The following is a 142,290-nucleotide window of genomic DNA, read 5'->3' as shown; positions in this document are numbered from 1 at the left end:
TAGCAATTTCCTGTCCAGTAGTTTCCTTGTGCCCACCGTCTTCAATGCGATTGCCACGAGGAGGGTATTGTGAGCTTTCAATGTCAGAACAGTCCCACATTCCAGGATCATTCACAAATTCTCCATTTCAAAGATTAGGAATCTGGGTGAGCAGGGGAAAAGGATTCTCACTAAAACCAAGAGTAAGGGACAAGGGCTATCATGATGTGCTTGAAAAGAATTGAGGAAAAAAATGTTGCGTGTTACATTTTGTTTTCTTTAAAAGTTGCTCTGAATGAGACATCATTGATCTTTGGTAATACTCTTTCTATAGTTATAATTTGCTTTTATTTCTGAAAGTTACATCTTAAGACTAACTCAAAGGTAATACTAGGAAGTTACGCTGATGACCTTTAATTTTGTTCTACAGTTTAGGATACAAAGGGTGTCAGTCTGCCTTAGTTTTTGGATCAGTTTTATGACTGAAATGAGAATGAATGAATCTGAACATCTAAAGTGATGAAGGCGGGGGTGCCTGGCTGGTTCTGTTGGTAGAGCATGGGACTCTTGATCTCAGGGTTGAGTTTGAGCCCCACATAGGGCACAGAGCTCACTGAAAAAAAAAATAAACAAATAAAGTGATTATGGCAGTGTGCACACATGTGCTGCTCACGGGGCCCATTGTGTAGTTCTTCATGGACGTTCATATTCCTCATCTCCTGCTTTTAAATTCCATGAGGATTTCATAAATGAGCCATGGGTTCAGGGCCAAAATGGCAGACATTTTGTGAACGATGAGACGGAATTTGGAAACCTTAGAATAAAAATCCTCTTTGTATGGATCCCACGACATCTTACCTGAGGTTGGCTTAATATGCAGTGTGCCCATTCCCAAAAGAACTCAGCATGCTTCTATCACGTAACGTTTTCGAATGCTCGAAGCTGTGACCACTGCCTTCTGCATTCAGCTTCACAGCGCTGTAAGCTTCTATCCCAAAGAATTACTCACCTCACTGCTCCTCTCCTGAGCACTTCAGCATTTCCTTCTCCCTGAGTGGATCCCTTGGCTGCCAGCATAACAGAAACACAAGCTGACACAAGAAAACGTACATACCATAAACTTCCCTCTGCTTACCTGTGCCAAGAAATCCTTCTGGTCTGAGTAAGGCAATCCAACGTGTGGTTTTCGACACCAACATCATCTAGCAGTGTGATATATGACATGTTTCCCAGAGATGAGCAGTTAGAAGAGACTTGAAAAGGCATTGCCCTAATAAATCTGCTGGTGGGCAGCTTACCAACATTTGGAGCACTAACTATTGAAGGACTAGGCCCTACAGTGATGCCCACTTCGGCTGTGTGGCCCCACGTCTGTTTGGAGTTATTTCCCTCATCGGGGCACGGGCTCTGTTATTGTCAGGATGATTGATGAAAGGAGAATGACTCCAGGCTTCTAGAAAGTGGAGGAGTTGCCTGGGTTTAAAACTCAGGTCTCTGTGTAGCTCAAGCTGCTTCCATTTGGGAGACGAACCTCTTACACTGCCCTCCTGCTTCCCGGTGTCCTGACCTTGGTGCGAACACCATCTTTGGTGCTCTGCTTCCCAAAGCACGCACCCTGCTCCCAGCTCTGCCGGGGGGCGCATGGTAATTGCAGTGTCCCCACCCCAGCCTGGTGACCAGGCCAGGGATCCTGGTATTCCTCATCCTCTGGAATGTCCTTTCATTCCAGTTAACTTGGCCTCAAGCCTTTGTGGTAGGAACAAGGCAGGAGTCGGCTTGTCCTCCTGGCAGAGACACTCCTACGGAGCTACAGCTTTGTTACCTGCTCCCGTGGAAAAGTGCAGTCACATGCCTTTCCAGCCTGATTCCCCAGGCAGCTCCAGCCCCACCCCCCCTGCCCCGGAGTGTCCACACTGGACGAGAGGCAGCTCCAGGCTGAATCTGATATTACCCCTCTGCCTCTTCTCTCTAGGACCAAGAACCTCGATAGGCATTGAAACAAGAACATCATCATTTACTACTGCATCGTAAATAGGACTTGCTATAGTAGCAAGACCAAAGGATAACTTCTGTTAGTCCTACACACAGCTATTTTAACAACTCCCGAACAAAATGTACCATTTACCGTGACCTAGGGGGTTGACCTAAGAAGCTGGTAAATGCCCTCTGCCCCTCCCTGATTTGCTCCCTTGCAGGGCTTATAACGTCATGGCCTCCCTTGGAATGGCCGAAACTAAGTGTGAAGCTGTGTCGTGGAGAGAGTTTGGGGGTAACTGTTGCCTCTTCCTCTGAAACCATTCCCAAATTCCAGGGATCGGCAGGTGAACAGTAGCCTGTACCTTGTCTGTCCACGTGAATTAACTAGCCATGTGCGGGCTTCTTGTGTATTTCCCAGGTGGAAGCCTGCTTTCACTTGCTTTTACCCTCTCTTCCTCTCTCCTTCGCTCACTTCTCTGTTGTCTCACCCACGGTGTCTTTTTGTTCTCATTTGGACCAGTCCACCCAGCAGGCCTCCACGGCCCCTTCTCCGTGTCCCAAAGCTCGGTTGCAGAGACATTCTTGGCCTTTGAGTCACAGCCCCCTCTCAGCCCTCCAGGCCACCACCTCCGGCCACCACCTCCGGCTGTGTCCTTGGCCCGTAGGGAGGCTCCCCACACTCCTGGTGACTACTGCCGGCTCTCCTGGCCTCCCCTGAACCAGTGCTCTGCTACCTGCCCCCCACCCCCCGCCGTACCATGTGGGATACAGAGCCCCCTAAAACCACCCCTCCTCCTAGAGTCCGAGACAGAAAAGAGAAGAAATGAATCTTCCAAGACTCTGCCTCTGATCTACACCCACCTCACTTTCTTACACACACACAAAAATGCCACCGTATCAGCAACCAAAAAAAAAAGAAAAAGAAAGAAAGAAAAGAAAACATGTGTTGAAACAGTGATGATGAATGATGGCTCCTCTAAACTCTGCATTCCAGAATCAGGGATGTCAAGTTTACACTCATTGTCTACTAGACCTGATTAGTTCTGCTCGAGCAAGGAGCCGCTGTCCTCCCTCTGCTCGTGCATGCCCTTTGCAAGTGAGCAAGAGAGACCCATCCAAAGTAAATGAGCTCTCACGGCAAGCCCAACCAGCTGTGGGAAAGGGCGCTTCCCAGAAGGTTCTGCAAGTGCAGGGTGTTGCTTCTAATCTCAGCTGGGAGATGTCCAATCTTATTGTCTGGCGATGTGGAAGTCAACATGTGGATCCCATGACTTGGGAGTGTGGATGGCCACAGTGAAGGAGAGTACAAGCTTATTCATTTGGTCTACCTTTGGTAATGTTTATACATCGGCAATACGAGTGAATGAGGGAAATACATCAGTTTTTCTGAATGCGTGATTCTGCTGTAAAGCACATTTGGTGGGAAAGGGTGATCCTATGTGGGCTCATCTCTGCAGCCTGCTCATCTAAAGCACATTTCTGGGGTGGGGACACCCTTCTCCAGCAGAGCTGGATATCGCTAAATAGGCTACCGCAATTAGACCCTCTGACAAATGGCCTGCCAGACATGCCCAGGCAGCTGCAGAGGACAGAACCTTTATCAATTTCTGTGGGAGACAGAACCCTTGTTTTGTATGTTCCCATTTGTATAGACATATTTCCTTAACGCATTTAACAGCAAATCAAGCATGTCCCAAGCATCATTTTAAGCCAATGAATTCATTAATTCGGTTGCGAATGTGAATTAGCAACTGCAATTGTAAATTAGCAACCGAAACTGTGGCTTCCGTTTTGCATGGCAACTTGGAGGTTGTTCATTGTCCACGGATGAGCTGCTCTCTCCGAGGTTGAGGCAGGCCCAGGCAGGGGGTGACAGGGGCAGGCCAGGAGATGCAGCTCCCTCAGCAGGAAGAGCTAGACACTCAGAGGCAGAAGTGCTATCCTTCAAAAGCCACTTGTGGACCCTCCTGCAACCTCATTTCAGCTGCTTAAGGTCCCTTTGGAAGACAGCCCTGGGAGCACTCCAGCTAATGCTGGAAGAGCAGCTCTGGGATCACATCTGTCACTGCCGGGGAGTACAGGCCCTGCATTTCGCTTTAATGCAAGGGTTTGCAAGTCTGATCTCAGTGCAAAGCCCAGATAACTGGTCTGCCCAAATGGGCCATGGGATGAATTTGGCTGGTTCCAGGAGGCCCATCTGAGCCCTTGTATGGCAGCCTCACATTGGTTTGGGCATTTTCAGGAAACCTGAATTGAATTCAGTGGATAATGACCAAGTTGCAGAGAACGCAGAAATGAATGTCTCCAACCTTGGCCATAAGGGGCTCACAGTCTTACCTCTATTGTTATAAACAAGGGAAGGACGAGACAGTATGGAATGGTCAAAAGCAAGGCTATTGATGGGTACTCCAGGCAGCTTTCCCAGAGGAGATACTTTATCTGTGTTTCAAAGGAGGCACAAGAGTTTGCCAGGCAGAACAGAGGGAGGAAAGCCATCTTTTGTCACTGGTGGCAGGTGGAGCATGTGGCAGCCAAGAGTCTGGGTAGGAAGGGGTCTCAAGGACCTCCTGACTTAGGAGGGAAGTCCCTGTCCTCCCGACCTGACTTTCCAAACATACTCCTCGAAATAGAAAACCTCTCAAGCAATACCTTCATCTGCTTTCAGCATGACCTGGAAACTCAAGGGACCTGTGTTGATCCAGGGAAACAGACATGTCACACAGACAGGGTGGGAGACAGAACTGGGTCCATAACATGGTAACAAGGTCAGGGAGCCAGGTGGTTATGATAAGGTCATCCGCAAGAGGAAAGTGTAATTTCAAATTGTTGAAAGGAAAGCAAAAGAAAGACAGTGGGGAGGGCAGGAAAAGAAAAGAAAAGAGGAGAGGAGAGGGAAGGAGAGGAGAGGAGAGGAGAGGAGAGGAGAGGAGAGGAGAGGAGAGGAGAAAAAGAAGGAAAGAAAGAAAAAGAAGGAAAGAAAGAAAGAGAAAGAAAGAGAGGGAAGGAGGGAGGGGGGAAGGAGGGAGGGGGGAAGGAAAGGAGAAAAAAGAATGAGAGGGAGGGAAGGAGAGAGGGAGAGAGAGGAAGGCAGGAAGGAAGGGAGAAAGAGAGGGAGGGAGGAGAAGAAAGAAAGAAAGAAAGAAAGGGAGAAGGAGAGAGAGAGGGAAGGAGGGAGAGAAGAAGGGAGGAAGGAAGGGAGAGAGAAATAATGGGAGAGAAGGAAGGCGAGAGGGAGAGAGAGGAAGGCAGGAAGGCAGGGAAACGAAGAGGCATTTACTAAGAGTTTAAGGAAAGCTAATGAAGGATTTGGGTATCTGACAGTGATTTGCCACTGGAGCCCCTGATCCCTGCAGGAGGCAATGACTAATCTGGAACTGTTACAGAATAATTCCTCAGCATCTCTAACTGTGCAGAAGTTTCCAAAAATATTTGTGCGGTTAGGATGGCCCAGAATTTTAAAAGATTCTTTGGGGGGAGGGGGACAAATAGTACTGCCAGGATACTCCGAGGGTCAGACATTTTAGGAAATCTTTTCCCGGTATTTCAGCGGTGAAGTACCATTACAAGGATGAGCACAAAGCCCGGCCCTTCCAGAAAGCTCTGTTGAGCCTCTCAGGACGGATGTTAAAGCACTTTCTGAACCAGGCGGAAGATAGCCCTCCCCTTGTTTTTTTAGAAGAACATAAGGCAACATAAAATAAAGTTCTTCATCACACACAAACGTCACACAACATGCTGTGGAGTCATTTCTATGACAGGAGACCTTTTAGAAAATTGTCAGTGGTTGATTAGCCATAAAAATAACTTCTAGAAGGACTAGATAATTTCAAATAACTCTTGGAGGAGAGAAGAGAGGTCATCGTTTGTTTTAGAGGTTAAGTAAAGAGGACACACAAAGGTCACGTGTGGCACACGTACCCAGCTTCCCCCTGGGCTAGAGCCCTGCCCCACCCTCCCCTCCGGGCAGCCCAGGTTCATCTTTGCTAGAACACTGGATTTTCTGTTAATGACCCTGATCAAAGTGGAAATAGTACAGAGAGGACTTTGGTGGCAGGGAGAGAGAGTGCCGGGGATTAAAAATTACGGGGCTGGGTCAAAGTTAATTCACAAAGAAGAACCGTGACTTCAGTGTGGGTCAAAGTCAACATTCTGAAAAAGAAGGGAGCACCCTCCCATTTCAGGGACCCCAGGAAGAACTGTCAGAGGCCACACAGACAAGTGCTTCCGGTATTTTAGGGAAGAAAACATGGTGCGTTCAAAATAGGATTTTGCCAGGTTTGTGCACTGTTCTTTTAAACGGGTTTTGGAAGAGCAGACAGAGGAAAAAAGAGTAAAACTGTTGGCAGCCAGAGAAGTGACTGGGTTATTGAAGAAAAAAGCTGAACTCAGAGACAGGAAGATCTCAGACAAGAAGCAAATGTTTTCAGGGCCCACATTAGAAAGTTTTCATCTGAAACAGTTCAGTAACATTTCCTGATCCACAACTGCCCTTTGAGCCTGACAGAAATGAACTGTGGTGTGGACGGTTTCATTTTATTGGCCATTAGGCTGCCAAACAGAACCTTTCTTAAATGAGTTATCAAAGCCACAGTGGAAACTTGTATGAAATGCTCCAAATAAGCTTTAACCAATAATGGCAAACTCAGAAAAGCATGGAGCAGTTTGTGGATTTGGCTCGAAGCCAGACATGTTTTGAGGTTTTGAACACTTGTGACTATTTGCATCCAGTAAATCAGTTTGTGCAAAAGAGAGAACAAAGCAATGGGATATGGAAACTCTGCATCTTAAGAATGAGCCAAGCCTTTCCCTCCTAACCAGAGCACAGCCAGAGCGGGGAGGGGAAGTGAAAGAGTTGGCTTTTTTATGAAGGGCTGGGCTTTTCCTGAAAGTCTTAACAGGCAAAGGGGCAACGTTTAGAACAAGCTACAAGAACAGAGCTGTAGTATAACCAGACCAAATTCCTCAGTTTGCTGGAGGGGACATTGGGACCAAGCTCATGGGCAGACAGGTGAGCGTCCTGCCTGCACGGTCGACTTTGACAGAGGTGTTCCTATTCTATCCAGGCAAATGATACTTTTAGAAAAAGTGAGCCCATGTGTCTTAGCCAGCATCCTGGGGTGGCGCTGTGTCATGGGTAGGCAGACGCGCACGGACCTGCCCCCGACCCCTTTTCCCTCCTGGGAGCATAGCAAGAACTCAGGGCTGACCGCCAGCTTTTATGATGTTAGACACTCACCCTCCAACTATCTGAGGCAATTAAGAATGATTACCTCTGAATCAAGGGCAAATCATCCAACAGCTTCCTGCCCAGGCTTTGAGTGGGCAGAGTTCTGCCTGTGAGAAGTGCTATAAAAATCCTCATTGAAATGGCCAGTTAGGGTAAGGACATAGGGAGGTCTGACCTTCCACCCATGTTTTTGTGTTGTCCCTTTCTTCCCGGTGATGGTCAGGTCTCCTAGTACCCTGGAGGTGGCCAAGGTCAGGAGGAGGCCCCTGCCTGTGTGCCCCTCACCCACCTGCTCCCCCCACCATCAGGTCTGACTACCCTCCCAGAAGCAGTGCCTTCCTCTCAGGGCCTTTCAGAAGAGAGGAATTAGGCTTCAGATCTGTATCACTGACATACAGGCTGCAAGGGTTTGCCTTGTGAATTTTCTGCCTGTACTTCCCTCCTGTAAGTACCTGGCAGAGGAATACTTGCACTTAATTGGATTTTAGAGTTCCAAAGCCCAGTCTATGTTTAGTGAATCTATTTCCATTTCCCCCACCCCTAGAAACTAACATGTGGGTTTCTGGTAAATTACTTGTATCCAGAGTTGGAAACCCTAGGGAGTATTTTACCTCAAGGCACTATTAGTCATCAGAATTACCTGGAGGCCTTGTTAAAACACAGAGAATGTTTACTTCTAACCATTTTCTGGTTGACCCTGATGCTGCTGGTCCCTGGCCATACTCTGAGAACCGCTGGCTCACTCCCTACAGCCTTCCCTCTCTTTCCCTGCTTCCTAGCTACCCCAATCCCTGAAACCACCCCCGCGGCAGAGGAAGAAGTTAAGGCATGGTGGCTGAGGGAATTACAGGAGAGTTGAAATTAACATGAGAAGCGTGAACTACCTCTCACAGTTGCCACTGTGCCTTTCCCAGAGAATATATTTTCTTAATTTCTTTTCTCCATGAATTAGGCTTGTATCCGCAGCAGAGAACTTTTCTCTCAAAAAGACAAATCTTTTGTCTTTAGAATACAACCTCAACTTTATTCCTTCCTTCTGGATGAGAACTAAGTCTGTTTCCTTCCCTTTTTTTTATTGAGATATATGGAACGTATAATATTATGTTAGTTTCAGGTGGACAGCATGCTGATGTGATATTCAAAGATACTACTAAGTGATCACAATAAGTCGAGTTAACATCCATCACAGTTACATTTTATTCTTGTGATGAGAGCTTTTATGATCTACTCTCTTACCAACTTTCAAATATACAATACAGTATTATTAGCGATAGTCACCATGCTATCACATCCTTAGGACTTACTTTACAACTAGAAGATTGTACCTTCTCACCACCTTCACATTTCCCTCTTATTCCGAATTCATCTCCACTTTACCATCAAATAAAATACCATGGAATATGGGCTGCCTGGGTGGCTCATTCAGTTGAGTAGCTGACTCTTGATTTCAGCTCAAGGCAGGATCCCATGACTCTCCAGAGTTTGATCCCCAAGTGCGGCTCAGTGCTGATAGTACAGAGGCTGCTTGGGATTCTCTCTCCTTCTTGTTCTCTGCCCTTCCCCCACTTGCGCACGTGTGTGCGCGTGCGCTCTTTCTCTCTTGCTCTCGCTCTCTTTCTCTCAAAGTAAATAAACTTAAAAAAAATTACCATGGAATAAAAGCTCATATTTACTGAGTGCCTACTATGGCCAAGGACTGTCCCAATACTGGTTAGTGGTTTATGAGTCATCTCAAAGGATCTTTCCAACAATTTTGCCAAGTATGTTATTCACCCATTTTACATGTGAGCAAACTGTTTTTAAAATAGTTGTCCTTTGGCTAAAATTGTTCAGAAAAGTACGTATCATTCAGCTTAGAATTGTATTTCTCTTGCCACTATTTCCAGCAAACCTTGATTTTCTATAAATTCTATTTAACAAATTTGCTTCCTATTTGTCTTAAAAAGGAGCACATGTTGCTTTGATTGGAAAAATATGGTTATGTTTTGAATATTTACACAGCTCAAAGTTTAAAAGAAACAAAAGGGTATAGAGTAAAACTCAGTCGCCCTTCCCCTCCTGACCCCAAGCTCCCCAGATCTCCCCAGAGACCGCTATTACTAACATACGTGATCTTCCTCTCTTCCTTTCTCAACACAAATGGCTGGTTACTATCTACTGTTGTTTCCATGGACATAACTGGGAGATCAAATCAATAAATATAGCTACTTTGTTCTTTTTAACAGCTATGAATAGAAATAACTCTAAAATATTTACCATATTATACAACATTTAACTCGTCTCTGTTGATGAACATATAGCATGGTCCAATATTTTGCTGATACGAAGAATTTCACAAGGACTACTCTTGTATATGTATCAGTTTACACATGAGCAAGTCTATCTGTAAGATAATTTCCTGTAAGGGAAAATCCTGGGTCAAAACCAAATGGTATGTGCATCTGTAATTTAAAAAAAATGTTCCATTACATAATTTTTCAAGTATTACCAAAGGAAAGAGACTAGTATAATGAACCCCACACCCCGTCACCCAGCTTCAAGTTACTGGTAATCCATGGCTGATACTATTTCATATACTGGCCCCACCCCCCACCTCAATGTATTTTGAAACAATTTCAGACATAATGTTATTTCATTGGTAGATATTTTGGCACTATTTCTGAAAACCAGGGGCTTTTAAAATATGTGTATTACTTCATCATCACACCTAAAATAAATTAATACTAATGTATCAACATCATCAACTATCTTGTTAGGGCCACACTACCCCAAACTGTCTCATGAAAATTGATTTTTGAAATAGTTTTTTCTGCGTTTCAGAATCCATTCAAGTCCACGCTGTTCATTGCAGCTAGTTAAATCTTTTGATCCCTCCCCCATGCACCCCTACCCCCCCCCCCCCCGAGATCATTTTGTAATTTGCAACTATACAGACAACAAATCTAGATAACTGTCTATACACACTTTGCTGAAGATACTGTCCTGCTCCATCAGTGGGAATGCAGGTCTGGAGCCCAAGCTCCCGTTCTTGTTGAGAACCTGTAGAGTCCAGGAGGAATGGGGGAAGGAAGGCTGGGTGGGCTCACAGCTGTGGCAAGTCTCAGCCCTCCGGGTTGGGGGGGTGGGGGCACTGGAGTGACTTTCTCTTCTTCAAACTACCTGCGTGGCTTTGCCTATGGAAAGACTCCAGGTCAAATCTCAGCCGGCCTAATTATTCTCAGGAGGCCTTGAGCAAATCTCTCTGAGCTGAGATTTCCTCACCATAAAACTGGAATATTAATCCTTATCTTAAGGGGGTGAGAATCAAAGGAGATCTCAGGTAGAGTGATAGCGGCTGGGACTCTCAAGTTCTGTGATTCCATGATGAAGACCCACTGGGAGTCTAAAATACCAGCAGACCCTGAGCATCCACAAAGAGAGAACAATCAAATCGTTCTTCCTCCTTTGAGGAGCACAGATCGTTAAATATAGCATGCCTGCCCACCGTCTTTCTGCTCTGCCTTTGCGGCGGCCCCATCAGCTCATCTTCCCGCGTGTCTGCGGGCGGAGGCTGGCCACCCACTCAAGAGCCAACATTTCTGTCTCGATGCCCCCCTTCCCCAGGCGTGGGACGCAGCCTGTGCCCTCTGTCCTGCAGGTTGAGCGGTGCCATCTGTCCCTACTAAGTGTGGGCTTCAGGCACAAGGGCTGGGCTTTCAGTGTGGGAGGCACTTTCTCCCCCTCACCTTTGTTTTCTCGCCCTCAAGGGAAGGACAGAACGTCCAAACAGCCCTCGGGCCCCAGGAGTTGGGGGTTGGGGGGGCGGCTGGCCCTTCCCCGAGCCCCAGCCCGGTGGAACAAAGAACCTGGCATTATCCATTCCTTTGGGCCATCTGCTAGGCGTAGGTCGTGACCGAGGGGGGTCTGCGGGGTCAGGCGGAAAAGGCCCAAGGCGCAAATACACCCCAGGCGCTGTCCTCCTGCCGCCGCACGAGCTGATCGGCGGCCCCCGGTTCAGCAGCCCGGCCCACCGCCCCCCCCCTCAGGCTTCCGCGGGCCTGGCGTTCCCGGGACCCGGGCGTGGGGAGACCCCTGCCGCTGCGCCCCTGCCGGGCCCCCGGGGGCGGCAGCGGCGGCCCGCGCGCGGCTCTGGCCCCAAACTCGGCCCTGTGAGCCGACGCCGGGGCGGAAGCTCCCGTAGCCCCCGTGCGCCAGAGACCCGGGGAGGGGGGGAGCGTAGCCCAAAGCAAACAAAGAGTCGGGGTCCGCGGGCGCGCCCCGGCCGCCGCACCCCCGCGCGGCTGCCCCAGCGCCGAGCCCGCGCCGCCGGCGCCTCGGAGGCGTGCGTCTCCTTATATGGTCAAATGACACGACGGGGGTTCTCTCGGGCGGGAGCCGCCGCGCTCCACCCGGCCGGCCGCCCCGCCGCAAGCCCGCGCCGCCGCCGCCGCCCCGGGACGCACGCCCGCCGGGTCCCCGGAGCCCGCCCGCGCCGCGCCGCGCCGTGAGTGCCTTCCGTCCGCGCCCTCCGCGGGGAGCCCACAGCTTGGGGACCAGGCGGCCAGGCCGCGTGAGGGCACGGGAGACTGGAGCCGAGACGCGGGGGAGACCCGGGAGAGGGGAGCGGAAGCGTGCGGACACCTGGGGAGGGGACCCCGGCCCTGGGGGCGACCTGGAGACCGGACGCGGGGGAGACCCTTGGAGAGGGAAGCCGAACCTTGGAGAGATCCGGGGAGAGGGGGGCGTCTGCGGGGGCGACCCAAGCGGGGGAGGGGAGCGGAACCGTGAGGACCCCTGGGAGAGGGGAGCACAGCTGAGGGATGACGTAGGCTGAGCGGAGCAGAAGCGTGCGGACACCTGGGAGAGGGGAACCGAGCCTGGAGGGAGACCCAGGAGAAGGGAGCTGAGCCTTGGGGACGCTCAGGGAGAAGGGAGCCAAGGCTTGGGGGAGACCCGGGTAAATGGAAGCTGAACCGTGGGGACTCCCGGGGAGAGGGAAGTGAAGCCGCGGGGTAGACCCCGAGAAAGGCCGTCCTGAGGGGAGTAGAACTGTGGGGACACCTGGGAGAGGGGAGAGGGGAGCTGAACTGTGTTAGGGAGGGCTGGGGCGCTGTAGTGGGGGGGGGGGCAACGCTGGATCCTAGGGGTGGGGGGAGACCCATCGCCGGATCCTGGGAGGGAAAACATTGGTCCGAGTCCTGGCCAGGCGGGTCGCCGGGTGGGAGCAAGGGTACAGCCAACTCCCGGCGGGCCCTGGGTGAGGGCTGGCCGCGGGTCCGAGCGCGGGGAGGTGACCATCCCCGCCCTTCCCGGAGGCCAAGACTCTGGAGTGTGAGCGAGTGTGAGCGAGTTGTCGGGGCCAGCAAGCTGGTTGCCATCCACCAGTGGGGGTGTCCGAGGCATTTCCCTTAGGTCCAAAGATGGGCAGCTTGTGATGGGACCTCAGGCACCGACTTGGGCAGAACTTAAAAGACTGAACTATCAGATTTTAAAATATGGGCCTATTTTAAACGAGAAATACTCTGATCTTAAGTTCCACTTGTATGATATTTTAGCACACCTGAAATTTCGGGTTAAATGTTATCTCTTAGGTAATCAACAATGAATCCTAGCTTATCTTCAGATCCCAGTTTGGGCTTCCATTGGAACTGGTCTAGCCCAGATTAAATGAAATGTATTCAGCTGCCTTCCATGATGTGCACTTAGGGGGTGTGCTCCCTTGCACTTACTTTGGGAGGTAATAAATCACAGTTTGGGTTTAGAGTCACGAGAACTGTGTTCAAAACGAGGCCAGCTACTTCTTGCACTAGCTTTGGTTACCTGTGTTTTGCAATAATATGTTAGAGGGGGGAAGTTCTGATATCCGGAAGGTGATTTACACCAAAGAACATCGGAAGCAAGTCTTAGAAGTACAGGGATTTCTAGCCTGACAATTCAACTTCCATAAAACCAAGGTACATTTATGTAAATTTGTTTCACAGTGTTTTCCTCTGAATTTGCTCACTCTGAATTTTTAAGGGTTATCAGTTAATTCATTTGACCCCCAAACAATGTGGGGGGTAGGGGTGCTGACCCCCCCCCTTGCAGTTGAAAGTCCATGTATAAGTTTTGACTCCCCAGAAGTGTAATTACGGATAGCCTACTGTTGCCTCGAAGCCTTACTGATAACGTAAATAGTTAACATATTTTATATACTGTATGTATTGACCGCCGTATTGTTACAATAAGGTAAGCTAGAGAAAAGAAAATGTTATTCAGAAAATCATGAGAAAATACATTCACATTGCTTTATTTATGGGGGGAAAAAAGCTGCATATAAGTGGACCCGCACAGTTCAAACTTGTGTTTTTCAAGGGCCAACTGTATATAGAATTGGGTTTCTACAGTGTTTATTATGGTGCCATGTTTTAACATGCTTCTGCACAGCAGCACATTGACAAGGGCTAAATCAGGGTGCCTGGGTGGCTCAGTCAGTTAAGCATTGACTCTTGATCTCAGCTCAGGTCTTGATCTTGGGGTCGTGAGTTCAAGCCCTGCATTGGGCTCTGTGCTGTGCGTGAAGCCTACTTAAAAAGGGGGGAGGGGCTAAAGTGGTTTATTATAGATCAGGCACTGTTCTAGGCACTGACATTCAGTCTCATTCAGTCCTCACAAATATGCTGTAAGGCAGGTGTGGTAGGCTGGTGGACATACGAGGTTGGAACAAGGCTCCCTGACATCACATTCCTCGGAGTCTAGCTGTACAACCTTAGCTAAGTCACCTTATCTCTTGGTACCTCAGTTTCCTCAACTGGGAAACAGGGAGGTGATAGTGGCTTGCATGAAGGGTTGTTATCAAGGCTGCATGTCATAAGCAGTGTATATATTGACATCATCTTTGTCTTTGCAGATAAAGTAAAGCACAGAGAAATCAGAATAACTTTGGCCCAAGGTTTCCCAGACAGTAAATGGTGGTCCTTTGATCTGACCCCAGGCAGCTTAACTGGAGAGGCTGAGTTCTAATCACTAAAGTACTGGGGGCATACCTGTATATTTCAGTGAGGCCTTATACTGCATACTTTGACCCATGAGTGCTTCTAAATTACTTCCAGTACTGCAGGAAATCTGGTTTGCACACAAAAAAAGCCCTGTGGGATATTGAAAAACAGTTCCGCTGGGCAGTAGGAGGCCTGGGTTCTATTTCTGTCCTGCATCAAGGGTGGGTTACCCAGCCTCTGGGGCTGGGATTGTTTCATTTGTCAACAAGGGGGCTGGAGTAGATAAGCTGCTCTCTGGCTCAGAGGCCCTAAGATACAAAGTTCCTTGAACTTGAGTGAACAAAAACAGATACGGGATACTTCCTGTGTAGTTTTATTATGAGAATTTTATCAAAGCCCATTTATCATATGGGATTATACTGAGAGCCCACTGCCTGAAGATGACCACCTTGACACAAAATTTTCCGGGCTCTTCTCTAGTGACCGAGAGCCTGGTCTTCCAGGAGATCAAGCTGGCACTGTGACTTTGGGGCAAGTTACCAGGCACCTCTGTTATCCTGAATTGTGGATTTCAACTTTGGCCCCTGTGATGGTTAATTTTATGTCAACTTGACTTGGCCGGCCACAGGATGTCCAGACAAGTGTTCAGACACTTCCTGGGTGTATCTATGAGGGTGTTTCTGGATGAGATTCACGTTGGAGTCTGTAGACTGAGTGAAGCTGATTGCCCCTCCCAATATGGGTGGGCCTCATCCAATCAGTTGAAGACCTGACCATGAAGGTTGAGCAAGTGGGAATTCCTCTTGCCTGACTGTTGGACTGGGATATCAATCTTTTACAGCCTTCAGACTCAGACTGAACAGGAGACTACCTAAGAGGGCACTTTCCCTGCCTGACTGCAGACCTGGGATATTGGTCCTTTCTAGCCTTTGGGCTTGAACTGAAACTCAACTCTTCCTGGGTCTTGGGCCTGCTGACTTTTGAATTGTAACTGACATCATTGGCCCTTCTGGTTCTCCGGCCTTCCACAGATCTTGGGACTTCCATAATAGTGTGAGTCAATTCTTTGTAACAAATCTCTGTATATATATAAATATATATGTATGTGTATATGTATCTGTATCTTATGAGTTCTGTTTCTCTAGAGAATCGAATACAGTTCTCCAGTAATTTTGCTTAAAAATTCTCCCACCAGCAATCAGTCTTGTTTTTTTTAAGATTCCATGGCTACTTCGCTACCGGTGGTATTGATTTTCTTTCTGCTATAAAATGTGATCCCCTCCTAGAGATCTAATGACACGTCTGGGCCGCGTCTGACGTGTCATGGTTCTCATGGGTGATTCTCACACCTTGTCTGAACTTGGACGTCATGTGTCATCACGCTCGTCCTTGGCCTTCATAATCCCTAAGTTTACTTCGAGTTAGTCTGTGGCTTAAGGATGTTTAGGCTGATGGTACTAAGTGAGGCAAGTGATGCCTGTGACGGTAAGAGACGTGGCTTCCCTGTTTCTTGTGGGTAAATAAAACGAATAATCACAGGGCATCCTTGACGTCTGGAAATATTTAGGTTTCTAGTCAAAAAGAAAATGGATCCATCTGGGTTCTTTGATACAGCTTTTGGAACAATGAGAATTGGCCAGCCTGTGGACAAAGTCGTAGGAGCTGTGCCAGCCTGTCCTGACGGGATCCCCACGCAGTGTCCTGAAGAAACACCATGAAGGAAAAGTTCTGGGAGAAGGAAAAGGCCATGGGCGTCATGGGCCGTGGGGTTCGCTATAGAAAGAGGCTGGTAGGGGCTCATAGCAGATGGAAGGCCGGGCAGGCAGAAAGTACACAATGAGCTGCCTTTTGGAGACTGGGGCAGACTGATGAGAGAGAGTGAGCGGATCTCATTTTGTTCCTGTGGGAACAAAGCATAAATAATGTGTTTCCATGTTCCCAGGAAGGTGGTGGTAGAACTATAAGGTGGGGCCTCCCCCGAAGCCCCACCCTGGGGTGATTTATGAGCCTGAGGCAGCCTGCCATAATTATGCTTGTCTCGCATTGACTGAACTGACATGTTTTGAGATTAAATTACAAGCTAGTATCCTGAAAGTGATTTGAATTCTTTGGAGCTAGATCTATTCTGGAACTCTTTAAGAGATCGTATGTTGTATCCCAGTCTCCCAGTGCCTAAAACAGTACGTGGAGAATAGTGGTTACTTAATACATTCTTATCGACTGGATTTAAAAGTCCGTAGGACATCAAAGCAGTATTACCGTTCTTGTATCATGGACTTAAGGTCAGACACAGGGCATTTATTATTTTCCCATTTCGTTCTATTATTCAGTATTCCAAAGGTAACCTGGAAGACCGTGGTTTACCTGAGTCAAGCATTGTCTCTCACACAAAACCTTTCGTAAAACCATCAGAGATGAATCAAGATTTTAAGTTTTTGAAAGTTACTAGTTTCTATAACCAAATTATAAAACATCCCTGAGCCTGGCCCACATACTTGATAAAGGCTCATAATTAATCCGTACATATATCACATAGTGGTAGACCTTGTCAATCTTACACCTTACCAACCATCTAAAAATCGATTTCACATTGATTCTAAATACATAATTATATTCTTTCCAATAGCAAACTCTTTGAACTTGCACCTTGCTCTCGTCCACCATAATTTTGATTGAAAAGAAACAGTTCAGCTAGACGCGTTTTATAAACAGTGTTAGAAGTGAGCCATGTCTGTGTGTTGATACTACTTTTTTTTATGTATTTTGAGAGAGCACGTGAGCAGGGGGAGGAGCAGAGAGAGAGAGGGGAGAGAGAATCCCAAGCAGGCTCCGTGCTGTCAGCACAGAGCCTGATGCAGGGCTCGAACCCAGGAACTGTGAGATCCTGACCTGAGCTGAAATCAAGAGTCGGACACTTAACTGACTGAGACACCCAGGTGCCCTGTGTGTCAATACTTCTATCCATAGGAAAGCAAACTGGTGCAGAATGTTCTCTGGCTGCAGTTCCAGGTATGAGAGCCTGTGCCCTTGGACAAGGCCCTTGGATGTGTATATGTGTCTGTGCAGAACATCCAGCACCTTTCCCTGATATCTGGAACCTGTGGCAGGGTGTCTAGCACATTCTTTGCAGAGATGCTTGGAAGCATCCAAGCTGGCTGGTTTTTGCTTCTTGACCCCACCAGGCCTCTCTCGGGCTGTGCAGCTGTGTGTACACATGGATGTAGAATCCAAACCCAGTAGGAAAAATTCTGCCTGCTGTGGAAGCAGCAGTTTATCTGGAAGGGGGAAAGAAGCCAGAGACAGAGGAGGAGGAATGAAGCTCAGGGTCAGTGACGTTAGGAAATTTTCACGGCATCAGATGCCAAACCGCATTACATTTTGGGTTTGGTATGCAACGCGGATCGTTCACATAACACGTCCCTCGTTTTCACTGTCGACTTTGGCCCACGTATTTGTACTCTCCATCCATTTCTTCAGTCACTCCACAAGTCTTTAGAAGCACCTGACCCTGTGTTTGTCACCTGCTGGCGAGGCCACAGCAGTATGCCTGCCTTCACAGCACTTACGGTTTGGTGAGGGACATAGGTGATCACAATGTCACGTAGTGTCGTGAAAGCATTGTATTAAAAAAAATTTTTTTTTTAATTTTAGAGAGAGAGAGAGCAAGTGGGGGATAGGGACAGAGGGAGAGAGAATGTTAAGTAGGCAGAGCCCACATGCAACAGACTGATTTTCTGAATTCTCTGCAAAAAGTTCTGTTTGACTATTGACAAGCAATGGAATTTTCCAGCCTGGGTCATTTGAAGATGGACACGGTTTCAGCAGGGACTGACTTACGGGCGCTGCTGCTCAGTGTTGTGAGAAGGATTGGGGAATATTGCAGATTTCTCTTTAGGAATGACTGTTAGAGAAGTCTTGCAAACCAGGGCTAATGCAGAGAAATACTTGGGTCTCCAGGGGAAGAGGAAAATGGCACCTCAGGGGTCAGTTCGGAGTCGTAGCTGAATCAATGGAATTTAGAAGACAATGCCTATGGGCGACCTCTTTTGCAAACCCGGCTTTTTTAGGCAAGCTTCTGTGGCCCACCCAGCCTCCCTCTGGGAAGGCCAGGCCAGGCACCTGACACTCAGGGACTGGCCAGCCTGCCAGCCACCTCCCTGTATTCCCAAGACATTTCTCTGGTTAAAAAAAAAAAAAGGGCATGAACTTCTTGCTCTTAATGTCCTTGTGTCTTTTCTACCTTGTTTATCCTCCGTTCTTTCTCCCCTTTTCTGTGTTTCTCTTCTGTGTTCCCAGCTCTGACACCCCCACTCTCAAACTTTGCTTCGTGGTTTTTAAATCTGCAAAGATAGGGACACCTGGGTGGCTCAATCGGTTGAGCGTCCGACTTCAGCTCAGGTCGTGATCTCGCAGTCTGTGAGTTCAAGCCCCGTGTCGGGCTCTGTGCTGACAGCTCAGAGCCTGGAGCCTGTTTCAGATTCTGTGTCTCCCTCGCTCTCTCTGCCCCTCCCCCGCTCATGCTCTGTCTCTCTGTCAAAAATAAATAAACATTAAAAAAAAATTAAAACATTAAAAAAAACATTAAAAATTAAAACATTAAAAAAACATTAAAAATAAACAAAATTAAATAAATCTGCAAAGATAAAAATAACCCACCTATATAAGCCTGTGAACTTTTCTTTAAGTTCATTTATTTATTTTGAGAGAGAGAGAGAGAGAGCATGAGCGCAAGCAGGGGAGGGGTAGAGAGAGAGGGAGAGAGAAAATCCCAAGCAGGCTCCACGCCGTCATTGAGGAGCCCGATGTGGAGCTCGAACTCACGAACTGTGAGATCATGACCTGGGCCAAAATCGAGTCAGACGCTTAACCGACCAAACCACCAGGACCCCCTAAGCCTATGGACTGTGCATCACGGCTCCAGTGCACTCGGAGCCTTTGATTTTATACCTGCCCGAAAGCTGGCCCTCGGGGGAGACGCTGAGAACCCAGTGCCTGGGGCTCGCCTCACCCAATGCAGTTAGCTGGGCCTGGAGCCACGCCTGTACCCTGCCAGCCAGCTTTTTCAAATGCCCAGCTCGTTCTGAGCTGGAGGGGGAATGACCTCAGAGAACGGCTTCCCCCTGGGAAGGGATGAGAACTCCAGGTTCAATGTAACAGCAAGTCAGCAGCCACACCCTGTGTTCAGGTACGTCCTTGCACCCTGCCGCTCACCTTTCAGCACTTCTGTGTCCCAGGTAATGGCCGGGAACCCAGTCTAACCCGTCAGGGGGACGCGCAGGTTCAGAGGGGGGGAAGCCATGGTACACGAGGAGGTTGGGGGAAAAAAAATCCTTACAGAACCGGGGTGTCCTATTTTTATTTAAAGAAATGACTCGGAAGGAGACCCCGACACCCTGGAAACTTTCTAAGGAGTCACTGCCCCTCAGTGTCGTCTTCCTCACCCCCACTTGGCAAAGTTGGGCCTTTACGTGGTGAACTCTCAGCTGGGCCTCCTATTACCCATTGCCTACAGGGCAAAGCCAAGTTCACGGTCAAGAGTAGAGGCCCTCCTGTGTTTGAACTTTGACTACCTTTACAGCTTCCTCTACAAATAGCCTACCCTGCTCCTTATCACCCCTCTGCCCTCCGCCCTCTGGCCTGCAATCATCATCTGGCTTATCCTTCTCCAGCACAAGGAGAGAGACATGTCTGGGAAGCCTCTCCTGCCCTCCCAGAGGACCCTCATTGTGTCTCTCCATCATTGCCCTGAGCATAGAGCTTTATCATCTGATGCACAGTTGGCTGTTAAACAATAGGGGTTTGAACTGCACGGGTCCACTTATACACCGATTTTTTTTGTCCCAGTAAACGCAGTACATCACAGTAAACGTATTTGCTTTTCCTTACGATTTTCTAAGTGACGTTTTCTTTTCTCTAGCCTATTTCATTGTAGGAACACGGTATTTAATACATATAACATACAAAATACGTGTGAAGCAACTGTTTGTGTTATTGGCACGGCTTCTAGTGAACAGTGGGCTATTAGTAGTTAGGTTTGGGGGGACATCAAAAGTTACACGTGGATTTTTGACTGCTCAGGGGTTGGTACCCCAACCCCCGCGTTTTTCAGGGATCACCTGTGTATCTGTTTTCCACACTGGACTACGCGTTCTTTCAGGGAGGGCCTGTATCGTATTCATCTTTGTATCTCCAGCACTTTCCACAACCTCTGACACACAGTTCCAGCTCCACTGATGCCTCTGGAATGAATAATCAGGTGTTCTATAGATTTAAAAATACAAAGTTACGGGAACCTTCTAATGCAGGACGATACTTATATGGGTTGGTTTTTTTTTTTTTTTTTTCATTAAAAAGAAGCTTAAGATTGATAGTGTAACTTTAAATACACACTTTTTAAAAAAGAATGTTGTACGGGGCACCTGAGTGGCTCAGTCAGTTGAGCATCTGATCCTTGATATCGACTCAGGTCATGCATGATTTCACCGTTTGTCAGTTTGAGCCCCGAATCAGGCTCTGCTCTGACAGCACGGAGTCTGCTTGGGATTCTCTCTCCTTCGCTCTCTGCCCCTCTCCCACTCATCCACGCCATAGAAAGAAAGGATGGAAAGGAGAGGAGAGGAAAGGAAAGGAAAGGAAAGGAAAGGAAAGGAAAGGAAAAAGAATATTCTATTTGGTAGCAGTTAATTAAGGGAAAATCGGTATTAAATACTCTGTGATAGAAGAGAAGCTCTTTGGGGGCGCCTGGGTGGCTCAGTTGGTTGAGTGTCTGACTCTTGATTTCGTCATGATCCCAAGGTCATGGGATCAAGCCCCATGTCAGGCTCTGCACTGAATGTGAAGCTTGCTTGAGATTCTCTCTCTCTCTCTCTCTCTCTCTCTCTGCCCCTCTCCCCCACTTGCTTTCTCTCTCTCTCTTTCCGTATCCAAAATTTAAAAAGATAATAATAAAATAAAAAAAGCAGGGAAGCTCTCTGTTTTCTCATTAGCTTATGAGCAACTTACTTTGACTCTCAGGGTCTGTGCTTCACATAATTCTCTGGGAACCCTCAAGAGGACCATCTCAGATCAACTGTACCTTTCTCTGCTCCTCAACAGTGATGGGTGTTCATTTTACACCTAAACCCATTGGTTTGACAGAAGTGCTCTCCTGATCCTTAAAATTGCAGTGACTTCTGAGGGAAGATAAGGAACAAGGTGGGAGGGAGATCCACCATCATGAGAATCCCATTTGGACCCTCTGAGCAGGTGGTCGCTACCACTCTAGTCCTGATGGGAGTAGGTGTCAGTGCCAATGACATCTGTCTCTGGAGAGCCTCTGTCATACTTTGAGCAGATGGGGAGCCCTACCAGTTCTTAGAGTTTACTCCCATAGATGATTTCTGTCCCAGGCCCGTGGAACTGGAGGAGGTAGAAAGCACATGTGGCAGGTACCTGAACAGCATCATGATCATTACCTTGAAGGAAATTCACCCCCTTCACTGGCTCAAGAACATAGGAAAGGTCTCTGGAGAAGCGGCTGGTGCTGCTGTCTGCATCCTTTCCCTCGCACCATCTGTGCTTTGTCCGAACCCACGTGGAACCACTTTTTGATTTAGACTGGGAGTTTGTTGTTTTCTAACTTGGATGGCTTTTCTCTAACTTTCTAACTTTTTGGGAAAGCTCATGTGAATCCTCTTTTCTCATTAATATTCCTGGGCCCTGGTTTCCTCCATCCGTAAAATGAGGCCGTTGTTGTAGATCCTCTCGAGATGTGTTTCCAGCTTTTAAAATTCTACAGTTTATCATTCTGTCTCCTTTCATTATTCTTATTTCAAGCTCTCAAATCCTTACTCTTACATTTTTGTGAGAAGAATAGGCAGGCCGCCTCTGGTTCCGCAGGTACACGGCAATGTTTATTGGAAAAATATAAATGTTGGAAACACAGCTCCCAATTATGATGATATAAACAATTGCCACTTTCAAGAGCCAATAACTAAGGAATTACAGGAAAGCATTGAATCTTCAGCCAACATAGCTGCCGCAACCCGAGATGGCCTGAGCACAAAGGATATTTATACATTGGGTTTCAGAAGACTAATTCAAGTGCGCAAGAGCTTCGTATTGTAATGTTATCACGAGAATATCCAGACAATGTTTTCTTTAACTCCGGGAAGAGCCGTTTAGAAGGCTGAATCCTGCCACATGTGTCCAGCTGCGCGTTTAACGCTCTTGGAAAAACATTGTTCTATAAACACAGAAATAACCAAGTACGGGTGCTTGAAGGAGGTTTAGTTCTTTGCTTATTGTTGTCAGGACCTTGGACATACAAGAGCACAAAATTAATAAACGCTATCAAATTTGCCGTGATCATAAACCAGGCAGCGATATTTTTTTTTTGCACTACAGGCTATTATTCCCGAATTTCACTCTTAAGATGGTTTGAAAGCCCTGGACATCGATCCCAGTGTAATTAGAGTTTGCGAAACATGGCTCAGAGTTACAGTTGTCAGTCTACCTGTTTAACAATTTGTAAACTGTGGGGCGCCTGGGTGGCGCAGTCGGTTAAGCATCCGACTTCAGCCAGGTCATGATCTCGCGGTCCGTGAGTTCGAGCCCCGCATCGGGCTCTGGGCTGATGGCTCGGAGCCTGGAGCCTGTTTCCGATTCTGTGTCTCCCTCTCTCTCTGCCCCAACCCCGTTCATGCTCTGTCTCTCTCTGTCCCAAAAATAAATAAAAAACGTTGAAAAAAAAAATTTTAAAAAAACAATTTGTAAACTGTGCACACTGAGCAAATTACATATTGCCACTTGAGAAAATACTGAAGAAGACCGAGTCTGTGTTGTTAACGCCCCAGAGGCACGTCTCGTCCCAAGTACACCCATAGTGGCTTGTTTTGGGGAGCAGCTCTAACATGTTTGTAGGGGAACAGCACATGAGGTGAGCTGAGAAGCTCGTCCTGCCGTCCTCCTCCCCTCCTCGTCCCCTTCTGCCTGTGCACACTCTATGCTCACCCTGGAAAAAATGCAGAGTGACTGGCACAGAGATGCATTCTTGTTCCTCTCTGAAAGGCGCGAGGTGTTGCCTGGAAAGCCATTGACCGCAGTCACTGCATTTCCCACTGTGTGATAATCTCTGTTCTTGGAAGCCAGCCTTCCCCTTTATCCTGCTGTCTGGATTACCTGGGTCTCGAAAGGGTTATCTTTTCATAGGGAAGAAGTGACTCGTCCCCAGGGACGTATGGCAGTTTCTCTAGTACAAGGGCAGGTTTTGCTTCCCAATGTCTTTTCAAGGTCAAGGGTAATGCTCTTTTGGCCTCTCAGGTTTACCAACTCCTGAGGCCCCTCCCTCTGGGCACTGGTTTCTTACTCTTCAAATTTATGCATGATAAAGGGGAGCTCATGGAAAATCTTTTTATAGAAATGAACATATTGTTTCTATCTCGGCCTTTCTATTTTGGGGGCAGGGAGAAAGGGAAGATGTGAGGCTGCGTCACACGTTTGAAGCATAGACCCAGCCCTGCCCGGATGAGAGCTCTGTGTCCAAAATTGACAAAGCTTTTTGTGACACGGTCAACGAGAGAGGGGATGTTTAAGGCAGTGAAATGCGTTCAAGCAACAAAACGGCCCCCAAACTAATTTTTTTTTTTTTTAAGTATTACTGAAAATTCCAACCTTTGAAAGGGTGAGTTCTAGTTCTTTGCCCGGAGGGGATCCCATCCCTTGGCTAAAGATGACAGCAGAAAGGCATCAGGAGTGTGCTCACAGGAACCTGTATTTTCTCTTTCTGATAGGTCGTTGAAAAGCCGGGCATCATGATGACGGAGCGCTTTGACTGCCACCACTGTGAAGAATCTCTCTTTGGCAAGAAGTACATCCTGAGGGAGGAGAGCCCCTACTGCATTGGGTGCTTTGAGGCTCTCTACGCCAGCACTTGCGAGGAGTGTGGGAAGCCCATCGGCTGTGACTGCAAGGTACCCCTGCTCCCCCTGCCCCGGGCAGCGCCGAGCACTCCTGGATCCCTCTGTGCTCCCCCGAAACCACGGGCCTCTCTGTGTGGTTTGTGCTGGAGCCCGGACCCATGGGGCTGATTGAAATTCCGTCTCTTGAGCCCCCTCTGATGGGCTTGTCCCCTCCAAGAAGCCTCTCTGAGCCTCCTCCCTCTGGCTGGTCTGTGCCCACTCCTAATTCCATAGCACTGGTTGGTGCGTTTCCGGGACATTTATGCTGAGGGTCCTGAGCTCTTACATTCTGGCTGGTGGTGTCCTGATCTAACCACCCCCCTCCCCCCACCTCCCAGCACTGTCACTGTCTGGAAAGCAGCTCTCTCTTACTCATGTTTGTCCCGTGCTGACTCAGAAGCAGTCGGTGCTGCTCAGTAAATATTTGATGAATGCATGTGCACATGAGTGAATTGGAGCTGATTCCCAGATAAATGGGCACATAAAGCACTACATTCATTGGAACATTAGGGGCTCTTTTCTTCCTAGTGGGAGAAGAGCAGGATTTGTACCGCTTCTTTCTCAAGGGAAAAAGCTCACGCCTAAGGAATCACCAGCTTTCCCACTGTGGATGGGAAAGCAGGTTCAACAGAGGTTACCGGTCTTTTGTGCTGATTGCGTGGGATTGAGTGTCCAGAACCCTAGCCAGTGCTTCTCAGCATATCTTTAGTCCAACCTGGACCACCCAGAAACACCCCTGGAGGTCCACCCGTGTCTCTAAGACCTCTGATATCTTCACCTGCTAAACGGTGGCCAAAACGGACTTGACAAGACTTTAAGTGACTGTCATCCTGAGAGTCACAGAATTGGTACAAAATGGGGTCCCTTGGGGCAGCTCCAAAGGAATTCCCAGCTTCATGGACTTTAAAGCAATTCATGGCATTTTGGTGTCTCTATTCTGCTCTCTTCCCTTATACGCTTTAGGGAATTTGGCACTCTCCTCCATGGTCATGAATATCGATACGTAGCTGCTGCCTCATTAGATTAGGCTGTGTCTGCAGCTGGACGGTTCTAACACAGTCCGTGTTTCATATGTTTCTTTTGTTTTAAGTTTTTATTTCTTTATTTTGAGAAAGAGAGAGCACGTGAGCACGAGTGGGGGAGGGACAGAAAGAGAGGGGGAGAGAGAATCCCAAGCAGGCTGTGCACCATCAGCACGGAGCCCGGTGCGGGGCTTGACTCGGGGCTCGAAACCACGAACCGCGAGATCGTGACCTGAGCCGAAATCGAGAGTCGGCTGCTTAACAGACCACCCCCCGCCAAGGTGCCCCTGTTCCTTACATTTCTTCCCTTGATTACATCATTCGTAGGAAAGGCAGGAAGCAGAGCGCTGTACCGTCACTTTCTGTTGCTGGGTATTTGGTGACAGTTGGTGAATAACTTCCATCGTGTATGGAGCGAAGCCTTCGCCCCGAGCGGGCCCAGTGGGCAGCCTGGGCCACCTGAAACCAGGCCACAGCCATGTATCTTTTGGCTACAGAACAGGCAAGGCCTGCCAAGAGTGAAAGAAACCAAACTCAGCAGTAGTCCTGTGTAAACTTCCGAACGTGCAGAGAGGCGGGGCTGCTGCGAGCAGAGAAAAGTGGCTGATCTTGCTAGTCCCAAAGGCTAGACACCGTCCTGTCTCTAATGTCGACTGATGTAGGTCTCACAGTCCCTAGTGGGTTCTTAGAGGGCTCTTAGTCCCTGTTCCTCTATTTACTGGGCCAAGCATCAAAGCTCAGACACCAAACGGCCCTGTCCCCATCCTCACTCTGTGGCTCGCTAACTGTGTGAGCTTGGGCTGATTACTTGCCCCCTCTGTGCCCATCTTGCCCTTTATGAATCGCCGATGAAACAGGTGCCAGTTTCATGGGGTTACTGCGGTCTGTGGATACGAAGTCTCAGCACTCCAAAGAGCAGCTGATGGTCTTATAAACTCCATCTGACTACTTCCCTATTCTTTCTGCAACACGTTTCTTCCACACCACCCTTGGAAGCTTCGCTCTCTCTCTCTTGCTCCATCTCCGTTATAGAAACATCACTAAAAATGTCTGGTCTGAGGAAGAACCGAGAGGCAGAAGACAAAAATGATTCTCTTATAAAAATGTAACCTGGAAGAGGCTTCAGTAGGTGAGAGGTTCAGCCATTCTTCTGACAAAGAACAACCGTAGTTTAGAGGAAATGTTTTGGATGTTTGGGACTAGTCACCCTTGACTGGCGGCTAAAGGAGAAACTAAGGGCACTTCCCATTTTTTCCCAATACGATTGAATGGAAAGACCCTTCCAACTGGCTACCCTTCGGCACATACTTGATGAGCAAATAAACAAGAATCCCCCACATGGGGCCAAAATCAACAAGACTGCTGCAAAGCCAGGAGTTAATCACGCTGAACTTTTCAACCCAGATTCATGGTTTACTACACGTGGAGTTGAGCCATGTGGTTTTTCTACATTTTGGAAGAAAAAGAGATTCTTTCCCAAAGTTTGCCTTGGCCGTTTGGGGCTCCTGAATATTTGGAATGGTTTGCTTGACTTTCAGAAGGAATTATGTAGTTGACTTTGTGGAGGAAGCAATGATAGGAAAAACATTCCTGTTATTTGAGGGAGTAAAGCCAAAAATCTTGGCAGGCTTGATCGAGCAATTGAGCCGACAGACCTGGTGACCATTCTCTTTTCTTAAAAGAGCAGGGGCACCACGAGCCCCGCCTACCTCCTTTGAAGGACACGCGTGGGGGTACAGATTTCAGATATTGGCACACCAATGGGACTTAGGCTCATTTTGTGGGTACTGAGTGACTTTTATATGACATAGATGAGACCACAGCGCCAGGTTTCATAGTCAGCTCACATACGTGTGAAAACACTTCGGCATGGTTACTCAGTTGTACTTGTTATTTCTGCTTAGTTACTCCGAGGAGATGTGCTCGCAAAAGGTAAAAACCATTCACTTCACGGCCAGTGGAATAGTTGAGAACAGGCAATGCAAATAAAATGTCGTGATCCTCTAAATGACCCTGTTCCTGAAATTTTTCTTGGACATCTGTGGTTACTAGCAAAAAATGTCTTCTTGGACATCTGTGGTTACTAGCAAAAAATGTCTTAGCCTGATTACAGATAGTTTGGGATGGGTCCACTTATGCTCTGGGCTTCAAAAACTCAAGAAACGAAGGACAACGTAGGCAGGGCCCCTGACTTCAGAGATGGCTGCTAGTACCGTGCACTTAACAAAGCAGCGAACAAACTCCGGGCCGTATGCCTGGCTCGGTGTGTTTCTAGAGCACACTTTAAGCTTCCTAGTAATTAAGTGGGAAACATCAAACTGATAATCAGGCCCAAGTCCACCCACCAAACTGTAAGTTTCTCAGCAAACATCTAGAAAGTTCTTAAGGAACAGAAAATCGCTGGGATCCTTTGATAGAAAGCAGTCAGGGGACTGAAGGGGGAGACAGAGGCTCTTACCCCTCCAGTGAGATCTAGATGTCTCTGGTACACTTTTAGAGGGCTCCTGACCCTGGCTGGTGTAGGAGGCATGAGATTACAGTGGAAACACCTGTCCTGCCCTGGAGGAGGACGCAGGCCTCTCCTGCCCACCTTTCTGGGCCGTCATGGGAAAGGCTACCATTCCAGACACGTTCCAGACACGTCCTCACAGTCCAACTCCCCCACCCGGCACTATTTTTTATTTGTTGAGGTGACTTTTAAGTGCTTAGTGAGTGAATCATCTTTTTAGAGTTTCCATGTAATTTGTTCACAGGGTTTGTAATGGGCACTGAAAATATGTCTATTTGTTTAGACATCCTCCTGTAAGAGAAAACTCTGTCTCTAAGGGGAAGTGAGTGCCGATCCACTCACTACGCAGGATCACTAGACGCGGGAATGAGGCTAGCCATGTGGGTAACACGGGGCCCTGGAAAACCAAAGGGGCACCTGCAAGGCACACCACCAAAGGCACAGGACATTTGGCAGTGAGTCGGCCCCCACCAGGGTGGGTCTCGAGCCAGACTTGCTGAGACGTGGGTAAGTTATGCCGCCCACGGGGCTCTGTTTCCACGTCTGAAGACGGGGCTGCCGGCCTGGCGACTGTCACGGGAATTTAGTTACCCTGGTTGGGACACCTGATATAGGGCCACGTAGATCGCGTGCTGTCCTTTCTGCCATCATCCGTTCTTCAGGACTTTTGTTCTTAAGTGTTGGAAGGCACATCCAGTCGGAAACAGGATGCCCCGACAGTCTCAAAGCATAGAATGCCTTTGCAAAGTGTAGAGTGTGAAGGATTGTGAGCACCCACTTACCACATGAAACCTGGTGGATTTGAGGAGCGGTGGCTTTGGGAGATCTTCATCTGAACCGGTCCCGGCACAGGTGGAACGTGGTGGAGGGGTGGCGCCAGCCCCTGCTGCCCAGGGTCACTTCCAGTCAGCCGAGGGGACGAGGGCCCCTCTTGGCCACCTGGTCGTCCCCCTGGCTCAGCTGGCATCTCAACAAGGCACGTTCGGCGTCACGCGAGCAGCACTTCCCATATCGGGAATGTTTCTGAAATGGAAAAATATAAAATCTGAGAGGAAGTGTTGGGTCCTAATCTCACATTGTTTATCAACACATTACTGCAATCGATGACATTTCTGTGAGCACAAGGTTAGCCATGGTATTTTTCCTGGGACGTGTAAAAGATTCTTTCTTTCCTTCTTCCGGTCTTTCTTTCCTTGTCCTTCTCTCTCTAGAGGACTTTAAAACCAGCATATTTCTAGGACATTTTGAGCTTCTTGAACGTCAGTCAGTGAGTCTATATTTCTTAACCTTGTGCCTCCAGCATCTAAACGGTGTCCTTTGGGGACCACGTGGTGTACTTAAGATACATAGCAGGATTAAGCTAGATGGACGAGCTCAGTCCTAAGAATGAAAACTCACCATCTCTTTGGAGCTGTGAACGCAAGAAATGAGAAGGGCCTCCAGGTACCAAAGCTTTGAGAGAAGGATTTAGAACACGACATGAAGCTCAGGTCCAGGCACAGGGTTGTGGCCCATTATAATAGCCTCTTGTACTTCTGGTGGTATTTTCTGGCCCAGCTCTCAGCTCCAGGGACTCCTGTGCCTAAACTCCTACCCCACACCGAGAGGAGAAATTTGTCTTGGCCAGAAGCCTCACCGTGCCCTCGGAAGGCAAAGCTGGCAGTGTTCAGTTACCTTCCTCTTGCCATAAAGTCTTTCCTCGCGTCCTATGTATTGTGGGCTTTCTTAAGAAGTGAGTCCAAGAGGAAGCTGTGACATGAATTTATTAGCTTAACTCAGACTTCCAAAGAGAACACAAGCCAAGAGCCCAGGAAAGAGAATTACAGGGAAACCTGATAGCCTAATGACTTAGATAAGGGTTTCCATGCAGGAGTTTGAAGAAGATGTCGACACAGGCATGTTAGCTGGGGTGGCGCATGGCTTGCCTTGGGCCGGGGCAGCTCAGAGCAGGTGGCGTGTTGAGCTGGGCTTTATAGGGAACAGGGTTCTCCCAGTTGGAGAGGAGGGGCAGGGCCTTGTGAGGCAAGGCGCGGCATGGGCCAGGGTGCAGAGGTGTGAAAGGTTGGGAGCTGGGCTTTGGAAGGTCAGGAAGTCTTGCACTGATGCACTGATGCGTAAGTCTGCTAAAGTCACGTGGACGGTACCCCAAACGTGGAGGAACACTTCCTAGTGCCTAACATCTGCCAACGCGTAGCTATCATGTTGCACGTGTGTTTTCAGGTTAACCGTAGAAAAACTGGGCTTCTGCGGTGCTTCGGAGCCCCAAGCACATTTAAAGCAGCTTTTCCCACGACTGTCCGTGCACGATGACCACTCCGCTGCTCTTTCCTCCCATCTGGGTACTCGCTAAGCGGGCTGGGGACCGTGGTGACATCTGGTGGCTTTGCTCTCGCAGTGTCACCCATAGAGGTCCCTCCCTCAGTGTGTTTGAAGATCGGTCCCCAAAGGCAAGTTTCCTTGAACCCATGTTTCCTTTCCTTTTCATTGCACTAATGAGCTGTGTAGGCGCTGTGTGTATGCCGTGGATGCCCTGGGCAGGGCAGCCCCCAGCCCCACTGGGCCACCTTCCGGGAAGCAGGCCTCCCTTCTGCCCTCGAGACCTCCCCGGGGCTTCTCTTCTCAGCCAGGCGGTGGGTGATTCACGGAGCACGGAAAACGCTTCCAGCTTTTCCACGACGGCAGTCCTTTCTGAGGTGACTGGCCTGCACAGGGGGCACCCACCTAACATCTGAAAAGGCTTTGCCACCTGCTACGGAATAGTCCAAACCGATCGCTCTAACTGTGGTAAAATACACCTAGCATAAAATAGGCCAGCTTCGCCCTGTTGAAGCATGCAGTTCAGTAAGTGCCACGAGGCTTCACGTTGTTGTGCAGCCAGCCTCTGAGGCTCTTCATCCTGCAAAACCGAAACTCTGTCCCCGTGAAACACTAACTCCCCGTCCCTCCTCCCCCAGCCCCTGGCAGCCGCCGCTCTACTTTCTGTTCTGCGCATTTGACTCCTAGGTACCTCGTCTCAGTGGAGTCGTACAGGACTTGTCCTTTCGCGCCTGGCTTATTTCACTGAGCGTAATGTCCTCAGGGTTCCTCCACGTGATAGCTTGTGTCAAAGTCTCCTTCCTTTTTGAGGCTGGATAATATTCCATCGTATGCATGTACCACATTCTTCTTAGCCGCTGATCTGTTGATGGACACTTGGGTTTCTCCCACCTTTTGGGTGACTGTGGACAATGCTGCTTTGGATGCACGCATGTCTACAAGTTCCTGCTTTCAATTCTTTATGCCCACACTGTTTTCCATGACGACAACAAAAAAAGTTAAATGCATGTATTCTGTAGCATTATCACAATGATAGCATGATTTAAAACCTCCCAACTCTTTCAGCGTCTGGGTGGCTCAGTCGGTTGAGCATCCGACTTTGGCTCAGGTCGTGATCTCGCTATCGTGCGTTCGAGCCCCACATCGGGCTCTGTGCCGACAGCTCAGAACCTGCTTGGGATTCTCTCTCTCCCTCTCTGTGCCCCTCCCCAATGCATGCTGTCTTTGTCTCTCTCAAATAAATGAATACAAGCTTAAAAAAAAAAAAAAGTATGAGATTACTTAGGATTCCTCAGGTGAGGTCAGGAGCAGCACAGAGACCACACGATGTTCTCTCCTGGAGTCATTTCTCCTTTTCAGCCTTTGCTAGAAAGCGTGGATTCTGCTTTCTTAATAACCCCTGCCGTCTGTTCCCGACTGTGTGCCCCACTCTCGTGCACAGCCTCAGCCGGCCTGATTCTCTGCGGTGCCTTCTGTGAGGTCCCCTTCCTGTCCCCCCGTACGTCCCCCACCACATGTCCCACATCGTCTTAGCCTTTCACTCCCCTGTTTAAACAGCTCATGCCCCCTCCACTGCCTTCAGGGTAATCTTAACTTCTGTGCAGACATTAAAGGGCCCTCCTGTCCCGACCTGGATTTGAACCTTCCTGCCTGGTGCCCTGGGCTGTCCCTCCAGCCAAGGACCCCTCTCACTCACACCTCAGCTGTGCTCATGCTCTGTCTCTGCCCAGAAGTCCTTCTCCGACCCCCTGTGCCCACCTCCCTGCTGTCCGTGGGTCGTCCACACTCAGCCCGTGCCACCTGTTCCAGAACTCTCTCCCAACCTGCTTCCCACCAAGTGACACCAGAGCCCTGTCCTCGTGGCTGTCTTTCTGAAGTTCCCTACATCCAGGCTTCTCTGTCCAGCCAGGTGTCCCAGTGACCCTGCTGTCACACTTGGTTTTGCTGGGCTCCCTCAGAGCTGAGGGCTGCACTCTGTTTCTCTCACCAGTTGTCAGTGAGAAGCAGTGACGAGTCGTATGTTTTGTGTTTCACTTTCTTACAGACAATACTGAGGGGGAATCCATTTGTTTTGGGGAAGCATCTCTTTCACACACACACATCTAAATAGTTGCTCTGAAAGCCCAGCCTTCCTCATTTCACCAGCAGGGTCACGATCCAGGAACGCCCACAGGCTTCAGCCCCCGTCTGCCCCCAGGATTTGCACGACTGCCCCGTGCCATGGGTCAGGCAGAGCAGCCGTGGCCGCTCTGGCCCTCTCACTGTCTCATGCTCTGGGTCTGCAGGACTTGTCCTACAAGGACCGACACTGGCACGAGGCCTGTTTCCACTGCTCGCGGTGCAAGAGCTCGCTGGTGGACAAGCCCTTCGCTGCCAAGGAGGACCAGCTGCTCTGCATGGACTGCTACTCCCACCAGTACTCGTCCAAGTGCCAGGAATGCAAGGAGACCATCATGCCAGGTCAGGAGCACGCCCTCCTCCTTCGCCATGCCTCAGAGCAGGCATGCCCTTTTCTGCCCTTCCACTGGCTGAATTTGTCCGAATCTGGTCATTGCAGCAATGGGTATGGTGCCCCGCTGTGCACCAGGCGCTGGGCCGGGGGCCGGGTGCTCGCAAAGCAGTGAGCCCCCTGTCCTCCTGGACTTTGTGTCCTACACACACAGACATTCGTTTTCAACAGACCCAGACTTGACCCCAGCTGGGTCGGGTGTCAGAGGAGTAGTGAGGTGGCTTGTCTGTGATGGGGGAGGTGGGACTGTGTCCCTTGGGGGAAGTTTCTTGGGGCAAGTTGGTCTGTTTTGTTTTGTGGGTCTTTCATTTTTAAAAAACTGAGTGAACACGCGGTTTGTGAGTTCGAGCCCCATTGTCAGGCTCTGTGCTGACAGCTCAGAGCCTGGAGCCTGCTTCGGATTCTGTGTCTCCCTCTCTCTGCCTCTCTCTGCCCCTCCCCTGCTCACACTCTGCTTTCTGTCTCTCTTGAAAATAAATAAACATTAAAGTAATAGTAATAAATAAATAAATAAATAAATAAATAATTTAAAAAACCACAAAAGACTAAATTGAAGTATACAATTTTTAAAAATATTTTTCTGAGAGAGCACAAGGAGGGGAGAGGCAAAGAGAGAAGGAGACACAGAATCCGAAGCAGGCTCCAGGCTCTGAGCTGTCAGCACAGAGCCTGACGCGGGGCTTTGAACCCACGAACCGTGAGATCGTGACCTGAGCCGAAGTTGGACACTTAACTGACTGAGCCACCGAGGCGCCCCTGAAGTGTACAGTTGAATACAATGGGAATTTTCGTAATTTATCAACTGTTGTGATGCCTGAAGTATTTTATGGTTCGTATTTATAAGCTCGATTCATTTCAACAACAATCACTTAAGAACTTGAGGTTTGGTTTGTTAGTTGAGGTTTTTTAGAGGGACGTCAAATATGTGAAACTTTCAGGTGCAGTTTTGAAGGAGTTGAGGTCCAGACCGTAATAAATAGAAGAAAGCACCAAGTCCCCTTCAAAGTGATTTTTAAAACCCTCTGTATTCATGAACGCCAGATAAGACGTGCAAAACGAATGGAGCTTGAGAGTTTCGGGCTGGTTGCATCAGGAGGTTGACGTTAATTTAAATACAAATTTTTTTAGTGTTTATTTATTTTAGAGACAGAAAGACGGAGCATAAGCAGGGGAGGGGCAGAGAGAGCCAGAGACAGAATCTGAAACAGGCTCCAGGCTCTGAGCTGTCAGCACAGAGCCCAACGTGGGGCTCAAACCCACAAACCGTGAGATCATGACCTGAGCTGAAGTCAGACACTTAACCGACTGAGCCACCCAGGTGCCTGTAAGTTTTAAAGCCCCGGGTAGCCTGCTGAGTCACAGTATTTCACACAGCAGCTGGATTCCTGCTGACATGTAATGGGAATTAGGGTTCCCGAGGTCATTTAGAGCCAGACTCTTGACTCTTTAGCAGAAAACTGCTTGCCATGCCCCAGAGTTTTCTTTTTATTTTTGGTTTGCTTTGTTTGTGGCAGTGAAGAGATACTGAAGAGTTTTGAGCCGGAGACTGATGGGCAGGAAGTATAATTTTAGGAAGATATATTGGATAAGAAATAAAAGGCGAGGGCACGAGATGGTTTCTCCTGCCTACTACATTTCTCTGGCTAATACATCTCCAAGATAACTAACTCCATGTTCTTACAAGGAACAAAACCCCCAGAGCAAGGCCTCTTACAGAGATGCGTCCATGCTGCAGCTGTGGGGCAAGGGCCCAACGTGGGGGCCATGGAATGAAAACCAAAGCCCACGTACAGCAGAGCTGACCTGAGGTCACGGGTATGGACGATCACTGACTTCCTTCCGCTTTGGCAATCGTGGTTAATTCAGAAGGTAGAGTCACAGAGGACACACAGGATGAACCTTCACAGAACGGAGGTGCTCACAGCCTCCCCAGAAGGAGAGCAAAACAGACGTGTTGGGATCATGTCCAAATCAACTAGGTTTAGTCCAAGCTCTAGCAGGCCTGAGGGTCTTTGCTTTGCTGCACAGTAGCTGTGTGGCCTTAGCCACTTGGAGCTGGGGGAGCCTTGGTCTCCCCGCCCCCGCCTGCACTTTAAATTCAAAACCAGCCCTGCAGATACTGTTTTATGCCACCACCGTATGTCTGTCCCGGCTTCCCCCTCACTTCGGCACTCCTTCCCTGAACCATCGGTTCTCAGGGAAAACCTAGAAACCGACAGGTTTGGTTGACTGTTTGCTGGCTTTGACTTTCCACTGATCATTGCCCCTCACGGAGACTTCACTAGAGAAGCCTGGCTCCTACCCGCTATGGTGGACCCAGAGCAGAGGAGTCAGGAAGGGGCCCCGGGGATGTCGCATGTGAGTACTCTTGAAGGATGAGCTGAGTTTCACCCCTGGAGAAGTCAGAAAAGGGCACTTCTGGCAGAGGAAGTGGACTCAGCACCAAAGTCAGAGTGTCTGGAAAAAGCTTGGTGGAAAGGTGGTGGGGGAGGGGGGGAGTGGTAAGGGAAGGGGGGAGGGGAGGGAGAGGGAAAAGGAGATAAAGAAAAGAAAGGAAAAGGAAAGGAAAGAGAAAAGAAAGAAAAAAGAAAAGGAAAGGGAAAAGAAACAGAAGAAAAGCGCTAGATCATAGCACGACCTTCCTTGCTTTGGTTCCATTTTTTAAAGGGCTACCAAATCAAGATGACTAGGAGTACAGATCATCAGCGTAGCTTTTGCAACGACCTTAGATACACAGAACAAGAGGCAGGTACTAACTGACAAACCCGCCCACTGGCCACAACCCTGACAAAAGTTAACTTCCCAAAGTAGTCAGGAAACTAGAGTCTGTCACAAACCACAGCGAGCCTCTGTTCGCAGAGGATTCTGCAGAATCCTCTGAGCGGCATCTCAACTGTTGCCAACCCTTCACCACGTTTCTGGCTCCTCACTTGTTTATTTGAATCAGGAAAACAACAACAACAACAAACAAACACCCCTTGGTCAAGACCAAGACCGTGTACTTGGCATCTGCCGGAGAACCTGGGCATTGTTAGAAAGAAGGAAGTTTGCTGCCACCTGCTGGCCATGTTGTACAACAAGCTATGCAGGTGTGACTGCAGTAAATAATTGGTACCTCTCAGATGCGCACCCACCGTCCCAATTGGGCCTCGAGTGCCCACCAGCTTCCCGGCTAGAGACAAGACAATTCCCTGAGGCCGGTGTTGATATAAGACAGTTATTCTGGAACACGCCGAGAATGCACTTACACGGTCTTCCTTGTGGTCTTTAGTGATCATCTGACTGCCATGTATTCATTGATAAAAATCCTTTGGTATTTTAGCTGTTTAACCAGAGGGAAGGTCAGAGATTAAAGGAGCAAGTGGCAGGGGCACTTGAGTGGGTCAGTCGGCTGAGCGTCTGGCTTTGGCTCAGGCCATGGTCTCTCAGTTCGTGGGTTCGAGCCTCCTATTGGGCTCTGTGCTGACAGCACTCTGCTCCTCTCCAGCTTACACACACGCTCGCTCTCTCTCTCTCTCAAAACTTAAAAACATTTTTAAAAAACATTTAAAAAAAAGAGCAAGTGGCAAAAATATACGTGGAAAAATAAGCCCCTGGAGATAAGGAAAATCATTCCAGATTTATATCATAATTCTTCTATTTTTACCTGAAATTCAGTCACTGAATGTAATTTTCCTTGTTTCAGCGGTCATCACCCTGTGATTGGGTTCCATAGCTTTGAAGATCATTATGTACCCCTCCATGAATTCCCTCACACACATCCCCACCTTCCAGCGCCTATACTTACCCTGAATATTTTATATACTCTGTGGGAGTTAGTGCCCAAATGTCCTGTCTGGGAAGTACAGGAAGCTGAGACAGTGACCCAAAAATGACATCTAATAAAATAATCTTGCAACGGTTTTCTGCATATATCCTAATTCCTGGAGATACGGACATCTCTTTGTCAACCTTGGAAGCAACCAAAACACAAACCCTTAGCCTGTCATCTCGCCCATATTATCTTTGGACTTAGGCTAAAGTCGAGTTTCTAGATGCCCGAGTTACGCTGCCTGCCTGATGCCAGCATGAGGCCATCCTGGTTCAAAGCTGGCAGTCCTGCTCCCAGCCTAACCACCCCGCGCCCCCGCCATGCTCTGATCCCACGTTGAAGTGCAACTTATGCGCCCTTCCTTCTACAACTGCAAACTTTCAGTGAGCCCATGGGTTGGCCAACAGGTTACCAGAATGAATCAAATACTTGGGGCCTTGAAGCCCACACTTTGTCACAGCTCCTTTCTGCCATTGTAGGATGAAGCATCCGTAGACAATTGAAATAAATGAATGGGTGTGGCTGTGCTCCAGTAAACCTTCAATTGTTAAATGGGGGTGGCTGAGACTGTGCGCGCAGGCCCTACGTAGCGCACTGGCCCCGGGTGCTAGCTCCGATACTTGGAGCCCTTTTCTTGTTTTTCACCCCCTACCCTCCTGTCCCCCCAAAACTTACCTTCTGCTGCATGCAAAGGGCTCTTGCATACAATCTGTCTTGAATCATCTCTTTCTGTAAACACACGCCCTTTTATTTTCTGGGAAAAGTATGGGGAAACATCAGTCAACAAATACCGAACATTGGCTATGAATCCAGCTTGGTGGTGTGGCAGGGGGGTGAACCAAACAGCATTTCCGTTCTCTAGACTTCTTAATCTACTCGAAGAAATCACGTAAACCTATCAAATGATAACAGCCATTCGAAAGGAAATGGGATGTCACAAGATAAGATCAGAAAATCGCGAAATGGAACGTATGAGTGTTAGGTTTGGCTTTTAATGATAGTGCTCAGTGCAGTGCATAAAACCGCTATGACACATCACAGCTTGGTTTATTTACACAGCAGGTCACATAAAGTGAGCGACGTGGAGGCTCCTCACTGAATCAGGCTTGAGATTCTAGGTTCATTTACACCCCACCAATTTCCATCCCGTTGGAGAGCCGAAGGGTGTTCGTTCACGGGCCCCCGGGCTCTGGGAATCTCACTCCATCTGGGATTGGTCTGAGCTATGCCAGATTTCTCTTTCTATTATGCAGTGCTGAGAGACAGAGACAAATACTTGTTCCAGTTAATGTTCATAACCACCCTGCTGGACAAATAAATCCCAAGTATGCACAGAGACTTTTCTAGAAGTGGGGTGTATGGCAGTGAACCAAAAGACAAAGTCCCCGCCCTCTCCAAAACATTCCCACTTAAGAGGCGAGCCTCTGAGAGCTGAAGTGACTTCCTACAGCCCCAAAGCCAGATGGTGGCAGGTTCTCAATGCAGATCATAGGGGCTCCGAGCCGGTCATGTTGTCAACTCTGCTCTTTGCTGCTTCTTCTGGACTCTCATGACAGGTACCCGCAAGATGGAGTACAAGGACAGCAGCTGGCACGAGACCTGCTTCATCTGCCATCGCTGCCAGCAACCAATTGGCACCAAGAGCTTCATCCCTAAGGACAACCAGAACTTCTGCGTGCCCTGCTACGAGAAACAGTATGCCTTGCAGTGTGTTCAGTGTAAAAAGGTATCTGTCATGCTCCCTTGGACCTTGCGCGCTCCATTCGGTCTGCCTCCATGGCCCCTGGCTGGGAGTCCTCCCTCCCCGGACAGACAGACACCTGTAAGACTGGAATGGCACAAGAGTCTTGCAAAATCCTCACGAGCGCATGTGCATTTTACCCGCTGGACGGACCCCCGTCCCGGTCCTTCTTTCAAGGACATGAGTGCCCCTGTGACCTGAGAGAAAAATCCTGGTCGCCTCCCTCCGACAGCATTGTCCAAGATTTGCCCCCGTTTATGGCTTCATGTTAAAGGGGAGGAAAACTTACTGTCCCAGAGCTGTCCTGATATGCTCGCTTTCCACCAGTAGACAAGAAACCAGCTGCTAATAACCCTAGTGGGAGGGAGGGAGGGATGTGAGAAACGGAGGAAAGTTGTGCCCCGAGCGCTTGCAGACCCTCTTTGGCTCCGGCCCCTTTACCAACTCTGCTGTTGGGCCTTTGGGGGCCCAGCCTGGTCTCCGCCTGCGGCACTTTTCAAAGGGCACTTTTCTAACTCCCTTTCAGCCTTTCTTTCTCATTTCCTAAGGTCTTATTTCTGTCCTGGTTTGTTTTTTTTTGTTTGTTTTTATTACCACTTTAAATTCCACGTCTCCCGATTTCCGCTCTTCTGGTTATACTATTTATCTACTGTTTATTCCTTCCTCCTTAGCTGGAACTCTCATTCCCGTGTTTATTTCAGGAAGCTTCTTCTCTGCTCTCTCCCTTTTTTGTTTGGTTTGCTCTTTCCCACCAAGAGCGAAGGAAAGTTCATGTGATTTGCTTTTCTTCCCCTCTTTTCCTCCCAACCTTCATCGCCGCGTTTGGTTGCAGAAGTGATGGTAACACATCCTCTGGGCAGCACGGCCCTGTGTGTGTTCATCAGGACACATGACAGCATTCATGCCAGAAACATCCATCACTCCTGTAGTGAAGTAGGCACCCAAGGCTACCAGGGCCCGGTGGCGGGGAGATGCAGTCCAGCGGCAAATATTTGAGTACTTACTGCCAAGCGGGCTTTGGAGGAGAACAGAGTTTAACAGAGTGTGTACTGGGAGGACGTGAGCTAACCTGAGGGGTGGGAGCCAGGCTGGTGTTGAGGGAAGGGTGCTCTGAGAGAGTGACCCTGTGCTGAGCATGTCAGAGCTAGCCGCGTGGGGATGTGGGGTGGGGGCATGGGACCCGGAGTCCAGACGCAGAGAGGAGAAGGATGTGTGTTTCATCCTGAGCAAACCTCTTACATACACACATGCTTTCTGCATTCACATAGATACCTTGCAACAGAGTATACTTTGCATAAGTCCTGTTCCAACGATGAAATTAAAAAAAAAAAAATTTTTTTAATATTTATTTATTCTTGAGAGAGAGAGACAGAGCGCGAGTGGGAGAGGGACAGAGAGAGAGGGAGACACAGAATCCAAAGTAGGCTCCAGGCTCTGAGCTGTCAGCACAGAGCCCTATGTGGGGCTCGAATCCACAAACCGTGAGATCATGACCTTAGCCAAAGTCAGACTCTTAACTGACTGAGCCACCCAGGTGCCCCCTAGTGGTGAAATTTATAGGAAGATCAGTAATGCTTTATAGTTTAATGAAAAGATATGATAAAGGGAGTCCTAAACACTGGCACCTGCTTTGTCTTTAGCTATGAATTCTCAGGCAAGTGGCTTAATTTCTCCAGGTCTCAGTTTTGTTCATCTGTAAAATGAAAATGATATCTGTATTATTTCAAGGTCTTTATACAGTTGAGCCTTGAACAACACAGGGATTAGGGGTACCAACCCCCCTGTGCAAGTTGAAAATCCACATAAAACTTTTGACTCCCCAAAAACTTACCTACTAATAGCCTGAGGTTGACCAGAAGCCTTACTGATGACCTAAATCCTCGATTAACACATATGTTGTATGTTTTATGGATCGTATACTATGTTATTACAAGAAAGTAAGCTAGAGCAAAGACCATGTTATTCAGAAAATTCTAAGGGAAAATACATTGACAGTACCATACCGTGTTGATCGAAAGAGATCCACGTAGATGTGGACCCGCGCAGTTCAAACCCGCTGCTCGAGGACAAGACTGTCCTGACTGTAAGGACGAGAGGCGGCAGTGGATGATGGGGCCACGTTACGGAAACAAGATGCATGAACCTGCCAAGGGCAGGTGTCTCCACTCCATTCTCCATGGTTCTGTGGAGCTGAGACCCGCCCGTCCCTCGTCCACTGTTGAAATAAATACGAAAAGCAACAACATGAAAAGAAAAACACTGAGTAAAGTTGAGGTGTTGATGACCAGTTCTATCACATGTGGCTTCTCACTGCATTCTTAGCGGCAGGACGGGGTGAGAAGGTAGGCCCTGGGCGCATTGTCCCCCCGCTCTGTCCAGGGGGCCGCCCCTGACTGCAGCCTCGGTGGGCACCGGGCCCACGGTGTCCAGGCCTCTCCCGTCTTCCACCACTAGGAACCGCGTTGTAAGTGGTGTTTGCAAGTTTAGCACCCAGATGGAGGCACGGGGAGCTTCGCACATGACCTGCCCGCGGGCACAGGGCTGGTGAGGGGAGGGGTGAGCGTTCACATCTGAGTCTCCTTGAGGCCGCCCCTGGCCGCACCCCTCCCCAGCACAGCCCCTTGCACAGCGGCCACGCGGAGCTGCCTTGTGGCACCTGTACCTTCAGATGCCCCAGCATCCCGAGGGGCTGAGGTCACGGCTGGGATCCGCAGCACTGCACTGAGAGTATACAGAGGGGGAGTCCAGAGCGACTGTCAAGTCAGGGGAGCCGTTTCTGGGTGACCTTTAGCCAACACCGGTCGTGCTCTGGATGGGGACGTCGCATGCCCCGGAGGCCGTGCGGCCTCGGGAACCTGAGCCTCTGCCTCCTGCCTCCTGCAGCCTATCACCACGGGAGGCGTCACGTACCGGGAACAGCCCTGGCACCGGGAATGCTTTGTGTGCACGGCCTGCAAGAAGCCGCTGTCGGGGCAGCGCTTCACGTCCCGGGATGAGTTCGCCTACTGCCTGAGCTGCTTCTGTGACTTGTACGCCAAGAAGTGCGCCGGCTGCACCAACCCCATCAGCGGTGAGTGTCCCCCAGGCCCCCACTCACGCACGGCCACCTGCTCTCCCTCACTCAGCCATCCCAGGGATGGACAAGATACCGGACTTTGGCCCCCGAATATGTTTACCTACCAAGACTCCGGGCCTCGCTGAGGTTCTGAATAGGCCGACACTTTCTGCCTCTCTTGCTTTCCTGTCCTCGTTACACTGGGGCCACTTCGGCAGGGGACGCTGCCCCTCTAGCTCACCTGATCACTGAAACCCATACGGCCTGTTCTCAAGAGGTTTGTTATTTCTGCTTTTGGTTGGGTTATCTCCACATAGCAGTCTGTGAGTCTATGGCACCCGGGGAGGCACAACGAAACTGGCATTTCCAGGCGAGCCGCTCCCTGTGTTTCTAAAGGTGCTCCCTGGCATCTTCGAGGGACTTGTCTACCACCAGGGCATAGCTTCACGAGGGCAGAGGGCAGTGTTCGAGGCGGTTCTCCCTTAGCCCCCAAAGGCTCCCGCAGAGCAAGAGCCCAAAGTCTGGCTGGCATTGTACTAAACGGTTAGACGTGCCGGGAAATGGAGCATGGAGGACAGATGGCTGGTCAGACTCAAGTCCTGTAAATGTTCACCACGCATCACCACACGAATCAGTGACTGGGCCGGAGGGAACCGTGAAAATTCCAGACTGACAGAGGAAAAGTTCCGTGACCTGGGATTCCCAGCTCTGCTACATTCGGGTGACTGGCTGATCCCTGTCAGTGGCAGATGGCAGACACGTGTAATGTAAATATAGCTGCGTGGCCAAATGGCGTCCCTGTGTAGCTTTGCAGTGTAATCACACAGACAGATTTCACAACTCCTGTGTGCTTGTCCGTGACTTTCTTTTTCCTGGGGTCTGGAACTGAGTGCATCTAAATGCACCTTTTTTTTTTTTTTTTTTTTACGTTTATTTATTTGAGAGAGAGAACCTGAGTGGGGAAGGGGCAGAGAGAGAGGGCTAGAGAGCGAATCCCACACTGCCAGCGCAGAGCCTGACACGGGGCTCGAACTTACGAAACTGCAAGATCATGACCTGAGCTGAAGCCAAGAGTGGGATGCTTAACCGACTGAGCCACCCAAGCGGCCCTAGAACTGAGTGCATCTAACTCAGCCAGCTCACCCGATGTAGAAAGCCCCAGGTCACTAAAATAATCCTTGATGCGTAATCCAGAGCTCGTATTTCCATATGAAATTAAAATGTAAAGAAAAGAAGTCCAACATTTAAATTTTTCTGTTAATTCGATTCCAGCCATATATACCAGATTGCCCCCTTAGAATCATGTAGAGAGAAGAAAAGCAGTCTTTTGATTAATCCAACAGATTAATCTTGAATACTGTTTTTACAGTAACATCTGTGGAAGTAAATGTTTATAAAATTAGGCTTCATATGGGGCCCCTGGGTGGCTCAGTTGGTTGGGCATCTGACTTCAGCTCAGGTCATGATCTCACAGTTCGTGAGTTCCAGCCCCACATCGGGCTCTGTGCTGACAGCTCAGACCCTGGAGCCTGCTTCAGATTCTGTGTCTCCCTCTCTCTCTGCCCCAACCCTGCTCATGCTCTGTCTCTCTCTGTCTCTTAAAAATAAATAAATGTTAACAAAAATTTTAAAACAATAAAATTAGGCTTCATGAAGCAATATAATCTAGCTAAAAGCGCTTTGAAATAGAAAGTATCAGATATGTGTCGTTATTCCCCTGGTAGCACTGAAAAACAGAAACACCACTAGGAAAACAGTGAGGAGCGTTGCTTCTCTGAAGTGCAGAGAGTAATGTTCTGGAACCTACGGAGGAACTTTGAAGTTGCAGCTGAAATGTACTTTTAGCCGAATCCCCATTTGCAGGAGATTGTGCATTTAGATTCGGTTTTTAATAGATCCTTACTCAGCACTTTTTCTTGTCAGCAAAATCTAAATGATTTTTGCAAATAAATCACTGCACATCCTATGTGCAGTGATGCTAAATCCACACATGCGCACAGTCCTCGTTACTCTGAGTCCAAATCTGCAAATTCACTGACCTTTGTTTGAAAGTCCCAAATCAACACCACGTCACATGCACCCCCAATGGAGGCGGAACGAGGTTGACGCTCTGCCTTGTTTTCGACTAGCATACTATAACCATGACCTGTTTAGTGCCATGTCGTGGTCTGTTTAGTGCCATGTCGTTAGCATTTTGGTGCTTTTTGTTGGCAATTTCGCTGCTTAAAATAGCCCCCAGGGGGCAATGCAGATGTGCTGTGTTCCTGAGTGCGGGAAGGCTCTCATATGGAGAAAACAACACGTGTTAGATGAGCTTCCTTCAGGCCGGAGCCATGGTGCCATTGGCCGCAAACCTCAAATAATGAGAGTTGACGTATGTACCTCTTGCCTTTAGAAGGATTCGTCCTCCTTGGGCTGCTTTTGGCTCTCATTTCTGTGACCTGCCCCATTGATTGGCATTTCAAGGCAACCGTGGAGTTTCTAATCCACCTGGGACAGCACCCAGCATAGCTCCTACGCTAACATCCTTCTTCATCCTCTTCAGTTCGCTCAGTGCCAAGAAGAAACACATGTACCTTCTAACTGTTCTGCAGCCCCCGCCCCTGAATCAAGTTAAAGGGTTGCCTGAGCCTCTGGTTTTTAAACATGGGTGCATATGTGAAACGCCTGGGAAGCTTAAACAGTTACTGCTGCCTGGGTTATGATTTAATTGGTAGGGGCTATGAAAGGTGGTAGGATTTTGAAAAGCTTCCCGGGTGATTCAGATCTGCAGCAAAGTTTGAGACCCTTGGGCCTAAATCACTGGCTTGGTTCTGCCGCAGGGCCAGGGCATGCACTCTGCGACCACAGCCCCCTTACAGATCTAGTATTAGTAAAGGCAATCAGCGTTTTAGTAACATTGCATATTCAGGATACCTCTGCTTTTAATTTTTTTTATTTTATTTTTGAGAGGGAGAGACAGAGCGTGAGCAGGGGAGGGGCAGAGAGAGAGAGGGAGACACAGAATCCGAAGCAGGCTCCAGGCTGCGAGCCATCAGCACAGAGCCCGACGCGGGGCTAGAACCCACAAACCACGAGATCATGACCCAAGCCGAAGTCGTACGCTCAGCCCACTGAGCCACCCAGGCACCCCCAGTATACCTCTGCTTTTAAAGCTATGGGGTGTTCAGGAAAAGAGTCAAAAAGCTTTCCTAGTGCATACCCCACCCTCCGCAGGGCTAGAGAGGCATTAGAAGGAGCACAGAACTGGTGTCTAATTAGCTGAGGGGGATTAGCTCATAAGTCTCCCCCAGGACTTAATGCCCCAAGGCAACCTAGCCAATTAAGTTACAAAAGGAACTAGCTGTTGAGTGAATTACAGACTTCTCATGCTCTCTATTTTATTATAATGGACTTCAAGCCATTATAAATGGAGCAGTCAGTGTGGTTACTTTCTTTTTTATTGGGGTAGATTGAACAACTATTTCTACAAAGAATTCTTTGTAATTGGAATTCATGATCCAGATTTCACCAGAATCAATCACAAACTTTTTTTTTTAAGTTTATTTATTTTGAGAGAGAGAAAGAGAGAGGCAGAAGCAGAGGGAGAGAGAGAGAATCTCAAGCAGGCTCCGCACTATCAGCACAGAACCCAACGTGGGGGTTGAACTCACGAACTGTGAGATCATGACCTGAGCAAAAACCAGGAGTCGGATGCTTAACTGACCGAGGCACCCAGGTGCCCCTCGATCACAACTGTGAATGACCCTGTGTATTTCATTCCATTTTATTCCAGGTGGCTCAGTGACAGCACAGAGCGACCGTATTTTAATAGGTGGCCAGTGTACCTTAAACATTTGATAAGAAGTAGTCCTCAAACAAGAGTCAAGCGCCGAACTGACTTACCACTTTTCTTGCTTAAAGTATCAGATGGCTTACTGCCCACACATCATAATGTGCCCCCACCCACCTTAGCAGCCCACTTTCCACCTCTCACACCGAAGTTCATGCTGCCGTAGCTTATCTCCTGACATTCCCACCGCAAGAAATGTCCACACCCACATACCACATACCGTTTCTTTTGTGAGGCCTTTCCTGGCCATTCCAGAGAAAATTAGCCTATGCCCCTTCTCTCCCCACCCTTCAGCACTTCATTCATCAAATCACAAACTATTTGAGCTCCAGGCAGGAGGCACCCAGCGAAGGAACAAGAGAAATCAGCGACCGGTCTCCTGGAATTTCCTTCCGATGGGACAAACACACACACACACACACACACACACACACACACAGTGGGCTCTTCGTAAGTATAGCACTGATCACACAGATCTGGAGCCAGTTTATGTACCTGCTCCTGCTGAGGTTTGTGAACCCCTCAAGGCTGTGCGGGGTGTCTGATTCCCACATGGACCCCCGGCACCCAGTCGTTAGAACTCGCACTCCCCACTCCCCGGACTGCACAATCCAGCTTTGAGACAGGAGCAAACCAGAATTCCTCCTGCAGGGCCAGGAGCCTGCTTCTGACTAGCAATGTCCTCCCCCCACCCCCCGCCCCCGGTGTTCTTTCTTGTCTGTTCACAGGACTGGGTGGCACAAAGTACATCTCCTTTGAGGAGCGACAGTGGCACAACGACTGTTTTAACTGCAAGAAGTGCTCCCTCTCCCTGGTGGGGCGAGGCTTCCTCACAGAAAGAGACGACATCCTGTGCCCGGACTGTGGGAAAGACATCTGAAGTCCACACCGCTGACTGCTGGCGACACTCACGGATTTATGTACGCTCTCCTTCTCAGCCAGGCAGTATTGTGTCTGGTCTCCACCGGCCGCGTTGAGACTCTCCTCTTGTGCTTTTCTCAGTGATATCCACATTTGTTTAAACCCTTTAATCCTTTGTACTAGTTCAGTCCCAGGGAAGGAGGAAACCCCTGTGTAAACCCTCGGTGGGTAGCTGGTTTTGGAGTTTTGTAATCAAGCAAGGCAAATCCAAGTGCAAAAATCCTTTCGAATGACAGCTTTGTAAATGTATCTTTCTTTCACTGCATATTTAATTTTTAAGTGCAATTAACATGTCACGAACTCGAGTTTCCCAAACCACACGAGATAATGCAGAGTAGGTATTTACAAGTATGTAACTTCCTGTCATGTAAGCCCTAAAGCAAGATTATACAGCTTACAATAAAGTTATCCAGAACAAAATGGCCACACAGCGTGTGAAACAATGATTAAACACTGAAGTTCTGAGCACCGCGGTATAAAACGCTTTATCGTATGTTCCGCTGATCGCTGTATGAAGTGCACGTTCAGACGGGCTGGGTCAGCGTTCACTGAAATTACATCACACCTTTCAGTGCAAAGAAGGCCTTCAGTCAGCAGCACAGCCTCTCTCTTGCTACCTTCTCTTTGTGCCTCTCTCCCAAATTCTCTTGCTCTGCATTGGATGCAGCAGCATAAACTCCAGAATATGAGCAGCAGAAAATGAACTAATGACAGTGAAGGCGGGGGGGGGGGGGGGGGGGGTGGCACTTTTTCTTTTTAGAGAAAGAGAGAGAGGATGTAAGCAGTAAAGGGAGGGACTCTTTTCAAGTTTGTTTACTTTTGAAAGAGAGTGAGCATGAGGGGCAGAGAGAGAGGGAGAGGGAGAGAACGAGAATCCCAAGCAGGCTCCACACTGTCAACACAGAGCCAGAGGAGGGGCTTAAACTCACAAACAGTGAGATCATGGCCTGGGCTGAAATCAAGAATCAGACACTTAACTGACTGAGCCACCCAGGTGCCCACTGGGGTTTTTCTTTCTTTTTTCTTTTCTTTCTTTCTTTTTCTTTCTTTCTTCTTCTTTCTTTCTTCCTTCCTTTCTTTCTTTCTTTTTAAATTTTTTTAACATTTTTATTTATTTTTGAGACAGAGAGAGGGCAGGGGAGGGGCAGAGAGAGGAGGAGAGAGAATCCCAAGCAGGCTCTGCACTGCGAGCACAGAGGCCGATGCGGGGCTCGAACTCACGAGTTGTGAGATCATGACCTGAGCTGAAATTCAAGAGTCGGCCACTTAACCGACTGAGCCACCCACGTGCCCCATTGGGGTCACTTTTCTTAACAGAGCTCTTTCCCAATGCCATGGGTCCATATCCTACCTTGACTTGCCTTCTCGTTCATAAAGTGAAGGATTTCAAAAGGATACAAGCACCTTGAGGCCAGAGATGACCTCTTGTTCATCTGGGTATTCCCAGTACCCTAGCAATTTAGGGCATGCTTTGGAAGCCTTCAGTGTTTCTGAAAGGGGGGAAAGGAGAGAGAGAGAATCGTGGCTATAAAGATGTGAGCTCCTAGTTTGGCATTAGTCTGTAAAACCATCTGTGAAAGCATGGTATACGACCGGAAAGCACTGAGCCAGTTTATGAGACACGGCAATGTGTATTTCTCTTTACAGAATGGTAACACTAGTGATTTGTGTCCTTAGTTTACCATAAAACGATAGGCCATGCAACAGAAAACTCTGGTGGAAATCAAGTCCCACCGATGCTGAGCGTGTGTGAAGTCAGTCTCTTAACCTGAGTGCCAGTGCATGTGAGAAATGTCTGAGACAGGCCATCTGAGGACTCCACGACTTGCGAGTCGTTTTGCCTCCTCCTACTTCATGGGATAAAAGTGAAAACGTTCCTGCAAGCGTGCCTTTTGAAACAAAAATAACAAAATTCAAAATAAAAAGGTAAAACCTTTGCGAATCTCATTGTGGAGCAGCTTACCTGTTCCTCATTAGACCAACAGAGACACTGGACGCGCCCAACCTTAAATTAATGGTAGGGGAGGTTCTACTTCTAGTAAGGAGCTCCTATTGGACTCCAATAGCCTTCTGGACAAAAATATTTAAAAATCTTCGAAAACCCTGGTGCACGACCCAAAGCAGGAACACTTGGGAGGGGAGCAGATACCTGAAGAAGAGAATGGCGGTGGGTAGGTTTCCCATTTTCATGGCTTTTACCAAGGGGCGGGTCCCAAAGGGGAGCTAAAACTCTGTTAGAGAACCTATGGTCTTACTGGCTTGAAGACCCAAAGGCCAGAGCTTGGCACAAGCTGTCTCTGGAAGGTAAGAGTGAAAAATGGTATGAAAAAGAACCCCGAGTTCTCATGAAATCCCTACCAATCTCTGGCTGACAGCTAAATCACATGCAGAGGCTAGACTCCGAGTAGCCCAGCCAAGGCTCAAAGGTTGGGATTTTCGGGATGGTGGTGTGCAGAGCTCAGGGACTCTCTTCCCAGTGTAACCATGTAATTGGGAGAACTGTGTGCGTGTGTGTGTACCAAATAAATACCTTCAACTCTTGGAAAATTACCCTAAAGGTGAGCAGCAAGTGGAGAAACATGCAGGGAAATCTATAGGTTATAGTATGAAGAGTGCAAGTCTACAGCAGTTGACCACGGACTGATCCCACCCCACCCCTGCCCCCAGTTTCATGTGACAAAAGCTCTACTCTGGGCAAGTGCAGCCAAGAAGGTAAAGGCTCCTACTGTTCTAGGGCTGTGCCCCAGGCATGACAGTCTGACAATCCTGGGATTCCCATCACTCCTGCTCCAGCCTGCCCACAGGGTGGAGGCTCCATGTTAAGAGGGGCAGTCTGAGAAGACCAGAGGCTACTCCTAGGAAGAGGATTGTGTGAAGACATATATTAGGATGATGTTGGTATGTTCTGCTAAGGATACAGGTCCTCTCTGTCGAGCACCTACTCATAGAGGTGAAGCCAGACACCGTCCAGCCCCGAGGTGTGGGTGTAAGTGGCAGCTTTGTGAACTAGTAGCTCCGCAGCTCTGCAGGAAGGGACTATTTGGTACCAAGAATGGAGGAATCTCTGCCTAAGGGGATTATCAGAAACAATGGGGATCTTGGTGGCAAGTGACTGAGAGGGGGATGGTAGGTATAGGATACTAGCAGCAAAAAGCAAAATGGCAGATGAGCCAGGAGTTTAATGGAGAGAACCAGGGAAAGAGACAGGTAGGGAGAGCCCTCCTGGGATCCCACTTACCCCTAGGGTTCTGGAAGACCATAGGCATGTACCCCGTGGATTGTACCCATTCTGGAGCAAACAGAGTGGGGGTCCAGAAGACCATGGGCATGTACCCCGTGGGTTTTACCCACTCTGGAGCAAACAGAGTGGGACCCAAAGACCACTTGAAAGCATTCTCCAAGTCACACACAGATCATCAGCAAAGAGCATCTTATTAGCTCAAAGGGCTTACGCAGAAACCTCGAACCAAATGCTGGCCAAACATATAAACATGTTCAAAAAACTGAAGGAACATATATAATAACAACTCTCATCAGAGAACACCAATAAAGAGATAAACATTATTTAAAAATCAAATGGGAATTCTGGAGTTGAAAAGTATAACCAAAATGGAAAATTCACTAGAGGGGATCAACACTACATTTGAGTTGAGAGAAGAAAAAAAAAAAATCAGTGAACTTGAAGATAGATCAACAGACATTATGAAATTTGAAAAATGGGGCAAATGAAAAATTAACAGAACCTCAGAGCAATGTGAGACAATGTTGAGAACCAACATAGGTATAATGGGAGCATCAGGAGAGGAAAGAGAAAAGGGACAGAAAGAAATACTTTAAAAATTAATGGCTGAAAACTTCCCCAAGTTTGATGAAAATTTTTTAATCTAATCACCCATTCAAGAAGCTGGACAAACTTTAGGGGAGAAACTTTGATGTTTGAGTCCAACCATATCAAAACCTGGGTCTGCCTCCAGCCTGACTCTACTCAGCCTTCTATCAATTGGGAGTCATGACACTGCATGATATTTCTAACTGGCTCTAAAATAACACAGTTGTATGATACTACTTTTTATTAATCAACACTTTCCATTAAATTATGAAATAAAACATACACAGAAGTGCATCATACAGGTGTTAGGTAAAACTGAACCATAGAGATAGAAGTAAGAATGGTGGTTACCTCTCAGGGAAGGGACACGAGAGAAGCTTTTGGAACGCCGGAAATGTTCTGTATTATGGTTGGCAAACTATGGTCCATGGCTAAATCCTGCCCACTTTCCTTAAACATTCCTTAAACATTGTTTTATTGGAATACACCCATGTCCACTCATTTATGCATCGTGTGGCCCACAAGACATTTTTACTACCTGGTCCTTGACAGAAATTTTGCCAACCCTTGCTCTATACCTTGATCTGGAGAGTGGCTACATATTTAGGGATATATAAATTCGCTCTGTAGAAGATTTTTTAAACTTTACAGTGGTTTATGATACCTCAATAAAAATAAAAATATGGGGGCGCCTGGGTGGCTCAGTTAGTTAAGCATCTGACTCTTGATTTGGGCTCAGGTTATGCTCTCACAGTCATGGGAGACTGAGCCCCGCATGGACTCCATACTGGGGGGTGGAGCCTGCTTAAGATTCTTTCTCTCCCCCCTCGGCCCCTTCCCTGCTCACACTCTCAAATAAATAAATAAATAAATAAATAAATAAATAAGTTATACTTTTTATAGTTTCCTCTACCGAACAATTATTTTCAAGCTCACCTTTCCCTTGAAACAAAGCAAGCGAACTTGCCTGATCTTTACTTGGTGATTCGAAAGGTCTGGAGGTCAGTCCCTACCACCTGATGCTTCTACTGCGCCTCATGCTTGGTGCAGTGTTTCCTCGTAGGCTTGGACACTTTTGACTTGGGCTAGTTAGTCACTGACTTTAGAAAAATCATCTGTGGGGGTTTCCTCGGGCTCAGGATGAGCCTGTCTTCCCACAGACGGTTTCTGCTGCCTCTGCCACGCACCTGGAGCACCCCCGAACTGGAACCGCTTCCCAGTCACTTCCTGTGTTTCTTTCACCACGCTGGCGGTCTAAATTGTGGCTACAAATCTGTATGCCAGCCTGCTTGCTCGTTTCCAGCCTCCGCCGCCTGCCCTGCTCCCTTTCCTGTTCTTCCTTCCTGTTTTCCCGTTCTTCCTTCTGTTCCTTCCCTCTTGTCTTCCCGCCCTCCCTCGGTAGGGCAGGTTTTCTTCTCATTTATCTTTACCATGTGGGGTTGCTCTTTGGGGTCGTAGCTGTTAGGTTTCCTATTTTGGGGGACACGGGGCATTGACTTCTCTGTACTTTACATCATAGTCATCAAAGCCATGGCTCATGTTCGAGAGAACATCAAAGTGGCCTGCTTCCCTGGATTCTTGTGTTCTCTTAGACTTGTGACTGTCAGCTCATCAGTGCTTTTTTTCCCTCAAACATTTTTTCCAGCAGGATTGTTCCTTACGTTTAAAAAGTCAGCTTCTTTCTCTACGGTTTGGCATAAGAAAACGATAAATGTTTGTTAATTCCTCTCTTTGTGACTCAGTCTACAATGTTGAGACTTACCTTAATCTTGCCTATTTTATTTAAAAATTTTTTTTAACATTTATTTATTTTTGAGACAGAGAGAGACAGAGCATGAACGGGGGAGGGGCAGAGACAGAGGGAGACAGAGAATCGGAAGCAGGCTCCAGGCTCCTGGCCATCAGCCCAGAGCCTGACGCGGGGCTCGAACTCACGGACTGCAAGATCGTGACCTGAGCTGAAGTCAGACGCTCAACCGACTGAGCCACCCAGGCACCCCAAATCTTGCCTATTTTAGTATGTTGGAGCTTTGATTTAAAAATGTAGAACTATCTTGTAGAACAAGTTATATATTTATTAGAATTACATACACTTCACGGTAGTATTTAGGATACTGTACAATTTTTAAGTTTATGTACTTATTTTGAGGGGGGGGAGGGAAGGAGCACAGAGAGAGGAGAGAGAGAATCCCAAGCAGGTTCTGCACAATTAGCGCAGAGCCCCACGCGGGGCTCAATCTCACGAACTATGAGATCATGACCTGAGCTGAAATCAAGAGTCAGACGCTTAACCAGCTGAGCCACGCGGATGTCCCAGGATATTGTAAAATTCTTACTAGTTTACCTTCAACCCAAACCACGAAAATCCAGTCACCAGACTAACGGAAAGCAAACAGCTTTCCTCATGAGGCAGTCACCTGTTGTAGAAACTCATCAAAGAGAAGTGACTGCCGTTTGGCACGTGAGCTAGACCTGGGCACTCGGAGGCTCCCTGCTCCCTCCCTCGTCCATGGAATGTGGGAATATCGCTTGCCTTTCCCGCTCCCAGAGGCTGCCCCATGGACACGGCCTTGAGATGGTGATGTGGAGTTGAGAACACCCACACGGTATATGTGACGGAACCCCGTTAAGGGCTCTTTATCAACTTTTACAACCTGGAGGCTGGGCACCGGGATCCATTCATCTTTGTTGCCACCCAAGACAAGCCTCGTATAGAAGTTCCCTTTGCTTATTAAAACTGCCACCTACCAACCTGGAGCGGCCTTTCTCTTCAGTCTCTCCCTGACCTCCTGCAAGGGGGCCAGTTTCAGATTCCACCCGGGGAATCTCCTGAGATGGTTACTAACACACATGACCTTGCATGGACCCTGACCGTAGCAAACAGCTCAGTAGATGTATCTGCTCTGATACAATGAGCCCTGGAGCCAGGCCAATGACCACCGTCTCAATACTGTCCTTAGTGACAGCTTCATCTCTGATAAAACTTCAGAGACATGTCTGTGAAAGTCTGCAGTGCTGGTGGTGAAGCAGAACCCTAGAGGTCAGCAGAAAAAGCCTGGTCATCAACAGAGGTGAAGCCAGAGTGTATTTAAAACACATCACTGATGGGGCACAGTTGGTTAAGCAACCGACTTCGGCTCAGGTCATGATCTCGCGGTCCGTGAGTTCGAGCCCCGCGTCGGGCTCTGTGCTGACAGCTCAGAACCTGGAGCCTGTTTCAGATTCTGAAATCTCCCCCCTCCTCCCTCCCTCCCTCCCTCTTTTCTCTCCCTCCCTCCTTCTCTGACCCTCCCCTGCTCATGATCTGTCTCTCTCTGTCTCAAAAATAAATGTTAAAAAAAAATTTTTTAAATAATAAATAAATAAACATTAAAAAAAAACAACAACACATCACTGATTCACCACAGATGGACACAACCCAGTCTGTAAGCAGAGGGCTGCCCACAAGTCATAAATCAGCCTAATAAATAAATTCTAATTCCCTTTCAGAAGATTTTTTAAAAATTAGCTAAAGTAGAATAAAAGTGGTATTAACTTGTGTTATCAGTTAATCATATTCCTTTGGAAACTTAAAATAGGTGAAACATAAAATCAATTCTCAAACATCATTAGTGATGCCCGTTGGAACTTGAGGGCACCTCTCATTTGCTGCCTGGCCACTAAATGACAGAATGGGGGCTCTGGGATCCGTATAAGGTAGAAATATGGGGAAATAAGATCTGGAAGAGACTAGAGGGTCAGAGAGAAATCTGCTTCCTGACAGAGGAGGAAATGGGGGAGCACAGAAGGAAGAAAGCTGACTCGAGACTACACAGAGGCCAACATACTAGAACCCAGGTCTCCCGACTCCTAGCTCACTGAGAATTTTCTGATGGCAGTAAAAAGCCAGCTGCTATACATTTTTATAATACTTACATCTCGTCCCTGTGGCAGCCAAGTTGACTGTCCTTTTGAATAACTGCTTTTCCAAAAGCTGGTACCATTGTATACGTTGTTCCCAGGGCAGGGATGGGGGTGGCTTCCAGAAAGGGACCCAACCTCTGGTTTAATACAGAAGGGCGTAGGTTTTAGTCACCACTCGGCCCACCATCAAACTGCCCGCCTTCAGAGAAGCCACTCTTCCTCCAGGTATCAGCTTCCTCTTTTGTAAAATCAGGAAGTTGGATTAGACTGTGTTTACAGTCGGAATAACCTCCACTGGAGAAGAACTAGAAAAACCCATCATTGGACTTAATCAGTTTCAGGGAGGGTAATCTATCTAAAATAAAACACAAACTATTTTCTTACATGAAGAGATGATTATGGGGGAAATGCCATCTCTGAATACATAGCAGTTCTTCTGAAACACCGAGGAAACGTCCGGGTGATACCTATGCCAAAATGTGCATAAACTAAGAAAATGATCTTCTTTATTATTTTTTTTATTTAAAAAAAAATTTTTTTTAATGTTTATTTATTTTTGAGACAGAGGGAGACAGAGCATGAGCAGGGGAGGGGCAGAGAGAGAGGGAGACACAGAATCTGAAGCAGGCTCCAGGCTCTGAGCTGTCAGCACAGAGCCCAATGCAGGGCTCGAACCCACGAACCGTGAGATCATGACCCGAGCTGAAGTCGGACGCTTAACTGACTGAGCCACCCAGGCACCCGGAAAATGATCTTCTTAAGAGTGGCAAAGCAACTGGGAGAGAATGACAAATAAAACCCTGTTACAAAAATAAGAGCAGTGTAACTTTCTCCCCAGACATCTATCAGCAATTACAGTTAGAAGCATGTGAATAAAGGGACGCCTGGGTGGCTCAGTCAGTTAAGCATCTGACTTCGGCTCAGGTCACGATCTCATGGTTTGTGAGTTCGAGCCCCACATCAGGGTCTGCGCTTACACTGCAGAGCCTGCCAGGGATTCTCTCTCTCTCCTTCTCTCTGTCCCTCCCCCACTCTCTCTGTTTCTCTCTCTCTCTCTCAAAATAAATAAACTTAAAAAAAAAAAGAACACACTTCTTTAAAAAAAAAAAAAAAGCTTATGAATAAAAAAAAATCCAGGAACAAGACAAACGAACACACAGCAACAAAAAAAAAAAACAGCGACAGACTCCTAGATACAGAGAACAAATGGGTGGCTGCCAGAGGGGGTGGGCGTGGGGAGATGGGAGGAAATAGGTAAAGGGGATTAAGAGGTATAAAATAAATAAACAAGTTGTAAAATAAAGAAGTCATGGGGATGAAAAGTACAGCACAGGGAACATGGTCGCCAATAGCATAATAACGCTATATGGTGACTATACTTACCGTGAGCGTCTTATAATATACATTATTGTCTAATCACTAGGCTGTACATCTGAAACTAATATAGGTCAACTATCAAAAAAAACCCACAAAAAAACCAAAAAACCCGAGCCTCTCTTCCTTCTGCCCCCCTACACTTTCTGCTCCCCACCGGAGAGGTGGTGGAGAGGTCAGGGAACAGGACAGGCCCCTCCTCAGGGCCCCCCTGCCCATGCGACGCCATACCTGCACATGTGGGGCCTTCAACGACCCAATCCAACACTAACCTATGTTTTGATTTGTCTCAAACACAGGGCATGTAACTTAATTTTTAACTCATTAATTATTTTCCCCCGGCGGATCTTCTAAAAGAAAAATCCATTCTGTTTTGGGTTGGCTTCCTCAGGTTTCAAAGAATTAAAGACATAACTAGTAAACTATCTAGAATGCAGAATACCGTGACTTGAACTATTAAATGTTCTTCAGATTCCTTCTCAAATTATTTGAATACTTAGACTGAAACAATTGGGATTAATCAAAGGATAAAACCCTTTGAGGGCAGGAGCCGTGTGTCTTATAACGATGCCTTGTAAGAGCGTGAAAACACAGCAAACACCTGTTGAATGAATGATACGTTTTTCCAGGGAGTTCACTTTGTTTGTGATTAAGAAAATAGAGAAAAGTTAACTTGACGGTCTCTTTTTCATTACAATGGTAAAACTGCAAACCCATCAAGTGATAATGACTTAAATGAGAGGAAATGAGAGGAATCTGTCAAAATAAAAGCAAACGGAACTAGGCATAAGCGCCATACTCTAATCCGTTAACGTTTGCACACGGATTCAGGCTAACAATTCTGCAGCTGCTGGAGTGCTGGAATTGAACGATGAAGTAAATGGATGGTGGACGGTGGAAGCCAAGTTTCTCACTGTTGGGGTGGGAGGTTACAGACAAGCAAGGGAAGCCTAGAATGATCCATAGGTAATGGATTCAAGTTGGAGATATCAGTATGAACTTATGTTAAACTTACTTTATAGAGAGATGTTTAAGACACATGTATCTACATGGTTAGTATACACACACATCTATTTCCTTGCTCTGTCAGTTGAGATCTAGAAGCAACGACGCCCCACTCTCAGTGTCCAGATCTTGCTAACACCATTCGTCAGTAAAAGGAACCAAGACTCCGCGGAGGAATGGCTGAGCTTAGGACGGGGCAGGAACCTCACAAGATGAACCTACAGCCGCTGGACGTGCTAGAAAGGAAGGAAGGGCTCGAAAGAAACCACAAGGATGAGCCAAGAAAGGGACACAGGAGACAGCTGAAAGTTTCCCATGGCCAAATCTGGAACAACTGGAGAAAAAAAATAAGAAGGCATTAGATAATAACCCAAAGTGTAAGAGTCCAAGTCGACACGGACATAAGTTATTAAGTAAATAAATAAGGGCGAATAGATCAATCTGCACAGAGTAATCACAAGTCATTTATGTGGAACACTTGGCCCATAAGGTGGAGAATAATGCTCTCCTCAGGTCTTCCTTCCAAAGAGTCCAGTAGGAAGAGGAGGAAAAAGAGTAGCTCTGCATTAACCCAACACAGAGTACCTCAGCCAGGTGACCAAGACTAACACCGCAAAAGCAGTTACGTCACGTTGACAGCACGTACCCTTAACGTGGGATGACAGTGGAGCTTTACCTCGGTGATGTTGCCTCCCAAATCCATAACCCCAGTCTAGTCATGAGAAGAACACGAGACAAATTTGAACGGAGGGACCTTCCACACCTATCTAACCAGCATGCCTCAAAACAGTCAAGGTCATCCAAAATCTAAGGAGAATCTGAGCAACTGTCACAGCCAAGAGGAGTCTAAGGAGACCCTACGGAGGAGTCTATACATATTCTTAATGTATGCAGGGTATCAGATACTACAGATAAGGTGGGGTCCTGGATGCGATTCTGGGACAGAAAAATAACATTAGGTAAAAAATTAAGCAAATATGAATAAACTTATGGACTTCAGCTAACAGTAACGGACCGGTATTGACAGGAAGCCCACAAACGTACCAGACTGATGTCGATCAGTAATAGGGAAAACTGGGTGTGCAGTATACGGGAAGTCTCTATCCTTTCCTGGCGATTTTTCTACAAATCTCGAACGTTCCTAAAATAAAAGGTTGACTTTTTAAAAGTTTATTAAAAAAAAAAAAATCCTATAGCAGGGCAGGACGGACGTAACAGAAAGCTTGGCTAGATACGGTGTTTCTACATTTACAAAAAAATCTCTTTTGCCACAAGTGGTGTTTTAGTCTCTTAAGGTTTAATCATTAGCCAAAGAAACAAATATTTTAGTTCAAATGGACTGAAAAACAAAATGAAAAAACTTGGATAATTTTACTAGAGAAAAAGATGCTTAGAGCTATTACATACTTTATTGAGCCAGTCTTATTTCTGTCTTTTGGCTAAATGCTTGGTCAAGTCTGAACAGTTGACAGCTTCCAGTTGCTCTTAGAATCGAACCCAAAGTCCTTAGCGTGGCCCACAGAATCCGGCTCCTGCCTACCTGCTTTGGCTGCATTTTAAATTTTTTTTTTTTTAACATTTATTTATTTTTGAGACAGAGAGAGACAGAGCATGAACAGGGAGGGTCAGAGAAAGAGGGAGACACAGAATCCGAAACAGGCTCCAGGCTCTGAGCAGTCAGCACAGAGCCCGACGCGGGGCTCGAACTCACATACCGCGAGATCGTGACCTGAGCCGAAGTCGGCCGCTCAACTGACTGAGCCACCCAGGCGCCCCTTTGGCTGCATTTTAAACTACGCTTCCTGCTATTTTCACTGATTGGAGCTGCACAGTCTTTCTATTCTGAAATCCTTTTTTTTTTCGTTCTAAAATCCTATTAAGTCTCTCTGCTTTCACTCTTCTTGTCCGGTATCTGTTATCTAATGCCGGGCAGCAAACCATCCGCGACACTTGGTGTGGCTTTAATGTAGCCCCTATTCTATTCACTCAGGATGTTCAGAGTCTATCTGGGCTGGTCTCACCTTGGACACTCATGGGGCAGCTGGAGCGGGGACGGGGGATTAAGTCACACCTGGTGGTCAGTGCTGTTGGCTAGTATGTTTTTCTAGCATACTAGAAAAGTGGCTCTCTCAGGGGGCTGCAGTAGGGGTCCCAGAGTGAGAGGAGCATTCATCTGATGAAAGCAAATCACAAGACCAATCTATATTTGAGCAGCAGGGAACAGACTCCATGTCTGACAGAAGGAGCAATAAAGAATATGTAGACATTTATTTATTTATTTTTTTTTTTTTTTTAACGTTTATTTATTTTTGAGACAGAGAGAGACAGAGCATGAACGGGGGAGGGTCACAGAGAGAAGGAGACACAGAATCCCAAACAGGCTCCAGGCTCTGAGCTGTCAGCACAGAGCCTGATGCGGGGCTCGAACCCATGGACCGTGAGATCATGACCTGAGCCGAAGTCGGACGCTTAACTGACTGAGCCACCCAGGCGCCCCAAGAATATGTAGACATTTAAAATCTATCACGTGTACAATGCTTTTCCTGAAAGCTTTCCTTAACTGTCCCCTTAAAAATAATCTCTTTGGCGGGCACCTGGCTGGCTGCCCATAGAGCACGCAACTCTCAATCTTGGAGTCGTGAGTCGGAGCCCCATGTTGGGTGGAGTTTACTTAAAATTAAAAGAGAATTTAAAAAATGTTTTTAAATTTCTTCAAAGAGGTCTTTCCTAACATACATTTCTTTCTTCTTTTTTCTTTCTTTCTCTCTCTCTGTTTTTTTTCCTTTTGAGAGAGCTAGAGCACAAGCTGGGGAGGGGGCAGAGGGAGACAGAGAATCTTAAGCGGGCTCCACACACGGCTCGATCCCACAACCCTGTGATCATGACCGGAGTTGAAATCAAGAGTCAGATGCTCAAGTGTCTGAGCCACCCAGGCACCCCCGCAACCACTATATTTAAAGCAGCTCTTCACCCTACATTCCCCATCTCTCACGATTTCATTTCTCGGTTTGATTTTCTTTCTGTCATTACGATCATCCATTATTTCATTGAGCAGGAACATAATTAACTCACACCTTTGTCCTTTCTGCCACAACACTACAGACAACCAGGTTTAACAGCTGGAAAAGCAGAGCACTTCAGTAAATAGCACTTTAGTAAAAACAAGGTAAATGAACATAAATTTGTCTCTTCTGTCCCCTCCCCAAAAATGACCTATTTTTTAAAATTCAAGGTAGATAAAGTAACCTGAGGTGTTTTTACAAGTCAGGTAATTTAGAGCTTCGGTTTCCAACATTAAGATGACCAGTTTAGAGATTTACTCTTTAAAGACCACCCCACACGCAAATAATCCTTTCGCCTGAACCTCTGGTTTGTTCCAGTTTGTTAAGCTTACACGGGATAAGGTCTGAGGGACTTGTTTCCATCTACCAAAGAATAGTGGCAGTCGGTGTGTCAGCCCCTGTGGCATCAGGCTCTCCTGAACGCCAGGCCACTGTAGCCCCCAGCTCTTCACAGTAGGGTCCCCAAGACGTGGCTGGACTATGGGGATCATGCCTGATCCCAGTCAAGTCTGGTACAGAAGGTCGTACTATAAAGAATGACACTTTTCCACTGGATAGTCTGCTCAAATAAAGGGAGACCAAGTCATTACAGAATGTTTTTCCACTTTATTTTTTTATGAATGACAGACCTACTCAATAATTTTATTCAGTTTATTTAAATAAGGATAAGGCTACTTAAAAGACCTTTACATACAAAAATGTACATTACAAGGTTAAACTCTCTGTACTGAATTACAAAACCTGCACAAGCATTTAATAAAAGAGCACGCTTAAAAACATTTTGACCGTTTTGTAACCTCTTAAAATTACTGAAGTTCCACAGTAGTAAATAGAGGAAGCTCTTACACATGTATGATTTAAGCTACTGGCAGTTTTACTTAATGTAAGTTTTTAAAAGGTCATTGCTATTGAATGAGTCTCTAGACCAGTTTTAGAATCATCTCTCAGAAAACTAAGTCAACCAAAATATTATTTCAAATAATAATTACAATTCTGAGGAATTTTAATACTAGCAAAAATATTATGGCCTCATAGTGGTAGTTGAACCAACTTTCCAAAGTGTCTGGTAGCTGTCTAGATTAATAAAGCTATTTTGGTAAACTGTACTGCCTTTACGGCCACTGGGAAGCAATTTAGGGCCTTTGGTGCTGCAGGGGCTGGAGACTTCCAGAATTCACGCGGCAGTCTATGATCCCTCAAATGTAAGAGGAACGGGGGTTATCCTATCTTCACTCCTCAATGAATGCGTAGGGCCAGGCATTATGACCCGCAAACCTAAGCCTGATGCTTAGGGTCTGCAGAAAGGAGGATGGAGAATAGAAGCAAAGAAAGTTAAAATATGGGAAAGGAGAGTAAGAAAAAAGAAACCGAGAACAAAGAAGTAGGGGAAGAAAAGAGCAAGACCACCTGCCAGTGGCAGAAGTGGTCAAGTGCTCATAACTACACCTCAGAAGCCACTCACTGACTCGAATGCCATTCGTCTGCCTACCACCCCCCCCCCCCCCCCCCCGCTCTGTTGAAACAGGAAATCGATAGTAACAATATTACAATGATCGTGAGTCAAGAGTATTCCAAAGTCGTTTGCCATTCAACTCAATTCCTTGTAAGCTTTAAAGCACACCAAAGCAACCCTTCAAAACCTAAGATTCCCGACACTTCTGCCTCAAAGTCCCATCATTCAGTAGGCTCCATCATGTGGAGGAAGACATCTCAAGACTGTATGTAAACACCTTGAGAAGGCACAGCGCTCTGAGATGTCAGCATTAGGTAATACACAGTCCAGGGTTTCCCACTTCTCCACATTTCAAACTCAAAATAGCCCAATAATATGCTGCTATATGAGCATTGATTCTGAATGTTCATAATATAAACTTCAATTTGAAGCAACAATGTTACACAGTTCAGCTGTTATTACCAACCTACTCTGTAAGTTAAATATACAAATTAAAAATTAATTTTCTTGAGTAACTAAAAATAAGTTTCCACTGACTTAAAACTGTCAAATGGCTAACTCTCTCTTAACTAAGAGAATGCAGATGGGAGCAGCAGGGACAACTGAATACAAAAATCTGTCATTCTACTCTAAAATCTGCACTTTTAAAATCTCCCTTTACAGTTATGTAGAGGGTTACAGTTGTCCTTCAACAGTATTACACGCATCAGCCCCGCAGGTAACTATGTAGTTACTGATTTAGCACAACATGCAACACATCGTATGTACCAATTTTGTCTCGTATGTATAGATTTATCGACTGGATAAAGGCAGAACGGCTAAAAACCGTAGGGTTAAAGTTTTAGTACCATATGTACCTGCAAGGCTGAATGAATTTTTTGTAAGGCTATTTGAGAGCTGAACTAAAATACTTGCGTTAACAAATCAAAAGAGGAACGAGACTGCTGTCAAAAGTAAAGAAAAGGCAAACCCCAATTTGAAGATCGATCACATAAGGAAAAAAGTATAAAGTATCCTCTGCACTTGGTTAGAAATACAAGGCAAAACGTGGACATGAGAACTCACGGCTCTAAGGTATACCCTACTTTCCCACTGATTCCCACCGTACAAATGGGATGGTGACACCATTCCAACAGGAACACACAACTTCAGTGGATAACTTGTGCGTGTGACAGACAGTCCTGCGGGGAGCTGTCCCCGTCACCCCAGCAGGGAGCCCCGTCCAGCTGGTACTCGTCTCCCATGCTGCCACTCTGGGGTGACTTGTGGCTTCAGTATCTTCTCGTCTTCTGCCTACTCCAGATGACGCTAAGCTTCCCTCTCACCGCTATCCTTCTCGGACTCTCTGAAGTTCTAGAATTCCATCCCCCTCTTCCTACTCTCTAAACCTTCTGCCATCGGGTGCCATCTTGAACATGACCACACCTGAAGGTTTTACAGTTGGCTTCTTTTTGAAAAGCTGCAGCACCTGGGAAGGAGCGATCCCTGCGCTCAGAGTGAGATCACAGACTGCTCACGAAAACAGCAGGTAGGGCTACTACACGGCCAGGACGTCTTAAAGGGCAGACCAGCTGTGAGAACGACCAGTCGGCTCCTAACAGACCAATCCTGTCGGGACTTCAAGGGAAGGAGCAACAGCAAGCACTGATTTACCTTTTGATTTTTATGGGGAAAGGCAATGTAAGCACTTGGAGAACAGCAGTTTCATCTGTATATTCTGAATAGTTTATCGGCAGCACTACAAATATGCTTTATTGGTGAACCTTGAGGAGTGTGGCAGTATTTACTAAAATGTTGGGATAAACTGTCAAATTCTTTTGCTAGGGAAAAGAAATAAAAATGGTGAACTTCCAGAAGATTTGAGCTTAAACAAAACCTCAAATTTCCCCAAAGACTAAAACAGGCTAATGAGAATAATTCTTAAAAGTCATCAGATGCTTTATACCAGACTTGCAGCTAATAATTGACTAGGATCGCTATAAATGACAAACACTAAGCCACTTGTTGAAAAAGAAATTCCTTCTAAATCAGGGAACAGAATGCAAAAATTAAAAAAAACAAAAAAGGAGGGAGGGAAAAGGAAAGACTTTTTTCAAACCTAATTTGAAACCTCTTTGGAAAATTCCACAATAATCAGGATCTCTGTAAATACTGTCAATATATGTGAACTTGCTTGAAAAACTACAGTTACAGTTATATTTACATTTTTGGAAACTTTCCTTCATGGCCATGTAACATGCTGTATCTTCCTCTTTGCTTCTGGGGGCTTCAGGTTATTCTGAAAAGACATGAACAGAAATCAGTATATACTTGCAGAAATGTCAGAGAATAACTTCAAATGAGCACTCTAAACCACCAAAGTGTACTACTCTAATCTATGCACAGTAGATCACTGCTGCCATCTGGTGGGAAAAGACTTTAGGAGCTTGGGGAAAAAAAGCAAGCCCCCGGCCACCCTTTTTTCTAGCTGTGGTTCTAACGTCTGCAAATTAGAATCGCCCACGGCACTTACAAACATGCCCAGACCGGGGCCTTATCCCACAACCAATTAAGTCAGAATCCACAGGAGGTGGCAGGAATGAAGCTCTGACGTCTGTCTGGGTTTTCAGGAAGCTCCTCCAGGTAATTCTAAGGTGCATTCAGAACTGAAAAGCACTGAAGGCTCCAGACCTGCTTCCTTCCTGCCTGCCCCATCGCCTTCCTCAAATTCACAATCCAAGATCTTAACACTCATAAATTAAAAAAATAAATAAAACAAACCTCTGAAGGAGTAAAATTTTTGAGTAGAAAAATGCTTTCTAACAGACCGAAAGAAAAGATCCTCGAGGCTAAGTCTTTATTGTAATATTTGAGGTCTGGATTCTTCCTCCTACCTTTTCTCTTATTCTTCCCTCTCTTATCTGACACCCTCCTCCCACTTCCCACAGAAGTGACTGAAGTCCGTCAGTCTAGAGGCAGCCCGGTGTCAAAGGTGCATGCACTGAGGTGAGACAGACCTGAATTCCAACTGCAGCCTGGCCACTTAGTAACTCTGACACCCTGGACAACTTTATTTAAATTATCTGAGCTTCTATTTCCTCATCTGCGAGATGAGAAAAAGACCTGTGCTATGTCACAGGGTCACTGAAAGGATGAACTAACGTTAAGAAGCATGAGCTGGTCACACTCACAATAGTTTTCTTTTTTCAGGGTCTACTATTTTAGAATGTTGGAACTAGTCTGAGTCTTGATCCTTTGGACACACAATTCCAAGAGGATAATAAAGTCACCGTATACTACAGGAATACTACAGAGACTGAATGCCTGTGTCCCCTCGGAAGTCCCATTTTGAAACCTAACCCCCAAGGTGATGGTGTGAGGAGGCACGGCCTTTAGGAGGTGCTTAAATAACAAGGAGGAGCTCTGATGAATGGGCCCTCATAAAAGAGACCTCAGAGAGCTTACTAGCCCCTTCCACCAGGTGAGAACACAGCGAAAAGCAGCCAGCTATGAACCAGGAAGTGGGCCCTCACCAGACACTGAACCTGTCAGCACCTTGATTCTGGACTTCCCAGCCTCTAGAACTATAAAAAATAAATGTTTGCTGTGTAAGCCACCCAATCAAAGTTGTTTTTTTGTCACACCAGCCTAAATAGACTAAGACAAGAAATAAAAGCTACAAAACTGGATATTTAAAAGTAAAATAATTTTCTGACGAGTCTAGGGAAGGATCAAATACACACACACACCCACACCCACACACACACACACACACACACAATCTCAACAATTAAACCCTAAGTAAACTCTAAATATATTGCCTATCTCTACCAAATTTGCCAGTATATGAAATCCAAGCATCTAAATGGTTAACTGTAACACAGTCCAACACAGTAGATTCCCCTAAACTTCCTCTACCCTCCAAGGATAGGTAAATTTGAGAAGGGGAGGTAAGTGATAAATCCTAAACACTCTAGTGTGGTTTAAGATAAGTGCAAAATAGACAGACTAAAGGTCAAGCTCTAAAACGCTACTTAATAAATATGTGACCCTGGGCAAATTGCTTAACATTCTGAGCTTTGCTAACAAAGGAATATTTTCCTCTTTTAGTTCCAAGATAAAGGATCTAAATGAGAAAACGCTAGGAAAGTGCCTAAGACACTCTCTTTACACATTTTAAGCAGAAAGAAATCGAGTGTACACAGACTTCAAGCTGTATTACAAAGCTGTAATCAAGACAGTATGGTCCTGGCATAAGAACACACTCAGATCAATGGAACAGAATAGAGAACCCAGAAATGGACCCACAAACGTATGGCCAACTAATCTTTGACAAAGCAGGAAAGAGTATCCAATGGAATAAAGACAGTCTCTTCAGCAAGTGGTGCTGGGAGAACTGGACAGCGACATGCAGAAAAATCAACCTGGACCACTTTCTTACACCATACACAAAAATAAACTCAAAATGGATGAAAGGCCTAAATGTAAGAGAGGAAGCCATCAAAATCCTTGAGGAGAAAGCAGGCAAAAACCTCTTTGACCTCGGCTGCAGCAACTTCTTACTCAACTTGTCCCCAGAGGCAAGGGAAACAAAAACAAAAAGGAACTATTGGGACCTCATCAAAATAAAAAGCTTCTGCACAGTGAAGGAAACAATCAGCAAAACTAAAAGGCAACTGACAGGATGGGAGAAGACATTTGCAAACGACATATCAAACAAAGGGTTAGTATCCAAAATCTATAAAGAACTTATCAAACTCAACACCCAAAAAACAAATAATCCAGTGAAGAAATGGGCAAAAGACATGAATAGACACTTCTCCAAAGAAGACAACCAGATGGCTAACTGACACATGAAAAAACGCTCAACATCACTCATCATCAGGGAAATATATTTCAAAACCACAATGAAATAACCACCTCACACCTGTCAGAATGGCTTACATTAACAACTCAGGCAACAACAGATGTTGGTGAGGATGCAGAGAAAGAGGATCTCTTTTGCCCCGTTGGTGGGAATGTGAACCGGTGCAGACAGTCTGGAAAATAGTATGGAGGTTCCTCAAAATATTAAAAATAGAACTACCCTAAGGGTCAGTAATTGTACTAGAAGGAATTGATCCATGGGATATAAAAATGCTGATTTGAAGGGGCACATGCACCCCAATGTTTATAGCAGCATTATCAACAAAAGCCAAATTATGGAAAGAGTCCAAATGTCCATCAACGAATGAGTGGATAAAGATGTGGTGTGTATATGTATGTATGTTTGTGTGTGTGTGTGTGTGTGTATATATATACATATGTATATGTATCTATATATCTATATATATATCTATATATATATCTATATATAGATACATATACATATGTATATAGACACATGTGTGTATATACACACATAATGGAATATTACTCAGCAATCAAAAAGATTGAAATCTTGCCATTTGCAATGATGAGGATGGAACTAGAGGGTATTATGCTAAGCAAAATTAGAGAAAGACAGTATGACTTCACTTACATGAGGACTTTTACATACAAAACAGATGAACATAAGGGAAGGGAAGCAAAAATAATATAAAAACAGAGAGGGGGACAAAACATAAGACTCTTAAATATGCAGAACAAACATAGGGTTACTGGAGGGGTTGTGGGAGGGGGGATGGGCTAAATGGGTAAGGGGCATTAAGGAATCTACTCCTGAAATCATTGTTGCACTATATGCTAACTAACTCAGATGTAGATTAAAAAATAAATTAAATAAATATAGAAAAAAAAAAAAGAAAGAAATCGAGTAGACTTTAAAAAATGTTAACTTATCATCATGGATTTTATACTTCCAGAATTCAAACACGAGAAAGGACATGTAAAAAGTAAGATCATTTAAGAGTTCAAGATCTGCTTGTGGCACTGCTCTCCCACCTCAGCTATGAGGCAGACTGCTCGAAGATTTCATTCACATCTCCCATGAGCCCAGAAACTTCTGCACACTTACCACGGCCTCCGCTTCTTCCTTAGGAGCAGCTCGCTTTAACTTCACTGGAGTAGTTCCAACAGGGGACAAAGGTGGGGACTTTGCAGGACCCAAAGGACTTTTCCTATGCGTTAAGTCATGGTTCTGTTTAGTGTCATTATTATTGTGTTCCGTTTTATTGTTCACAGGCAAATTGGAAGACAAAATTAGGGGTGAAACACTGGAAGACGAATTTGGTAATTTTCGAAAGGCATTACTGGTAAAGCTTGCCTGAGGGGGAGGCTTGAGTCGATCATTATCTCCATTCTCTGTCTTTTTCACTTTGATGCTTGTTCTGGTTGAACTTCCATCAAACACAATGAGGGGCCTTTTCCTTAACCCATCCACAGTGCCACTCCTGCAATCACAGAGATGTATTCACGGAAAACATAATTGGAACAGCAAACCCATTCGTTCACAGGAACTCAAAGCTAAAACAATGGCCAAAAAAACATTGCTAAGACTAATCTATTTTAAGTAGGACTACTGGGAATCAAATTTTCTATGTTCACCCTAAATGAAATGGTAATATTCTAGGGCTTTGACGTTTAAAGTATTTACTGACAAGAAACGTAAGTTAGCTTTAATGTACACACAAGATACAAATATTTTGAAAACATCAGCTGACAAATTAACCCTAGGACTTAAAAACAAGATTCCTAAGTAACTAAAAAAAATTTTTTTAAGTTTTAAAAATCACCCTCTAATTGACAGAATTATCTTGACTGTGTATCAATTATTACTTTAAAAAGGATAATAACCTAGAAAACTATCGCAAGACTACTACAGTAGCAGTCTACAAACAACGAGACAGAACATTCTGTTCTATTCATTAAAGATCTCTAAAGCCAAGGCATTTTCTAAACTGTAACTATAACATTTATAAAGTTTTAATGTTAAAATTCAGCAAGTCTTCACATTTAGCTTCTGAAAACCAAATTTCTACTCTGAATCACAAAGACAAATGATAAGAGCGTTCATTTGTCCATTATTCATGACACCTCGGGACATAACACATTTGTTCTTGGGGGGGGGGGGGAACAAAACCTTTTAATTAAACACGTAAGAATTTGAGCGGCCATTTATTAGGAAGAACACTTTAGTCTTACATCTCCAAGTGTGGTGCAGGGACCAGGGGCATTAAGCATCCTCTGGGGAGCCTGTTAAGAAATGCAGAATCTGGATGCGAGGGCGATCTGGCTGTGACATCTGTCACCCCATTGATCTCCAGGGTTGATTCGGCTGATCTGGCTGGCTAGGCAGGTGTCCCCTTCCTCCTTCACCGCTCCATGTGCGTCCCTCCTGAAGCTGCGCGCTCGAAGAGGATGACCTTCCCCGATAGAGGAGGACCGTTCTTCGGTCAAGGGTATACGAGTAGCTGTGCTCCCCTGCTAGAACCTCCAAACAAGCTCTCAAGAAATGCAGAATCTGAGGCTTCAACCTGTACTGATTCAGAATCTGCATTTTAACCAGATCCTAGGTGATTCGCCAAACTCACCAATTCTCAGGTCACCACTGAACATTATTTGGTAGAAGGTAAAAAATAAGCTCACTATACACCCACTGTCACCACAGAAGGGAAACAGCGCGTCAGCTTGTGAGAGTTCAACCTAAGAGCCCAGAGGCCCGCTCCAGCTTGGGCACCGTGCTGTAGATCTGGTCCCAGCTCTGTGTGGTCTGGAGGACGTCACAGGAGCTCAGTCCGTCCACAAAAAAATTAATAAACAATTCAACAATACCTGATTGTCTCTTAGATGCTTCCAGCTTTAATGTTTTGATTCTAAAGTCAAATTGTGGTTTTTGTTTTTTTTTTTTTTTTTAAAGAGCCAAAGATGTCTTCCAAAAGGATACTGAGGGGTTAAAGGGATTTTTATATGAAGTATAACACTATTGAAAGCTTTGCTTAGAACAGTGTGCCTGAATGTGCAGAGCAAGAAGAAAATACTTTCTTATTAAGAATCAACAGAAGTAAATTGAAAATATATTTGGCCTAACCCAAAGATTTACAAAAGCTAACTCTAATAAGTAGCCTATCCCAGTATATAACCATCAAGCTAAAAGGATCCTCGATCTGAACTGAATGTGTTCCTGATCAAAAAGTGACTGTATTTTCCAAAAGACTAAGAGCATACATGTTACATTCTTCAACAGTTTCCACACTTGGGGGAATAATCTCCTGGTCAATCATGAGTTTTTCTTCATAACTACAAATTAAAACCTCTATTCAACTCACCACTAGCATTTTCCCTCACTCCCACCCTTCACCGCATCTTTTTCCACAATCACTGGTGTACTGCCTATACACACTACCTTACAAACAGAAACCTCCAAAAATAAGTTCAGTAGTTAATCAATAGCACCCACGTGGGATACAACAGACACAGGAAGAGAAATACACTCAGGGATGTTAGGACACCTTGTCCTCATTAAGCTATCACTGTTAAAGAAAGGTAGCCTTCTTTTAAAAAGGAAATTTATTTGCTGTGGTTTTATCAAGTATTTTCTGAAATTTAAAAACTGTAAATAGTGCCCCCGAAGCTACATGACAGTTCCTTCATTCCTGCATCATTCAAAGACCTTAACGTCTTAACTTGACTCTACCTTTTCTCCCATTTCAGCAAATCTTGTTGGCTCTACCTCCAAAATAAATCCAGACTCTGACCACGTCTTACCAAATTCACTACCTCACTGAAAGTCACCACCATCTACTGCCTGGATCACAGTACAGTCTCCTGTTTGACTTCCCTATCTCCCTCCCCCCACCTTAAGTTACAGCCAGGGTGATGCTGTTGAAATGTACATCATATGGTGTCATCATTCTGCTCAGAATCTTCCAATGGCTCCTCATCTCAGAGCAAAGCCAAAGTTCTTACAACAACTTACACACCTTTATGGGATCTAGCCAACAATTTCTGCTACTCCCCTCCAATAAACCTCTTTTCTCTACTCTCCCTCATATTCTCTCCACACCAGCCTTGATAGCCTCTTTATTGTTCTTGGTCTATGATGGGCACACTCCTGACTCTTGTATTCTGTCTGGAATGCTAGCTTGCTCTCTACCTTGTAGGTTTCTCTGCTGCAATGTCTTTTCTCAGTGAGGTTGTTCTTGGCCACTTTACCTAAAATGGTAATCTCTCTCCCTGTTGTCCTTTTCTCCTTAGCATTTATCACTACGTAACATACCGTATATTTTATTTCACTTTCTAAATTCTGTTTCTCCCAATTAAAATACGAGCAGGGAATTCTGTCAGTTTTATTTGTGCTATAAGCACAGTGCCTGGTGCTCAATAAATAGTTGTTGAGCAAATGAATTTTTCTTACCTAAGTTTACCTGGAGAAAAAGAAGAAACACAACACTGTTAAGTCATATAAACCAGAACCACTGAAAAGTACCTTTTAGTCTCATTTTTCGTCTCATGTTGCTCTCTTTTCTTTTCCATCATTTTCCCCCATCTATTCTTTGGCAAATCTCTCTGAGGCAACGGTATTGCATGCTGAACATAAAGATCAGTAAGATTGTCTTTGTTTATTCTTACATCATTTTCAACAGCTATGTTCTTCTGTGGAGAAGGAAACAAAAGTAATTTCAAAATAACATCCTTTGTTTTAATTACTACCTACATAACACGGTAGAACGTTTCTGTTTAAACAACAAATTTTATAATAATAAAATTTAGTAATTATATAATTTATAGTTTATTTATAATCATAAAATGTATCGTATAATATATAATCTTATTTATAATTTATAACCATAAAAATCAATATAATATACTCATAATTTAAATTTCCAATTATTATATATTTAATGTAATTACAAAATTTGTTATTTAAGTCAGAGATTGTTATCTAAGTCTTACACGGACTTACAGGTACTTCAAGTACACCGCAGTCCTATACAGTTCTCTAAGAAGTACTATTACTAAGAGATTCAGCTCTGCAAACATCAGGTTCAGCCACATCTTAAAGACAATGGCCACACGTTCAGTGTGACAAGGACTGCAGCTCACATCTAGTCAGCCAGCATACCAGGCACGAAGACCATTTCCAGCAGCATCATCTTTTTTTTTTTTTTTTTTTCAACATTTATTTATTTTTGAGACAGAGAGAGACAGAGCATGAACAGGGGAGGGGCAGAGAGAGAGGGAGACACAGAATCTGAAACAGGCTGCAGGCTCTGAGCTGTCAGCACAGAGCCCGATGCGGGGCTCGAACTCACGGGCCGTGAGATCATGACCTGAGCCGAAGTCGGACGCCCAACCGACCAAGCCACCCAGGCGCCCCCCAGCAGCATCATCTTAATCTAGGACGTAAACTGAAAATGGGAGACTGCCTGGGGAAACCAGACAAAAGAATTCCAACAGTGATGACAATTTACTACCTGCTGTCAAAGGTCACCCAGAGTGTTACCATCACGATCAAAGTGTGGGCTGTATATTGTTTCCCATGTCTCCCTAATAATGCTTAAGTTGAAGTTAACCACCAAGATTTCAGATGGCCCTACAGATGGAAACTGCAGTCCCTTACTGATGACCATCATAACAGTGCATCATTACAACCTCCCTTTTACGTTTTCATCAGTCCTTTCTTTATTTTTATTACTTAAAATTTTTTTTCATGTTTATTTATTTGAGAGAGAGAGAGAGAGAGAGAGAGAGAGAGAGAGAGGCCCTACTTACTGAGCCACTCAGGTCCCCATCACCAGTCCTTTCGAGTAGCTTCCAGTCACTGTCCATCAACCTTGCATCAACCTTGTCAATATTACCTCATTCTCCCTCATTTTCCAATTTGCTCTCAACATCACGGAAAACATATAGCATAAAGAGAAGGAGTAGCTATGGATAGAGTTTGGATTTAGGAAGGAAAACGAAGATGGTAATGAGATCATGGACTCCTCAACTGCAATTCAGAAAAGCTTGGAAACATCTGTGCTCAGCTTAACTGGCAAAACAAGCCCAATCTTTGTGCTCTGATAAACTTATCCCACTTACTGTTTCCTTCCAAATTTAAAAGCACAAGTAGTACTTTTCTCTCTTATACTTGACCACCCTTTGTTATCAATTTTCACCCTCTATACACTTAGAGATACGGAAAAACCCTGGAGGGTCTCTTGGATAACATTCCTAGGGAATTCATAGGCACGTTAGTTTGGGACGCACTGCTCCAGGGTGGTGATTCTCAAACTGTGGTCCCTGGACAAGCAGCAAGAACTTGTTAAAAATGCCAATATTCAGGCCACACCCCAGACCTACTCAATCAGACACCCTGGGGATGGAGCCCAGCAATCTGTATTTTAATGAACCCTAGAGTGATTCTGATGTACCTAAAAAGTTTGAGAACTGCAGGTGAAAGGTAATTGATATCAATACATCTGCAGGGGACTTGAGGAAGTTAGAGAAAGAGTACTGAGGAGAAAACACAAGGAAAACTACAAAACAAGCTACTTGAAACCACAAGGAAACTTTCAGTAATTCTCTACCACTTTAAACCAAACTCATCACTTCTTTTGTCTTATCTTTTGTTGACTATCAGAGGCCACATTAGCTCGAAAAGAGGATATGCTACATTGAGGGCCAGGAGTCCTGGTTTCTCCTCCTGGCTGCACCACTTACCGGTGGTGCGACCTTAAATATGTCACTTCACCTCTCCGAGACTCAGTTTCATCTTTAAACGAGGTGACACTATGAAAAAAGGGCGATTTCTCCGATGCTTTCCAGCCCTGACAGTCTCTGATTACTACCCTTCATTGCTACTACGATTCTTCCCCAGGCCCTTGCTCACATCCAGGCCGCGGGGGTCGCCTAGGACTTCTGTGTCGGAGCCATCAAAGACCCCAAAAAAGAGAAGTCCTAATTCCCAGGAATCCCTGATAGTCTAAGGACGTCTCTTTCCCGGATAGGGGCGTGGGGAGACCTGGTCGGTCCGTGTGGAGTGGACGCTGACACAAACCAGGCGGGACAAGCGACGGCGGCGGGTGTGTCCGCTGCCACTCAGGATTACTTGGGGCCGGCTCAAGTCCGAACCTCTCTCCCAAACAGGCCCACCCGCCTCGGCGCGCCCGACCTGCTCCAGGGTGAGGAGAAGGAACTCCTGGGACAGCAGCTCCGGGTGCAGCAGCAGCTCCGAATCAGTGCAACTGCGACCGCCCACATCCCCCGCCATCGTCGTCGCCAGGAGACCCCGGCCGGCTACCCACAAGGCTCCGCGAAGGAAGCGTCCCGGAAGTGATGTAACGGGCGGGGCCTCGTTTGACGTCACTCTTAGTGCGCCAGGCGTCCGCTCCGCTTTTCGCGGCCGGCCGGGGTGCTGGGAGAGATCTTGCGGAGGGGACACTCCTGGGGGCGGTAGGAGCGAAAGGGACGTCCGCAGAGGAGACGACTGGCGTTTGACGCCTTGCAAGAAGAGAGGGGAAAACCAAGTTCCCAGAGAGGGTCACGATTGGTCGCGCTTCTTGTGACGTCCAATGGCAGAGGCCAAAGGGATTCCGAGGGCAGTCTCGCGGGAAAGAGGCGAGGCAGCCTGACGTCCGTTACCCAAAGTATAGCTCTGGTCGCCTCTGAAATTGTCTTAGTTTTTATTTTTGACCTCTTTGTCCCCTAATCCTCTTCCAATATGATGTAAGGCCAGAGACTTTAATTCCTTGTAACCCCATGGCCTCCCACATAGTAGGCGCTCAAGTATTCACCGAAATAATAATACTCCGAGCTGACCTCGCATATGAAAATAAGGAAACCGCAGGTGACAGACAACAGCTAAACATTTGTTAGACATTTACGATGTGCCAGGTACTGGATTTTATATGGATAATCTTGCTCCTCAGAACAGCACGATGAGGTGTATATTACTAGAATGCTTATTTTCCAAGTGAGGAAACAGGGTAATTTGCTCAAGATCAGAGATTGAGGAAGTAGCAACACTGACAAGTACATTTTCTCTGCACTAATTTCTCTACACTTATGTATATTATTATACATTTGCTCTGCACAAATGACAAGTACATTTTCTCTGTACTTGTAACTACAATGAAGGAACAGTTTTAGTTTAAATAGATTGTTGCAGGTTCAAATATGATCTAAACCTTGATAATTCAAGAAGTCTTTTCTACTTCTTTCATCTTTTGTGGAAGAGATACATGTTCCAAAACATTAGGCACATCTAACACTTAAACTTGCAGGCATGTTGTAAATGCTTATTCTAAATACTCTATGATGTATCATTTTATTGGAAATTATTGCAGTATAAAATGTGACCAAATCTGAGGATGTTAAAAGATAAACCTTGAAAAAGTTGGGAAATAAATGAGGTGCCAGCTTAAAAAGATAAGGTAAAGCTGAGAGCTGTTTTGCAATTTTTCTTAATCATTTATGTATATGATACTTCCGTCTAGAAATTGAATTTCAGAGCTGGGCAGAAACTTAAACGTTAGCCCAGTCCTTTCATATTAGTGATGAGGAAGCTGATCTAAATGAAAGACATTTAAGATGACTTGCCCAAAATAGAACAGAGTTTAGACCCGAGTTGAGGCAGGCATTTGGATGTTCTAATTTGGAGTTAAGTGCATTAACTTCATGGTATTAGGATCATGGTATTTTATAACCAAAATCTGAATACATTTCTTTTTTTTTTAATATTTTGTAAAAACTATTTTAGAGACAGAGAGAGCGCGTGAACAGGGGATGGGCTGAGAGAGAGGGAGACACAGAATCCAAAGCAGGCTCCAGGCTCTGGGCTGTCAGCACAGAGCCCGACACGGGGCTCGAACCCACGAACTGTGAGATCATGACCTAAGCCAAAGTCGGAGGCTCAACCGACTAAGCCACCCAGGCACCCCTACGTTTCCCTAACAATAGTGAAATTAGTGTGACTGGTATCCCCATTTCCTTCACCGGAAAGCACATTGTTTTAATGGCAAAAGCAGTTGTGTTGGAAGGAACCTGGCCTTGAAAACTAGAACTTAGTTCAGATTTTGTTCTGCTGCAAAACGAGATGTTGGGTGAGTTACTTGAGTCTCTCAGCCTCAGTCTTATCAGAAACAAATGCTGTGCTAACATCTGTGAAGAATTATCAAAGGAGTACAGATTATATAACACACTTGGCACAGAGCAGGGTACTCATTAACTGGTAGCTGGTTTTTAGAAAGTATTCGACCGTAATTATGAGGCAGTCTAGCAAATTGGACCAAGGGAAGGCTTTGGAGTGGCTCAGACTTGGGTTCTAGCCTGGCTTCAGCACTCACCTAGGACAGATATTCCATGTCTTTCCGCTGCAGTGTCCTCACCTGTAAAATGGAAATTGTAAGGCCACCCCACATTGTGCTGAGATTGGAGCTAGAGTCTGTAAAGTGCCTCCTCTGTAGCCACTACCTGGAGATTTGTTGTAGCCTATTGACTGTCAGCGAAGGAGGCATGTGGCATGATGGTGGTGTAGGTGGGGGAAAAATTGAGTTTAAGAGTCTGAAAATGTGATTATAGGTTCTTGCTGGGCTCTTTCTCCCTGTGGTTTGCTGAACCAATCACCTAACCCAAAGCCTCAAGCTTTTAATCAGCAAAAATGTTTTGCAGGAGGTAAGATCTGTTCTTTTCTCTCCCTCTCTGTTTTTCCTAATTTCCCAGAAGTACTTCTCTGCTTTAAAAATAATCCGTTAAGATAATTCCAGTTGCCTCGGAATCAAAAATCTTTAGAGGGGGTGTCCCCTGGGGCAGAAATAAAACCATCGAGATTCAGAGTGGAGGAAGTAGAATGAGATTCTAACACTCCCCAAAGGAAGGAGAGACTATTTGGTAAAGCCTGCCACACTCCATCCTGGGCAGAGCCTGGGGGAGTGGAGCCTCGGAGAATTTGTGGTCAGGTGACTGTGCTTTAATCTGAGTCTCTGATGTAGGAAGTCAGGGTAGGGGAGAATTAGCATTTCTGACAAGTTCTGATGTGATGTTTCCAGTATGTCCAGGCTGAAGAGCCACCTCACAGAGATTTCTGCCTCATCCCAGAACAAGAAAACCCAGACATTCCCTGACCCTCAAGCCAGGCCTGTCAATACGGAAGCCATAAAACTGAAAACCAAATATCCCAGTGGACAAAGAACATCTCCGAGTCCCTGTGATGCTAGGACCTGAGATCTCTTGCTTCCCCTGTTGGCACTTCAGAAATTCCCCAACCTGATTAACACAGCCCTGGGAAAGGGAGAGGGCCTCAGTTGATAAGATTATTGTCACTGCAGCTGAGTGAGGGCTTGAGAAAGAAAGAAAGCTCAGTTACAGAAAAACTTCTATTTGTTACCTATTTGAGTTTGTAGACTGAAGTTCATTCCTGCTATGCTGTTACCTATGAGTGTGAACTAGTAGCCACTAGTTTTTAAGTTCAGTAATATAAGAATTTTCCCTTTACTCAAAGATCATAGGGTTTTATTCTTTAACATTTTTACTTGGTGCCTATAGTTGACAAGAACAAACTGAGGGAAATCAACAAACACTTCCCTGCCTGGCATCATCACCTCACTGGGTTATGAGTTCTTCTGGGACAAGGTCCATACATTTCCTTTGAATCTCTTACCTGGTTATTAGCACACACGATGCCTGCACTTAGTAGGTACTCAGTAAATGTTGAATGAATGGGTCATGAACAAAATATGGACTGAAAACTTTGGGTGTTGATTCTTCTTGTTGGTAGTGTAATATTTAGGATACTTATGTTCCAGGGGCACCCGGGTGGCTCAGTTGGTTGAGCGTCCAACTTCAGCCCAGGTCATGATCTCCCGGCTTGTGAGTTCAAGCTCCACATCGGACTCCCTGCTGTCAGCGCAGAGCCTGCTTCAGATCCTTTGTCCCTCTCTCTCTGTCCCTCCCACGCTTGCACTGTTTCAAAAATAAAACATTAAAAAAGAAATAAGATACTTATGTTCCAAATATTTTAGTTGTCAAAAATATATTTGAGCACAAATAAAATTAAGGAGCTTCAAAGTGAATGTAACAATTTAAAGAATACTTCACATTTTGACCTGTGTTTTTGTAGGTATTTAAAACCCCAGTTTTGCTTTGAATTTCAAATAACTACCTTCAGTACCACAAGAATAATGACTATAGTTTTATTGTCACTTCTATTCCTTTTACGATCAGATCATAATTAAGATGCGTTTGCATACTTAAACTACTCATCTCATAGGTCACCCCTTCATGAGCTCCTTGAAACAGTGTTTCATTTTTGGGTTCTCTCCTGTCACCCAACTTCTAGAACACATTATTTTTTGCGTTAGGGGCTGTTTAGATGGGTATTTCTTCCACATGTTCTACTAACTCAGGGTTTCTCAAAATTGAGAGAGTATTAGAGTGACCTGGAGAGCTTATGAAAAACAGTTTGCTGGGCCCTGTCCTGCAGTTTCTGATTTAGGAATTTTGGAGTAGGGACCCAAGAATTTGCATTTGCAGGTTTGGAGATGATGTGGGTACCGTTGAGTATCGATCATACTTTATAAACCATCGCACTAAATTAAGCTGCTTGAGGGTGGGGGCTGTGCCTTTTTCATTCCAGGATCCCCTGCAGCTTCTACCATAGTACCTGGCACATAGGAGTTGCTCAAGAAATAGCTGACTTGAATAATAGTTCAAAAAGTTTGTTGTACTGAATCTAGATTATAGGTATATGAATGTATGTGCATGTATCCTTAAATGAGCTGATACATAGTATAGTGAGCTCTGTCTGCTAAAATTAAAAAAAAAATCATTATTGTAACCTTTCTTTGCTTAACTTCATCTTCTAAAATGATACCCAAACATTCGAGAGGTGTACGCAGCAAGTCTGCTTATAAATGAGAGCGACAGAATCTTTGCAGTAAGAGCCTCTTTTAAAAATAACGTAATTTATTAATATTGAGCATCAGGAATTAAAAAAAACTTTTTTTAATGTTTATTTTTAAGAGAGAGAGAGAGAGAGAGAGAGAGACAGAGCATGAGCGGAGGAGGGGCAGAGACGGAGGGAGACACAGAATCCGAAGCAGGCTCCAGGCTCTGAGTGGTCAGCACAGAGCCTGAGGCGGGTCTTGAACCCAGCCCCGAGCGTCAGGAATTTTCAAAATTGGTTGAGTGCTTCCCACATGCAGACAGACACAGCAAGAACATGGTAGCCACATTAGTTGCCCTCAGGAGCTTATAGCCAGTGAGGAAGTAAGGAACCGAGAGGAAGTGTGAGGAGGTGTAATAGGGGATATTAAATTTGGGGAGTAGCTGGGAACTATGAAAGGAGTCAGTTGTATCTATTCAACTCTTAATCGTCATTAATCTGTTAGAATTCATCTTTTGTATATTCTATGAAATACGCCTAACGTGTTTGGTATGGGCCCTAGGGATATTTACTAAATATTAATAAATGAGGTTAATAATTTCTTTGCAAAACTTACGACTGTGATATTTCTTCTTCAGTGTAACCAATCAAAGCAACATGAGGAATTTAGAATTAGTCTGATGCAGATACTTGCATACTTATGAAACAGCTATTTATATCCAGGTATCTGTCATATGTGAAACGGACTTTTCAGAAAGTTCCAGAGCAAATGTTATTAGATGGAATAATGTGCGCATGTGGAGCTTGCCATTTTAAGAATCCTATGGTAAACCTTTCATAAAGGAAATAATTATTTCGGAATTGCCCTTTTCCCCTCTTTTTTGTTAATACACGTTTTCACTTCTACATCGAGGCAGAACATAGGGGTTCCATAAACTGCTCAATCAATAGAATTTAATTTTATATATACGAACGTTCACTATGTTGTTGAATTTTGGGTTCTTAGGCCCGCTCTACTCTTACTACCATGGAATTTGGGACAAATCATTCCGTTTTCTTCGCCTCAGGCAACTCATCTATAAAATGGAGACATTAACAGTGCCCACTTTATAAGGATATGGCAAGGCTTAAATGAGATCATTGCTGTTAGGCCAGTATCTGGCAGTCAGGAGATATCCCCTCTGCAGCTAGTTTTGTGCAGCTCTCTGTACTATGGTAGATTAAAATGGAGAAGCACAAATTCTAGGCCCAGCTGGGTCAGTGATGAGCTGACGACCACTCACATTTTCTTCGTGGGCCTGGGCAAAATGAGACTGGGCTGCATTTGCTCTGATGCCTTCCTGCTCCTGGGTTCCCCTGGCTGCTGGCCTCCTTAGACTTGAATCCGTCCCTTCACTACCGCTTGCCCTTGAAGTGCACTTGCTGGCCACAGCTCTACACTTCTGGGGAACCCGTTCCCCATCTGGACATGGGTACCACTGAGCAGAACAAGCACTGTTTGGGGTTGGGGCATGTGTGTGGCCATGAACTCACAAGGGAAAGGTGAAGGACAGGTCGCAGAACATTGCTTCTTGATGGTTCCTTATTTCCTTCATTTAACTTTATTGCGAGGTCATTTGTTCCCCTTTGAAAAAGAAGAATCCAGTATTTGCCTCCCGGTTCAGGATAACATCTTTGTTTTACAATCCCTGGGAGGCCAGAAGAAAGCTGAGGCCACAGGTCACTGGTGGGTTCTAAAGTCAGGGAAAATCACTGAGAAAATGTGCCTTTTATATGCTAATAATTGAACGCTGACAAATCTGGAGGGAGCTTCCTTATTCATCTTAAAATTGGATTGTATATGTTGAAAAGAGAGGTTCATGGATTCATGGTACCCCAGGATACTTCATTGTGGCTGGAAGAGCTGATGGACTTTGCTAAAAAGATTGGGTAAAATAGACCCAGGACTCCCTTTTAAAATAAATACCTCATGCAAATATACTGCTCTCTCTAGGGATTCCTTTTCGGCCCCAGGGGCCCTGTATTAGCTGTGGGCTCGGGGTGGGCAGCGCAGGCCCAACGGGGACATTTCAGCCCCACAGGGAGCACCACCAGCCAGTCAACTCAAGCCCAACTTTATCAGATGATAGCGTGGTCAGGCCTTTCCTAGGACTCCTTGATTGATTGCTTCATTCATTCATTCAGCAGGATATCCCGAGAGCCTGCAGTCCGCCCAGCGCCCAGCGCCGTGTCGGTGTCCGACATTGAGCGGTGAGCAAATCAGGCAAGGCCTGGGTTTTCCTGAAGCTCTGCGTGCCGGTGGGGGAGGAGAAAATACATTAACAACAGTCCCGGGCCAGCATTTGTGGAGCACCCGCTCTGTGCCAGGCAGTGTTCTAAGCGCTTTACACGAATTAACTCCTCTGACCCTGCGCACCGCCCCGAGGCAGGAGCCGTTGTGATCCCGGCAGGTTGGAAGAAACAGGCCCAGGGGGGCAGTCCCACGTGGGCGTCGCGCGCCGAGCCAGGTCGCTCCAGGCCCGGGGGCGGATGGGCGGCGGGGGCCGCAGACCGGGCTGGACGGCGCGGGGACGGCCGCGCTCCCGCCCTCTGCCGGCGCCGGGCGGCCGCCCCACGTGACGGGAAGCGGCGGCGGCGGCGGGGCCGGGCCAGCCCAGGAGCGGCGGGCCGGGAGCGGGCGGCGGGCGGCACGGGGCCCCAGGCCCCAGGGTCTGCGCGGGACGGCGGAGGCCGACGGGCGCTGCGCCGGTGAGTGCGGAGGGAGACGGCAGGGCCGGGCGCGGGGTGCGGCGAAGCGCGCGCGGAGCGGGGTGGGCTGGAGGGCAGGGGCCTTGCGGGGGGGGGGGGGGCAGCGAGGTGGTGCCTGGCGGGGGGGCGCGAGCCGGCAGAGGGGTGTTAGTGTGTGTGTGCACGCGTGTGCGGGGAGCAGGTGTGCAGGCTTGGGGGGCCGGGGGCTTGTTGGGGTGAGCAGGTGTGCACGTGCGTGTGGGCTGGGGCAGGTGTGCCCAAGCGTGGGGTCAACGGGTGTGGATGGTGTGGGGTGTGCGTGTGTTTGGGGTAGGGACAGATCGAAAAAGACCCAGTCCCGGGTTTGGGGTAGGCTTTCGGTTTTCCGAGGGGAGGAGCCCAGGACTCCACCCCTGCGCCCCAAGCCCCGCCACCCGGTGTAAGGAATGGTTTTGTCGCTTTAATAGATGTTTCCTGGAGCTCTTGGGATTTGAGAGTTCAAATTCCGGGTCACGTTCGGGCCTGAATTTTTGCCCTGCAGTGGGAGACTGGGCAGGGGTGTGTCGGGGAGGAGGGAAGAGACCACAGGTGCTGGAAGCTGCCATCCCTGTGGGAGTTTTCCTTTCCATTGCTGTCTGGAGGTGCAGGTTGAAGTTGGGTTCTCCGCCAGCCTCCTGTGCGTTATATGGGGACGACTTTCAAGACAGAAGCTGTGGTCTTCAGTTGTGTGCACCTGTCATTCCTTCTGTCCAGGGCCTGTTGGGTGACCCTGAGAAAGCCCCCCAGGCTAGTCGCCCTGGGGATTCTATCTGGCTGCTGGAAATGGGGGTTCCTACAGTGCTTTTTATTGCTAATGGACTGTGTTGGGCGCTGGGGTCAAAACGTGTCCCATCAGGATTTAATCCTGGATGAAGTGCTTGTGGGTAGGCACCTGTCCATCCAGAGTGAGGGCAGGCAGCTGCCATTGTGATTCTAGTGACACGTTAAGACACAGAAGTGGGTGAGGAGGGTCCTAGGGCAGTATGAGCTGGCCAATCCCGAGTCAGAACCAGAATGGAGGTCGTGGAGGGGCCTGCCAGTGCCCTCTGCTCCCTCCTGGTGGACTTGCTTCTCTCTGCTGCTCAGCTGGAAGCTCCCAGAGCTGGGGTCAGATAGGAAGGCTGGCTGCTTCCTTTGCTTTTTTCCTTCCATTTCTGCTAGCTGGGCAGATTCAGCAGTCATTGAAGTGGCCTCTTTGATGTGTGGCACCAGGAAGAGTACTGACCAGAATCCCCTGGAACTTGTCTACAACTAGCCTTCCCCGGCTCTAGTTCCTCTCTGAAATGGGGACAGAGCTGCTCCATGATGGTAATGAGTATGGAGCTGCCGCTGGGAGCTGCCGCTGCCCTGCGCCTGCTGCTTCCTAACTGTGAGCCTTGGACAATTTACTGGTTGTTCTGTGTCTCGATTTCGTCAATCAAAATAGTGGTAATATTGGAAAGCTTGCATGCGTTCTGACAAGAAAATGTGCGTTTGGCACAGGGCCTGGCACTTAGTAGGTGCTTGATAAATTATTAAGAAATATAAATAAGGATCTGGAGCTGTAGGTCTCTCAGCTCTGGAAAGCAGTGGTTTTATGCTCTGAGAAATTGTCAACCCAATGAGTATTGTACTCTGGGTTAGGCTCCTTGTGGGTTCTGAATTCCCAGTTTTGCTGTACACATCACAGGATACGTTTTACAAAGAAATCAGATGAGAGGTGTGCCCCTCGCCTTCGAGTCCTCTGCCTTTCCTCCTCTACTCATGACCATGAACGGCAGCCCTGTGGTCTGACAGTCAGCGGGGATCTTGTCCAACCACCACGAGCTCCTGGGCTGCTTCAGCCTCACCTGACCCTCCAGCCACAGCAGCTTGTAACAGGGCATCTTCCTCTAGTTGACAAGTTTTAAAAGCACAGAGCTCCCTATTCTAAAAATGCTACATTTTCTAGGCCTGATTTGCGGCTAGCATTTGTAGTCAGGGAGAAAGAAAAAAAAAAGGAGTTACTGTGGCTTCTTCACGCTGATATTAAACATTTGTGATCCTTTAAGAAAACTTGAGCGAATTTTCCTTATTGGCTTAAGCATCTTCAACTTGGTCTGAATCCAGTCCTCATTAGAAATACATTAAAGTAATCATTGGTGGTGGCCAGGTGTTTGGATACTGCTGGAATAATTTGGCCGGGACTTTACAACTCATCTCCTCTGTGGCAAACCTGACCCGTTTTTCTTTATTAAAAAATGCGTGGCTACTAAATGAATGTAGAAGTAACAAGTTAATTTGGGGCTGCCCCAGACGAGCTTGGGTGCTTCGTGCAAAAGAACAGGCACACTCATTGAGCATTTTGTGAAATCTTGCAGAATTGAGAGCAAGATCTAGTCTCGATAGTCCACCACTGTTGAGTAAATTGAAGACTCAGGAAAATAAGGTATGTGAAAGAGACCAACTGCCTAGCTTCCAGCAGGCGCTTGGTAATTCTTTATGGCTGTTTAAAGGTATTGAGGAAGTGCTCTAAAGGAGATGCCCTTGAGACCCATACTCCCACTCTGGTCCTCTTCCCCCCACCTTCCCCTCCCAAATCCCTTCAGTTATAACTGTTGATGGTAGGATGTATACATATATACATATATATACACACACCACGTGTATGCACAATGGTGTGTGTGTGTAACTGCATACATAGATACCTATATGTTTGTAGTATATATATACACGTATGACGTCTATATACCATATATGTGCATATAGGGCGTGTGGGTGTATGTGGTATATATAAGTAGTTATGTATGTATATACTTTTGTATGTTATGTTTACATGTATCTAAATAATTTTGATTAGTATTGCCAAGGAAAAGGATACCAACTATGAATAGTTACATATAGGTATGTGCCAGGATAATATCAAGGTGACAAGTTAGATGTTAGACCTTAGCTATGTTTTTTGTTTTTTTGTTTGTTTCTCCTTTTGTCAGGTACACTTTTGGGTCACTGGAGCAGGTTTACTGTGCTATAGCTAGTCTTACGCTATCTCTGTCAGATGAGTGCAAAGATAACATGAAATGGTTGTCAGGTAGTGTCCTGACTGATAGCAGGAAACATTGTGGCACAAGTCAGTAAATTTGCTGTTGATTCCTGGCAGATTTCACGTTTGAGTCATTCAGCAGATGGCCATGAGAACTTGGTGAAGAATTCAGGGGCCAGCATGGGGTGCCGTTGCAGAAGAACAATTTACGTCACACGAACACATACCCTGTTTTCCTAAGATTACTAGGTTAGTGGAGAAGAGTGTAAAGATATCATATCTGTGTCTGAAATGTAGCAAGGCAATGCTGAGACTGAACCCCATTTGGTAGGAGTCAGTTATTTGTGACAAAAGTTGTTTAGGGTGCCGTAGAGCAGGTGCCCGTCCTCAGTCCAGACATGGAGCAGTCATTACCCCTGGGCAGGCTGTGTGCGCGGTGCTTCTGGGTGTGGGCTCTTGAGTCAAACTGCCTGGGTTGGAATCAGCTCTCCATGGTCGTTTAACCTTTCTAAGCCTGTTTGCTCTCCTGCAGAATGGAATAACGATAGTACTTGCCTGTAGGCTCCTTGTGAGTATGGAGATAGCACTTGATACACAGTCTGGCACCCATTGCGCATTCTGGAAGTCTTCTCTCCCCTACGGTATTCACCTACAGTACTGTTATTAATACCCTTCCTCCAGAGGAGCTTGAGAATAGTACAGCATAAGTATGTAGTCCAGTCCAAATTCCTATTTTTACAAGGACGCATTGGGCCCAGAAGTTTTAAGATCGTCAACAGGTACCCAAGCCATGAGAGCTCAGGATCCCCAGATTAACACTGAGAATGCCTGCCTTGGATCAGGCTTGCCTTACCACTGTTTGCTGGGTTAGCCCTGGAGTCTCAGTTCTTACAGAGGGCATTGGAAGGTTACATTTCTGCTCTTTTCCAGCTCTGCTGACCCAAAGCCCTACTGTTCTCTATCAGAGTCCTTCGCCTGCCTGCTTCTCCTGAAGCTCATAGGATATCAGATTTTGGACCCAGTGGGAATCAGCTCACATTTACCCCAGTTCTGAACTTGTCTATGGGAAGAAGTACTTCAAATGAGCAAAAGTCCAAAACTCTCCTTTTTGAAATGTATTCTCAGGACAAAACCAAACCAAAACAAAACTTAATTTGTAGGTATTATTCCATACCTGTCATTTTAAGCTAGGACACCAAACTTGAGAAAAATCGTTTCCAAAAGTAACTGTATAAAACAGCTGGTAAAATCGCCCCAGTAACCTGAGGCACGCGGGGTATTCTGCTGGAGTGCTGCCCATTGTGTGCTCCTTTTCGTCCTGTTTGGTTACAGACACTCAAGAGCATTCTGAACGTCTCCTTTCCTGCTAGAAAAAGGACATTATTGGAGGTCTCTCATTCTCTGTTAGATTAAGGCAAGATAATAAACCAATAAACTGGGATTACATTTGTCTTTTCAACTTCCTGTTTTGAAGGTGACTCTGGGCTTACTGAAGAGTGAGAAAATAGTACAGATCTCACACGCACCCTTCCCCAACGTCCACTTTTGTTAACACCTTGTGTGACCATGGTACAGTGATCAAAACTGGTATGTTGACATCAGTGCTATTAACCAAACTACATGCTCTACTTATGTTCAGTTTTTCCCCTGACATCTGTTTTCTGTTCCATGGTCCTGCTTCTGATCCCATTTCCCCACATTGCATTTAGTTGTCATGTCTCCTGGGTCTCAGTCTTCATTTTTTATGACCTTAACACTCTCAAAGTGTCAGGGATTTTGTAGAGTGTCCCTCTGTGGGCTTGTTGGTGTTGTCTCACACTTAGGTTGCAGTGATAGATGTTTGTGTAGAATACCACAGTGGTGACGTGCCTCAATTACATTTTGACTTAATGTTGGGATGCACTCCATGTTTCCACCTCCCACCCCCGAAACAGCAGGAGAAACTATGCTGAAACTTTACTGGATCCCTCGCACTCTGCCCAGGCTCCAGTACACGATTCCCCTTGCCCGTGTCCCTCGTGAGCCAGGACAGAAATGTCTTCTTTGTCCCCATCGTGCCTCTCTTGCTTCTACATGTACAGTCCCCTGATTACCCTGTTATATTCCTTGAGGATTTGGGGGAGATTGTCAGAGGAGCCAATGTGCAGTTTAAAAAACAAAAATGTCAAGATTCCTTTTCATTAAAAAATTGTTGTACGTAAGCAATGAATCATGGGAATCTATTTCTGAAGCTGAGAGCCCACTGTATACACTGTCTGTTAGCTAACTTGACAATAAATTATATTAAAAAAGTAAAAAATAAGTAAATAAAGTCATTGTCAAGGAGCTTTTGAGCCCTATCAAAGCTCATCTGACTCTAGAGTGGTCAGTAAGATAAGTCGTATATTTTTCTTGATCTCAATTGTAGTTAGAGTCAATTTATATCCCAAGAAGAATGCTGATTGGCCCACAGGGCTACCAAAATTCATCTTTCAGGTGTGAACTAAAGTTTGGAGATACCGGTGTGTTTTAATTGAACGTCTTACGTCTGCAGACTAAAGGCGATTGTCAGCGCCCATAGGAATGGGGGGTGTTTAGCACTTTATTTTTAGTGGGGGACTTCAATTAACATTTTATTTTGCCAGTTCAGCACTAAGAAAGCATCTGAAGGTAGCTTGCAGTGGAAGAACTTTGGCTAGCAAGATTTGCCTTTTCCCACCCAAGAGAGACTTTTTCAGTCTGTGACTTGGCTGTTCATTCGTTCAGGAACATAACATAGGAAATAGACGTTTCCAGGCCAGAGGAGAAGTGAGTGTCCAGTCCCACCTACCTGCTCTGCCTGATGGCCACGATGAGTGTGGGGTGGGAGGGAGGAGGATGGGCGGGTCAGGGTTGGTGTTCAGTGCCACCAGGTACAGAGACAGAGGCTGGACACTGAACAGCAGGTCCCAAGCCACTGCCCACACTTTCTGCTTTAGGTAGCAAGCTGACCCGAGTGGGGCTGGCACCGGCACGTGCCCTCCACCCACCCGAGTCCATCTCTTAATGTTTCTGGCTGGCCCAGTCCAGGCATCAGGTCAGCCTCCATGGCTGGGACCAAGAAAATGGGCCTCTGCACTGGCTTCTAACTTTTCCCACCTGAAATATCCCTCAGGACCAGCCTGAAACATCACAGGAATCAGGCAGAGTGTTTTGCTGTGTTGCAGAGCACTCCCTTCTGGACCCTTCCTCCCCTCCACGATGCTGTGCTGTCAGCTCTGCCCTCTGCACTTCCGCTGTCTCTCCTGATCACAGGGGACCAACGTCATGACCCGTTGACATGGAGCTGAAAACAGCTGATGAAGCCTGGAAGGCTCTGTGTTCCCTCCCACCCCCTCTCCAAGAGTGTGAGAATGGATGATGGCTTTGCTTAACTCCCTTGTAGGTTTGGTTTTTAGAGCTGATTTTTTTTTTTTTTTTATTTTTCGCAGATTTTTCCCCTGTAATAGGTATTGGCTATAGCCTATGGCTTCAGTTTTAATAAGTATGTTTACCTAGGATGGGTGAGAAACTTCTTAAGAAACATTCCCCACCCCCCCGTAAAAGGAAAGACCTTTATTAAAATGGCAAAATACAAACTTTTTATAAGTTCTTGTTTTTTATAGAAATACTGCAAATCACAGGGATATTCAGGAAAGCAGGCGCACTTCGACCTGATGCCTGAATTCCTGTGGTCAGCCAGTGAAGGGCTGCGGGTAAGTCTGCAGTCCCCCCATGCACAGGTCCGATACCAACTTGACCCCTGTATTACTTCTTTGCATGTGTGCAAATGACTAGATTTGGCCAATGGGAATGAGGCAGTGTTTTCTACCTTACGGATTATTATGTTGTTAAATTCAAACAAACCACTGTAGTTAATGATAACTATTTTCTGACTAATGGTTTCAGTCCCTTGGAAAGGTACCCAGAGAGTAGTTTGGGCTCAGGATCCCTCTTCACAACTGGTTGGCTTGTAGAGCACCTTGGACACTCGCAGCAGCTAGCGGACTCAAGAATTCAGAACCGAATGTAGCTACATAATAATAAAACAAGAGACTAATGTGGGTAATATGAAGAGGTTAATAGCTATAACTTTATAAATAAGAGCGGAAAGGTTGGCTGGAGTTGGATTTTTAAGGGCTGCTTATCTTATGCTGAGTTTGGAGTTCATGTTTTAGGCAGTGGTATACTCTGTGAAGTGTTTTAAGGACAGTATAGTGATGTTTTAGGCATGAGATCCACGTCCCTGCCCTTCCTCATGTATGACGTCAGACCTGCCCTGACTTCGGCCCAAACATAAGGATGACCGCTGGATCTCTGTTTGCTCACGATGGACCATCAGACACTCAAAAGAAATTAGTATGAATTGAGAAAAACAGAAAATCTGAGTTTAGGTAGAGTGTCCTTTTTAAAATGTAGATGAAGAATTAATCCTTAGCTTGTTCATAGGAAAGCATCTCCTGTTAAAAGGCTGTCAAACACGTTGGTGAGTTTTTGAGTTTTTACCCTCTAAAGTGATGGCTCCTTGGGGCACATTTAGCCGCACTCAAGAGTTTGCTTCGTTTTCAAGTGTGGACGTCACCCTCCAATGTGAGATTTTTTTTTTTTGTAGACACACAGGACACCATCACCACCTTGAGGCTGCACTCCTGTGCACATTCTGTGACCGGAGATAACAGAGCGTCATTCTTTTGGCTCAAGAATAATAATTACTGGAAAAGATCTCATCTTAGCAAGTGTCCCTTTGTCATGGCCTTCTTGTGGCAGAATGTATTTCTTTCTGGCTCAGGTCAGGGGTCTCTATATGTGTTTTGTTTTTGTTTTTGTTTTTTTATTTAATCTTGTAATGTGGGACCTACAAGCCACTCTCTACATCTAGATGATCTGCTTCAAACCTGGCTTTTATTCCATGCTTATTCTTTCTGTTTGACTTTTTAAAACGAGGCCTGGCCTTGGTGAGACTTAGTGCAGAGAAAAAGAAAAGGGGAATGAGGCAGTTAGTAACACCAGTCTTCAACCAGTTGAAAAAATAAGAGTGGAGTTACAGTTGACCCTTGAAAAGCACAGGTTTGAACTACACAGTTCCACTTACGCTCAGATGGTTTCCCACAAATACAGTGCCGTAGTGTAAATGTTATTTCGTCTTCCTTATGATTTTCTTAGTAACATTTTCTTTTCTCTAGCCTACTTGATTGTAAGAGTCCAGTATATAACACATATACCATACAAAATATGTGTTCATCTGCTGAGTATGTTATCTGTAAGCCTTCCTTCCGGTCACCAGTAGGCTGCTAGTAATTCAGTTTTGTGGGGAGTCAAAAGTTCCACATGGATTTTGGGTTGTGCTGGCGTGGGGGGAGGGTAGCACCTGGGTTATTCAAGCGTCAACTGTACTTGTATGAAAACTGAGGCTAGGGAGAGGTCCAGAAGGTAAGAGGCTGGCCTCTTGGAAGCTGGGACCCCAGAAGGTGCAAATACCAACCCTGTCCAGGGCATTTACCTTCGTGGGCATTCCGTCACATGTTAGTATTTTCCTCTGCCTTCTAAGAATCCAGGGGGATTTGTGGAAAATACCTGATAGGTTGCCCTCGATTGAACTTTGTAAATATGGGTACAGTAAAGTAAGCACTGGGTTTAGATGAACTGAGAAACTGTAAGTAAACCACTTACATCTGTGATAAATGTTTTCATTGGTGCCATTTTAAACAAGGAACATGCATGCTGTGAATCTTACCGAATTTATTAAGCTGATGTTCTATATCTATTTCCACAGTAAGCTGGTTTGAGGCAATCAGAATTTTAGTGTGTGTGTGTGTGTGTGTGTGTGTGTGTGTGTGTGTGTATACACATGTAATTTAATTACTATTTAATGACCTTAAAGAAATAGTTACAGTCTGGATTAGGATATAGGGAGTAATAATAAAAGCAACCTCAGCGTAAGAAACAGAACATCGTTAATACCTTTGAAACCCAGCCTATCCTTATTTTCCATGCAGCCTCCCTAGATTTGTGTTTATCATTCCCTTACGTTGCTTTATGGTCTGACTATGTAGGGCTGAGACCCTAAACATTTTATTAGATGGATGGTCAGGTTTTTGAGTCATACAGAGCCTTGTCTATCATTCAGTGTAGAGTGTTCGGCGACTTGCCCTTGAGCTTGAGATCGATGTCTGTGGATAGCTGCACCTCTGGCTGTCCAGCTGTTGAGTATTCCACCCTGTCCAAGGAATGTGAGTAGTTCCCAGCTTCCCTCTCAAAGAAGATTGCAGCCAACGTTCTTGCTTATGGTGTGGTAAACATAAATTCTGTAGGGCATATGCCTAAAAGTAGAGTCCCTGGCTTACTCCCAATGTCAAGGGCTTCTGCATAATGCCAGAATGGTCTTGCCAGTTTAGAAGCTTCCACCAGCCACGTAGAGAGTGATTGCTCCGTGTTCTTGCAAGCAGCTGCTGTCATCGGATATCAAATGTTCTGTCAGTTTCATGGGTATAAAATGAAGTCTCATGGTAGTTATAACTTGCAACTCCAGATGATGAATCCGGTTGAGCATTCTTTCATGTCTGTTGACCATGTTTCCTCTTCTGTGAAACGCTTGTTCACGTGTCTTGCCGACTCGTCTATGAGATTGCTGGTACTTTCTTTCTGTAGGAGTTCCCTGTATCATCCAGGGATCTTTTACTGTCAGATATGTGACATCAGGGTCTTTTCCCATCTTAATTCCTCACTTTGTTTGGGGTGTCTTTTGAAGAACACAGGTTTTACATTTTAATGTGAACAAACTTTTTTCCTGGGGTTTCTGCTTTTTTTTAGACATTTTTTAAAAAATATTTATTTATTTATTTTTTTTGAGAGAGAGAGAGAGAGACAGAGTATAAGCAGGGGAGGGGCAGAGAGAGAGGGAGACCCAGAATCTGAAGCAGGCTCCAGGCTCTGAGCTGTCAGCACAGAGCCTGACACGGGCTTGAAATCAATGAACTGTGAGATCATGACCTGAGTGGAAGTCAGTCGCTTAACTGACTGAGCAGCCCAGCCGCCCCTTTTTAGATCTTATTTTAGAAATTCTTCCCTACCCCAAGATCAGAAACATATTGTTTTCCATATTTACCTCTCAAAGTTTTAAAGATCTATACCTAAGTATCTTAATCCATCTGGAATAATTTCAATACATGGTATACGATAGGAATCTAGTTGTTTTTTTTTTTTTCCTTCTTTGTGGATATCCAGCTATCCTGCACTGATCACTGAACACGTATAGACTCTATATACACCCCATGATATACAGTGCCTCTCGTCATAGTTCATGGTTCCGTATGCGCACGTATGCGCACGTCAGTTTCTGGCACCCAGACTTGTTCTCTTAGGCTTGCCTCATACCAGTACCCTGTTATCTTAATAGCCATAGCTTTACATTACATTTTGTCTGTTGAGTCAGGTCTCCTTACTTGTCTTTTCCAGAAGTGTCTTGCTTTTTTTTGCCCTTCCTCTGCCATATGAATTTTATAATCTGCTTTTTGAGTTACACACACACACACACACACACACACACACACACCTGTGAGAATTTTTACTGGAATTGCATACACAGACCCTAAGTGTACAGCTCAGTGAATTTTAACAAATGTATATACCTGTGTAACCGATGCCCCAGACAACATCTTGAGTATTTCTGTCACCCCGGAAAGTTTCCTTGTGTCCCTTTCCATTTGGTCACCCCTTTCTCTCCAAGGTAAACACTGTTCTGATTTCTGTTGCTAGAGATGAGTTTTGCCTACTTCTGAACTTCATATAAATGAAAACATACAGTATGTGTATACTTTTTTGTTTCATTTGTGTTGTTACCTAGCAGTTGTTTATTCCTTTTTACTTCCAAGTTGTGTGAACACCCCACATAGAAATGGGTACAAATGGGTGAAACTGGGTTGTTTCCTGTTTGGTGCTATTATGAATAAAGCTACTATGCACATTCTCATAAAAGTCTTTTTGCAGATACTGATAGATACTCAAGAGAACTGGAAACCTTCAGAGTAATATTGTGGAGTAACAGGATAAATGCATGTTTAACTTTATAAAAAACTCACCTGATTTCAAAGTGATGGCACCATTTTGTTTGTTTTTTTTTTAATTGAAGTATATTGACACACAATATTATATTAGGTTTAGGTGTGCAACATAATGATTTCACAATCCTGTAATTCAGTACATTGCTCAGTGCTCACCATGACAAGTGTGGTCACCATCTGTCACCATGCAACGTTATTACAATATTATTGGCTATATTCCCTGTGCTGTACTTTTTCATCCCTTGACTAATGTATTTTGTAAATGGAAGTTTGTACCTCTTAATCCTCATCACCTTTTTCACCCATCCCCCCCAATCCCCTTCCCTCTAGCAACCACCAGTTTGTTTCACGGTTCTGTCTCTGTGTTTTGTGTTTGGGGGAGGGTTGCTTTTGTTCTCTGGTTCCACATGTAAGTGAAATCACATGGTATTCGTCTTTCTCTGTCTGACTTATTTCATTAAGCATAATACCCTCTAGGTCCGTCCATGTTGTCACAAATGGCAAGATAGCATTTCTTACAGCTGACTAATAATATTCCATTATATATTATATATAATATATATAAAGGACATTTCTAAAATTTTAGTAATTCTAATAGATTTGTGAGTTTCCATGTAAACAATGATAGCATCTATAAATATTTATAGTGTTGTGTCTTTGTTTTCAGTTTTTTATAATTGTTCCTTTTTAACTGGCAAAGACTCCATGCACAGTGTTGAGTAGAGATGGTGCATTAGTTTGCTGGGCCTGTCGTAACCAAGGACCATAGACTGGGTGGCTTAAACAACATACATTAGGGGCACCTGAGTGGCTCAGTTGGTTGAGTGTCCGACTTCGCATCAGGTCATGATCTCACAGTTTGTGGGTTCGAGCCCCACATCGGGCTCCGTGCCGACAGCTCACAGCCTGGAGCCTGCGTCGGATTCTGTGTCTCCCTCTCTGTCCCTCCCCTGCTCGCACTTTGTCTCTCTCTCTCTCTCTGTCAAAAATAAGTAAACATTAAAAAAATTTAAAAAAAAGTAAACAACATACATTTATTGCCTCACAGTTCTGGAAGGCAGAAGTCTGAGGTCCGGGTGTCTGAGGGCTCTGAGACACACTATGCTGCAGGCCCTTTCGCCTGTTTCTGGTAGCTCCAGGCGTCCCTGGGCTTATACATGGCCACCTTCTCCCTGTGTTTTCACGTGTCTTTCTGCTATGTGTGTCCGTTTTGCGTCCAGATTTCCTGTTTATAATGACGCCTGTCACATTGTATTAGGGCTCACCCTAATGACCTCATCTTAACTTGATCATCTGCAAGGACCCTGTTTCCACATAAGGTCCTGTTTGCAAGTAATGGGAGTTAGGACTTTAACACATTTGGGGGGATGTAATCTATCCCAAACAGATGGTAATAGTCTTGTTCCTTGTTCTATGCTTTTTGCCTTTATTTTGGAAATGTGAATTAAACCAACAGATTTTATTACCTTAAGCCAATATCACATGCCATCTTATTCATACTGTGTGTCTGTGTATTCAGTGTGCTAATATTTAATACTTTAGCATGTTGATTTATAAGTGAGAATGATTAGGATTTTCTTTCTTCCCATGTCCTTATCTGGTTTGGATATTACTGTTCTACTTTATACTGGCTTATAAAATGAAGTGGGATAAGTGCTCCCTCCACCCCCCCCCCCCTTTTTTTAATTCTCCAGAAGATTTATTATTTAAAATTGGTATTATCTGATTCCTAAATGTTTGGTAGAACTTGCTAAGAGAGCCATATGGACACGGTGCTTGCTTTATGGGACAGGCAGTGTCCATGAAAGCCGAACGTAGCCGGTGCTCTTGCATCGCATATAAACTCATCCGAATCAGCTCTCCTGGGCTTCCAGAAGCCTGTCTAACTGTTGTCACAGGTCTTAAGTCAAAAACACGGAAAACATTTCTGAGGCTTATGAGTCTCTGCTGCCCAGCTAGGTATGTAGCAGAAAGAATGGGATTGTCACTTTTGAGCTGAGGTTTAAGAAGCCTAAAGAATCCGAGGCAAGATGCTAAAGCAGGAAGGCCCTTCACCAGGGGCTGCAGTCATGAGCATAAAAGACAATTTTCTGTGTACACCTGCACAAGAAAATTAGTATTTTTCCACTAGTGTTTATAAAGACGCTCGCTTGGATTCTGATGTCACCCGTGGCGTGTGTATGCTCTCAGTTTGGTGGAAAGTCATTGCTAATGTTTTAATTTTGTTCATTTGGTCATTACATATTGCTTTGCACTGTTACATGCTTCTTTTCCTCGTCCTTTTTCCTTAATAAGATGGGGATACTCCTGGAAAATGGAAGAGTGCCTTTTTGCTGTTGTTGTACACTGAGAAGTGTTTGTTGCATATATAATGGTATCTGTATTTAAACTGTTGCCCATGAATGTACTGATACTTTCAAGTCTCTTTCCCTCACCAGGTCTGTACTGTGTAGTTTTGAAAAAAATATGAAAAAGTTGATCTTTCATGATGGCTCAGTTGGTTAAGCGTCCGACTTCGGCTCAGGTCATGATCTCACGGTCCGTGAGTCTGAGTCCTGCTTCAGGCCCTGTGCTGACAGCTCAGAGCCTGGAGCCTGCTTCGGATTCTGTGTCTCCCTCTCTCTGCTCCTCCCCTGCTTGTACTCTCTCTCTCTCTTTCTCAAAAAATAAATAAACCTTAAAAAAAAAAAGTTGATCTTTCAATTAATAACCATTCTTTTAAGGTGACATTCTGTCAGAAAGTTTCAATTTCAAGTTAGTGTGAGATCACATAATAAAGTGTGAATTAAAATCTCTCTGACTTCAACCCCAGCAAGTTGGACTTAATGATAATAAGGAGAAGCGTGGCCTATAGTTTATGTTTTCATGATTTCTATTTTAAGTGAGTTTATCCTGTGAGTTAGAGCATGGAGAAAACTTCCTGCTGCATAAAGGAATAAACCACTTGTAAGTATTAGAATGTTACTTTCTCAGCTTTCAGTAAACCCCCATGTGATTCTGTTTCAGCAGCTGTGAAGTTCATAATACAGTGTGGCTGATAATCAGGAAGCTGTGCTTTGGTTCTCCAGGACTTATTTATCCCCTAGTTCCAAGTTTGTGCCCTAAACAACGTCTCCCCAGTTCCCCCACCCCCAGCGTCTGCTAAGAACCGTTTAACTCTCTGAGTTTGGCTTTTTTAGATTCCACATACAAGTGAGATTGTGCAGTATTTGTCTTTCTCTGTCTGAGTGATCTCACTTAGCATGATGTCCTCTAGATCCAACTGTGTTGTTACAAATGGCAGGATTGCTTTCTTTTTCGGGGATGAATAATATTCCATTGTATATACGTACACCACACTTTCTTTGTCCATTCCTCAGTTGAAAGATTTTCCTGGCCTGTGAGGGGTAAGTCCCAAATCCCTGGATAGCCTAATGGGGTTCCTTTGAAGGTTACTGTGCTTTTTCCCCTGGCTGCTTTTAGAGTCCTTCCTTTCGTCCTTAAGTTTTGACAGTTTCATTTGTAATGTGTCTTTTTGCATTAATCCCTGGATAGCCTAACAGGGTTCCTTTGAAGGTTACAGTGTTTTTTCCCATGGCTGCTTTTAGAGTTCTTCCTTTCGTCCTTAAGTTTTGACAGTTTCATTTGTAATGTGTCTTTTTGCATTGAGATAATAGGGTGATCTGTTTGCTTTGTGACGTCGGATGTCCCAATCTCTCCCTAGGCTTGGGAAATCCTCAGCTATTATTTCTTTAAATAATTTTGTGCTCCTTCCTCTCTCTCCTTCTGAAACTCCAGGTTTTCCAGTATTTGTTCTTTTGAAGGAATCCTATTGATCGATTAGGCTTTCTTCACTCTTCATTCTCTCCTCTTTGTCTTCCCCTAACTGGGTTGTTTGAGAATCCTCACCCTCTAGCCCATGTTTTCTGGCCTCTGTCCTCCTTACTGCAGATGCTCTGTTGCATTTTTCTTTTTAGAGAGAGAGAGAAAGCACGTGGTCAAGTGGGGGAGAGGGCAGAGGGAGAAAGAGAGAATCTTAAGCAGGTCCACGCTCAGCTCAGAGCCAGTTGCAGGGCTTAATCCTACAGCCCTGGGATCATGACCTGAGCGGAGAGTCAGATGCTCAACCGACTGAACCACCCAGGCACACCGCCCCCCACCCACCCATTGCATTTTTCATTTTACTCACTGAGCTCTTCAGCAGCAGAATTTGTATTGGGTTCTTTTTTAATGATTTCCTTCTCTGGTAAAAATCTCATTTTGATCCTATGTTTTCCCAAAGTTTCATTGAATTGTCTTCCTGAGTTTCCTTTGTAGCTCACTGAGTGTCTTCAGAACAGCTACTTTGAATTTTTTATCAGCTGGCTCACAAATTTCGTGCCTTTGAACTCAGTTTGGAGGGTGGTTATTCCGTCATGGCGTGTTTTCCTGGTTTGTTACGTTCGCTGTCGCTTGGCCTTGCTGCGTTCACATTTGTGGCAGCGGACAGCTTCTTAAATCTGTGCGAGTTGCCTGGAGATGGGGCATTCTGTGCACCATAGATGTCAGTGTTAAGTGGGTTTCCTCTCCGTGTGCGCGCAGATTTCCGCTCTGCTCTTCCTGCTCCCTCTTGTGGCAGGACTCTTAAGCTTTTGTGTCTTTGGTTCTTACAGTCCCACCTGCCGGCTACTGGAAACTTCTCCTTCGTTTTCCCCGAAGGAGGCACTGTAGCTCGCTTGTGGTTTCTCCCTGGCCCACAGGCAGCCCTGTGGTCCGTCTGAGCGGCTCTGTCTACTGAGCTTTCCCTGGTGCTGCATGTGGAGGCACGCACAGAGCCGCTGCTTGGTGGGAGGAGGTGTGGGTCAAGTGCGCAGGCATGGGGGGGGGGGCGGGGGCGCCTGGAGACACACTAGTGAGATCCCCGGATGTGGCACTCCCACAGGGCCCCGCTGGACTTCCTGCTGCACACGATACCATTAACGCTCTTTGAAATTCCCATCCGCCTCTCTCCTCTTCCCCTTCCTCCCCGCAGTCATGGACATCCAGCCTCAGTACTATGGGTCCTGCTGGAGAGCAGTGGTGAGCCGCATCTCGCACAGCTGGGGGAGCTGGGCACTCATGCACCACTGTCCGCCCCCCTCCGAGGCAGAGGTTGCCCCCGCCTGATAGATCAGCCCCTTGATTCCGTGGCGGGGCGCAGCCCTGGGAAAGTTTCTCTTAGAGGCTGCCTCTGCTGTGACCGAGCTCAGACTGTTTAGTGTCCGGCTTGCTCCTGCGGCCTGCTGGAATCTCCCCTTGGGAAGGCTGGCCCTCTGCACATTCTCTCTCGTGTGCCGATCCGCCCGGGTGGGCATTCTGCAGGTTTCTCCCCGGTCACAGCGAGGGGGGCCTTGGTGGGTTTGGTGGTGCCACTGATTCCGCAGCCCGTGCTGGGTTCTGGCTGCCTGTTGCTGGATGCGCAAGTGGGTGAGACTTCCCTGGGCCCTTAGTGGGTGGCGCTAGATCCCAACACCCACCAAGGGGCCTTTGTGCATGGACGTCTAATTTGTTACCGAAAGAGGGGCTGAAAGGAGGAACATCTTAGCCACCATGATGCTGACATCAGTCTCCTGCTTCTTAGAAACTACATTTAATGTTTTTTAAAGGCCTGTTGTAGGGAACTTTAGCAAGACTTGAGGAGCTGTGGTTACCAGGTAGTGAAACACTATTGCATTTCTTCAATACTGTAAAACCGTGACTTTTTAATAAACCAGATGCTTTTCTTATAGCTCTGCCTCTCCCCTGCCTCCTTCTCTGCCCACCCAGTAGTTAGACTAAATATGAGGTGTGTGTTTGTTTTCCTGTATTCTTCACCGCAGATGTGTTTAGTTTATCCCTTGTGTGAAGTGAAAACAGGCTAGAATTATGTATGGACAGTACACCTTTAAAGAGTTACATCGAGGAACTTGCTTCTGAGTGCCCGAGGCCTGTTTCCCATTCCTTCTGCAAAGGGAAAGGTACAATTCACAGTTTCAACAGTAGAATCGCTCTATCTTGCCATTTTATTTATTTATTTGTTTGTTTATTTATTTATTTCTATGTTTACTTTTGAGAGATAGAGACAGCATGGGAGCGGGGGAGGGGCAGAGAGCGAGGGAGACACAGAATCCAAAGTAAGCGCCAGGCTCTGAGCTGTCAGCACAGAACCCGACACGGGGCTTGAACCCACGAACCGTGAGATCACGACCTGAGCCGAAGTTGGACGCCTAACCTGCTGAGCCCCCCAGGCGCCCGTATCTTGCCATTTTAAAGGATAGCCTTTATTAATGAATCAGTGAAGGCAGAAGTGTTCCATAATACTTAGCTTTCACAGACTTACCATTCATTGGTGTTGAAATGGAAAAAAAAATTATCGCCTGGGTTTAGTTTTGTGGTTCTTTTCGGTCATGACAAATGGATGGTAGTGTTAAAAAACTGTTGGTGTCAGAGACTGAAGCCTGCTTTTCCCTCAACCCTGGACTGTCCCTGGGACCCTGTGAGTTCCCTCAGCCCCAGAGAGACGGACACGATTCCTTCTCTGTGGTGCCTTCTGAGCTTCGTGCTTTACTTTCTTGCCTCTTTTCCATAGTCTCTGCGAGAATGAGCTTGCGTAAACGAGTATGAAACTGCCTGGGCTGGAGGAGGTTGTGTGTTGAGTGAGTGTCTGGCTTATGTTTCAGTCTGTCCTTCAGAGGAGATGGACACAGGTTATACGTAGCTAAGGGCAGAAGACAGCATTATTTCATTTCTTGGTGCGCGGCTTGGGAAATAAAAACTGAAAGTAGGCTGGGGCTCTGAGAGGGATGTATTAAAGATTAGATCACAATCTTGTATCGAGTACTTGCCATGTGCCAGACAGGAAGTATATCGTGTGAGCTGACTTCCTTAAATCTCAAAATACTGTATGGAGTAGGTGCCATTATTACGTTCATTTTACAAACAAGGAAACTGAGGCATGGAGAAGCCGAGTGACTTTCCCAAGGTCACACAGCTAGTAGGGGACAGGAAGATAACTCTGATGGTGTCCAGTGGAAACACCTCATCCCCAGACCTGAGATACCCTCCTCCCTGGGGATTTTACTGACTCAAGGAAAAGGACCGGAATGCAGCTGTTGCTGCCCCTGTAGACGGGGGGGGGGGGGGGGGGGGGGGTATGAGAAATCATAGCATTCTCCATTCTTTCTCGAATAGTTTCCAGAGGTCTTCCAGCCTTGGCTAGAACGCCTCAAAGGATTAAGGAATTTAGTCTGTCTGGAGGCAGCCCTACTTCTGGGCAGCCTGGAGTGATGGAAAAGTCCACCCAGCCTCTCCTAACTGTACGTTGCTTTGGAACTAGATTTCTCCCTCCTGCTTGAGCAGATCGGGGACCCTGTGTGAGTTGCCTTCCTACTGGCCAAGAGATCAGGGAAAGGCCATCTCGCTCATTTCTGCTGCCTCTAGCTTTGTGGCACGTGAAACCAGAGTCCTCTTGAGAGGAGGAAGTAGGAAGGCAGGGATGAGAGGTCGGGGCAGGGTTGAGAGGTCGGGGCAGTCTGTCGTGCAGGGGGAGTCATCTGTGAACTGACGAGTGACCTTCTCACAAACCTGCTAGGTATCCCCCCTCCTTACCTGCCAGACACGGAGATTTGAGGCACGTCTTTACCACTCTGCATGAACACGTTTCCTCGGGGAGCCAGAGAGGGTGCTGGGAAGAACCCAGAGGAGTTCAAGGTGTGGTCGTGGTCCCTGCCTCCGTGTTTCTGACAAGATCCGAGGGGCAGGATTTAACCACATGGCATAGTTGCGTCCCACTATTCCCTTAAATGCTAAAAAGGGGCCAGAGCAGCTCAGGGGAAGATTAATGAGGATCATTTTTGCCTTTTTCGAAAACATTTCTGTCGTGTTGTCTCCGGGTGAATACGTGTGCTTGTCTTCCGCCTGCAGGTTCATCTCCCAAGAACAATGAGGAAACTCCGTGTAAATCCCAGCTGGGTTGAGAATGGGCAGGATGGCCTCAATTAGGAGCACACGCGTGTGCTCTCCTGCTGGGGTCTCCCATTTGCCTGGTGGAAGGAGACCAGGAAGGAGAGCTTTTCTTCTCTGCACTGTTTCTTACCAGTGTCGAATGGTTTCCTTTCACTGAGGTTGTAACTGAGGAATCGGGTACATTCCCTGTGACCTGCCATGGTTCTGCTTATTGTTCGTTACCCTGAATTAACCTTCCCTTCCCTCTCCCCGCAGGTCGGCCAGCAGACATGATGAGCACCAAGGCCTTCACGTTGGTCTCTGCCGTGGAGCGGGAGCTGCTGGTAGGTGACAAGGAGCAGGGGCACATCGAATGCGTGGAGTGCTGTGGCAAGAACCTGTACGTGGGCACCAGTGACTGCATCGTCTACCACTTCCTGCTGGAGGAGAGGGCTCAGCCCGCAGGGACAGCCACGTTCTCTGCCACCAAGCAGCTGCACCGGCACCTGGGCTTCAGGAAGCCAGTGAGTGAGCTGCGAGCGGCCTCGGCCCTCAACAGGCTGCTGGTGCTCTGTGACAACTCCATCACCCTGGTCAACATGATGAGCCTGGAGCCTGTCCCCTCGGGGGCTCGCATCAAAGGGGCCGTGGCATTGGCCTTGAATGAGAACCCCGTGAGCGGAGACCCGTTCTGTGTGGAAGTCTGCATCATCTCGGTCAAGCGCAGGACCATCCAGGTGTTCCTGGTGTACGAGGACCGGGTTCAGATCGTTAGGGAGGTGTCGACGCCGGAGCAGCCCCTGGCCGTGGCTGTGGATGGCCACTTCCTGTGCCTGGCTCTGACCACCCAGTACATCATCCTGAACTACAACACGGGCGTCGCCCAGGACCTGTTTCCTTACTGCAGCGACGAGAAGCGACCCATCGTCAAGAGGATCGGGAGACAGGAGTTCCTCCTGGCAGGCCCCGGAGGACTGGGTGAGCCCCCGCCAACCTTCACCTCCCGTCTGTCCGTTCCTTTTGCCGTATCTCCGTGAACCCTTGTGGAGATCCGAGAGGGAGCGGTTAGCTGTGACGATAGATACTACACTCCTAAAGGGTGTTTGCAACACTGAGGATATGTAGCAAGATACAAACAGAACCGCGTAACCAGCATTTGCTACAGCTTCCTTAGATTGTTTTGTGAATGGAGGGTTAATGGAATAAATGGAGGCCCATTATAAAGGAAAGCCAGCCTTATTTCGTGCCAAAGAGGAGCCTGCAGGTGGCTCCGGGGAGAAAATCCCTCAAAGTAAATAACTACCAAATAAGAGTCTGTAAGCCTGCCTTACACGAATTTCTCACGTGTGTGGCTTTGTCAGTGGATTGTTTTTACTTTCCTTTATAAAGAGGAGTTGAGCTCTCTCGGAGGCATTTTCAAATGAGAAAACTTCAGTGCTCTGTCCCCAATTTTATCGACTGCAGTTTGATTCCACCACAGTTTCTTGTAGCTAGCTCCTGAAAAGGGCTCTGTTGTATGGCCTTGCTAATTCTCTGTGCTGCCTAATCGAAATTAAGACTCAGAACGGTTAATGGCATGGGTGGCTTGTACTTTCTTTCTGCCGTGGATGGCTCATTTTAGCGTTAGTGTGCGTCTGGGACATACAGGTGCTGGGGAGGGCGGGTCCCCTGACCGCTGGTACTCGCTAACCATAGTTTGGGTGTAGGTGTCTCATTTCAGGGTGATGGGCACAAACATATTTTCTGGTAACAACAAAAGTTGAGGTCATGAGCTAGTGAGAGTACACTGGCTGATTTTTAGGTTTTTAAACAGATTTTATTTTTTTTAATTTTTTATTAAAAAAAATTTTTTTTTAACATTTATTCATTTTTGAGAGACAGACACAGAGAGAGTGCGAGTGGGGGAGGTGCAGAGAGAGAGGGAGACACAGAATCCGAAGCAGGCTCTAGGTTCTAAGCTGTCAGCACAGAGCCCGACGCGGGGCTCGAACCCACGAACCGTGAGATCACGACCTGAGCCAAAGTCAGACGCTTAACCGACTGAGCCACCCAGGCACCCCAACGGATTTTATTTTTTAAGGAAATTTGGGGTTCACAGCAAGACTGAACAGAGAGTACAGAGTTCCCATATGCCCACTGCCCCCATACGTGCACATCCTCCTGCACTATCCACATCCCCCTCCAGAGTGGTATACTTACGATAATGGATGAATCTACACTGATACATTAACATCACCCAAAGTCCACGTTTACATTGGGGTTCACTCTTGGAGTTGTACATTCTATTGGTTTGGGCAAATGGAGCCATCTTTATGGTGCCATGCAGAGTATGTTCATTGTCTTTAAAACCATCTGTACTGCACCTGTCCATCCCCTCACCCCCAGCCTCTGGCAACCACTGATCTTTCCAGAGTGTCATACAGCATGTTACCTTTCCACATTGGTTTCTTTCGCTTAGTAGTATGCATTGAAGGTTCCTCCGTGGCTTTTCATGACTTGATAGCTCAAATTTTTACTTTCTGGGAAAAAATTCTTTATCCCAACCACCTTCTTCTTTAACAAAAATTTCAATTTTAATGAAAAAGAGTTGTATTATGGAAAGCCTACATAAATATATATAGTAAAGAGAATATTATAATGAACTCAAATGTACCCATTCCTTGCTAGTTGTTTGATTTATGCACCTGACCGTTTCCTCTGCTCGATTATCCTAGCATCCTGGGCATCATAGCACTTTACCTATAAACCTTTCAGTATGTAGTTCTAAGTCACTTAAAAAAGGAAAAAAGAGGGGCGCCTGGTGGCCCAGTAGGTTGAGCGTCCGACTTCGGCTCAGGTCATGATCTCGCGGTCCGTGAGTTCGAGCCCCGTGTCGGGCTCTGTGCTGACAGCTCAGAGCCTGGACCCTGCTTTGGATTCTGTGACTCCCTCTCTCTCTGCCCCTCCCCCACTCATGCTCTGTCTCTCTCTCTCTCTTTCAAAAATAAATAAACATTAAAAAAAAATTTTAAAAAAAAGGAAAAAAGAGGGGCGCCTGGGTGGTTTAATTGGTTAAGTGTCCAACTTCGGGACATGATCAGGTCATAATCTCACTCACAGTTCATGAGTTTGAGCCCCGTGTCGGGCTCTGTTCTGCTTTGGGTTCTGTGTCTTCCTCTCTCTGTGCCCCTCCCCTGTTCACACTCTGTCTCTCTCTCTCAAAAATAAATAAACATTAAAAAATTTAAAAAAAGAAAGAAAGCCACAACACTATTACATACCTAAAAATTTTTAACAGTAATTCCTTAATATCATCAAATATCAAGGCATGCCATATTTCTCCTGTTGGTTACATATATGCAGAGAAACATGTAAATACCTATCTACATAAATTTATGTTTTAAGTATATGTTTATTTTTCAGCTTGATTGAATCAGATTCTGCATGAGGCCAGTATACTGCAGTTGACTGATGTGTTAAGCTTCTCTTGGTCTGTGAGTCCTCTTCCCTCCTTCCCTTTTGATTTTTCCTTAATTTTTTGTTGAAGAGGTTGGATCATTTCACCTATAGCATCCCACGGCCTGCATTCTGATGATTGTAACCCCTTATATTGTTTACTACGTCAGGCTGACCTTCATGTTTCCTGCCAGCCTGTACTTAGGATGACAGGTTTTATCAGATTCAAGTGTTTTTTATTGCTTGTTTTGGGAGAGAAAAGGCTTCGTGGTGGGACTTCCATACGGTTGTGTAGTTTCTTTTTTTCTCTCCGTGATGTCAGTAGCTATTGATGAGTGAGATGTAGATCCTTAAATCATGGCGGGGGCGGTTGCTAAATGGCAACATTCTGTTTCTGTCCATTCCTCCTCCATACCTTAACTAGATTGCTTCAGTGAGGAAAAACTTCTTGTATTTGGTCGCCCCCAGGTACATTGTGTAAGACAGGCAGAACAAGAAGGTGATCCCTTCTCTTCCAGAATGACACTTTAAAAAGTATCATTACGCTTCATGGATTCAGACCCATATGGTACGTTTCATCTATCTGTGCTTGGTGGGGGTTTATCCAGGTTGACTGCTGAGCCCCCTTCACATGACCCTGGAACTTTGATGTCTTCCTTGCCTTCTGGTGTGACAAGGGGTTCCAGGTTCATTTTGTGCATTTCCTGCCCTAGATCTGGTTTCAGCCATTTCTCTAAGGACCCCTGATGTTTAGAGACCACAGTCTGGGTGCTAGAGCTGCTTGTTGTGCATTGTTTTGAGGTCTGTTCAGTGGACAGGGTTAGAAGGATGCATTTTTTTAACGGTAAAGTCCATTCTGAGATCCTATTGATAGAACCACTTCAGGGCTGCAAGGGCATTGACCTCATCTGTCTCTATTCTTGTATCTCCTTTCAACCACACCAAAAATCTTAGTAAACCCCTAGCCCGACATGGCTGTTCCTTTGATTTATCTCACAGGACACACAACAGAATGACAATACTGACACCATTGCTCCCATAGTGTAATGGCTGGAAAAAGTTTGATTGTTATAGTTCTTTTTGTTCTCAGGGTAGGGCATATATAACCTGTCAGGAATGTACAGTCACATCACTGTGTTCTAAAGTCCCTTGGAAGAGTTCCCCTCTGTGTGGTTATGCCACCACCTGCATATACAGTTCGATTAATTTGTTTTATTTTACTTTGGATATTTAGGAATTGCTTTATTTTATTTTATATTTTTACATGTAAATATTTATAAGGTTGCAGCTCAGGTGGATGCAGCAGGGTATATTCAGAGAACTGCTATCCTGTCTCCTTCACTTACTCTCTTCTTCTCCCGTAGGTAACTTTTATTTTTAGGGTTTATCCTTTCATTTTTAAGGGAAAAATACAAACAGATGTGTAAACATTTGCATCTCCCTCCTTCTTGGCTTTTTTATTTTATTTTAATGTATTTTGGAGATCCTTTTGCCCTATAACACAGAAATATTCCTCATTTCACAGTTGCATGCTCCTTAGTCGTGTGGGGGCACCATGGTTGTTTTAAATCCCCTATTGGGGCATATGGGTTTTTGCCAGTTTTATGGTATTAATAAGGACTTATCTTTTTGTATTTTCCTGATGGATCTATGGGAATGCCTTCTATAAGTAGGATCATTGAGTCAAAGTAGATATGCATGTGACTTTTGCTAGGTATCGCCATATTCCTTTGATTAGAGATTGTCCCATTTTCTAGGGCGCCTGGGTGTCTCGGTTGAGCGTCCGACTTCAGCTTAGGTCATGATCTCACAGCTCGTGAGTTCAAGCCCCACGTCGGGCTCTGTGCTGACAGCTTGGAGCCTGGAGCCTGCTTCAGATTCTGTGTCTCCCTCTCTCTCTGCCCCTAACCCACTCACATTCTGTCTCTGTCTCTCTCAAAAATAAATAAACATTAAAAAAATTTTTTTTTAAAAGATCATCCCATTTTCTGTTCTCCCCAGCAACATATGATGATGCCTGTTTCCCCTCAGCTCTGCCAACAGAGTGGAGTATGTTGTCAGATTTTTGTGTTTTTCCCAGTCTGGACATAAGAAATGGGATCTCAATGTAGTTAATTGCATTTCTCCTATTAGGAGCAAGAGTGAACATTTTTCATACATTTAAGAGTCATTTGCATTTCTTTTGATGGGAATTATCTGTTCTTTTCTCTCCCCATGTATTTTGTGTTCTTTACGTATTTAGATACCAACCTGTCTGGTGTATGTTTCAAATATTTGTTTACAGTTTTTGGTACATAAAAGCTTTTCTTCAACATTTCTATATAATCAAATGTATTAACCTTGTTTTTCACTTTATTGCTTCTTGATTTTGAGTCATAATTAGACAAGAACTCTACCACTGAGCCACCAATCCAAGCAATTTTGAGTCATTGTTAGAGGTTTCCTTCTCTTCTGGTTATGGACAGATTTACCCATGTTTTCTGCTAGTACTTTTATGGCTTCCTTTTTTTTTTTTTATAGGCAGAGTATAAGGAATGGATTCAATTTTATCTTTTTCTGTATGACTGTCTGTTATGTCCACAAACTGATGGCAGAACCCACCTTCTATCACTGATTTAGGCAGCTGCCTTTAATGCACTCTCAATCTATGCCACTGGGCCTGTCTCTGGATTTTCTGTTTTGTTCTGTCAGTGTGTTTGCCTGCTTATAAACCAGTAGCTGACTGTTTCTGTTATAAAGGCTTTATAGTGAAAACATTTGACTAGTGTCACTTGTAAGTGCTTTCATACGTTACCTGTATACAGCTTCTGTATACGGCATAGCCATCACACCATCGTTACGCGACTTCAGAAACTGAGTTCAAATAAATGAGTGTAATGACTGCAAATGCACCTTTCAACATGTGAAAGCCATATATTTTCATTTTGCTCTCGTTTCTCCCTGAAGACGGTATGTGCTCACCCCCCGTGTCCTGAGAAACCACTCTTCCCTTTTTGTGGTTAGCTTACATCTTCCCATTTTCAGCAATACTTGGTTGAAATTTTCATACTGTGATTGAGCACTGTCACTTTCAACTCTGTATTTTGCTAATCCTTCTTGGAAAATGCAGATGGTTTAGCTACTCCTGACTCCATGTGGCCCCCTCCCTGCTCCCAGCTCAGAGAAGGGGGTCCTCTGACATTTAAAGGGTGCACAAGTTGAAAATAATGCTTTTTTTAAAAAGATGTACAATTTACACATTTGTTAAATTTGCACTTGACTCTGACAATATAGAGACAGTAGAATTTGTCACCTGCTTAGCAAGTGTATAATTAATTAGTGTGTGTTAATGACAGTGCCTTCTGTTCCTACGTGGTTTTGTGGCACCTTATGCTGTTTGACCTGGGCCCCTCAATTGCCAGTTCTTGCTCTGCTCTTTTATTCTAGTGATGTCTTCTGCTTTTTGGGTGTGTAGAAGCCTTTGTTCTTGGCCTCTGGTTTCTGCCCTTTTCATTTCGAGAACATTCATGTCAGGGCCTCTGCGCTGCATACTTCCCAGGTCGGGCGATACCCAGCCGTAAGCGGGAAATGCAGTCACCCGGATTTAATGCCAAGATGAGGCTGGACCACGTCTTGCTGTCCACGTTCCCACGAGAGTGTGCTGTTCAGAACACGGTTACTTGACGGGAAGTTTCACAGCATCTCAGGCTCGCTGTATGCTGGTCCCTCCGGGGGGTTACATTGGCCAAGTGCCTGGCTGAGTGGCGTGCCAGCACCTGTGCCCTTGGGTTCTTTTCAGCTGGCTGGCTCTCAACACACCGAAAAGTCAGGATAGTGCTAACTGAATTTCCTCCTCCAAAGCTAAGTCCTCATTCCAGATTCTTCATGCTTCCCAGAGCTCTGCACCTCGGGTTTCTCTCCAGCATTTTTTAATGCTGGCTGAATACTTGGGCGATGCAGCTGGTGGGCCAGTTCAGACTGTAATTATGTCCTCTCTGTTACTGTAAAACACTGGAAACGCCAAACCCCGTGCCTTCGGTCCCAAGTTCGTCTACCTCTGGGACAGTAGCAGACGGCTCTTACTGATCGGTTCCGCCTTCTAGCTCTGAGTTTTCTCGGTGGAGTTTTCCGTGTCTCCACTGAACTCCTGACTTCTTACCTGCTTTGGAAAGAGCTGAGATCAAAGGGGCCTCACCAGCCTCAGGAGCAGCCAGCCCTTGGTTGCGCTCTGCAGAGACGTTTTCTGGTTTCTGTCCTGTCCTCCTGTATTCTGCTGTGGCTTTGGATGTGCTCAGTGCACCAATTTGTTCCCCTTCAGGAAGCATGCTGCTATCGCCCGAGAAAGCGCTGAAACCCCAGTCTCCCCTCTCCCAGAAGTCTGTGACCTTGAGTTCGTGAAGTGCAAACATTGCCTCCTACCCGCATCCTAATCTCTGTTTCATTTTAGACCCCACGTGGTCGTGTTAATCCCGAGGCCAACAGCCGCATGGTGGCCCTTGACTCACCTTCTGTCTTGTTCCCACTGAGTCAGATGCCAGGTTCCCTGATTCAGCTCTGGAAGTCACTTCCCCTCCGTTTTGCCCCAGTGCTGGGCTGACCGAGACCTCCTTCCTGGTGGTGGGCAGCCGCCTGGCCTCCCCTGGGTCCGGCTCCTTGCACACAGCCCCCGTCCCCACTCCTGCCAGGTTGGCCTTCTGAAGCACCTGTGACGTGTGACAAACACGTTTTGTTATTTACCGCTTTACTGTTCAGCCTGACTACAGCCCGCACGTCCCATTCCAACTCCGACTTGACTTTCCGACAGGGTTCACCCTGTTCTGGCGACACATGCCTTCCCCCACTGCTGCCCCCTGTCCCGGTCACCTTCCTGGTGCAGGCTGCTGTTTGATCTCTGGGCTCTGTCTACACTTGAACTCTGTCAGCACTCAGAAAGCTTTTTACACCTTTCTGTGCCCTGGTCTTTATCTCCTGTGTGGTAATTTTTATTTTACGAATTTCCCTGTACCCCTTCACCACTTGTGAATCCTTGAAACGCTGGTCTATCACTTGGTAGCTATCTCTGTGCTCCATGTAGTAAGATTCACTGAATTGAAATCGCTACTTTGTGTTTGCCCTTTTTTTATATCCACAGTTAATAGGTGAGCTTTCTTCTCTGTGCGTGATGCGCTCAGCCAGAGCCACGTATTCTTTTAATGTGTTATATACTCAATTTTATGCTGTTACTAAAAACATTGCAGTGACCATCTTGGTACTTACTAATTGGCGCTAGATTTAAGAGTAGAATCAATTAAAGTGTAAGTGTATACTCAGGGGCGCCTGGGTGGCTCAGTCGGTTGAGTGTCCGACTTCAGCTCAGGTCATGATCTCACAGTTCACAAGTTCGGGCCCCACATCGGGCTCTCTGCGGACAGCTCAGAGCCTAGAGCCCGTTTCGGATTCTGTGTCTCCCTCTCTCTCTGCCCCTCCCCCACTTGAGCTCTGTCTCTCTCTGTCTCTCAAAAATAAAGAAAAATAATTAAAAAATTTTTTTCAATAAAACAAAGTGTAAGTGTATATTCAATTTTGGTAGATAATGCCAAATTATTCTCCACAGTGTGTTTTCCTTATAGCAATACTGGTGTTATCAGTCTGTAACCTTTAGCCAATCTGATGGATAAAAGTTGTTTTTTGACTGCTTTTTTTTTTTTCATTTAAATTTGTGCCCCTGGTTATTAATGAATATGAAAATCTCTTTGTGAATTTACCAGCCATTTGCATTTTTTGTCTTTTGTGAATTACTAATTTATAGCCTCTCTTTCTGTGTTTAGTCTTTTTCTTTTTTTTTTTAAATGTTTATTTTATTTATTTTTGAGAGAGAGAGAAAGAGAGAGAGTGAGAGTGTGAGGGGGAGTGGAAGAGATACAGAGAGGGAGAAAGAGAATCCCAAGCAGGCTCCATGCTGTTCGTGCAGAGCCTGATGTGGGGCTCGAACTCACAAACCGTGAGACTATGACCTGAGCTGAAACCAAGAGTCGCACACTCAACCGACTGAGCCACCCAGGCGCCCTGAGTTAGTCTTTTTCAAAATGATCTTTGGAGACTTTGAAGGGTCAAAGGGAAATATGTAAGGTCAGAATGGTTTACCTTAGGCAGTTGTAACTCCTTCGTGGGACACATAACACACACACACACACACACATACACACACACAGTAGGCTTAGTGTATTATCCTCTTTTTAAAAAAATAATTTTTTAATATTTCTTTTTTGAGAGAGAGAGTGCAGGTGGGGCAGAGGCAAAGAGAGGGGGACAGAGGATCCAAAGCAGGCCCTCCACTGAGAGCAGCGAGCCCAGTATGGGGCTTAAACCCATGAACTGCAAGAGCCTGACCTGAGCCAAAGTTGGACACTCAACCCACTGAGCTACCCAGGCACCCCAGTGTTCTATCCTCTTGTCAGAGTTTCGGTTCTTGCTACCACTTGCCCAGAGCCCGTAAGTAGCATGTTAAGCAGGGCCCAGCAGTGTTCAGAGCAGTGTCGTTCTTCATGGAGGGCCTCAGCGTGTGTCCGTTGAGAGCAGGGCACATACACCCCTGTGGGTCCTGTGTGATACCCATTTTCAGCAACCGCCTAATTTAGAGGAACAGAGCTATGTCTGTACTTGGTTGGCTGCAGTATGTTTCAGTCTTTGTAACTACAGAAAATTTAGGTGAGTTGACGATTTCATGGGTTTAGGAATTTTGCTCATATGGTATAGTTGAGATATTTCCCCTTGTCCTTAATCTTAAAGCTGTCTCCAGATCTCTTCCTGTGTCTCCCCTGCCCTCTCTCCATCCTGTCTAGTAGAAACCATTTGTCGTTTGCAGTAGCAGCTGACGATTTGCAGGCACCAGCATGCTATTTTAAAGGTGTTTTATGTCAACTCGTTTGAAAACCAAGTTAAAATGAATTGACTTTCCTTCATGAATCTATTAATTTTGGTAAACCCAGTATCTGTGGACTGTATATGTGTAGCTCATTTAGAAATGGCTAGTTTGGTGCTTTATGTACAAGACAGATAAGCAGTCATTTGACGTGGAACTTACAAACACTTAACAGCAGTCTGTCTCGAAGTGCAAATCTGGTTCTCTTCCTGCATTGTAGAGTATGTGTGTCCAGTAGTAGCCTTCAGCTCTGAGCAGGGCCAGCTCCTTATGGGACACCTTGTGGAGTGCCTGGCACATAGTAGGAGCTCAATAAATATCTGAATGACAGTGTTCAGTATTCATTTGACAAGGAAGAGCTGTAACTTAGAGATGCAAGCCAGTTGGAAGACTGGATATGAGAGAGAGCTTGCGAAGCTGCTTAAATTGTTTGGAGGTAACTTTTTCCCCACAGGTGACGACGTGTGCTTTATATACCTTCGTGTGGGTATATGTAAACTTTTTTCAAGTTCATCTTTTAAAATTGTATTTTAAAGAGAGAGAAAGAGAGCTTAAGCGGGGGAGAGAGACAAAGGGGGAGAGAGAGAGAGAGAGAGAGAGAGAGAGAGAGAGAAAGAGAGAGAGAAAGAATCTCAAGCAGGCTCCACGCTCAGCACAGAGCCCAACACAGGGCTCAGTCCCACCACCCTGGGATCATGACCTGAGCCGAAATCAAGAGTCAGGTGCTCAACTGACTGAGCCACCCAGGCGCCCCTAAGTTCATTTTAAGTTAGAAGTAAATACAAGGTAGACATTCAGGGGGAGGTGGTTTTCTACACAAAAATGAAGCCATGTAGGGGTTTTCACACCTGCAGCGTAGGGCATCATCCTTCCTTCCTCTCCTGAAATATAACGAAGGAGGGGGTGGTGTGCGTTCTGCCTCCAGACACGTCTACGGACAGAAAAAAATGACGTACTTATTTGGAGGCCCAACTGACCCTTCCTATTTTTATAGGCATGTTTGCCACGGTTGCCGGTATATCTCAGCGAGCCCCCGTGCACTGGTCGGAGAACGTGATTGGGGCAGCCATCTGCTTCCCGTATGTCATAGCGCTGGATAACGAATTCATCACGGTGCACAGCATGTTGGACCAGCAGCAAAAGCAGACCCTGCCCTTTAAGGAGGGCCACATTCTCCAGGATTTTGAAGGTACCACTTTACACAGAAATCATAATGGAATTTCGTTATCAACCCTCTTGTGACATTTCTACAGTAAACGTTATTAAGGGTCCATCGGAGCCGGGCCTCATAGTAAGTTTGGAAGACGCACGGGTGACGGTGGTGCAGTCTCTGTGCCCCAGGGGCCCCGAGGTTAAAGGGAGACAGATATCTGAACAAATAGCTGCGGCAGTTTAAGAGCTTGATAAACACAAAGCAAGGCCAATTGGGAGAGCAGAGGAGGAATTGTTTCCTGGAAATAATCAGGGAGGGCTTTCTGGAGGAGATGGTATTTGAGCCAAACCTCTGAAGATGAGTAGGAGTCAGCCGAGCAGATTTGGTGTGAAAGAACCTTCAGGTAGAGAGAAAGGTGCCTGCTGAGAGGGAGCCCTGGGCTTCAGGACATGCAGGCAATTCCGTGTCATTGGAGTACATCACGCATGAGGAGGCCTGGCATGACACCAGGCTGGGGCAGACCCGGGCAGTCGGGAGGGACCTCCCCTCGTGTGCAGCCGTGAGTTGGGTGAGGGATTTATTTTACTTTTCCTAAATTTTATTATGAACATTTTTTTTTAAATTTTTTTTTAACGTTTTATTTATTTTTGAGACAGGGAGAGACAGAGCATGAACAGGGGAGGGTCAGAGAGAGGGAGACACAGAATCCGAAACAGGCTCCAGGCTCTGAGCTGTCAGCACAGAGCCCGACACGGGGCTCGAACCCACGGACCGCGAGATCATGACCTGAGCCGAAGTCGGCTGCTTAACCGACTGAGCCACCCAGGCGCCCCTATTATGAACATTTTCAAATGTACTGAAAAGTTGAAAGAAAAACAAAGTGAGGCACCATGTACCATTGACCTAGACTCAACACTTGTAAACATTTTGCTGAGCTACTTAAAAACAAGTAAAAGACATCATGCCATTTAATCCGAAATATTTCAGTGTGCAATCTCCTAAGAATTAAGGTATTTCCCCATGTAACCACAAAGCCCTTTTCTCACCTTAGAAAGTGAGCCATGTTCAGATTTCCCCAGTCGTCCTATGAATGCCTTATATGATATTTTCTTCAAACCAGGAACTGATCTAGATTTATATGTTACACGTGCCACTTAAGGATGTTAGGTCACCAAACATCGCCCTTCCTGTTCTGGATGCTGGGGATATAAACTTACTAAGACTCTCGGCCTCCACATTAAGCATGGCATATCCAGTCGGGGGCCCTGACACATGCATCAGGAGTGCGTGTTTCGTAACAATATCACGGTGCCGTGTACATTGAGTGGCAGAGGTGGGCATGGGGGTCACAGGCACATAGAGGCTGCCGACATAACCCACCGTAGGTGCAACCAAGGGGAGACTCCTTGGGAAAGGGGACCCCAGTGCAGAGAAGGGACAGCATCTCCTCTGAGTATGAGAAACGTTACTTCGGCCATGATATAGAAGGTAAATAACCTGGACAAGAGAGCAGAGCGGAAAGACTTAGGAAGATGTGACAGTAATCCAGGCAAGGAAAGATGAGGCCTTCAGGCAGTGGGGCCAGAATGGAACAGTGGGTTCCCGGGAGAGAAAAGCGGAGGATCAGAGAAGGGTTGGCTGATACCCAGTCATCCTTCAGACAGGAAGAGAAGATCGTTCTGTTGCTTGCTGCGGACAGGTGATGGTTTGCTTCAAGAGCATCTCCAGACGGGAGCGGAACTCAAGGCTTCGGAGCTGGAGCGCAACCTGCTTTGCAGCTCTAGCTTTGTGGACTGTCTGCACCGGGTCTCCCAAGTAAAACGAGGGCGATGGGTGATGGGGTTGGCCACAGGTCAAGTGAACTCACGGGGCTGCAAGGAAGTGATTGAGGTCACGCCAAGACCTGGGCATATTAGGGTGGGAGGTGAGTATGAAGTACGGTTCAGAATGTTGTGTCGTATAATTTTAGTTTCCTATAAACTATCATGGAAAGAAAAGAATTCTTAAAAAACATTTTAGGGGAAGTATATCATAATCTTCACTGATCATTTGCCATAATTGATCTGTACAGCTTCTTTGGGCTTTATGTTATGTATCTACTCAACTGATTTTAAATTTACCCACACTTTTGAATAAACGGCAAAAAAGCCTGTCTCGTACTTTGGAAATGTGGTATTAGTGTCCCCCCCCCACTTTTTCTGACCATTGGCAGTATGTGAGGAAGAAAAGAGAAGCACTGTAATTGATAATTTCTGAAGGGATTCTGTGTTGAGAGAACTGTGATGAAATCAGTCATCAGATCCGTAACGATCCTATTGGGAAGAGCGTGTGTTCTTTCTCTTTCCAACACTGTTGATTTTTTTCCCAGGAAGAGTGATTGTCGCCACAAGTAAAGGAGTTTACATCTTGGTTCCGTTGCCCCTGGAAAAGCAAATACAGGATCTTCTAGCAAGCCGTAGAGTGGAAGAGGCTTTGGTTTTAGCCAAAGGAGCCCGGAGGAACATTCCAAAAGAAAAATTTCAGGTTTGTAATTAGCTGGTTACAAGAAAGCATGCCTCCAAGTCACCGGTTAAGAAACACTCAGATTTCATTAACGTACGTCGGCCCTCCCGATGCACCACAAGATTGCTTTCATGTCTGTTAGTTTACTTCCTCAGCCTGTTCACATCATACAGATATGGAGGCAAGTTGCAGTCAGACAGCTGGACCAAGGTCTCACTGCTAACAGAGGCCGAGTAATTCCTGTGTCTGACGTATATAACACGTTGTGTTTCCAGTCAACTTTCTTCTTCTGTGGGCCTTCAGAGAGGGGTCGGGGGATAGTTCTCATAAAGGGTAACGACGTCAGCTTCGTTTGTCTCCTAATTTAGAATTTGTGTTTGTTGGGATGGGGTTCAATTTTAAAAGTTTAGATTTATCTAAACTATAGGAAAAGCTTTGTGAGCCATGCTCATAAACTACCTAAGACTGCAGAAATCCATCTGGTTAATTTCCATAGAAGGACACTTTTAATGCCCTTGAGGCACCAACTTTAATGTGGTTGGTATGATAAATAAAACCAATCCAAGAATCATAAGGTATTCTTACATCCAGTAGAATCAGGTTCCCTAAAAATTGCTTCTCGGTCAGTCGTTAGTTAGTTCACATTACTCTACATATTTGAAAATAATGAAACATAGTAGGGTGTGTGTATGCTTCATTGAATATGGAAACTGATCATGAAAAGTTCTCATGACTTAATCATGATCCCTTGATGGTTACCCAGCAGTCAGATTTCCACATGACTAAGTGATTGTTGTGGAGTGAAGTAATGCCTTCTGGCCTCAATTGCTTTATGCTGTCAAATGAAAGAAGACCAGACGTGTAATTTATGGTTATGGGTATGAAAGAGAGCTTTTTTTTTTTTTTTTTTTTTGAGTATAGTGGACATATAATGCTATGTTACTTTTAGGTGTACAACATAGGGATTCAGCTTCTCTAAATGTTATGCTGTTCTCACCAAAGTGAAGAGGCTGTCTTTTCTATGTTGAAAGATTGATGAGCCTTCCCTCTTTATTCCCGACTTTTTAAATTTTCAGTCCAAGTTAGTTAACATATATAGAATTTAGTGATTCATCGCTTACATATAACACCCAGTGCTCATCCCAACAGGTGCCCTCCTTAAATGCCCATCACCCATTGAGGCCATCCATCAGCCCTCTCAGTTTGTTCTCTTGTATTTAAGAGTCTCTTATGGTTTGTCTCCTTCTCTGTTTTTATCTTTTCCTTCCCTTCCCTTCCCATATGTTCATCTGTTTTGTTTCTTACAATCCACATATGAGTGGAATCATATATTTGTCTCTCTCTGACTGACTTATTTCGCTTAGGATAATACATTCTAGTTTCATCCACTTTGTTGTAAATGGCAAGATTTCATTGTTTTTGATCACCGGGTAATATTCCATAGTATACATATACTAAATTCTTTATCCGTTCCTCAGTTGATGGACATTTGGGCTCTTCCCGTAATTTGATGATTGTTGATAACACTCCTTTGGATAAATACCTACTCGTGCAATTACTGGGTTGTAGGGTAGTTCTCTTTTTAATTTTTTGAGGAACTTCCATACTGTTTTCCAGAGTGGCTGCACCAGTTTGCATTCCAACCAACAGTGCCAAAGGGCTCCCCTTTTGGGGCACGTGGGTGGCTCAGCCGGTTAAGTGTCTGGCTCTTGATCTCGGCTCAGGTCATGATCTCACAGTTTGTGTGTTTGAGCCCCACATTGGGCTCTGTGCTGACAGTGTGGAGCCTGCCTGGGATTCTCTCTCTCCCTCTCTCTCTCTGCCCCTCCTCCACTCTCTCTATCTCAAAATGAAAAAATAAATAAACAGCTTCATAGTTTACTAAAAAAAGGGGAGGCTCCCCTTTCTACACACCCTCGCCAATATCTGTTGTTTCCTGAGTTGTTCATTTTAGCCATTCTGACAGGTGGGAGGTGGTATCTCATTGTGGTTTTGATTAGTATTTCCCTGATGATGAATGACGTTGAGCCTCTTTTCATGTGTCTATTGGCCATGTGCATGTCTTCTTTGGAAAAGTGTCTGTTCATGTCTTCTGCCCATTTCTTCACTGGATTATTTGGTTTTTTGGGGGTTGAGTGTGATCAGTTCTTAATATCTTCTCCCATTCCGTCAATTGCCTTTTGATTTTGTTGATGGTTTCCTTCCCTGTGTTCCTGATTTTTGAAAGTGAGACCAATCTCCTAGTGTTCAGCAGGGGGCAGCAGAGGCAAAAAGAAGAGAGCTCTTCAGTTCAGGACTGGTGCTGTGCTGAGTATACTTTCCTCTGCAGCCTGTGCATCAGCTTCTGGTGGGGTGGCCGGGCTAAGAAGGGTCAGGATCAGACCTCCAAGACTCTGAGGCCTGCCCCTGCCCTGCTTGCTCTCGGCCCCGTGAGCTGTCCCAGTGGACGTGTTGGGTGTCTAGGTGGGCCACACATCGGGGTGCCCCCTCTTTGCATACACACATGTGCACACGTTAAGTGTGCAGCATTTTCTTATGGGAAGGTGCAGTGTTCTTTGTGTGATCTTTTCTCCCTCGCCTCTCCTTTCACCAAGTAGCGATGTCCAGTCGATATTTGGCTCATATTAGTCATCGTCTTGCTCAGGTGTCATCCGAGTGTCATCTTAGTTTCTCATTTGGAGTTGTTTCCTTTCTAACATGCTCCCTGCCGTCTCCTGGTTGCTGCAACCTTGTATATCCAGACCTGGAAATACACCTTCAGAATATCTCGAATTCACCCCATATTCCCAGTGTCTGTTGCTACTGCTGACAATGCAGACCCTTCTCCTATTTTGTATGAATTATTTTAACTGCCTCCTTTGTGTGTGTGTGTGTGTGTGTGTGTGTGTGTGTGTGTGTGTGTGTCTGTGTGTGTGTTTGGTCCATACTCCATGCCACTGTGGGAACGATCTTTTTGAAATACAGACTCCTTTGCCCAGAGTGCTCCAGTGGGCACCTCATCCACACTTTTTTTTCCTTCCCCTTTTAAAGAGAGCACATGCGTGAGTAGGGGGCGGTGGGCAGAGAGACAGAGGGAGAGAGAATCCCAAGCAGGCTTCACATTCAGTGCAGAGCCCTACGTGGGGCTTGATCTCACGAGCCTGGGATCATGACCTGAGCGAAACTAAGAGTCAGACACTCAACCGACTGAGCCACTCAGGTGCCCCTCATCCGCACCCTTGAAGCGCCCGTGGTCTGGCCCGACCCACTTCCATGAACCCGCATTCTGCCTGAAAGGGTAGAGGGGGCAAGGGAGCCAACAGTTCTTGAGCCCTTCAGCATGCAAACACTCAGCAAGGCATTTCAAAACATTTTTAATTCTCGAAACGATTCAGAAGTAATCCACACCACTGTCCGAAGACGGGAGGCAGGACAGCTGAGATGGTTTCGTGTGTGACACCTATCTGGTCGCATCAGCGCTGGCCCCCTAAAACAGTGCTTCACCCTGTGTGCTTTCACACACCTCCGCTTTCTCCTTTGCCTGACTTAGTATTTATGCTCGTGTCCATTACTGGGGTGCACGTCCATACTCGACAGTAAGATTCTCTCTCCATCTCTGCCCCTCCCCTGCTCGCTCTCTCTCTCTCCCTCTCTCTAATTTAAAAAAATAAATAAAAAATAGCATGTCAGTTTTGTGTCACTGACTTCTGAACTAGGGAGGGATTTATCAAGAAGTTTAACTCTGGGACCGGGATTAAAAGAAGAATGCTTCTAGAGATCCCGAAGGGCAAGAGTTTAGATCTTTAAGAAAGTCAGGTTTAGGGGCGCCTGGGTGGCTCAGTTGGTTAAATGTCCAACTTTGGCTCAGGTCATGATCTTGCGGTTGGTGGTTCGAGTCCCGTGTCCGGCTCTGTGCAGACAGCTCAGAGCCTGCGGTGAGCTTTGGATCCTTGTGTCCCCTCGCTCTCTGCCCCTCCCCGACTCGTGCTCTGTCTCTCAAAAATAAACATTAAAAAAATTAAAAAGAAAAAAGAAAGCCATGTTTAAATTATAGTAAAGTTTAAGACGTCATAAAGCAGCAGTAAGGAGACCTTATATTATAGACGAAGGCTTGTGCCAGAAAGTTCTCTTGATTTGTGTTGTGTGCTATGGATAGTATTCATAATTAAGGTTGAACTCCTGATACCTGTGGTTTTGTTTTTTTGTTTTTTTCTATTTCACGTGAAACTCTTCGAGTATGTCTCTTTAAGAGACAAAATGTCCCCTTTGAAATGTAAACACTGCACGGTCTGCAGAACTCCCTGAAGTCATAACGAAGTCCTTTATGGAATGATGTCCCATCGACATTGACATTTCCCCAGTTGTCCCATAAGTGCTTATGTCCCACCATTATTTCTGTCCCTGGGGGTCCCCCCCACCCCCGCCAGGCTGTGTGGTCAGGTGACTGTGCCTGAGCCACCTGGGAGGGTCCTGTCCTCCAATTGCCACCACATCTTTCATATATGTTTCCAGGGCCCTTTGTTCCATTTGCCTTTTGTTTCCTAGGGATTGCTTTTGGAAATTTAATTTTGTCTCAGAATTATGTAAAATATTTACCTAATTCAGAAGTCAGATCAACCGAAGTCCATTTAAAGGAAGCTACATTCTTCCCTGTCTTTTGGTGTGAAACTTGCAAGTTTTGTTCTAACGGTGACTGTAATAGTATTTACTTTATAAAAGCCTTTTGCTTTTCTCTTTTTCTTGCTGGGGGGAGCTCCTGCTGTCTGCTGGTTGCCCACTTTGAGCAGCTTTTGGAAATAGCTGGTAACCTCTTAGCACCTTGCCCTTCTCTCCCCCAGCACCTGTGTTCAGGTAGCATCCCTCTGTTCCCAGCGGGTCAGCGAGCGTATTGCACTTCGGTTTCATCTCCCCATTTCCCCTTCATGTTCGATGGTCGTATTTTCTCTACTGTCTCTTTCAAAGCCTACAGCCGTCTACTGTCTCCCGTATCTTTATCTGTCTTCGTTGAGGGGAGGTATGTACCAATCACTCACCAACACATTTCATGCTGCTGATTCTCCAGTCTTCTGGTGTTTTGAAGCGATCGATCCTCCGGGTTGATATCTCAGGATAAGCACATGGGAACACCGTCCCAGAGACTCTGCATGTTGGTTAACAGTTCACCTGCAGCCTTTATGCTTGCAGGCCAGCGAGGCTGGATAGAAAACGTTTGACTCACACTATCTTTCAATGAGGAACTGAAATGAACTCCACCATTACTTTTCGGCATAAAGCATCGGCGAATATTGGGTGACAGTCTGAATTCCTTTCCCTTCTGGGACTTGGTCCTTTGCCTCGAATGCCCAGAGGAGTCTTTCCTTGTCTTTAAAGCTCAGTTTCTCATCGTTAGCACTTACTGGCACATTGGAGCTGGCCATGGCCCCTTCCACTGCCATCCGCAGATGGCCTGCCAGGCTTTCGGGTGGTTCCTGATAGTGGCTTGGGGACTCTGGCTTCTGTGGCCCCACAGCCTCTTTTCCTCTCTGCTTCTCCCCACAGTTTCTAACACCACCCAGTTCCTGTAGTTGGGTGGTGACTTCTCCCCAGCGGCTCGCGCTTTTGGGTTTGTGGGTACGCTGTGTGCCACTCCGTGCTGTTATAAATGTTGTCAGCGAGTTTCTGGTTTTGCTATCCCAGCTGTTTTTGTGTGTTTGTTTTTAACTCATGGTAAAATACACGTTAACATAGAAATTACCATCCTAACCAGTTTTAAGTTTACAGGTCAGTGGCCTTAGGTACGTTGGGCAGCCGTCACCACCAGGCATCTCCAGAACGTCTTCTCCTCTTACAGAACTGAAACTCTGTCCTCATTAAGCACTAACTCCCCCTCCCGCTCCCCGCGGCAACTCAATGCTTTCTGTGTCTATGATTGTGGCCATCCCACGCCCCTCGTATAAGTGGAGTCATGCAGGACTTGTCCTTTTGTGCCTGGGCTTACTTAGCGTGGTGTCCTCAAGGCTCTTCCATGGCATAGTGCCTGCATGTCAGAATTTCCTTCCCCTTTGAGGCTGAGTCATACGTTCCATTGTATATATGTACCGCAGTTTGCTTATCCATCATCCACTGGTGGACACGTGGCTTGCCTCCACCTTTTGGCTGTTGTGAGCTGCTATGAAGTAATTGTTCTGTTTTTATGCAGAGGCTGCAAGGTTAAAAGGACAGCCTTGCCACTCTCTTCCCAGATACCTTGGTTCTGGAACATTCTAAAGTAATTTTTTGAAATTTAATAAATTTACATGCATGCACATCCACTCATAAACATGTTCTGCATGGCAAAGCCTACTATACATGAATGAAAAACATGAATTTTTGCAGTATTTGCAGTTTGAAGCACAGAAGGTAGGCTCGTTTCTCTAAAATGTCAGGACCTCCTTCAACATATAAATAAGAAAAACATGAATAGCCCAATGGAAAAATGATATGAACGGATATTTCCTAGAAAATGAAATCACCTGTCTTACAAATGTATGAAAAGATGTGTTGTCTCACTCATACGGAGATGTGCAAATTAAAAGTTCACTAATGCATTTTTCACTCAGATTGTTAAAGACCAGAGGGTTTGATGAGCCCTCATTGAGGGTGTGCGGAATTGGGCCCTCGTATGTATCACTTCTGAGAATGTGAACAGAAGTGGCCTCTGCAGGAGGGCACTTTGATGGTATCTGTCCAAGTTACATGGTACCATTCTCCTAGAGGGGTATTCCATGGATCTAATCACAAAAACGCAAAATAACCAGTGTAGAAGACTTCGTTCTCACATTGTTTGTTCAAAACAAAACAAAACAAAAAAACAACCAACCAGATGCTGCCGGTGGAGGAGTTATTGGGTCGTGCGGGCTGTTGGGGTGCCACAGAGCCAGGAACGAGAACCAGGCACTTTGTGTGTCGAGGCAGAAGGATGTCTAAAGACAGTGCAGACAGGTAGCACTACTAAATTGGGGGAAAGGGTTTGCTCATAAATACCTAACACGTTTCTGTGTAGCTGCCCGAGAAATCGATAGCATCAATGACCTCTGGGGAGCTGCTGGGTGGGGGCTGCAGTAGGAAGGAGACTCTCCAGAAAGCCCCTTCGAATGTTTTCAAATTTGAGCCATATGACTGTATCACATACATTGTAAATCCTAAAATATACAGCAGAAAAAAAATACATGCATGTGTTTAAAGGAAGAAAAAATCGACGAGCACGTCGGCTTTTGGCCCCAGAACGTCATTTTCCTTCCTAAAGAGCCTTATGTTACTATTTCTTAGTGTATCCTTCGCGAGAGTTTGGACCTGTGCTTTGGGTAGATTTCGTAATGCATGATGAGTTCCTCAGGCCTCCCGCCCCCCTGGCCCCGCCCCCTGGCCCCGCCCTCACTGCCCCGCCCCCCTGGCCCCGCCATCCCCACCTTTGGAACTGACCACTTTTCCTGCTCTGCATGCATATCCATTGCACAGCTGCCTTCTGGACCAGCGTTTCCAGTTTGCATTTTCTCCAGACCCTTGCTCTGGGACAGCGATGGGTGTGGGGTGGAAGAGGTTCTGTTTTACAAGTTCACATTAATTGGGTTTCTTCCTTCCTTCCTTCCTTCCTTCCTTCCTTCCTTCCTTCCTTCCTTCCTACCTTCCTTCCTTCCTTCCTTTTCCCTTTCTTATCCCTACACCTGACCAAGCCAGCCAGGTATTTAATGGTGTTTCTTAATTGGAGGATTTCTCAGAGCTTTTACTATACTAATATCTATTGTGATCCCTAAGTAGGCATATATCATATAGTTTTATTATTGTCTTTCTGTGAATTCCCAAAAAGGGATATATGTAAAGTATGTTATTTTATACATTATGTATTTGTATTATATATGCAGGTGTGGGCATGCATGTGTGTATATATATGGCATGTAAGTCCTTTTTAGGTATATATTTTACATACCAACATTTACTACACACACACACACCACACATATATATGTATACACACACACACACATCTGTTTCCAAGCTTAATCAGGATGGATTGCCTTTTTTTTTAATGTTTATTTATTTTGAGAGAGACAGACACAGAGTGTGAGTGGGGGAATGCAGAGAGAGAGGGAGATACAGAATTCGAAGCAGGCATCAGGCTCTGAGCTGTCAGCACAGAGCCCGACGAACTCATGAGTGTGAGATCATGACCTGAGCTGAAGTCAGATGCTCAACTGATTGAGCCACCCAGGCACCCTTGGATTGCCTTTTGATTAAGGAGAGAATGTCCTGGAAGCTTAGGCAGGCTACTGTTTCACCTAATATATTTTGAGAAAGGTGTTTCTATTTAGGCAATAATTAAGTAAGAAGAGTTTTAAGATAAGTTGAAAAAGCCAGAAACCTAGCACTGAAGTATGTATTACAGGAAAAGGTATGAATATAGTTAAAAGTATAACATTCATACCAATTTTTGTTTAAGTGTTGGCTGTACTCATGTTACAGGAATGATACGTATATACCATATATCCCAAGTCCTCTTGGTCTTAACAGAGCATTGTAACCTAATTAGCGGGTAGTCTCATTTCAAGAATAGGCTGTCCTCCACATTTGTATCTGGTTGTAATGGCTGCACCTGGCAGTCCCCAACAGATCTGCGGTCATTTTCGGTAGGAAGGGGCTGTGCCCTGCTCTCCTGGAGATAAGCCCACTGGCAAAGCCAAAGTGCTGAGCACTTGAGGTGGGAGGGGGAGCCAAGCCTGACCCTAGAAGTGGGCTTTTCTGCCCTTGAACAAGCCTCTTTCTGAATTGAATAGAATCTTCTGTTTCACAAAATTTCTAGTTACCCAAAGCACGAAAGTTAGAAATCTCAATTCAGAAATGTCATAGTCAAAACATAGGTTTTGACCTCAGTTTCAGAGTACATGTGACCTCCCACACCTGGCTGGTTGTGGCGGGGGGGGGGGGGGGGGCGGTGGGAGGAGAGCTTCTTTTCTGCACAGAGCCCGTGTTGAATGGCACTGCTTAGAGATATGTTTCGCTAATGTACTTTCTTGGCCTGGGACTTCTGGCAGCTGCCTTACTCCAGGGGACAAATTAGTAAGTTAAACAGCTGAAAATCCCACTGTTGAGTTAGCTGTGATGTTGGGGAGATAAACAGACTTTCATCCTCCTGGTCTGTCCCCTGGTGGCCAGCCAAGCCCCAGGTCTGTAGTTCAGCATCACCTGAGCAGAGTGCCAGGGACCTGTCAGTCACAGCAGGCGGTCTGGAAAGGAGACAGTCGCTTTCAGAGCACCCGGAACTGGCTGTGCTTCCTCGCGCTTCTGTCCTGTGCTCCATCCACAGCTCCACATCTATGTGCTTGTGTTCGGGATGATGGGACCTCTTTGCATGCCTGTTCTTTAGTCCACCTATGGCATTTGCGGACTAGACTACAGAGAATAACCCCAGATTCTTGGAGATTGGGAGTGTTCACAAAAGTGGTTTTCATCTCCCTCTAGGAAGGGAAAGAGTAGATCGCTGGCCTTTGAGTCCTGCAACTACAAGGAGTCCATTGTCTTTTGGCTGATTTCTCATCAACAGGCCAGGGTGTGATCGAGATTTCTTCTGCTGCAGTTGATGGGTCCTTTTTATCCTTTCTGCTAAGTGGATGGTCTTTATTACCTCTGCTTCCAGAGGAGCTGGCATTCCTATGCAACAGGACCTTGACCACTCCTGTCCACCGCTTATTGTTGGGGGGGGCATGAATAGGCCAGTTTTTAGGCCACACATGGCTGGTGTCAGGGAAGAAAAACAAAGGCAGGTGGTAAGAAGATGAAAAAGCAGCCTACCTCTTCTGACTTCTCTAAAGGAACTTCTGTGGGGAGAGGGAGGAAATGTTACACTTTTGAAAACTCTTCGAAACTATAGCAAAAGCCCCTTGAAAAGCTGCTGTGAGGGCACAGGAGTGACAGCGTCCAGGTGCTGACCATCTGCAGCTCCTCACTTCTTCAGGGGGTAACAGCACTAACTGCCTGCCATGTACCTGGGCGACTCCGTGAGTGGAAAGAATTGGGCTCTAGCATCAGAAAGATCTGCTCTTTTAAAATCCCGGCTCAGCCGCTTACGACTTCACTAACTTTGGGCTGAGATCTTAACATCTCTGAACAAAGCGTCCCTCCCTCAGGGTTCACGAGTATGGTGGACAGAGCCCTTCAGATCCAGAAGCACTTCCTGAATGGCAGGTGTTGGGGCATGGGGCTGCAAAAATGAATCATGTATATGCCATGCCTCCAAGGAATTCGTGGCTTCTGTAACAGCACCGTGGTAGGAAGGGGGAGGCATTGAACTCACAGGGTCTGAGACACAATTGGAGTCTTTGTTCGTGAGGAGGTGATGGCCTGGCTGTGGGATGGCACCTGTAAGAAAAGAGCAGAGAGGTATGTCCAAAGTACTTGAAACAGAGGATGCTTCAAACCCCAACCCTGACCAAGTTGGACAGAGACGTGGAAGGGGTGGAACTAAAACACACAGGCCAGCTCCCTTTAGTGTGCTTTGCTGTTGCCGGATGTTCCAAGAACAAAGGAGTTCAGTGGTCAAGGAAATCTGGGTAGTACTGGATTATAAAAAATCACCCGGCACCTTGATGGCTGGAATTGTCAGGCTGTAGTGTGTGACTGTGGGGTCCTACAGCTCCAGGAAAGGGAATGTGCGGTGTTTCTGCAGCTTAGTAGGAAAACTGGTTCATTTATCCATTTATTGATTGGCATTGGCCCTGTGCCCTGGGGATACTCAGAAGTGAAGTGTCAACTCTAGAACAATGGAAGCCGGGTGAGCCGCTCCCAGACCGCCAGAGACACTGGAGCTCTTGATTACCCTCCTGAGCAACCAGAAGGAGAAGCGATCACGGCAGCCCCGTGAGCTAAGGAGGAGGAGAACAGAAGATTAAAGAACACATTTGGGAAGGAAATGGGATTTACAGAAAAGATCCATGGGGAAGGTGAAGGAAGAATGGTCAAATAGAGAACAATTTTACTTCAGGAACAAAGGGTGATTCTCTCTCTCTCTCTCTTTCTCTCTCTCTCTCTCTCTCTCTCTCTCTCTCACACACACACACACACACAAATATTTTCATCTATGTTGAAAACAATTTAATATATGCCATGTTTTCTCTTTACCTTATAACTTCCGGTTTCTGTGTAATAATGAGCATCTAGCTCATCTAGCTTGGGTTATGATTAGAAAGGTAGTTTCTCCCCACCGCGTTGGTTTCAAGGTACGTCTAAGAGATTAAACCTGTCTTTCCTTGCAGGTAATGTACAGAAGGATTCTGCAGCAGGCGGGGTTCATACAGTTCGCACAACTTCAGTTTCTGGAAGCTAAAGAGCTCTTCAGGTAATTTGAGGTGTTGGTAGCAAGCCCTCCTGTGTGTCCCTCTGTGGTCAAAACCTTCACCTAGACTGTGTGGCCATGATGGGAGATGTCGCCGCGCTTAGCTTATGCCTCACGGGGAAGTGGTGAGGCTTCTTGACAGTAGCAGCCATCACCAACACTCGTTCCTCGCCCCCACCCCTTAGCCTCAGTTTACTTGCCCTGTGTCCTGAGGAGGGCAGAGGCTGACGAGGGCGAGCCCCTAATAATCCCACGAAGAGAGGAGAAGGGAATCCCGAAGAGTGAATTTAATAACGTGAAGAATTCCTAGGAAAATACTGTTGCCCACTTTTCCTTTCCTTTGGAGATTTCACAGGAAATCAAGGAGCTTAGGAAAAGAGCGGGTGCTTCTGGGAAGACTCATGAAAACTCCTTCCAAAGACTTCACAAGGAGAATGTTCATAAGAACAACTTGGGACATACGTTTCAAAATGTCTAACTAGAATAGATTCTGTGTAGTCTAGAACCATCTAAAAGATAAAATGTGTGCTAAGCACCAGAAGAGATCCTTCACATCCAAATAACAACCAGAGCAGGGCACCGCTGTTTTGTCAGGCATCAGACCCGCCACAGCTCCGACCTCCTCCTCTGGCACATGCTTGGTTGTAGGAGCAGGTATCTGAGTAAAGAAGGAACCACTCAGCGAAGCACGATGCCCAATGTAGCTTACACTTCATAAATTCTGTGTGCTGTTACCATCGGTTCCTGGCAGGATCAGTCATTTCGGGGCTTAAATAGATTCTTTGTCCCTTTGGACCTGGGCGCTTTTCCGTCCTGCCTGCTTTGTCCCTGCAGTGTCGAAAACCTCCTCATTTGGGTCACGGGTACATCTTTCTTCTTGGGTTAATTTGCAAAAGTGGGCGAATGGTCACAATATATTCATAGAAGAGTTCGTGGATTTTGTAATAGACTCGTGTAGGGCCTGTCAGTCATTAATAGAAGGTTCCTGTCTTTCATGCTTCAGCCTCTTACTGGTTTACATTGACTGCTGCTCAGTTTTTGTCAAAAGTGTGGCCGAGGGGTGCCTGGTGGCTCAGTCAGTTAAGTGTTCGACTTTGGCTCAGGTCATGATCTCACAGTTCGGTTCGTAGGCTCGAGCCCCACGTCGGGCTCTGTGCTCACAGCTCAGAGCCTGCATATGCTTCAGATTCTGTCTCCCTCTCTCTCTGCCCCTCTGCCTGCCCCTGCTCGCTCGCTCTCTCTCTCTCTCAAAAATTAATAAACTTAAAAAAGACAAAAGTGTGGCCAAGGGAATTGACACTTGAGGAAGACACTGCCAAGACAGACGTGACTCCACTTTCCCTTCCTGTGTCCATGACAGATGTTGCTAATAACGTGAATTTTTTTTTCTCATTGGTGGGACATGTCCTCAGACTTCCTTCTCAGTTCAGTGCTAGAAGCCCCAACTGCCAGCCAATCATGGTCGGCACGCTGGGGGTCCGTACGCTCTGTGTCTGTTTCTCTAGATGTTACACAGCCTGTCCTTGTGTCCAGTCAGGCCAGCACTTGGCTCAAGCCCCAGAGCCAGAGCGGCAGGGTAAGACTGCACCCGGCTTTTGCGGCCTGCCCATACAAGTCTGGAATCTGGCTGTGTGCCCATTGGGCAGTGCAGGTGCGGCTCCATGGTGTGGGTGGAGGTGCTCTGGGGGACAGTGGAGAGCACGGGCTTGGATCGGGATTTGACCGGATCTCAAATGGTGAGAAGCTTCCCAAATGGAGTCATGCAGTCATGACCTTATGAGCTGGATAATTTGTTACGGGCGCGCTCTCGTGCATTGGAGGAGCCCTGGCCTCTACCCACTGCGTGCCAATAGCACCCTCCAGTGGTGACCAAAAGTATCTCCAGACATTGCTAACTTCCCCAGGGAGCAAAACTGCTTTCCTGGAGGACCGTTGCTTTAGGCAGAGGGAACACACAGGAAAGGCTGAGAGGCATGAAGTGTGTAAACTGGAGAGGTGATGAGGTGGCGTTGAAGCCTCGGAACATGAGAGGGACAGTGGAAACCAAAGCTGTAAGGTCATCGGGAGCAGCTAGGAAGGGCCCTGAATGCCGAGCTCAGAGGTCTGACGTTCATCCTGGGGAGGCCCAGAACCGCAGGAAGTGGGGAGAGGGCAGGAGTGGAAGAAAGGAGGGCCAGAGGCCGGAAGTTGGGGAGGAGGAGACTCAGCTTGAAGGAAGGCGGACGCAGGGAACATCGCAGAAAGTGTAGACCCCGGGCCCTACCTGAGGTTCCCATTCATGTCTGGTGGCCCTGCATCTGTTTCTGCAAGAGGGGCCCCACAGGTAGGGCTGCTTCTGGGCCAAGGTTGAGCCCCGCAGCTCGGTAATGCCACCGCTGGCTTGTTGTGGACAAGATGAGCAGGCGCGGTGGGGACAGGGTCAGTGGTGAAGCTGAGGTGGGATGTCACCAGATGGGCTCCCTGGCCTTCCGAGGGTAGGACACCACACTGGCCATTTCAGCCGCAGCCTCATCTTATGCTCTGAGAGGCCGTCGAGAGTCACCACGGATGTGGCCTCACAAATGCTCTCGCGGCTCCTGTTAGAAGATCTCTGAAGGGGATGTTGTAAGTCATGTTCTTGAGAAGTCCCTTCCTTGTGGACGGTGCAGCACACCTGGTTATAGTTTGTGCCAGGAGAAACGTCGGACTGTACCTCGCCTTTGACCGGACAGTGACATGTTCCCTTCACGTTCCTTTCTTGGCCTCGGTTTCCAGGGAGTCCGGCGCTCCCTTGGTGTTGGGACCGCCTCGGGTGTCTTGATGTTGCATGCCGGCACTGGAGGGGGGCGTGTGTGTCTCTCGCCGTGGTCCCCTCTCTGCTGTCGGAATCGCGTGGTGGCACTCCCCTCGGCAGTGCTCTGCTGGGCTCGCACATCCGGACGCTCGCTCTGACGTGCTCCCCCACACATCCAGCTCCCCGTTAACGTGTGCGGGCGTGCACGCCCCCCCCCCCCCCCCCGTGTTGTTTTGTGTGCCTATGTGTACTCTCTCTCTCTTTTTGCTTCATTTAGTTTGACACTGTAATTGCAGAAGCGGCCAGCTTGACGTCCGGGAGCTGATCTCTCTCTACCCCTTCCTGTTGCCCACCTCTTCCTCATTCACACGGTCCCACCCTCCTCTCCACGAGTATGCAGACCTGAACCAGCTGACCCAGGGGGACCAGGAGAAGATGGCCAAGTGTAAGCGCTTCCTCATGAGCTACCTGAACGAAGTCCGCAGCACAGAGGTCGCAAATGGCTACAAAGAGGACATCGACACGGCCTTGCTCAAGCTGTATGCGGAGGCCGACCATGACAGTCTGCTGGACCTCCTGGTCACCGAGAACTCCTGTCTTCTGACAGACAGCGCTGCCTGGCTCGAGAAGCACAAGAAGTGAGTGTTCCCTCCCCACACGCGGCCAGGGGGCCGCACGCTGGCCTTTCTGCCACCACAGGGAGGCTGTTGGGAAGCGGAGACTCGTCACGGGACCGCTGTGACACCGTGGTGACAGCCCAGTGCCCCTCAGGGTAGATCCCCCCGGCACAGTCTGCAGACCAACTGGAAGGGTCTTGGAAGGCATTAGGTCTCATACCAGTTCTTTAATGATGCTGACCCCGGCCAGTCAGAGGCCCAGTTAGAAAAGGAAGTGATTCTTAGCCTTCATATCCATAGCGTTCCACATAGAACTCACCCACGCAGGACGCCACGTGTGTGTTGGTAAAATCAGCAGCACACTTGAGTCATTGATGACCGGATTGCACAGATAGATAGACACCCGCATAAATAAAAAGGGGGACTTGGTCTTGTTGGTAAAAGTTTATGGCTTAAAACTCTGCTTTTATTATGAGCACGAGATGGTAGGCAGCCGCCCCTTGCCGTACGCACAAGGGCGGTTAATTGTAGTGACTGACGTGGGAAGAAGGGCCCGTGTCGTCTTCATTCTGGGCAGGTGCGGGAGGGCTTTCTTCAAAAGTGTTGGATGATCCCTAGAGTCCTGCAAGCAGTAAGATGCTTTATCTGTGGTTTCTGTTGTGTATTCGAAGTAGCAGAAGTACTGACGAAATCCCACGGAAACCGCAGGGGTTACAGTGCTGGATCCCGTTCAAATGCCAGAGACAACTCGGGGCTTGTGATCGGCCTCAGCGTGGGTGTTCGCTCCTCCTGGCACTTTCCCTCAGTTTCCCAAACACACTATGGGAGGGCGTTATTTTGTTTCAGAACCAGAAAATAACACTGATGCCTCATGGTGGTGACTTGGAATGGTAGGGAGCAGACAGGGTAACTGCCTGAGAGGCTAAGGAAAAGAGGAGGGCACCAGCGAATAGTTCGTTTTCTTACGAGTTTGCTCTCGGAGGGAAGAAATCCAACATCCCCCTGTGTTCGCTTCTCCCAGTCCCCAGCTGGGGAGGGGGATGACCGGGAGCAGGACACCCCAGTGGAACTCGGGAGGCTGGAACAGTTCACCACCCGGGCAGTGTCAGTGCCGTCGCTAGTCTTTTCCACTCGCGAGGGAGAAAATGGGTGGTGGAGACAGGAGGCCATGGAGGCCCTAAGTCATGAAACCTGAATTGAAGCGCAGGGCCTAGAACCCTGGGTGCCCTCTCCCAGGGCTCACCGCCCCTCCCTGCTGTCCTCCGCGGTGGCTGGGTGCTCTTGGCCCGTATTGCTGTCGTTCGTATTCAAACTCCTTACCCCTTCTTTCCGTAATACCTCAGACGGCACACTTTCCGACCACTCTTTTAATACCTTGTGATGGTTGACGGTGATTATCTGAAAAGATACAGAATTGTATTAACATTTGAGGAAATTGTGAAGCCATTCCAAACACGATTTTCCATAGCATAATTATTGTTTTATTTTTCAGCTTATGCTAGACTTGAATACGATCCTTTTTTGGAAGTTGAGGGGGCATACGTTTGCACACCCGAAGTAAATAAACAGAAATGAGGATCTTTTTGTCCTTGGAAATTTGTTGTTGAACTCAATACGAATACGAGGGACCGGGGCGAGGGGCGGGGGGCGGGGGGCGCGGGGAGGCTGTCGCTGGGTGGGTGCCACCCGCAGCCGCTGGCGGAAGAGGGTGCACTTAACGCGGTGTCTCCTTTCAGGTATTTTGCACTTGGACTGCTCTATCATTATAATCACCAAGACGCTGCGGCAGTGCAGGTTAGTGCAAAAGCGTTCCAGCATTACTTAAAAGCCTCTGTCATTTAGCTCCGTGTTACCTGGGGAGGAGATTCCCAAGTTGGCGGAGGCTATTTTGCCCAGTCTACACCCCTTTTTACAGAATAAGAACAACAACTGTTTTAGAAAGTGACCTCCTTGACAAATGTCAGCCAAGGGCTTTCTTTTCCTTGTCTTTACGTCTCTTTCAAGGACATTTTCAAGACTGAGTTTTGAAAATTTAAGAACTAAAAATACAACTTCTTACTGAGCCACAAGGCGTGGGGCACCACTGCCTTATTCGAAAACTAAGCCTGCGAATATCAGCTTATTTATAACCTCCGCCGTTAATGACACTAACCGTTGCCAGTGGGGAGAGTAAATCATTATCCCCATGTCACCTGTGACAGAACTAAAGCTGATCAAGGCCAGTCACTGGCCCAGGGTCACAGCCTTGCTCCGTGGTAGAACAGGGATTTGAACCACGATTCCAGGTGGCCCTGGCAGGGATACTGCACCTGAGATAAAAAGGCATCAATCCCTAGTCTCCTCTGTCTCGTCTCGCCTCTCACGCCTTGTGACAGACGTCATCTCACACTGTCAGGAGACCTTCTCCCCTTCTGTCACTTGGTATGCACTGGTATCGTTCTTTTTCTGTTGTTTTGAGAGTGGCCGAGAACATTGGCAGTAGTCCCCAGGCTAACGTCAGCCCTATGACTTTGGCAAAGCTACACATGCAATCACTGTCATTAACCTGATGGCAGATGAAGTTAAAAAAAAAAAAAAAAAAAGGTTTCTGTCAACACACCCAATGGCCAAGAGTAGATTTGGGCGTCAAGAATAACATTTTTATATTGTAAAACACATGGCTGTAAGAATTATAGCTTGATGGCAGTCTAATAATAACAGCGGGGCTATAGAGTGGGGTTTGCAAAATCCAAGTGATACGAGATAAATCTTTATATATGGCAGAACTCTACTGTGAAGAAAATGACACGTTTCCGTGTATGTGTGATTAGGTTATTTGGTTTGAGGAATACAGTGTGGAAGAAACTGGGACCATAAGAAAGGTTCATATGCTAATATCAGAAGTACAGTCTACACCAGCAGCCCTGCTTCTTGGGCCTCTTGCGGGTGGTGTGGTCCTGAAGTACGGCGCACTGGGCAGGTGGGTGAGGTACAGGCGATGCGGTACAGGCTGAGGGGCCTCCGTCATCTCTTCCACTCCCTTGTGATGCAGCCTCATCCCCGGTTTCCGAAAGTAAGCTTTGGTTTACACAGCGGGGAAGTTTCTGGATGAAATAGCAAGGGACTTTTATTATTAGCAGCTGTCATGAGCCCCTGTGCACAAGACAGAGCACTAGGGGACAGAATCACCAGTATTTTTGAAAGCACAGTGTCTGACCCTCCTGGTCCACAAAGGACGTCAAAGTCCAGGATCCCTGTGGTGGGGAAGGTGGAAACAGCCCCGCCGATGGAGGCAGGTAGGTTTCGTCTGCATCAAGATGCTGTCAGTGATCGTTTTATCTCATGAAGAAACATTTTTAATACATCTACGTCTTTCCACCTATTGTGTTTACTATTCGTATTACTATGATCTCATTAGAAAGGAAAGAAAAAGAATTTGGTGCTTTATTTTCTTGATGTCCTGGACCCCGTTTTCTATATTGCTTTATTCCTCTGAAAAGCTTAAAATTCGTTTAGGCCTTCAAAGTTTAAAATTTGTCCTACTACTTTAAAGGATCAAAAGGCCAAATAAGTAAATGTGTGCCCTTCCATAGGTAATTCTAAAAGGTATGTGACCTTCCGTTTCTTTTTGTTCTTTACTCCTTTCCAGTTATGGGTGAACATTGTGAACGGGGACATTCACGACTCCACTCGCTCAGACCTATACGAATATGTCGTTGATTTCCTTACCTATAGCTTAGACCAGGAACTCGTGTGGAAGTACGCTGATTGGGTCCTGCAGAAAAGTGAGGAGGTTTGTGCTTCATAAATGCATTGGGGGGGGAGGGGGGAGTGATTTTAAATGATTGATTTTAACAACAACCGTCCATGTTGTTCCTCCCCTTCTAATGGCTCATCTTGAGCCTTTGGAATGCCCAGTCTTAGGAAGTTCTGCATTTCAGCACTTCTGAGATACACTGTTCCGCACATCAGTGTGGGGCAGGCCCCTTCTGTAGAAAAGCAGAAAGCGTGGCCGGGGTTCCTTCGCATCTTCTGAAAAACGTGTGTGTGAACCCCCATGCCTGACCAAGTGTGACCCTTCTGATATCTGTGGGCTGGCGCAGGATCAGATGGTCGCCTTGCAGGGCGTGGTACCCCACCTGGGCCACACCGGGCAGACCCTTGTCCTGTCTCTGTGCCGCACCCCCTGGCGTGGCAGTCGTGGTTCTGGAGGTAGGAGGGAGCCCTGCGCAGGACTTGCCATCTTGGAGGCTGAGGAAGGGCAGCAGTGAGGAAGCACCCGAGGAAACTCCTGCTGGCTGCAGGGTGTGGGGGGAGTAGTGCATAAGCTCAGGACTCCTCTGTGAAGCCACTGGAGGACTGGAAAAGAGATAGCATCTCAGCCGTCACCGTTAAAAACACATTTCCTTGGTTCCCCTTGGAGGAGAGAAACTTAGCTTCCTGACTCGGGACCTTCGTCTTAAACGTAGAGTTTTCTGCATGTCACATCTGCCTTTGAAAAATCCGAGCTGGGGTATGTTCTCCATGGTACTCTCTGAACTGGGAGGTCTGAGCCCATGGGCTTCATGTGCTTTTAACTCCCTCTTTACTTGGCCTCTGTGCACACACACCTACAACATACCCTGACACACTGAGGCACACCTGCAACATGGATCCAAAACGGTTGAAAGCTTTGGGCTCCTCCCAGTGCTAATAGATGGTATCAGCATGTCATTCCCAGGATTCTGTGTGCCTGGTGATGAGCCAGCCACTCGACCTGTATCATTTCTTTCAACAACGCCACAAGGGGGAATTACGAGGAGAGAAAAGCTCAGCTCTAGAAACTTCCCAAGGTAGGGGCGCCTGGGTGGCTTGGTCGGTTGAGCGTCCGACTTCGGCTCAGGTCATGATCTCACGGTCTGTGAGTTCGAGCCCCGCGTCGGGCTCTGTGCTGACAGCTCAGAGCCTGGAGCCTGTTTTGGATTCTGTGTCTCCCTCTCTCTCTGCTCCTTCCCTGTTCATGCTCTATCTCTCTCTGTCTCAAAAAAATAAATAAACGTTAAAAAAAATTAAAAAAAAAAAAAATGAAACTTCCCAAGGTCGAATAGTTGGTACAGCACAGACACAAATCCAGGCTTATAGAACTCAGACTTCACACTCAGAAGAGCGGTGCTGTATTTCTCGTGTGTGTGTGCGCACATATGTGTGATAGAATGCCCAGGGGAAGTACAGCATGCCTTTACTTGCCTACCTGACCCATTAGCATTTCTGTTGAAGATGGAATTGCCACAGGGAGCTCCATTCAACAGGCACAGGAAGGCCGCCTGGAAACTTGCTTAGGGACTGGCCTTGGATCTACATAGATGATCCACATAGTGGATCCCTGTGTGCAGAGAACTGAGTTTACTGAACGTTCAGTACTGTATTTGTTCTTTCACTTACTGGCCAGCAAGTGACCATCCTTGTCTGCAGATTGCCTTAATATTACAGAGTTGGTGCCTCTCCGGCTAATTAATGTTTCATTCTTTAATTTCTCACCTTTAAATTTTTTTTTTATGTTTATCTATTTTTTTGAGAGAGGGAGACAGAGTGCAAGTAAGGTAGGGCAGAGAGAGGGAAACACAGGATCTGAAGCAGCTCCAAGGCTCTGAGCTGTCAGCACAGAGCCCAATGCGGGGCTCAAACTCACGAACTGTGAGATCATGACCTGAGCTGAAGTAGGACGTTCAACCGACGGAGCCACCCAGGCACCCCTAATTTCTGACCCTTTTAGGAGAAATTCTGATGAGGTGTATGAGGTTTCCCGTCTTTGTGCTGTGCTCTTTGGTCTTTGCCAGTGCCCCACCCCATACTGTTTTGCTGTATCTCCGTGTTTTTGACAACAGTTTTCCCCAGACATAAATGTCCATCGATTAGAATAAACATAAGATGGCATCCGGAGAAGGAAATAGCTAAATTACTATTCTCCTTTCAGGTTGGAGTTCAAGTTTTCACCAGGAGACCTTTGGATGAACAGCAGAACAGTTTTAATCCCGACAGCATTATCACTTGCCTTAAGAAATACCCTAAAGCCCTTGTTAAGTATCTGGAACATCTGGTCATAGACAGGAGACTGCAGGTGAGTGCCTTTGAACTTGGACTACCACGAGCAGGGCTGCCATGTCCTAGTAGTAACGTAAGAGAGAGAATTTGACCGGAAAGCGTGTTGGCAGATGGTTCTAATGTAATATCTTAAATGTAGATGTTTTCGGGGTTCTAACGTAATAGTTTAAATGCCCTGCTCCCCGGATGCTCAGTCCGTGCCCGTGGATGGTCTAGAGGCCCGGAGGCTAATGAAGGAGAGGCGTGTCGCCTTTTCTTTGCCCTCCATCTTGTATCCATCCAGCTCCTATTTTTTGTCTCCTTTCCTTCCTTGTTTCTATCCTCAAGGGAAATGAGAGGAGCCATACCTTTTTGGGAAATGCCTAAATCCCGTGGCCCTTCTCAGATGAGAAGTGACCTTTTTATATTTTGCTCGCAGAGTTTAAGTCTGCCTTCCCCGTATTGGCGGTTTCTGAGATGTTTCCGATCCAACAAATATGTCCCGTTCAGTGCCCTCGAGCCCCTGCCCCGGCTCGCCTGGGCGCAGGCCTGGTGTCGGGAGTGCCCGCTGGCTGGGAGCGCTCCGGCTTCCCGCCTGCCAACGCTGTCATCTCCCGCAGAAGGAAGAGTACCACACACACCTGGCGCTCCTCTACCTGGACGAGGTGCTGCAGCAGAGGCCCGGCGCCAACAGCAAGGGTGCGGAAGCGACGGAGACTCAGGCGAAGCTGCGACACCTGCTCCAGAAGTCTGACTTGTACCGAGTCCACTTCCTGATAGGTGAGCAGCATCCCACCAGCCTCTCCTTGACCTGCTCACCTTGGCAGGCGCGGATGAAGGCTCTGCCATAGCTCCTCGTTTTGATGGGGCGATTCCTTGGGCCTCTCCTGGCACAAAGTCAGCCGTCTTGGAGGGTGGGGCGAAGCCTCTCAGGCCTCCACCTTCTAGAAAGGGACGTTGGCCCTTTAGCCAGGGACACAAAGCTGCCGGTGGCGGGGAGGGGCGGGGGTTGGAAGGCCGCTTATCTGTCCAGCCTACCTTCGCTAGACTGCCTTATTCCTCTTCGGCCCGCTTGATTCTCAGTTCCTTCTGATGGCACCAGCGTTTGGGCGAGGCTGTGCCAGCTAACACCGCCCCCAGCAGCCCACTTAGATTTCTCGAGGCTCCAAACCATGAGCTCTGAGCCACAGGTGTCTTGGATGGGAGCCTGGTTTTCATTTCCTTGGGGTGCAGAGCCCACGGTTTTTGTGTTGCGTAAAGTGCCACAAAGCAGCATAGTGCTTGCACCTGGTAGAATGAACTAGATTCTCGATGTACTTGACATAGTAGAGTTTTCAGATTGGTCCTTACTGGCATTAGTAATGTATTTCTCCTTAAATGTGCGGTGTTTTTTGACCATAACTACAGTTGGTTCTCATTATTCGCTGTAGTTATGTTCTATAAAGTCTCCACAGACATTAAATTACTGAATCCTGAACAGTGCTATCCAAGAAATACAGGGTCAGCTTCCTGCAAACCTCTGCTCACATTTTTGTCAACTGATCAGTACATAACCTTGTTTTATGAGTGCTTCTGTTTAAAGACACCTCATTTAATAGGTATTGTTGATTCATTAACATTGAACTCAAGGCCAACAGAACTCTGGCTCAGGCTTGAACGAAGCTCATTGAATACACACATTTTCTCTGGAAGGCACGTCACAGCCTTCCTGTGCTTGGAAACGGTAGGCCCCACTTTGGCACTGTGCTTGGGGCCCATTCTAAATGGCAAAATTACCAGCAAAAAGCACAAAAACGCAAAAATCGTGGCACTGAACACACCATGGAGAGGACCTTCAGCCGTGATGCTCGCCAGCCACCCTGGTCCCTCACGGCCGCTGTCCGTGCTTTTTGGGTGGGGCCCACGCTGTATGGTTGTTAAACAGTTTTACTGTCACCCCTGACTTCCGTCATGCTTCATGCTTTACAAGTCTCTTCGTGCAAATCTCACACTAGTCATGGGTTTGTTGATCAGGTTCTCGGTCAGCTAACGTTTGTGAGCGTGTGTAAAGTATCAGACGCTGCACCGAGGATATAAAGGTGGATGTTACTCGGTTCTGGCCTTCAGTTTAATGAGCATGCCCATAGCGGCCGACAGCAGCTCTGCGTGGGGTAGAGGGGAGGGAGCACGGAGAAGGCGCTGTTTGAGCAGTCACAGAGATAAGCCAGGGCTTGCAGATAAGACTGGGGAGCTTGCAGGAAAGGGGGTGTCCTCCAGGGCACTGTGGAAGAACACTGGAAGCTGAGAGACTCACTCTTTGCCCTCGTTGGGTGACTTTGGCGGCATCAGCCTGGGCACGTTGTAGTAGCATTTCTTGTGCAGCCTGCCCGCCCGGGGTGGCCGAGAACCAAATACAAACGGGATGATAGACGTGGAAAGTGCAGTCACTGCCATGGGCTTTTCTCAACCAATCTGCGCCTCTCCCGTGCCCTACATGTGGTTGCCACTCAGCAATTATTTGGTGACCTTTCCTTGTGAGGATGACAAGGATGTGCGTTGCAGCTTCTGTGTTTAGTGCTGTAGGTGACACATGTTGTGGAACCAGCCGTTTGCTGCAAGTGTCTGCCGTGTGCCTCAGGCCGGAGTATGGCCATGCTCCTAAGTCCGAATGCCCAGAATTCCAGTATTAATGTTGGCCTCTGAAATAGGAGCTGTCCCTCGAACATCCTTCTGCAGCAGGAGGCGATCTGACGTTACCTTCCTCGGTTGCCGAGGGAGCGGAAAACAAGGGGCCTCTACCAGTGAGACACAGCCCGCTGCGGGCAGGGCCTCGGTCAGAACTTTCTGTGGTGGTGTCGTGTTGCTCATAGCCTGGCACCTTAAATTGCAGGAGACACAACAGCTTTAGAGTAATGTCGATATGGATGGTTAACAAGAGGGACCCATACTCCTTTCTGTGAACTGTATTTTCAGTTGGAAGAAAGGGGCTCGCCACACATTTTTGGCAGGGCGGGGTTCTTGTTGGAACGTAAGTCAGCGTTAGTGCCTTTCCACTGTGGTCGAAGATCCCGTACTGGGAAAATGGGAACAGTGCTGGATTAATTAGAAGCCTGAAGCCGTGATACTCCCGTTTGACCAGGGCCTGCTGAGATGACAGGTCATTTGTTTCCTTCAGCCGCTAAGCATTATGAAAAATAACGTATTCTGCCGTTAGGCTCTGCCTATAAGTAGGGTCCGGCCTCCCCTTTGGGGACGCCAGATCTGCAGCACAGAGGTAAAGGCAGGCCTCGTGTGAACCGTCTAGGTGGCCGGCTCCGCTTTACCCCTTCTTAGGCTGAGAGCACCCGGGGGTTGGGGGCAAGCCGGGGCTGGCTCTAACCGCTGGCTGCTGCCGCACAGATAGAGTCCGGGGCGCCGGCCTCCCCATGGAGAGCGCCATCCTGCACGGCAAGCTGGAGGAGCACGAGGAGGCCCTGCGCATCCTGGTGCACGAGCTGCGGGACTTCTCGGCGGCTGAGGACTACTGCCTGTGGCGCTCCGAGGGCAGAGACCCGCCGTACCGGCAGCGGCTCTTCCACACGCTGCTAGCCATGTACCTCCAGCCCGGCCCCTCCGTGCCCGAGCTGGCCGTGGCCGCCACGGACCTCCTGAACCACCACGCGGCCGAGTTCGACGCCGCCCGCGTCCTGCAGCTGCTGCCGGGCACCTGGTCGGTGCAGCTCCTGCGCCCGTTCCTGACCGGGGCCGTCAGGGACAGCGTGCACACCCGGAGGACCACTCAGGTGGCCCTCGGCCTGGCCAAGTCTGAAAACCTGATCTACAAGTACGACAAGGTGAGAGCTGGGCTTCAGAGAAACGCCCACAGTGGAATAGCTGACCGTGTGGGAATTGTTTTTGCACTCTTGAGGAAGCTCCATACCGTTTTCCAGAGCGGCTGCAAGAGTTTGCATTCCCACCAGCAGGACACGTCTTCCTGTCACGGCCCGAATCCCGTCCTGGGAGCCCCACCCTCATGACCTCACCCAACCTCTGTCACCTCCCAGGGGCCCCCAGTACATCACATTGAAAATTAGAACTTCTGCATAGGAAGGGCCTGGGAGAGGGGGATACAAACGTTCTGTCCCCGACAGTCCCCAGTGTATATCCCTTTCTGGAGACTTCTCTCTTGTGAGACCCACACTCTATGCAGCTGGCAGGGGGATCTTTCCAGAGCAGGAACCCGATGTGTTCCTCCCCCGTGGAAGCCTTCGTGAGTCCCCAGTAGAGGAGTTGAGGCCTGGAGGGTTCCATCTCCTCTCCTTTGGTCTGGCCCTTTCCGTCTATTGCTGCTTCCCAGGACATGTGGAATCTCCCAGATGTGATAGGTTGCTTCACACATACAGGCTTCGTACCTGTGGTGCCCCCTGAGATGGTCCTAACCTTTCCTTTTATGCCTGGTGAACACCTACTCAAAACCCAGCCTCAGTATTTTTTCCTTTGTGAAACCTTCATATCCCTTCAAGCAGATAACTCCCCTCCTTCGCCCACCGCATGTTCGGCATGCATTCATAATTGTCTCCCTTCACCATTAGACTCTGGGTTCTTTGAGGGCACAGAACTTCTTCTGTGTATCTCAGTATCCCTAGAGCCAAGCCTGGCATCTCAAAAGTGTTTAATAAGTGTTTGTTGAGTGACTGATGAAACTCATGAGTACAGGGTGAATTCACTGAATTGGTAATTGGTTCTGCCGGTAGGCAGAGTTGCCTGGGTTGACACCAGTGAACGGTGCAAAAAGGCTTTTTACCTCGCAGAACTGAGGGGGTTACAGCCCGGTTTTGTTCGCTGCCTTTAAACAAATGAAATTATGTTTTCTAGGACCAGGCAGGAATGTGCCATGAATGAACCATATGGCTTTGATGGAGTCCCTTATTTGTGCCTTACATTCCCTGTTTGCAAATGAGAGGGCCAAGGAATTGGATGATTTACACAGCTTTATTCAGCTCTAACATGACATGACTTTCCAACAGGAGTTGGCTCAAACACAGAGCTCAGAGAACGTTTGAGAGAGGGCCTGTTTAGAAACGCCCGTGGCCGGCGAGCAGCAGTTACTTTTATAAAATAAGAAAGCAGTTTTGTAGCATTTTTTTATCTCTCTGGTTCCTAGGGATGTTTTTGTTTATTTTCACCTCTAATGTTCTGGTGGGGTTTTTTGGCTTTTTTTTTTAATGTTTATGATTTTTGAGGCGGGTGGCAGAGGATCTAAAGCGGGCTTAGCACTGCCAGCACCGAGCCCGATATGGGGCTCAAACTCGCAAACTGTGAGATCGTGATCCGAGCCGAAGTCAGATGCTTAACCGACTGAGCCACCCAGGTGCCCCTCCTCTAATATTCTGTTCAAAGAAATGGACGTTAAAGCAGTCCTCATGAGTAGTAATCATCCACGGGGTAACGCATGTCCACTCTGAAAAACTGGTATAACTCTAGCTGACAGTGTCCTCGGTCTTTTTTTTGCAGATGAAGTTGAAAGGAAGCTCAGTTCGGCTTTCGGACAAAAAGCTCTGCCAGATGTGCCAAAATCCCTTTCGTGAGCCCGTGTTTGTTAGGTATCCAAATGGTGGTCTCGTCCACACCCACTGTGCTGCCGGCAGACACACGAACCCCAGCCCCCCCGGCCCTGGCGCACGGACTTGAGGAGGCCCACCCGAGGGCGTGAGAAGGACCCTGAGCTCTTTACCAAGCCTGCTGGGTGCAGAGAGCAGAAGCCGCTGCACTTGTGCCAGCCAGGACGAAGGGGTGACATCTGGGTGCTGGGGAGACGTCGGTCAACGTGAAACAGGGGCTCTTCACTGCTGACCACTCTACATTGAATGTAAATGGAAAATCCCACAAATAGAGACATGTTAGGGTTCGCCCGTCCCGGTACTTTGTAATCCAAAACGAATGCCTACTTTGAGAGAAAAATGAGCCTTCTCTCTGCAGTGTGGACATCCTGGATTCCCCCACTCCGGTACCCTAGTCTCCAGATGTGCATTTGCACTGGGAACGTGCTCCAGGGTGGCACAGGGATGAAAAGCTCGCTTGGCAGGGTGGGGAGCCGCACGGTTGCGAGCAGGGGCTGGGGGGGAGGGGGGCTGTCTGTTTCCAGGATTACCTCGTGGGCTCCGCCTTTGCCCTTAGCTGACCTTGGGGAAATCTTTTTGTTCTTTCTACTTCCCGTGTGACTCTCAACCCCTAAAGGATTCTGCCTTGTTTACCCGAGCACCCCCTTTCGGGGGAATTTGTACGCTTCTGGCTGCCTCGCCAGTGAGGACCTGTCGGAAAACGGTGTAGCCCCAAGAGAGAAGCCGCTCGCCCCATCTGTAAGAGGACAGTGGACGGGAGACCTGTGGCAGGTGAGGGCCCAGGTTTTGGTCCCTGTACTGTCACAACACCTGCCAATTTGAAACTCCGCAATTGACATGTTTGACTAAAAAGTTTTATTTGAAGTTCTGTCATCTCTGCAGTTTTTCTCTTGTTTAGAAATTCATCCGTCATATCCGTTAGGGACATTTTTTTTTTTTCCTTGTTAAAATGTACCTCCTACTGAACACTCGGGAAATTAAAAGGGAAGCGTTACGAGCACAAGCCGAGCAGAATTTCAGGAGAGGCCGGTTTTAACCTCACACCCTCAGCAGGATGGGCAGCGGTGACAGCTGCCTTCGCCCGTGACCGAGGTGTCTGTCATCTTTCCTGCCGGGTGCTTCTGCACACCCCGATGAGGAAGTCCAGTCAGGCTGCCTTACCTCCCAGCACTTTACACGCCTGCTCTGAGGTTTCCTGAACTCACAGGAGGAGTCCCTCTTGTTCACCACAGACTGAGTCATTTTGTGTCTCCGCCTAACGTCGTGGAGGAGCCGAAGCCGTCCCTCCTTCGCTGCCCTGTTTTGAATTTCATCGTTGGGATTAATGATTCTATTAAGAACTAACACTAGACACTTGTACCCCCGCTGTAGCATTAGGGAAACAAGCATTAGCTCGTGTGTCACAGGAGAGGACCCTAGAACAGAGCCTCTCGCCGTCGGCCCGGGCCTTACAGAGCAGGGGTGAAGCGCTCCTTGTCCGTTGTCTGAACAGTGCTCTCCTGTACTCATAATGGTCAGTATTCTTCGTCCTTCTGTGATTCCGAGTGGCCCAAGAAAGCAAAGGTGCCTCCGCGTTCTTCCCTGTGTCTCCGTCTAAAGAATAAATGAAGAAACTCTTGCAACTCAGCCACACACTGCGTACGTGGGGATGAAGCCCAAGTCCGGTCATGAGTTTGACAGCTTGACCCTGTGGATGACTGTTCCGGGATGGTCATATTACTGTGCACGTTATGGTTACAACTCACGAGCTCGTGTTTATTCCTCCAAGAACAAGCCCCTAGAACGTACCGTGTCACGCTTCCGAAAGCGCTGTTTCGCTGGACACGACGTGGGTAAAATCTTGAGAGCACCTTGTGATTGCTCATTCCTAACTTGGGGACACTAGTCTCCGCTCTCTCCAAACACTGGTCGGTTTTTTTTGAAACGTTTCTCATCCTTTAGAATGATGGGGATTAAAGCTGAGTGGCCTCCTGTGTTCAGAACCGTACCTCGTTCTCCTCTTTCTCTGATGTCCACGGGCCCTTTTTTGCAAATCAGATTTTTAAAATACATAGTTATCTCTAAAGGCCTGCTATTTTGTGACTGTGCCATTGAGTGGAACAATTAGAACATTGCTCAGCCCTTTTCTCCCCTCATTAGGTTCTGTGTAACCATTCTAGTTAAAACAGCATGAGCCGAACCCAGTTGGCATTAATATTCGAGGGGCAATACTGTTAGATTTTATGAACTGTTTCTCTGCTGTTGCCCCGCAGGTGTTCATATGGGCGTGTCCTGTAGGGTGTGGAGCATTGGGCCTGAGCTCAGAGCAGGATGCCTCCTGCCCATGACCTTGGTGAGTGCAGAGCAGCTCAGGAGGCCGTGGGGTCACACCATCAAACCCATGCCCGTCACACAACGAGGGTAGCCCTTGCTTTTCGCTTGCTCTCCTACGGAAACTTTTGTCCTTGCAACTTTATCCTTCACCCCTGGTCGGGTCCCAAATACACAAGATGTACAAATGTAAACTTGTTGATTTTATTAAAATTCTTTTAATTCTTTGTTCTTTCTGTAATTTTTTTTTTTTTTTTTTTTTTAATAAAAATTATCTCGGTGAAGTGGTGCTTTCCACTTGGTGCAATACCTAGTCCAAGGAGTTCCGGAACTTACTCATCCGTACCTCGTGGCTCCTACCTGCACCTGCAGAAGACTTGCATTGGCCACCTCTGAAATTCTTTGTTGTCACGTTACTAAATTTTATAATTTTTGAAATGTTTTTTAAGTGTATTTATTTTGAGAGAGAGAGAGTGCACGAGGGTGGAGCAGAGACAGAGGGAGAGAGAATGCCAAGCAGGCTCCCCACTGTCACCACAAAGCCCCAAGCGGGGCTCGAACCCACAAACCGCAAGATCATGACCTGAGCCAAAGTCAGTCGCTTAACTGACTGAGCCACCCAGGCGCCCCGTTACCACTTTACTGAGTTTTAAATGGTCCTCTTCTGTGTTTATCTCCTGCATATTCTCAAGGTGCTCCTTGACATCTGTTACCTTTAGATCAATCATACCCTGAGAAATTTAGCCAAGGA

At 46.7% G+C, this 142,290-nt stretch overlaps 3 protein-coding genes, 1 long non-coding RNA gene and 1 other non-coding gene across 13 annotated transcripts in view; 3 read left to right on the top strand and 2 right to left on the bottom strand.

Moving 5' to 3' along the window:
• Positions 1-46,219, top strand: part of FHL2 (four and a half LIM domains 2) — a 65,621-nt gene extending 19,402 nt beyond the window's left edge. Inside the window, exons 2-7 of one of the 4 annotated variants that reach the window (XM_060609940.3) lie at positions 14,981-15,192; positions 23,910-24,089; positions 32,210-32,384; positions 37,801-37,970; positions 40,869-41,055; positions 45,601-46,219. In XM_060609940.3, coding sequence (XP_060465923.1) covers positions 23,931-24,089; positions 32,210-32,384; positions 37,801-37,970; positions 40,869-41,055; positions 45,601-45,752 — 843 coding nt within the window. In that variant the 5' untranslated portion in view covers positions 14,981-15,192; positions 23,910-23,930 and the 3' untranslated portion in view covers positions 45,753-46,219. Of the gene's footprint in view, positions 1-11,552; positions 11,667-14,980; positions 15,193-23,625; positions 23,801-23,909; positions 24,090-32,209; positions 32,385-37,800; positions 37,971-40,868; positions 41,056-45,600 lie in introns of those variants that run through there. The other 3 variants (XM_060609954.2, XM_060609932.3, XM_060609924.3) reach the window with 3 other exon arrangements.
• Positions 46,220-59,557: 13,338 nt separating this feature from the next.
• Positions 59,558-72,583, bottom strand: CA3H2orf49 (chromosome A3 C2orf49 homolog). 2 transcript variants are annotated; one of them, XM_060609977.3, is made up of 5 exons: positions 72,475-72,583; positions 69,805-69,971; positions 66,643-66,769; positions 66,394-66,516; positions 59,558-62,697 (listed from the first exon to the last, which is right to left on the bottom strand). In XM_060609977.3, exons 1-5 carry the CDS (start codon positions 72,571-72,573, stop codon positions 62,641-62,643), a joined length of 573 nt encoding a protein of 190 aa, XP_060465960.1. In that variant the 5' UTR covers positions 72,574-72,583; the 3' UTR covers positions 59,558-62,640. The 2 variants fall into 2 exon arrangements, with proteins under 2 accessions (XP_060465960.1, XP_060465949.1); XM_060609966.3 differs by having other exon boundaries at positions 66,394-66,769.
• Positions 72,584-72,686: 103 nt separating this feature from the next.
• On the top strand, positions 72,687-77,925 carry LOC132663577 (uncharacterized). Of its 3 annotated transcripts, none has more exons than XR_009603138.3 (3): positions 72,687-73,196; positions 74,883-74,975; positions 76,106-77,925. It is a non-coding gene; the product is annotated as an uncharacterized LOC132663577 (long non-coding RNA). The 3 variants fall into 3 exon arrangements; XR_009603135.3 differs by having other exon boundaries at positions 72,699-73,196; positions 75,359-77,925; XR_009603137.3 differs by having other exon boundaries at positions 72,789-73,275; positions 75,359-77,925.
• A 1,601-nt stretch (positions 77,926-79,526) lies between these two features.
• On the top strand, positions 79,527-141,766 carry TGFBRAP1 (transforming growth factor beta receptor associated protein 1). Of its 3 annotated transcripts, none has more exons than XM_078444339.2 (12): positions 79,527-79,634; positions 99,205-99,906; positions 110,238-110,432; positions 112,765-112,919; positions 124,142-124,224; positions 127,291-127,632; positions 129,348-129,405; positions 131,240-131,383; positions 133,544-133,687; positions 134,271-134,430; positions 137,029-137,462; positions 139,123-141,766. In XM_078444339.2, the coding sequence occupies exons 2-12, from the start codon at positions 99,219-99,221 to the stop codon at positions 139,297-139,299; spliced, it is 2,580 nt and encodes an 859-aa protein (XP_078300465.2). In that variant the 5' UTR covers positions 79,527-79,634; positions 99,205-99,218; the 3' UTR covers positions 139,300-141,766. The 3 variants fall into 3 exon arrangements, with proteins under 3 accessions (XP_078300465.2, XP_078300463.2, XP_078300464.2); XM_078444337.2 differs by lacking the exon at positions 79,527-79,634 and adding an exon at positions 79,799-79,932; XM_078444338.2 differs by lacking the exon at positions 79,527-79,634 and adding an exon at positions 98,946-99,126.
• On the bottom strand, positions 100,899-100,983 carry TRNAQ-UUG (transfer RNA glutamine (anticodon UUG)). Its single transcript has one exon. It is a non-coding gene; the product is annotated as a tRNA-Gln (tRNA).
• Positions 141,767-142,290: the final 524 nt, after the last annotated feature.

The sequence above is a fragment of the Panthera onca genome, chromosome A3 (genome assembly GCF_046562875.1).
Source record: "Panthera onca isolate mPanOnc1 chromosome A3, mPanOnc1 haplotype 2, whole genome shotgun sequence".
NCBI classification, from domain to species: domain Eukaryota; kingdom Metazoa; phylum Chordata; class Mammalia; order Carnivora; family Felidae; genus Panthera; species Panthera onca.
Note: the sequence above shows the minus strand (reverse complement) of the source record. Positions and strands in the feature narration are given on the sequence as shown.

Coding starts and splice junctions, on each gene's coding strand:
- CA3H2orf49 (XM_060609966.3), bottom strand. CDS start 72,573: ATGGCGGGGGATGTGGGCGGTCGCAGTTGCACTGATTCGGAGCTGCTG. Junction 69,972..72,474: donor TTCTCCTCACCCTGGAGCAG/GTCGGGCGCGCC, acceptor CCTTCTCCACAG/AAGAACATAGCTGTTGAAAA. Junction 62,698..66,393: donor AGGAAGAAGCGGAGGCCGTG/GTAAGTGTGCAG, acceptor ATGTCTTTTCAG/AATAACCTGAAGCCCCCAGA.
- TGFBRAP1 (XM_078444339.2), top strand. CDS start 99,219: ATGATGAGCACCAAGGCCTTCACGTTGGTCTCTGCCGTGGAGCGGGAG. Junction 99,907..110,237: donor GGCAGGCCCCGGAGGACTGG/GTGAGCCCCCGC, acceptor CTATTTTTATAG/GCATGTTTGCCACGGTTGCC. Junction 134,431..137,028: donor CCGAGTCCACTTCCTGATAG/GTGAGCAGCATC, acceptor GCTGCCGCACAG/ATAGAGTCCGGGGCGCCGGC.